This window comes from Paramormyrops kingsleyae, chromosome 7, assembly GCF_048594095.1.
Source record: "Paramormyrops kingsleyae isolate MSU_618 chromosome 7, PKINGS_0.4, whole genome shotgun sequence".
Classification (NCBI taxonomy): domain Eukaryota; kingdom Metazoa; phylum Chordata; class Actinopteri; order Osteoglossiformes; family Mormyridae; genus Paramormyrops; species Paramormyrops kingsleyae.
In genome coordinates this window covers 1,013,373-1,134,929 of record NC_132803.1, presented here as the reverse complement: position 1 = coordinate 1,134,929, position 121,557 = coordinate 1,013,373, and the positions used below count along the sequence as shown (strand labels likewise).

At 47.7% G+C, this 121,557-nt stretch overlaps 9 protein-coding genes across 20 annotated transcripts; 4 read left to right on the top strand and 5 right to left on the bottom strand.

Annotated features, from left to right (window-relative positions):
• Window positions 1-6,153: 6,153 nt before the first annotated feature.
• Window positions 6,154-20,320, bottom strand: LOC111833215 (probable flavin-containing monoamine oxidase A). Of its 4 annotated transcripts, none has more exons than XM_023791232.1 (13): window positions 20,114-20,320; window positions 19,404-19,562; window positions 18,735-18,822; window positions 17,360-17,540; window positions 17,156-17,270; window positions 15,877-16,046; window positions 15,492-15,581; window positions 15,071-15,155; window positions 12,589-12,689; window positions 11,137-11,295; window positions 10,171-10,257; window positions 8,908-9,008; window positions 6,154-6,734 (listed from the first exon to the last, which is right to left on the bottom strand). In XM_023791232.1, the coding sequence occupies exons 1-13, from the start codon at window positions 20,181-20,183 to the stop codon at window positions 6,386-6,388; spliced, it is 1,755 nt and encodes a 584-aa protein (XP_023647000.1). In that variant the 5' UTR covers window positions 20,184-20,320; the 3' UTR covers window positions 6,154-6,385. The 4 variants fall into 4 exon arrangements, with proteins under 4 accessions (XP_023647000.1, XP_023647002.1, XP_023647001.1 ...); XM_023791234.1 differs by having other exon boundaries at window positions 15,877-16,034; XM_023791233.1 differs by having other exon boundaries at window positions 20,120-20,320.
• Window positions 20,321-21,234: 914 nt separating this feature from the next.
• On the top strand, window positions 21,235-28,715 carry LOC111833216 (coxsackievirus and adenovirus receptor homolog). 2 transcript variants are annotated; one of them, XM_023791236.2, is made up of 9 exons: window positions 21,252-21,368; window positions 21,906-22,084; window positions 23,850-23,911; window positions 24,907-25,076; window positions 25,583-25,787; window positions 26,009-26,161; window positions 26,298-26,420; window positions 26,534-26,675; window positions 26,796-28,715. In XM_023791236.2, the coding sequence occupies exons 2-9, from the start codon at window positions 21,996-21,998 to the stop codon at window positions 27,073-27,075; spliced, it is 1,224 nt and encodes a 407-aa protein (XP_023647004.2). In that variant the 5' UTR covers window positions 21,252-21,368; window positions 21,906-21,995; the 3' UTR covers window positions 27,076-28,715. The 2 variants fall into 2 exon arrangements, with proteins under 2 accessions (XP_023647005.2, XP_023647004.2); XM_023791237.2 differs by lacking the exon at window positions 21,906-22,084 and having other exon boundaries at window positions 21,235-21,368.
• A 9,733-nt stretch (window positions 28,716-38,448) lies between these two features.
• LOC111833224 (uncharacterized) lies at window positions 38,449-42,531 on the bottom strand. The gene is made up of 11 exons (XM_023791251.2): window positions 42,380-42,531; window positions 41,538-41,879; window positions 40,783-41,091; window positions 40,369-40,401; window positions 40,035-40,067; window positions 39,850-39,879; window positions 39,629-39,739; window positions 39,241-39,265; window positions 39,101-39,144; window positions 38,965-39,002; window positions 38,449-38,782 (listed from the first exon to the last, which is right to left on the bottom strand). Exons 1-11 carry the CDS (start codon window positions 42,462-42,464, stop codon window positions 38,528-38,530), a joined length of 1,305 nt encoding a protein of 434 aa, XP_023647019.2. The 5' UTR covers window positions 42,465-42,531; the 3' UTR covers window positions 38,449-38,527.
• A 2,606-nt stretch (window positions 42,532-45,137) lies between these two features.
• ftsj1 (FtsJ RNA 2'-O-methyltransferase 1) lies at window positions 45,138-50,390 on the bottom strand. Its single transcript, XM_023791227.2, has 11 exons — window positions 50,206-50,390; window positions 49,920-50,062; window positions 49,688-49,757; window positions 48,303-48,417; window positions 48,115-48,193; window positions 47,820-47,872; window positions 47,285-47,338; window positions 46,946-47,048; window positions 46,614-46,697; window positions 45,705-45,808; window positions 45,138-45,551 (listed from the first exon to the last, which is right to left on the bottom strand). Exons 2-11 carry the CDS (start codon window positions 50,038-50,040, stop codon window positions 45,321-45,323), a joined length of 1,014 nt encoding a protein of 337 aa, XP_023646995.2. The 5' UTR covers window positions 50,041-50,062; window positions 50,206-50,390; the 3' UTR covers window positions 45,138-45,320.
• Window positions 50,391-67,125: 16,735 nt separating this feature from the next.
• On the top strand, window positions 67,126-72,684 carry LOC111833220 (neurofilament medium polypeptide-like). Its single transcript, XM_023791243.2, has 3 exons — window positions 67,126-68,314; window positions 69,685-69,809; window positions 70,401-72,684. The coding sequence occupies exons 1-3, from the start codon at window positions 67,280-67,282 to the stop codon at window positions 71,848-71,850; spliced, it is 2,610 nt and encodes an 869-aa protein (XP_023647011.1). The 5' UTR covers window positions 67,126-67,279; the 3' UTR covers window positions 71,851-72,684.
• A 3,193-nt stretch (window positions 72,685-75,877) lies between these two features.
• Window positions 75,878-79,347, bottom strand: LOC111833221 (neurofilament light polypeptide-like). The gene is made up of 4 exons (XM_023791245.2): window positions 78,196-79,347; window positions 77,945-78,069; window positions 77,181-77,455; window positions 75,878-76,910 (listed from the first exon to the last, which is right to left on the bottom strand). The coding sequence occupies exons 1-4, from the start codon at window positions 79,201-79,203 to the stop codon at window positions 76,144-76,146; spliced, it is 2,175 nt and encodes a 724-aa protein (XP_023647013.1). The 5' UTR covers window positions 79,204-79,347; the 3' UTR covers window positions 75,878-76,143.
• Window positions 79,348-83,725: 4,378 nt separating this feature from the next.
• pgam2 (phosphoglycerate mutase 2 (muscle)) lies at window positions 83,726-85,669 on the top strand. Its single transcript, XM_023791246.2, has 3 exons — window positions 83,726-84,244; window positions 84,854-85,034; window positions 85,389-85,669. The coding sequence occupies exons 1-3, from the start codon at window positions 83,828-83,830 to the stop codon at window positions 85,556-85,558; spliced, it is 768 nt and encodes a 255-aa protein (XP_023647014.1). The 5' UTR covers window positions 83,726-83,827; the 3' UTR covers window positions 85,559-85,669.
• A 319-nt stretch (window positions 85,670-85,988) lies between these two features.
• On the bottom strand, window positions 85,989-114,480 carry LOC111833227 (uncharacterized). Of its 5 annotated transcripts, none has more exons than XM_072713925.1 (56): window positions 114,347-114,480; window positions 112,453-112,652; window positions 112,248-112,366; window positions 112,045-112,164; window positions 111,876-111,957; window positions 111,697-111,764; window positions 110,848-110,922; window positions 110,701-110,752; window positions 110,535-110,622; window positions 110,309-110,438; window positions 109,447-109,566; window positions 109,160-109,312; window positions 108,912-109,059; window positions 108,672-108,774; window positions 106,813-108,550; window positions 106,659-106,715; window positions 106,338-106,505; window positions 106,099-106,173; window positions 105,891-105,959; window positions 105,526-105,657; window positions 104,195-104,378; window positions 103,850-103,983; window positions 101,036-101,275; window positions 99,048-99,206; window positions 98,878-98,961; window positions 97,814-97,897; window positions 97,564-97,710; window positions 97,237-97,458; window positions 97,076-97,150; window positions 96,905-96,988; window positions 96,363-96,584; window positions 96,198-96,284; window positions 94,585-94,668; window positions 94,315-94,476; window positions 93,665-93,886; window positions 93,287-93,508; window positions 93,126-93,200; window positions 92,955-93,038; window positions 92,413-92,634; window positions 92,037-92,258; window positions 91,873-91,944; window positions 91,706-91,789; window positions 91,540-91,605; window positions 91,329-91,412; window positions 90,871-90,963; window positions 90,590-90,793; window positions 90,212-90,427; window positions 89,356-89,568; window positions 88,902-89,114; window positions 87,495-87,662; window positions 87,291-87,403; window positions 87,116-87,213; window positions 86,892-87,033; window positions 86,445-86,674; window positions 86,288-86,359; window positions 85,989-86,161 (listed from the first exon to the last, which is right to left on the bottom strand). In XM_072713925.1, the coding sequence occupies exons 1-56, from the start codon at window positions 114,400-114,402 to the stop codon at window positions 86,079-86,081; spliced, it is 8,919 nt and encodes a 2,972-aa protein (XP_072570026.1). In that variant the 5' UTR covers window positions 114,403-114,480; the 3' UTR covers window positions 85,989-86,078. The 5 variants fall into 5 exon arrangements, with proteins under 5 accessions (XP_072570026.1, XP_072570028.1, XP_072570027.1 ...); XM_072713927.1 differs by having other exon boundaries at window positions 104,201-104,378; XM_072713926.1 differs by having other exon boundaries at window positions 108,672-108,771.
• A 1,490-nt stretch (window positions 114,481-115,970) lies between these two features.
• Window positions 115,971-121,257, top strand: LOC140592050 (histone-lysine N-methyltransferase PRDM9-like). 4 transcript variants are annotated; one of them, XM_072713919.1, is made up of 8 exons: window positions 115,971-116,164; window positions 116,790-116,927; window positions 117,191-117,311; window positions 117,438-117,569; window positions 119,574-119,845; window positions 120,195-120,262; window positions 120,362-120,552; window positions 120,651-121,257. In XM_072713919.1, the coding sequence occupies exons 4-8, from the start codon at window positions 117,440-117,442 to the stop codon at window positions 120,944-120,946; spliced, it is 957 nt and encodes a 318-aa protein (XP_072570020.1). In that variant the 5' UTR covers window positions 115,971-116,164; window positions 116,790-116,927; window positions 117,191-117,311; window positions 117,438-117,439; the 3' UTR covers window positions 120,947-121,257. The 4 variants fall into 4 exon arrangements, with proteins under 4 accessions (XP_072570020.1, XP_072570021.1, XP_072570018.1 ...); XM_072713920.1 differs by having other exon boundaries at window positions 116,790-116,943; XM_072713917.1 differs by having other exon boundaries at window positions 116,790-116,943; window positions 117,184-117,311.
• Window positions 121,258-121,557: the final 300 nt, after the last annotated feature.

Below are 121,557 nucleotides of genomic sequence, written 5' to 3'. Positions count from 1 at the left end.
CACTGCTAATGCAGAGTCCAAAGACGAATCACATTCCTAATGATGACTGAAGTCCTGCACCAGACAAACTCATTTTATCATATGGATCACCGATGTTTAGCAAAGACCACCTCCACCCTACTCTACAGATGTAATCTTCTCAATTATGAAATCTTTATTATTCAAAAATTACTTTTAAATCTTTCTTTACATTGCATCCCTTCACAATGTGACTATTGTCTCTATTGCAATTTCACGATATACATCACACCCCCCTCCCCCACAGACCCCCCACCCCCCGGGCTCCCCCAATGTCGAATTCCATCTGACGCCACTGGACACAGCCTGTAACCAGCAGCAGCAGGGCAATCACATCGGAACAGAAAAGACCTTTTTGCCCTCTGCTTAGAACTGTTATTTTTTATTGATTTTCTTCAGAGGAATGACCTTAACCCAAGTCTCACATTCGCCGAACAAAACAAGACACAATCTGGAGTAAAAGGCTGCACAGCTCTGCTGGTGGAATCCTGCAGGGGGCGTGAGACACGCAGAGGGATTCCTGCTTTCCAAATCCAAGCAGCTGCAGTGTCTCTGGGCACTGACTCAGAGCACTCACCAGTTACAGCCAGAGCCGCCCAACGAGGGCCCCCCCCTCACATCTCACGTCAGACGATCAGTCTGCAGCTATGCCCTCTTTCCCTTCACATTTGTAATAATGGTTCCCCACCCCTCCATCGACGTGTGGACGACGTGGCCGCTCAGTGTGTCCGGCAGCCATCTTTAAATGCAGGCAGCGCATATGCAGTGCGCAGAGGAGTGACCTCAGTGCGCAGACGGCGTTAAAGGTGTAGGCGGGCAGCATAGTCAGGCCTGTGCGCAGGCAGTGGAGATCACAAAAACTCCCAGGGCAGCATTTCCATAGAGTGAAAACACCCACCCCAAGATTTACTTACATTTCCTGATACACAAGGACATTCGCTGTCATTCTCTGAAAGGTCTACAAAGCCGCCCACTGCTCCATCTCTACTGGGAGTGCTGGTCTCACCCCCCTGAGCCTGTGCTGCGTGACAAACTGATATGACGGTGATGAACAAAAAGCTTCCCGAGCTCCTGAGAACTGCGATGTTCGAAATGCCGTCCCAGACCATACCGCCAGTGCCTCTCGAAGACCTCACACTTTCCCCAGTGACCTTTGGGAAGCCAGATCTCCTGCAGCGCTAAGCATGTCAGAAAATATGAGCCAGTGTTAGTGTTACCCACAGGGACAAATGTGGGGAGTGTCCCATCTCTAAACAAGCTTTTCTCCAGGAAGAGTCTCAGACGCAAGGAACTGAGTGGAAACTATTTATCGATGCGACATGCGAAAGGCCCCAAAGACGCAGGGCGATGGGAGGTTCTGAGAGTTTGTGGTGTGGAGTTTATGACTAACATGACTGTACAGCTTTCTCAGAGGTATTTTAACTTCAACCATCTCTCCATATTCCCATTCCATCTTATGGTTGTGGTGAAATGTAGATTTTACCTGAAGAACACAGTGAAACTGTGAAGGCAGAGAAAGGACAAAGGAGAAGATTAATACCTCATACAAATGGAGGACGCATCCAGAATCGTAATTCATCCGAAACAAATCGGTTATATGGGTGGGAAGTAGAGAGCAGCCAGGGAGAAGTGAGCAGAGACAGTGAACAAACAGTACTCTGTCAGCCCTTCCATGGTTCTGCGGAATACTAATTAAGCTTCCTGAGGATGGAGAGGGTGGACAGGAAGACAGGGACATCCAAACATTTTACCAGTCCAGCTCATTCCTTACCCTGACCTACAAGACGGAGATCCCCCTGCAGCTCTGTCGACCATCTCCAGCAGTACGAACCATTGTGGTTCAGCCATTTTCCCAGCGCCTCATGGTGGCTAGCAAGTCATTCAGCCTCCCTTGTTCCTTTTATCCTCAGCAAACAAATGGGCGCACAGAAATAAAAAGTGAAATAATGAAAGATTTATGACTTGTGTTTACGCACAGTAAGGACACCTTCAGAAACAAGCTGAGCTACCAGCGAAACACATTGAAGAGCAATCAAGTGGATTTTCTGAACCCTTGAGGTAGTGTGTATCACAGACCACCCTCAGACCCCCTTTCTCCTTGAGGTAGTGTGTATCACAGACCACCCTCAGACCATCTTTCTCCTTGAGGTAGTGTACAGTATATCACAGACCACCCTCAGACCCCCTTTCTCCTTGAGGTAGTGTATATCACAGACCACCCTCAGACCCCCTTTCTCCATGAAGTACTGTGTATCTCAGACCACCCTCAGACACCTTTTCTCCTTGAGGTAGTGTGTGTCACAGACCACCCTCGGGCCCCTTTTCTCCTTGAGGTACTGTGTGTCACAGACCACCCTCGGGCCCCTTTTCTCCTTGAGGTAGTGTGTGTCACAGACCACCCTCAGGCCCTGTTTCTCCTTGAGGTAGTGTGTATCACAGACCACCCTCAGGCCCCTTTTCTTCTTGAAGTATTGAGCATCACAGACCACCCTCAGACCCATGTACAGCTTTCAGATCTAAGGTAGTGTGTGTCACAGACCACCCTCAGGCCCCGTTTCTCCTTGAGGTAGTGTGTGTCACAAACCACCCTCAGGCCCCTTTTCTCCTTGAAGTAGTGAGTGTCACAGACCACCCTCAGACACCTGTACAGCCTTCAGATCTAAACCATTTGAATAGCTTCAATGCATCTTGGGCAAGTGGCCAGAAAGGCCATCGTCCAATAATAAGTGGAATTCAAAGGACATGAGCTCACAGAGGAGTGATATATGGGTGGAAAGACCCCCAAAAACACAAACAGAGAAACGCCACGTTATAGAGCAGGAGATCAGTCACGTTAAACATAACTGCCCTCTTCAGAGCTTTTATCCCCTACATCACATGCCATTAGTGTGATAAGGCACTGCCAGTCCCCTCCCCCAAACACCATTTTTAAATCACATCAGAAGGTGTGCAGTCCTGTCACAGGTTAACGCTGACGGTAATCAGTCACCCCCCATGATGCACTGCCGCCTTTTCCCCACGCCGATGCTGTCAGAGCTAACATATGTCATACAGCAGCCCCCCCCCCCCCCCCCACACAAAAAAAGGGGCAGACACATTTGTATATACTGCAAGAAAGTCGGATTAATAGCGTCTCTCTCAGCCGGAGAAGTCCACTAGCTTAAGGTATAACCCAGAGGCTGACATTATCAACAAATTCAGATTCACTCAGGAAAATCATTCCAGCATTTTTGATAATATTTTAACTAAAATTTGGATTCAGTGAACAAATTTCCTGTAAGCATATTTAGAACCACCATTTAAACTGTCTCCTTTTTGTGAGTTAATCGTAAATCTGTGTTTCCGTCACCCCATTTAAAGAACCGTACCGGTCTGAATACATGAGGCCTCAGTCACGCAGCCAAACTGCTCATTAAGACAGAATCCTTCACAATCAGAGCCATGTCAGCATCGCTGGCTTTGATTTATCAAATTGAACATGCAAGGCAACGTCTCTTTATAATCTCTCAGTAGGGAAGAAAGATGGATAAAGCTAATTTAGTGTTATTTGGATTTCTCAGATAACACAGTTCTTCCAAAACATAAGTCTTACTGTCATGTTTAACATGCATATGGAAGACACCTTTTAAGGAAAGGAATCAAATGCCGCTTCACTCTGGTTAACGCCCACATGCTGCTTCACCCTGGCTAACGTTCACATGCCGCTTCACCCTGGTTAACGCTCACATGCTGCTTCACCCTGGTTAACGCTCACATGCCGCTTCATCCTGGTTAACGCTCACATGCCGCTTCACCCTGGTTAACGCTCACATGCCGCTTCACCCTGGTTAACGCTCACATGCCGCTTCACTCTGGTTAACGCTCACATGCCGCTTCACCCTGGTTAACGCTCACATGCCGCTTCACTCTGGTTAACGCCCACATGCTGCTTCACCCTGGTTAACGCTCACATGCCGCTTCATCCTGGTTAACGCCCACATGCTGCTTCACCCTGGTTAACGCTCACATGCCGCTTCACCCTGGTTAACGCTCACATGCCGCTTCACCCTGGTTAACGCTCACATGCCGCTTCACCCTGGTTAACGCTCACATGCTGCTTCACCCTGGTTAACGCTCACATGCCGCTTCACTCTGGTTAACGCCCACATGCTGCTTCACCCTGGTTAACGCTCACATGCCGCTTCACTCTGGTTAACGCCCACATGCTGCTTCACCCTGGTTAACACTCACATGACGCTTCACCCTGGTTAACGCTCACATGCCGCTTCACCCTGGTTAACGTCCATATTCTGTTTCACCCTGGTTAACGCCCACACTCTGCTTAACGCTGGTTAACCCCCACGTGCTGCTTCACCCTGGTTAACGCCCATATTCTGTTTCACCCTGGTTAACGCCCACACTCTGCTTAACGCTGGTTAACCCCCACGTGCTGCTTCACCCTGGTTAGCGCCCATGGGCTGTTTCACCCTGGTTAACGCTCACATGCTGTTTCACCCTGGTGAATGATCACATTCTGCTTCGCGCTGGTTAACGCCCACTTACTGCTTCACACTGGTTAACACTCACATGCTGCTTCACGCTGGTTAACGCCCATATTCTGTTTCACCCTGGTTAATGCCCACGTTCTGCTTAACGCTGGTTAACCCCCACGTGCTGCTTCACCCTGGTTAACGCCCATATTCTGTTTCACCCTGGTTAACGCCCACACTCTGCTTAACGCTGGTTAACCCCCACGTGCTGCTTCACCCTGGTTAGCGCCCATGGGCTGTTTCACCCTGGTTAACGCTCACATGCTGTTTCACCCTGGTTAATGATCACATTCTGCTTCGCGCTGGTTAACGCCCACTTACTGCTTCACACTGGTTAACACTCACATGCTGCTTCACCCTGGTTAATGATCACATTCTGCTTCACGCTGGTTAACGCCCACTTACTGCTTCACACTGGTTAACGATCACATGCTGTTTCACCCTGGTTAATGCTCACGTGCTGCTTCACACTAGTTAACATCGAAATCTGTTTCAAATACTCTTGACTCATCCACGCTCCGTGAAAGTAACACAACAGAATTTCCCAGAAATCACATTCTGTTCTAAAAATCATGTGCCAAAATAAGCATTTTAATAGGATACATATCAGCAAATTGAAATCCCGGCACAGTGTACAATTTGGTCTATAAAAATCATGCAAACAGCTTGGCTGATACCCTTCGGCTTGTATTGGCTTCAGGTTTCTTCTGTTATAACAGAGATGAGTTATAGGGACATTTCAATACCCGGAAAACAGGCCTATCACAGCATAGCTGCCTTTCATTAATATACTCCCCTGTGTCACCCCCTCTTGGCCCTGTGTGTGCGAGGGCTGTCCCTGTATGAGGGCCCTGTGTGTGCGAGGGCTGTCCCTGTATGAGGGCCCTGTGTGTGTGAGGGCTGTCCCTGTATGAGGGCCCTGTGTGTGTGAGGGCTGTCCCTGTATGAGGGCCCTGTGTGTGTGAGGGCTGTCCCTGTATGAGGGCCCTGTGTGTGTGAGGGCTGTCCCTGTATGAGGGCCCTGTGTGTGTGAGGGCTGTCCCTGTATGAGGGCCCTGTGTGTGTGAGGGCTGTCCCTGTATGAGGGCCCTGTGTGTGTGAGGGCTGTCCCTGTATGAGGGCCCTGTGTGTGTGAGGGCTGTCCCTGTATGAGAGCCCTGTGTGTGTGAGGGCTGTCCCTGTATGAGGGCCCTGTGTGTGTGAGGGCTGTCCCTGTATGAGGGCCCTGTGTGTGTGAGGGCTGTCCCTGTATGAGGGCCCTGTGTGTGTGAGGGCTGTCCCTGTATGAGGGCCCTGTGTGTGTGAGGGCTGTCCCTGTATGAGGGCCCTGTGTGTGTGAGGGCTGTCCCTGTATGAGGGCCCTGTGTGTGTGAGGGCTGTCCCTGTATGAGGGCCCTGTGTGTGTGAGGGCTGTCCCTGTATGAGAGCCCTGTGTGTGTGAGGGCTGTCCCTGTATGAGGGCCCTGTGTGTGTGAGGGCTGTCCCTGTATGAGGGCTGTAATGTGGCACTTAGAAGATCCCAAAGGAGGCCAGTGAGAGAACAGTATCACCCCCCCATCCAGGTCATATTTATCGTTGAGGTACATGCAATTACAGGGGAAACAAATCAAAGGTTATAAGAGCTTTATTTATATAAGAGCACGAACAATCTGCCCAGTGGTGCTTTCCTTTGCTCTTTCCTTCTTACAAGACAAACTAAACTACAGACTCATGATTATTTTACACTGTTTTTACCTTGGGGCAGAGAGGTGCTATAAGAACCCCTCCTAAGCTATGCCCCGTAGTGGAGCCTTGCGGCACCTTCTACCACACATCTGAAACTGCCAGCTTGGCCGCCTTCATCTCTTCAACCCGTTCAAGAGCTGAGCCGAGCCAACACTCTGCAGGAAGGCGGAGACCCGGCCAATCGCTGCGTGCCACCCACCGTGCCGAGCCAGTAAGAGGGCAGCTCCCAGAGCTACTACAGCCGCGGCAAAACAAACAGGACGTCTGCACCAAGGAGGGGGAAGCCCCCGGCTACGGGGGGGGCTGGCAGCGGAGGCCCGGGCCTCAATCAGCTCGTCCTGGGACAGCAGCTGAGGTGACAGTCGCTCCAGTACCTCCAGAGCAGCTCGCTGGCCCGACTGGATGGCGCCATTCATGTATCCGCACCAGCAGGTGGCGCTCTCAGTGCCTGCCCAGTAGATCCTGCAAGCAGATATTGCATTTAGGCAGGGGCAGGATGGAGGAGAGCATCTTCTACAGGCAGCTCACCCAGGCCACAGGTCCTGAAACCCTGAGCACACTGCGGACTCCCTAGCGCCCTCTCCTGGGCAGAACGCCGAGCGGCATCTTAAAACGGTTTCACGGGCCTGACCTGGCAATTAACAAGCACTTTGGTATGTTTTTTGCAGATGGTTCTGGATTAAAATCGCTATTGGGTCTGTGTGCAGGAAGAAGAAAATTAAACTTGTGTTTGTGTGTGTGTCAGTGTTTCATCCAGCAGTAACGAGATACAGAGAATGTTAGAGGAAGTTCAGCACATGAGCCGGCCGATTTTGGACCATGAAGATTCATACAAAATAGTAATCAGCTCCGTTAGTATGAATTAATAATTCAGTCCTATATTCATTTTAGGACACTGGGGGAAAAGAAAAAGAAAAGAATCCAAGATTCGTAAACAATGACATGCACTGATGGGAAGGAGACATAGACAAGTAACTGCCAGTAATTAGGGTCAACACGTTTCTCGGGCTTGGAGTTCTGAACGGTTCTTAAAATGAAGATTAAGGGCCAGAGTCCGCCTGGGGCCTATAACTGCAGAGAAAGGGAGGGGTAAAGGACCCCCCACTCGGCAGCCAGCGGAGTCGCCCCACAAGACCTGGTTGCATAGCAACGGGAAATAATCGTTTTAGCTCAAATTACTAACTTATTTACCGTGACCTCAGTGTTCATGTCATAAATATAGAGATAAAAAATCAAACCTGTCACAGAAAAGGAGAGTTTACGATGCCGCCTTGTCGTTCAGTAGGAGTGGGGGTGCTGCGCTCACCCTAATGCCCCCCCGTGTCCTCATAAATAAAGCCCCAGCCATCCTCCAAATCGGCTTCGGTCTGCATATTTAAATACTTTCGGGACATGAGGTGCAGGCGTCCAAATGAAAAATGGAGGCTGGTGCCAGGATCTGACATCACGCCATGTGACAGGAAACATGGATGATGGCTCTGCCATTGATCAAAATGGTGTAAATCCCACTCCAACGTCACTCCCGTCACCTGCACACCAGACTGCATCTACTGTGTACTGTCACATGACTGCGGAGGCCTCCGTAGTTTGTGTAATGAGCTGGGCGTGCTGACACACAGGACCACGGGGGGAACGACAGAAAGAAAAGACAGGGGCAGGCCACCTTTCCAAACAAAACTCTCCACACGTCATAATTTCCCTGCTTGTTCATGAGGAACGCAGGCTAAGATGGAGTAGGTGTGGTAGCTAGTCTGGGGGATCTGCCAGGTCAATTATGGTGCAGGATACATATCCCTGTAAAAGGCCCATGTTCCCTTTGCATGGCCTGTATCACTGTAATAGGCCCGTGTTCCCACTGCATGGCCTGTATCCCTGTAAAAGGCCTGTGTTCCCACTGCATGGCCTGTATCCCTGTAAAAGGCTCATGTTCCCACTGCATGGCCTGTATCACTGTAAAAGGTCTGTGTTCCCTCTGCATGACCTATATCACTGCAAAAGGCCCGTGTTCCCTCTGCATGGCCTGTATCACTGTAAAAGGCCCATGTTCCCACTGCATGGCCTGTATCACTGTAAAAAGTCCACCTTCCTTCCACACAATCTGTATCACTTTAAAAGGCCCATGGTCCCTCCACATGGCTTGTATCACAGTAAAAGACCCATGTTCCCTCCACATGACTAGTATCACTGTAAAAGGCCCACCTTCCTTCAAGATGGTCTGTATTATGGTAAAAGGCCCATATTCCCTCCACATGATCTGTATCGCTGTAAAAGGCCCATGTTCTCTCTGCACGGCCTGTATCATTATAAAAGGCCCACATTCCCTCCATAAGGCCTGTATCACTATAGAAGGCCCACATTCCCTCCACATGGCCTGTATCACTATAAAAGGCCCACGTTCCCTCAGCATGGCCTGTATTACTGTACAAGGCCCACATTCCCTCTGAGTGGCCTGTATCACTGTAAAAGGCCTATGTTCCCTCAGCATGGCCTGTATCACTGTAAAAATCCCACAATCCCTCTGCATGACCTACATCATCATTGTAAAAGGCCCACATTCCCTCCGCATGAACAGCGCCCCTGTCCTTTTTACCCAATCCATACACTTTGCACCTTGAATCTCATTTAGTCTGTTTACCTGCCACATGGCCTACGAAGGCTGGGCTGGTAGTACGTCAGCATCCCAGGCATCATGACATTGACTGGACACCCTCCACTGTAATCCTCTTTGGCCCAGTCCTGCAAGCATCAAACAATGAGTTAAAAGCAATTATTACATTACATCTCTACGAACGGACCATTAAATCAACGAGTACAGAAAATAAAACAGACAAACAGTGCAGTAAACAGAATCCAGGATGTCACGTGGCCGGTCTGGGGGTCCATAAAAGAGGAAAGAGCAGAAAGCCACAAAGACAGCCACCATTGATCTAATAGGGAATATTAATCTTCTTGGAAAAAAAAATCAGAACAGCGTTTGATATCTGCCCTTTGATTTCTGTGATGGAGCATTTCAATCCACTCAGAAGCTTTCAGTCGCAGCAAACGTTAAAGGAAATAAATAAAGCGATATTCATAGGGAACTCCTCGCCTTCTAGGGCAGCTCGTATGTCTCTATCACAGATCACATCAGCAAAGGCACAGGGCCCTCCCTACTGATATATTTGCAGTGGCGTTTCTAATGAATAAAAAGTCACATGGGGGATAAAATATTACCGTTAAAGACGACGAAAATGAGTCGTTAATGAAAAATCCCAGACACTAGGATGGAGCTAAACCAAAGACAGCATGGTGGCCGGCTTCTCAGGGGGGGCTTTTATGAATCAAACACACTGTCATCCACAGTGCCGAGAAGGCGTGAAGGAAAGAAATGCTAAATGACCGCACCACTCTCCCCCCACTTAGAATTCACGCTTTGACCGAGCACACTCCCTCTGTCTCGCTCTCCCTCTCTCCATGCGTTCTCTTGAATTATTAGGTGCTTTGTCCAGAACATCTCTTCCCCGCCCCTCGTCATTTAGACGCCCCCCCCTCCCCCCCGGGCCACTCATCACAGCGCTGGGCTCCCTGGACGTGGCCCCAGAGCTCGCCAATCTCTCTGACAGCAGAGGCAGCAAGCTGAAGCTCAGACCGGGATGGCCGCTGTCAGGCCAAGCTGAAGCTGAGACCGGGATGGCCGCTGTCAGGCCAGCCTGTCATGTCGTCAATCCTGCCTGTGTTTTCACCCCAGATAACGATCGACACCAGAGACAGACTACAAGGAGTCCGTTGTTTAAGGAGCTTTTTGTAGGAATACGGAGCCCCCCAGGATACGGCGGGGTGAGGGGTAAGCAGTGCTTGCTGTCTGGGTTGGAGGGCGCCTCAGAGTGCCCTACTGAAGCTGGCAGACTCAAAGCCGTACCTTCTCTGCATAGTGAATGAAATGAGAAGCCTCTGGCCCCAGATATCTAGCCAGGCTTCGGATCACCGCCTCCCTCCTGTCCTCCACCTGAAAGTCAAAAGCTCCATCATTCACCTCCCCGACAAACATCCACTTTGTTTGTGGTGTTAATACTTAAAAGACGTATGTATTATTTTAACTGAAATGCAGACTGACACTAATGCAACTAAAAAATCCTGTTCATGACAACATTTCATGACAACATTTCATGACAACATTTTAAATCTCCCATGGAATAAACTCTCATTCAGGAAAAAAACCCTCAAGGCGTACTTGAGTGCATGACCATGTAATCACACGTACATGTTTACATTAACGCACACACATCCAGGGTGACCCCCCCACGAGGACACGTCAGCGCAGGGTGACCCCCCCCACGAGGACACGTCAGCGCAGGGTGACCCCCCCACGAGGACAGGTCAGCGCAGGGTGACCCCCCCACGAGGACAGGTCAGTGCAGGGTGACACTATTTCTGAAAGGTATCTTATAATCAGATTAGAGTCGGTTTAGGCACCTCAGCTTAAATCCTGCAAACCCCCGGTCAAGTCTCCCCTACTACACCAACCTGTGCCCAAACCCAAAGCCCATAATTATTTGAGCTCTGCTGGACCTCTTGATGCCAGCTACAGAGTGCCAGCGGTTTGTCAGCCTCGCACTTTCCCGTTTCTAGGAAACCCCCCCCCCCCGGCGGCAGGGAACACGCTCCCTTTGTATCGCCAACAGGCAGCGGTGTCCCCGCAGGCGAGGGAGGCAACGCGTGGCAGAGATCGCTGCTGTCAAGTCAAGTCAAGCCTGCTGGAGCTGTCAGCCCCATTTAGGCACCGAGGAGTGTGAGTCCGCCCACGAGATCCACAGACACTCTTACATCTGTCCCCTAGCAGTGCCCATACTTTTTATTCCCTAAAGGGGGTGCCCTTTTTGCTCACCGCTCGATGGCTCCAATCAGCGGCCTGCTTGCCCGCAATAAAGCCCACCAGAGCGGGGTTTCCGTGGGGGCTGGTGCAGTCGTACGTAACGCAGATGGGACAATCTTCTGAAGGCTGGACCACCATCTCTCCAGAGAAGCCTTTCACTCGCCAGAATGCCTGTGAGAGAAGGACAAAAACAGGGGCAGAGAACCGTGTGGGCATAGACACAGAACAGAGGACACGGAGTGCAGAATGTGCACAGACAAGGGTAACAGTACACGGAGGGCTGTGTGGGCACCAACACGAGACACGGGACACGGAGGGCTATGTGGGCACCAACACGAGACACGGGACACGGAGGGCTGTGTGGGCACCAACACGAGACACGGGACACGGAGGGCTGTGTGGGCACCAACACGAGACACGGGACACGGAGGGCTGTGTGGGCACCAACACGAGACACGGGACACGGAGGGCTATGTGGGCCCCAACACGAGAAACGGGACACGGAGAGCTATGTGGACCCCAACACGAGACACGGGACACGGAGGGCTGTGTGGGCACCAACACGAGACACGGGACAAGGAGGGCTATGTGGGCCCCAACACGAGACACGGGACACGGAGGGCTATGTGGGCCCCAACACGAGACACGGGACACGGAGGGCTGTGTGGGCACCAACACGAGACACGGGACACGGAGGGCTATGTGGGCCCCAACACGAGACACGGGACACGGAGGGCTGTGTGGGCACCAACACGAGACACGGGACACGGAGGGCTATGTGGGCCCCAACACGAGACACGGGACACGGAGGGCTGTGTGGGCACCAACACGAGACACGGGACACGGAGGGCTGTGTGGGCACCAACACGAGACACGGGACACGGAGGGCTATGTGGGCCCCAACACGAGACACGGGACACGGAGGGCTATGTGGGCCCCAACACGAGACACGGGACACGGAGGGCTGTGTGGGCACCAACACGAGACACGGGACACGGAGGGCTATGTGGGCCCCAACACGAGACACGGGACACGGAGGGCTGTGTGGGCACCAACACGAGACACGGGACACGGAGGGCTATGTGGGCACCAACACGAGACACGGGACACGGAGGGCTGTGTGGGCACCAACACGAGACACGGAGGGCTGTGTGGGCACCAACACGAGACACGGAGAGCTGTGTGGGCACCAACACGAGACACGGAGGGCTGTGTGGGCACCAACACGAGACACGGAGGGCTGTGTGGGCACCAACACGAGACACGGGACACGGAGAGCTGTGTGGGCACCAACACGAGACACGGGACACGGAGGGCTGGTTGGATATACAGGAAAGGATCCAGATCAAAGAATGTATGGATGGGCTATATCTAACACATGATTGTCATTTACTTGCACACACAATCATCTGCTTTCACACACAAATGCAAATACCCAGTAATCCAGCAGTATGTTTCACTTACTGTGGAGTAGGTGACGATGAACTTGATCATGTGACCCACTGGCATGTTCTGCGTGAGCCTCTGTCTCTCCGTGGGCAGGGCAGGGTCATACTCAATCTGAGCTGGGGGGGCAGGAAATTAGGGGCTCACACTCAATCTCAGCTGGGTGAGGGGCTGGAATGTAAGGGCTCATGCTCAATCTGAGCTGGGGGGGTACAGGAAAAAGTCACCCTAACCACAAACCCTCAGTGGTGCTGTGTCCATATGGGGGGGGGGCACAACAGCCACAAGGTCACACACAGGACATGTGGCCTGTGTCCTCCAACCACACAACCAGGACAGAGCTAATCACATATCCATCTGTTCTGTGAGCCGGACTCCAAGCCAGCGACGGGGAGGGAGGGAGCTATGCTGGGGGGGGGGGGGGGGGGCGGTGACCGTCCCTGCTGTAAGACCCCAGAGAGACAGTGCACTGAGCTATGCTGGGGGGGCGGTGACCGTCCCTGCCGTAAGACCCCAGAGAGACAGTGCACTGAGCTATGCTGAGGGGGGGCGGTGACCGTCCCTGCCGTAAGACCCCAGAGAGACAGTGCACTGAGCTATGCTAGGGGGGCGGTGACCGTCCCTGCCGTAAGACCCCAGAGAGACAGTGCACTGAGCTATGCTGGGGGGGGCGGTGACCGTCCCTGCCGTAAGACCCCAGAGAGACAGTGCACTGAGCTATGCTGGGGGGGGCGGTGACCGTCCCTGCCGTAAGACCCCAGAGAGACAGTGCACTGAGCTATGCTGGGGGGGGCGGTGACCGTCCCTGCCGTAAGACCCCAGAGAGACAGTGCACTGAGCTATGCTGGGAGGGGGCGGTGACCGTCCCTGCCATAAGACCCCAGAGAGCTATGCTGGGGGGGGTGGTGACCGTCCCTGCCATAAGACCCCAGAGAGCTATGCTGGGGGGGGCGGTGACCGTCCCTGCCGTAAGACCCCAGAGAGCTATGCTGGGGGGGGCGGTGACCGTCCCTGCCGTAAGACCCCAGAGAGCTATGCTGGGGGGGGCGGTGACCGTCCCTGCCGTAAGACCCCAGAGAGCTATGCTGGGGGGGTTGTCCCTCAGCGTCTCCAGGGAGACCACAGAGCACAGTATTGCAGAGTACTGTAATGTAGGCATCTTAGGGTCCTTGAAAAGCGCTACACAAATAACATGCATTAGCATGCTTATTAAATGAGAGAAGACGGGCCACATGACTTGTTGGTACATGGAGTGACAAAGACAGCAGGAATGAACCACTTCCCTCCAAGGAAAAGGCGACACACTTTGGCTAGATCAGGTTTTCCCAACCCGGTGCCACAGACGGTCCACATTTTTGTTCCCTCCCAGACTGTCCACATTTTTGCTCCTTCCCAGGTTGGGAGGGAGCAAAAACGTGGACCATCTACGGGTCCCTGAGGACCGGATTGGGAAACACTGGTTGAGATAAATGTGTTTCTATCCGCAGCCCTACTGCTCTGCAGAAGCAACCTCAGGCTTCAGAACAAGCAGTACAATTTCACTGATGGATCTCAGGTCAAGCACAGCTCTCCGAGCTGAAAGAGCCGCTGGGATCCCAGCCAGCAGGGCTGTAATCACAGAGGGGGTTTTTTTAACTAGCTCCCCTGCTGCCCCTGCTGGGACCAGTCAAGACTGACGTTAACGTTGAGCTGTCCCAGGATGGGGGGGGGGGGGGGGATAAGGGTCTGCACACATTTAAAATCATTCATAAAGCATTTGGAAAAATAGTGAGAAAATCACAGTGGATGGAAACAGCATAAACATGATTTGGATAGAAGGGCATGCTAACATACACGGGCATGCTAACATACACGGGCATGCTAACATACACGGGCATGCTAACATACATCGATATGCTCCCAGTCTGTCCTGTGGTGGCGTGCTGTTCTGCAGCAGGACAATCAACATAACATAGCAGATGATAAATCGATTTACATCCAGGGGAGAAACGATAAACCTGCAAAATGAGGAAATCTGAAAAAGACCGGCGTCGCTGTGTGCTTAAGTGGAAAAGCGGCTGCATGTTTATGCGTGAAGTCAGGGGATCTCTGTGAGCACAGGCAGTGGGCTCTCTGTGTGCACAGGCAAGGGGATCTCTCTGTGCACAGGCAAGGGGATCTCTCTGTGCACAGGCAAGGGGGCCCCTGTGTGAGCGCAGGCAAGGGGCTCTCTGTGAGCACAGGCAAGGGGATCTCTGTGAGCACAGGCAAGGGGATCTCTGTGAGCACAGGCAAGGGGATCTCTGTGTGCACAGGCAAGGGGATCTCTGTGTGCACAGGTAGGGGGCTCTGTAAGTGTGGTTCCCAGGGTCTGCAGCCGACCCATGTGACGCATTCGGGTCAACGAGCGCGGCACCAGCAGCAGCACCACTCACCCTTCCACTGCTGCCCCCCCCAGCTCAGAAATGGCCCGAAGAGCAGAAGGTCTCCCACCCTCCCGACGCCATAGAGATAAACTGACCGGCCAGGTGAGGGGGACAGGTCACGATGACGGCTTTGCAGTCAAAGGAGTCCGAGCTGGTGTGGACCTGGATACCGTCAGGGTACTGGGGGGGGACACAGGTTTAAACTCACATGCAAACACATATACATTCACCAGGCGGCATGTTCGCCTGAGGCACATGAGGTGTGGTGCGCGGAGGCCAGGAGGGTGTCAGCGTGGAAGGGTCAGAGGTCATACAGCCCCAACGAACCCAATAACATGACTTCTAATCATGCAATTCAGACATACAAACACACACACAAATACAGACAAAAACACACATGCTGTTCATGCTCCTGCAGTTTCCAATGTATAATATTTATTTAAAATATAATTAAAATATAATTTCCATTACTTTTCCTGACTCTTGTTTCGTGGTTTATTGGGTCCACATGCCTACCTGCCGTATCGCCTTGACAGCGCAGCTCAGTCGCACATTCTCCCATCCAATGAGCTCTGCCAGCCTCACACACAGCTGTTGAGTGCCCCCCTGTGGCAGTAAAGGAGCAGTGCGGCACAGTAAGTCTATCAGTGGTACTAATCCACTGAAGACAGTGGGGGGGATTTGTAAGTAAACGGTAATGGTTTGTTTGTTAAACAGTAAAATGGGCAGGTCAGTAGGTGTTAGGATTATTTTTAGCCAAGCATATGATGACTAGTCTGGCAATAGCAAAGTAAGGATCCATTTCTGTGCATCATGGATAGTCTTAATATTAAGGTTAGTTCTTAGAAGTAGTTAACTACTAAGGAGTAGTAGTATATTGGGGGGCTGTGAGAAAACTCACTTTAACGCGAAACTCCTGGGCAGAGCCAGGTGTGGCCTCCAGCAAGCGCAGGGCCCCCCCTGCCGCAGCACAGTACATGAGGAAGTACAGAAAGGACATCTGTGCCGGCTCCATCCCGAACACAGAGCGGGTACTGAGCTCCAGCGCCTCCTTCACCACTGCCAAGAGGCCTGCCAGTTAGGGGGTTACTGCTGCTAACACTGCTAACATAGCTGCTCATGCTAATGTACATACTGCCTGTACTGCTAATGACACAGCTGTTCATGCTAATGCTACTGCTACTAACACAGCTGCTCATGCTAATGCTAGTACATACTGCCTTTACTGCTACTAACACAGCTGCTCATGCTAATGCTAGTACATACTGCCTGTACTGCTACTGACACAGCTGATCATGCTAATGTACATACTGCCTGTACTGCTACTAACACAGCTGCTCATGCTAATGTTACTGCTACTAACACAGCTGCTCATGCTAATGCTAGTACATACTGCCTGTACTGCTACTGACACAGCTGATCATGCTAATGTACATACTGCCTGTACTGCTACTAACACAGCTGCTCATGCTAATGTTACTGCTACTAACACAGCTGCTCATGCTAATGCTAGTACATACTGCCTGTACTGCTACTGACACAGCTGATCATGCTAATGTACATACTGCCTGTACTGCTACTAACACAGCTGCTCATGCTAATGTTACTGCTACTAACACAGCTGCTCATGCTAATGCTAGTACATACTGCCTTTACTGCTACTAACACAGCTGCTCATGCTAATGCTAGTACATACTGCCTGTACTGCTACTGACACAGCTGATCATGCTAATGTACATACTGCCTGTACTGCTACTAACACAGCTGCTCATGCTAATGTTACTGCTACTAACACAGCTGCTCATGCTAATGTTACTGCTACTAACACAGCTGCCCATGCTAATGTTACTGCTACTGACACAGCTGCTCATGCTAATGTACATACTGCCTTTACTGCTACTACTAATACAGCTGCTTATGCTAATGCTATTGCTAATATTACTACATTTTGCCTTTACCACTGATGCTCCTAGCATAGCTGCTACTACAATAGCTAGTGCTCCAGATGCTATGCTATGACTATCACCACCCCTGCTAAATCTTCTCTCACTGGTATCAATTAGATGAATACAGTTTACAAATATGTCACATGCTAAAAGCATCATTTTCACCAAAGTAAATACGGAAACACTTTGTCCTGTGAATGCTGACCACAGGGCCAGGATGGAAGGCCTCCTTACTCTGGGTCCAGACATTTCTTTCAATGAAGGAGTGCAGAGTCATGCTGTCATACTCCAGGGCTCTGGGAGCAGAGACTGGGTCCTCCACGCAAACTGTCTGCAAGAGTCTGTCAATCTAAAGAGCCAAACAAGCCAATCAACCTCAAAGATGCCCCGTCAATCAACTAAGGGAACAGCCCCATCCCACTAACCACCTAAGCCTACCTTCCACATGACCTGAGTGAGGTCCAGCAGGGCCAGAGGAGGCAGCGAGGGGATGCTGCTGGTGTAGGTGCGGACTGGTGCACGCGAGCCTCCCATGTGGTACACCTTCTTCCCTGTGGTGGATTGTGGGTAAACCTCCAGCCCCAGCTCCTGTATCAGCTCCATGACGGAGGTCTGTGAGCTGGCAGCAGACAGTATGAATTCACACATGCAAGTGATAAACTCTGAATTGTGGATCCTAAACTACATTATGGCTCAGATACCGACTGGTTTGTGTATTGGGATCAGATCATATACATCAGATACATCTCTTGATTCGTTTATAGTTCTGACTTATCCTGGTTAGGATCGCAGGGGCCTGGGATGGCATTAATGTTAAAGATTTCTCCAAAAATATAATCAGCAAGGGAGGCAAGATGGGACATGTGTGTAGCTCAAGTAACAGAAATTCCACAGAAGGATCCTGCTGGATCTCATTTAAGCTGCGCTCACTCCGTCAGTACTCAGCTAATAAACGGTAATTAATTAAACATTCAGTGGGAACAAAAAGCCCTGACCCAGTATGTCTAGATACATGGACTTGAGATACTAATGATATTAGAAAGTAAGACCTTTAGTTCGTTATGCATTAACTCTGCATTTAAATTTAATAATTACCATGGTAAATCCTGTTTTTACATTGATTTACATGGTTTTCAGCAGCAATTCAGACCTCTGAGGCAGACGGGGAACGTGGGCGTTGGGAAACACCACGGAAACGATCCGCACTCAGTACTACATCGGGGAGGTAGATTCATTAGCAGCTCTGGCAGGGAAAATTGGCATCCTTGGCAGGGAAGGGATCCGACCAGCCAGGACACTGCACCACCAGCCAGGGTACTGCACCACGACCCAGGACACTGCACTGCACCACGAGCCAGGGCACCGAAACACCAGCCAGGGCACCGCACTGCACAACAAGCCTGGGCACCACACCATGAGCCAGGACACCGTACCACAAGCCAGGTCACCGCACTGCACCATGAGCGAGGACACCGCACCACAAGCCAGGTCACCGCACTGCACCATGAGCGAGGACACCGCACCACAAGCCAGGGCACCGCACTGCACCATGAGGGAAGACACCACACCACAAGCCAGGGCACCGCACTGCACCATGAGCGAGGACACCGCACCACAAGCCAGGGCACCGCACTGCACCATGAGCGAAGACACCACACCACAAGCCAGGGCACCGCACTGCACCATGAGCGAGGACACCGCACCACAAGCCAGGGCACCGCACTGCACCATGAGCGAGGACACCACACCACAAGCCAGGGCACCGCACTGCACCATGAGCAGGGTTCTCCTGAGCTTCTCTGGTCTGGCTTACCTGGACACCCACTGTCCTCCAAAATCCCAGGAGTCATCGCCGTGGGCAGCTGGTATCTGCAAAGTCACTGTTCGCCCCCCCACCCTATCTGCAAGAGGACGGGTTGTCAGAATCAGTCTTTATTGCCACAAGAGTCAGGCTGGTGGATATTTGTGTTGGCACAGCCTGCCACTGCTGGAAACACCATGACAACAGACACCTAACAATTACAGAGACAGAATAAATACAAGACACAACAGAGAGGAATAAATGCAAGATATGTAATAAACACCATGTTGTCTACAGTAAGTCTACAGGGTGCTTCCAGCTTTAAGCAAGATTGTAAAACGGGAAAAAGCAGGGCACGATTCCGGTTAAAAGTTAAAATGATAGTTTACGAGCATAATTATGTTTACAGAGGATGACAAAACGTGTGTGTTTTAATGCTATAATGAGTATTAATGTTATTACGGTTTGAGCAGCCCATTTTGTTACATTAGTGTTCTGGTTAGTTTAAGTAGGCCTGCATATAAGCGCGCATTAAGGATTAGTACCTCGCAATGAAAAAATAACACGGTGATCGCAACAGATAAGCAAGCAGATAAGCGCAGTATGGTTGGAAGCTGGTGGAGATCCAGCAATGGTGGAGCTGTAACTGCGGAGGAAACTGGGCGCTATCTGTACGGTCACCTTTCCCTTCAAGCAGCAGGACCCGGAGACGCGCGTCTCTCTCCCGCAGGTACCGGGCGGCGCTCAGCCCTGACAGCCCGGCGCCCACGATCACCACGTCCCAGGGCTGCGTGGACATGTTCGGCCGGTGGCATCTACGGTGCACCCTGCGTGTCGTCTCTGAAAGCAGGGAGCATGAAGCTAAAGTCCGGGGCCGCCGTGGGTCCAGCGGGGCGGAGCGTCCTGCGTGCGGTCGCTCCCAAAGAAAAGTTTCATAAACGTTTGCGCAATTTGAACTAGGACCTGCATGATCGGAACGTAGTCCAGTCCAATAAATGACTGTATACTGACTTTATGGAAACATGTAAATTGCCATTAGGACCGCCATTTAAATTTTTGCAATTCTGTAAGCTCAGAACTCTATATCCGATATCGTAACTATATATCTTTATTTACAAAGAAATACTTGCTTGCGTATTTCCTTGCAGACTTAAACAATATATAACGATAAATAACAATAAATAGGCCTTTCAAATAATAGGATATTCAGAACAATAATATATACAGTGCACTATAGAGATGGAAATTTCGGCACCCAGGATCGATCCTTTCCGAAGACGTCCGAAACTTAATTCTGGTCTCGATACGGAGTTTACGAAATGTTTCGAAACATTGTTTGTTTCGAATGATTCGAAATCGCCATCTCTACGGTGCACTATCAAACATCCCACCTATACCGGCAGTTCCGAGAGGGACACCCGCCCGGACACCCACGAATGACCGACTTCCGTTTGTCTCCATGCGTTTAAATATATATGGAAGACAATACTTTAAGAATACATGACATTTAAACGCTCTCTATGGTCTACTCTGCCGTAAGACTTTCCTTCCTAATTAAAGGATCATGGAGACTACACAGAACTAACACAGGACACAAAGGGGCATGTACGTTTGAAATAAACAACAACAACAATAATAACGTCCAGCAGGTAGCAGTATATGACGCTTCCTTCCAGTTGGTCTCTTGCCCGCAGTTCCGACGCCTTCCTCTTGGGGCACTAGCTGACTCCCAGTGTCCCTCTATCACCCTGCTTGACGTGTCCACCGCTTTAATAACTTTCCAATCCCTCTCCCCCTAATCTTCCTGAAAAGGCTTTTCCTCATCTCTCTGCCCGCAAATGAATATTGAGATTATGAGCTGCCACAGGCTCACCCAGAGTCTTACACTTATCTTAAAATGACACCTGACAAACACCCACTGGGTGCCAGTTGCCATGGAGATCACAGTGTCCTCTCCAAAGGGCAGGCTGTATGGCACTGAAGCACACTGCTTCAGCATGTCCAGCCATGTTGTAACATTATTTTAAACACTGTGGCTGTCTGTCTGTCTGCATGTCTGTCTGTCTGTGTCTGTCTGCATGTCTGTCTGTCTGTGTCTGTCTGTCTGCATGTCTGTCTGCATGTCTGTCTGTCTGTGTCTGTGTCTGGCTGTCTGTCTATCTGCTTGTCTGTTTCTCTCCTTATATCTCTGTCTGTCTGTCTGTCTGTCTGTGTCTGTCTCTCTTATAATCCTGTCTGTCATCCTTTCTGTCTGTATGTGTCTGCATGTCTGTGTTTGTCTCTCTCTCTCTCTCTCTCTCTCTCTCTTTCTTTCTCTCACTCTCTCTCTCATTCTTTCTGTTTGTCTGTTTTATTTCCCCCCAAACCTTTGTGGTATTTTGTGTATTTAAGATGGGTGGTCATTACCCTGCTTTCATGGAATGATGTTACATTTCTGCAGTCTCAGCTGGTCGTGCTAAATCATCCGCTCCTCATTCTCACCTCCATTCCCAGGGTTCACCTTCTAAATGTGAGATTAGCAACGTGGCTCTGAAGGTCAGCCATCCAGAGGAGTCCGGCCCAAAAACCACGTCATGTTTCATCCCTTTAAGAAGCACCTGCTCCTTCCAGCTCACCTGGAAACTCACCTGTTCCAACTGGCTGACAGTAAGTCATCTGCCCAGCACCCAGCACTGCGTTTCTCTGGATTATACACTATGGGGAAGCAGCAGAGACTCACCTCAGAGAAGATGATGGTCAGATGAGCCTTAAACCTGAATTATACCTTCTGGGAATAAACCTGAATCATCCCTGCTTATGATCAGGGCTGAACTGGCCATCTGGCATACTGGACATTTTCTGTGAAATTCAACATTTGGCAGAAGTTATCAGGGGACACGCCCCCACCTCAGGGCCAATTTTTAATGCCAGTCCAGCCCAGGCTGCAACTGCTGGCGTCTATCAAACAAACCCTTAACCTGAATGGTACTTATACTCCTTTATCGTGTGACCGTGTTAACTATCTAAGCCTTAATCACTTGTTGCAATCCTCCAGAATAGTCTGGATATCATGGTCAGACAGAGAGGATCTGCCAGGCCATGCTGGTCTGTGGTCCAGAGCCCCCAGTGATCCCTGAAAAGCTGAGGGCATTTTCTCTTCTGTTTGGTGTCCTGCCTCTTACAGTACCTTCATTTACTTCGTAGGGAGAAGAGAATGAGTGGGTGGGGCAGCATGAGAGAGAGAGAGAGAGAGAGAGACTGTGTGTGTGACAGAAAGAGAGAAGGAGATAGAGTATGCCTGAAGAAGAGATCCCACGTTTCAGGTTAACCACAGGGATCTGGTTTAAAATGTCCAGGTTTACAGGTGGCCTGTCAGTTGCCAGGTAAGTTTCATTTCATGCTGTGCTCTGGTTTAAATCTGGACAACTGCTTTAGAGATTATTTTTTGGAAGAGAGCAGGATTCTTCACCAGGTGATCTGTGTGTGCTGTTTGTCATCTGGACAACAAACGTAGGCCTACAGCTGGTTTTAAAACTTGCTGAAAATTGTCTTTCTCAGTATTAATACTTTCTATGCCAGTGAACATGCAGTGTAACACCCATAACTCCGCAGCTCTGTTTACCCTGGGAAAGATACAGTTCATAATAATCTGTTTGCTTGCTCAGTTTGGATCCATTGGTTCATTTGTTCATTATGTTCTTACTTGTAAAATATTGTTTATCTCCTGACGCTGTCGATACTGTGATGTCCGTGTTAAACAACCTATTATAGAGTAGTAGGAATGCAAACAATGTTTTCTTGGAAAGTTGTCCCATGATACTGTAGCCCAGGTGAACAGGAAAAACCAGTTTGGCAAACTATGCCAGTTCCCTAGAGACCACTGTGCTTTGGTCTGGGAAGCTGTACCTGTTCCGAGCGGTTTGAGGCAGTGGGCCTGCTGTGGGAGGGGCCTGCTGTGGGAGGGGCCTGCTGTCCAGATGTATGGGCTGCTTTGAAATGAAATTAAGCTTTATTTTCCATTTGAATGAGTATGAGACGAGGTGCATTGGAATGTGTTAGTTTTGTGCATATCCTTTTTAAGACACACCCATGAGGTGAGAGAGACGCTTGGGGTCAGAGCGCAGGGTCACCCATCCATCCAGCACCCTGGAGCATTTTTTTAGGGCCAAGGGCCCAAGAAAGATGTAACTCTTCTGCCAAACACGGGAGTCGAACTAGCAACCTACCAATCACAGGCACAGAGACCTAACGCATTGGGTCACACGCGACCTTCAAAAATTTGTGTTAGCCGGGAATCAAACACAGATCAACTGCTTGGAAGGCAGCTATGCTAACCACTAACCACTATAGCAACAACACACTGCTAGCCACTAACCGTTATTGCAGCATGGTATTTAAGGATTTCAAGCCAGGCAGGAGTCAAACCTAGAAAACACACAGTAAGGGTATATCCATACTGTATCCATACTGTAAGAATAGTATCTTATCAACACCGTGTCCACAATGTTAGAGTAGTAACTTATCCACACTGTATCCACAAGAATAGTATCTCATCCATACTGTGTCCCAATTGTGAGAGTATTATCTTATCCATACTATGTCCACACTGTAAGAATAGTATCTTATCCCCACTGTATGCACTATGTTAGAGTACTATCTTATCCCCACTGTATGTATACTGTAAGCGTAATGTTATATCCACACTGTATGCACTATGTTAGAGTACTATCTTATCCCCACTGTATGTATACTGTAAGAGTAATGTTATATCCACACTGTTACCTGAGTGTCCCCATGCTGGACATGTACATGGACATGGACATGTAAAACTGCTAGACAGTACAGTGTGTTTGGCTAAGTGCAGCACACTAAGGACCAAGCTGGAGGCGATTTCCGGGGTGGGGGCTCCCTTATATGGCACCCACTCTGTGACAATGTCCCTCAGCTGTCCCTACAGTTCCCTAGGAAGCAGATCTAATACTCACATTGTCTGGATCGGTGGGTCCTAACCAGAGTGAGAACCTCAGAGGAGCTTATCTGTACCCATGGTACAAACGTACATGTTGTGAGCTGCACGCCTGTCTCCCATGTACCCATGGTACAAACGTACATGTTGTGAGCTGCACGTCTGTCTCCCATCTGTAACAGGTGCTGCCACATTCGCCCAAGCCCTGCCCTCTGCTGTGTCCTGATGCTTTACTTACATGCTGGTATGTTGCATTACCATACACTCCCATTAAGTGTCTGTCAAACACAACTGTGTTGTGAAAGGCACTATATACATCGAATCGAATCGATTCCATGCTTGTTGTGGTTAGGCCAAGACATGTTCAAAAAACCTTTATCAGCTGTTTGATGTATGGCTTCCATTAAGATCCTTTTGTGTATAACAGTAAAGTCAATTTGTCCTCAGGATTTTAGATGTTTTTGCAAGCTGGCCTGTTTGTATAATATGCTGTTATTGTCTGTGTTTCTAAATTGCATAGCAAGTGACAGATGGGGCTTAGGGATAGGGAGCTTCCCCCCACGCTTGGCAAATTTTATCATCAAGATTTCAAAATTCAGGAACTGTATTGCAAAATAACATTGTTTTTCAAAAATTCCAGTGTTGGGCATTTCAGGTCCACATGCTACAAATCCAGACCAAGGTTTTGTTTCCACCAACCAGTTGAGCATAAAAAGTCAGTCACAGAAATGTCAGCTGGTTGGTCTGGATTTCTAGCCTCTGGATCTGAAATGTGCAACACTGAAAATACCATATATTACCGTATAATTTCTGGACAGTATGAAGGTATTGAAAAGCCCGATCTCAACCCAGCTGATTATTGCAGTCCTTGCATGTGCATAACATGCAATGTCGATATTAATACTGCTCAGCTCTATAATATAGACCTAGTATAACAGCCATTTTTGAATTCAGTATAAAACACCCGCCTCATGTTGTGATGATGTCATTCTTGCGCCGCTACCTGCTTTTCATGCCAGTGCAAAACTAACACCTGAAGAACCATTGACTTTGGTGCTGTTTTGAAGTAATAAAAGTTTGCAGTGGAAAAGCATCCATAGAGGTGCAGAAGGCACATTCACCATGAGGCACTGGGAAGGGGGTTTGAAGGGCATAAGGCCCTCCTGACAGACTGACGTCACACCCTCTTCTTCATGGTAAATGACATTGCAGAATGTGCTCTTCTACATTCACCTATAGGTGGCACTGTTGCCTTGCAAGTGACCTCCACTGGGCCTCAAACCATGCAGAAAGCCCTGGGAGAGAGTGTGATCCTGGGCTGCGAGTACAGCACAGGGCCCTCGGACGTTGGAGAGCTGGACATTGAGTGGACGATGGTCAGCCCAGACATAACGCAGAAGGACCAGCTGGTGAGAGGCTTCCGCGGGGGCACTGGGGGGGTGCATATGAAAAAACCCAGACATGGCATAATTAAGCAGGAGACAAAAAGACACGCATTCAAAGGCTCTACAAGGGAATTCTTTGCCGTATGGAATCCCTTTTATACATATAGGGCAAAACTTAAATGACCAGGGTTAATATATGTCTTGTTGACACTTGTGGATATAGATATAGATGCTTTTATCTGTATAAATGTGTTTCCTTTTTTTTGGGGGGGGGCGTGTGGGCACACTCTGAATTTGTGTTTAATTTGATTTCCGGTATTTGTTAAACCTACATGGAGTTGTTTTTTTTTAAAAAAAAAAACCTTTCTGCTCTTTGTGGAAATTGGTGCAGATTTATAAATAAAAGAGAACAGCACTGATGAAAGTGATGAAACTCCCAGACAGAGAGCAGTGCCAGTGGTGAGTGTAGCCAGCTCACTGCACTGCGCAGTGTGTGGGGCCGTCACAGACCCCGGCTGTCCGTGTCACAGATCCTGTCCTTCATGGGAGGGACGAAGTACGATCACAGCACCGGCGCCCTGGCGGAGGGAGTGGACTTCGTCGCCGCCGACCCGTCCCAGGGCGATGCATCCATCAAGATCTCCTCCCTGGCTGCCAGTGACGCCGGGACCTACCAGTGCAAAGTGAAGAAGGGCCCAGGTGTGGACACACGGAAGGTCACGCTGGTCGTGCTGGGTAAGGCGACCTTCCAGAAAGCTCTCTGAGTCTGACATTTCAAAGCCTGTCAGAACAGAGTTTATCATACGAAAGACAAATTCCCATTTTTAGAATAAATCTGCTGTTTTCTCAGTCCGATCTTATATTCTGACCTCTGTCTATATAGTGCTGCAGTTTGAACGCATACACCGCCCTCTGCTGGTGAGCTTCATTATTGGCTTTTTTTGCCTGTGTTTCAGTACGTCCCTCTGAACCTAAGTGTAAGCTGGTGGGGAGTGAGAAGGTAGGGGGCGCTCTTTCCTTGCAATGCCAATCCTCGGAGGGCTCGACACCACTCTCCTACATATGGCGGAAGGGTAGCGAGGAGCTTCTTCCTTCCAACGTCACACAGAGTGAGTGGCCTGCACTTCATACTATGATTGTTACACTTGAGATTGTCAGTCCGCTAAACCATGATCAGAAGCTTCTAGTCCTGGATGTCAAGGAGCCTCATTCGATTGTGATTATGGCTCTTATTCCCGGGCCCAGACTCAGTCACGGGAGAGCTGTTCATCACCAACCACTCAGAAAGCACGCAGGGCATGTACGTGTGTGAGGTGCGTAATGCCGTGGGGATCGAGCGATGCCGCTTCCGGCTGCAAGCCATCAAGCGTAAGCATGACAGACTCATCGCCGGGGGGCTTTGGGGGTACAGAAAAGAGATACACACAGACACAGTTGGTTCTGTAAAGCCATGACTCCAGATGACCTTTTGACCTCTGCAGCCCCTAACAGGTCGGGTGTGATTGTGGGCACCTTTGTGGGTGGTCTTCTGCTGGTGCTCCTGCTGCTCCTCTTTATTTGGTTCCTATTCTGCCTCTGGGACAAGCGACAGTCCGAGAAGGAAGATCTGGCCAACGATGTCAGGTGCAGCGCCGAAGACGTCACATAGACACACACATACACACTTATATACATACAAACACACATAATAGTAAAACCGATACCAAAACTAAAGGTGGAGTCAATCCTCTTCCTCCCCGCTAGGTTGGATGTCCCCAGCCCCCTGAGTCGGCCCCCAAGCCGGGCCCTGAGTCGACCCCCGAGCTGGGCCCTGAGTCGCCCCCCAAGCCGGGCCCTGAGTCGACCCCCAAGCTGGGCCTCTGGCCGACGGTCAGACTGGGCGCACAGCTCGTTCAAGAACCCGTCCATCACCCGGTCCCTGGCGTCTGACTCGATAGCGGGATCCTTCAGCACCGGCCGCAAGTCGCCAGACTCCTGGCTGCTGGGGGCTCGACTGGAGAGCAGAGGCAGCTATGCTGTGTGACGGACTGCAGCAAATCCAGGAAAGAGACCCACACGCCACTCCTGTCATGTCAGTCATGTAAATGTGTCCCGATTTGTGTTTTCCCCTAATTTTTTTTTAATAAAACAGACAGAAGGGGGCTTCTTCTCTGCCATGACGACACCCCCTGCTGCCTCACTCTCCAGCCAGCACAATTTGCTCGGATCTGGACACACCCCCACACGACTGCACCTTTACAGTACACATGGATGTGGATCCGATGGTTATTAAAGGTCATTCATTACGTTTTTCATGCCCTGTGGTTGTGGGGTTCGTGAGAATCTGACTGTCGTCGCTGTACTGATCACGTTCACATTGGTAGGTCACGTACACACACATAGATACACGCGCTCGCGCCTCACCCCGACGGCAAGACGGCGAGTGCGGCATGCGGGGGATGTCATTCTGCGCCTGCGGTTTGGGACCTGCGGCCGGGCCAGGCGACACAGCGCAGCCGACAGCCCCGGGCCAGGCGACACAGCACAACCGACAGCCCCGGGTGACTATATGCGGCGACGCACCGTGACAACAGCCGCTCACACCACAGCTGCACCTGCAGGAAGTCTCACCCACGGCTCTTCGGACCTGTGAACCAGCACCTCCATCTGATGCACTCTCATAATAGTGATCAGGCTGCCGCATAAACCTGAGGTGCTCAGAGACACAGGAGACGCTACTTTGGTAGCTGGGGGGGGTTCTGCATTACTGTTAGAAGCATAGCAGGCTCCCTATACATCTCCTGTATTCAAATTTCAAACTTTATTTTAATTTGTCTGCTTCCTATTTATTCAGCTGGTGGCTTAAACAGACGATAGACTATTTGATGTTTTTCAATTGCTGTCCGTCTCCATCCAGTCCACTCTGATTCTTTCCCATACTCTGAAAACAGTGACGTCACTCCTAAAGTTCTCCATTTATTTGGTCATTAGCCAGCCTGCCACTACTCCATTGATTAAGCTACAGTAGAGCAGAGATTTTGCTTGGATGATGGGAGCTTAGTCATGGGACATCTTAGCAGTGCAGTTATGAGAATGTTTTATATACCACCCTAAAATCAACCCCCACTGTCTTATCTCTGAATCACTGTCTTATCTCTATCTGAAGATCATGAAAATCTAAGGATATAATAAACTTTGCTTGTGGTGCTCTTGGTGAGCCTTGGTGACGGACCTTCAACCACAAGTCAATGTGTTTATGCACCTGGTTCAGTGTGTCTCACCTCCGCCAGTGAGGTCCATGCGAGCCTTGGTGGTCATGCTGGGGAGGGCAGGTGCCCACGTTGTGGCTCTCAGAATGCCAGCAGACGATCAACATGGTGGCTGAAGACAGGAGGGATTCCCAAGGCAGAGCAGCTCACTTCTGCTCTAGCTAACAGCTCTTCTCCTGGGTGGCTTTTGCAGACACCTTACAGCGTGGGAGCCCTATTGGCTTACACCTCCGCTGTGTGTGTGCAGGTTCTCCCCGTATCACACGGCTTTCTTCCGGGTTCTCCTGTCTCCTCCTGCAGTCCAAAAATGTGCAGCTGTGCGGAGTTGTGTCTCTAAATGGCCCACAGTGTGTGTCGCTTTTCAAGCTTGAAATGTAGTTTTTTATTAAGCTAATAAAGGTGTAAAGTAACAAAGTATCGCTGTACTTAAGTAGGTTTTTTTCCTGGATTTGTATTGTACTTGATATTATAGGTTGTCACAACATCTACTTTCTCTTCACAACATTTGTGAGCCAAATAATGACATTTTACTCACAAGACCAAAGTCACCATCATACACAGACATATATACACTCACCTAAAGGATTATTAGGAACACCATACTAATACGGTGTTTGACCCCCTTTCGCCTTCAGAACTGCCTTAATTCTATGTGGCATTGATTCAACAAGTTGCTGAAAGCATTCTTTAGAAATGTTGGCCCATATTGATAGGATAGCATCTTGCAGTTGATGGAGATTTGTGGGATGCACATCCAGGGCACGAAGCTCCCGTTCCACCACATCCCAAAGATGCTCTATTGGGTTGAGATCTGGTGACTGTGGGGGCCATTTTAGTACAGTGAACTCATTGTCATGTGCAAGAAACCAATTTGAAATGATTCGAGCTTTGTGACATGGTGCATTATCCTGCTGGAAGTAGCCATCAGAGGATGGGTACATGGTGGTCATAAAGGGATGGACATGGTCAGAAACAATGCTCAGGTAGGCCGTGGCATTTAAACAATGTCCAATTGGCACTAAGGGGCCTAAAGTGTGCCAAGAAAACATCCCCCACACCATTACAACACCACCACCAGCCTGCACAGTGGTAACAAGGCATGATGGATCCATGTTCTCATTCTGTTTACACCAAATTCTGACTCTACCATTTGAATGTCTCAACAGAAATCGAGACTCATCAGACCAGGCAACATTTTTCCAGTCTTCAACTGTCCAATTTTGGTGAGCTCGTGCAAATTGTAGCCTCTTTTTCCTATTTGTAGTGGAGATGAGTGGTACCCGGTGGGGTCTGTTGTAGCCTATCCGCCTCAAGGTTGTGCGTGTTGTGGCTTCACAAATGCTTTGCTGCATAACTCGGTTGTAACGAGTGGTTATTTCAGTCAAAGTTGCTCTTCTATCAGCTTGAATCAGTCGGCCCATTCTCCTCTGACCTCTAGCATCAACAAAGCATTTTCGCCCACAGGACTGCCGCATACTGGATGTTTTTCCCTTTGCACACAATACTTTGTAAACCCTAGAAATGGTTGTGCGTGAAAATCCCAGTAACTGAGCAGATTGTGAAATACTCAGACCGGCCCGTCTGGCACCAACAACCATGCCACGCTCAAAATTGCTTAAATCACCTTTCTTTCCCATTCTGACATTCAGTTTGGAGTTCAGGAGATTGTCTTGACCAGGACCACACCCCTAAATGCATTGAAGCAACTGCCATGTGATTGGTTGATTAGATAATTGCATTAATGAGAATTTGAACAGGTGTTCCTAATAATCCTTTAGGTGAGTGTGTATATATATATATATATATATATATATATATATATATATAGAGAGAGAGAGAGAGAGAGAGAGAGCGAGAGAGAGGGGGAGGGGGGAGTATTGGGTGCAGACCTGACTTGTCAGTCAGGCTGCACGATTCTAGGTGATTTTTTTTCCACTCATAATCCTTGCTCAATATATTTCTTCAGTATTATTATTACTATATTCTCTTTATGAAGATGTAACAAACATTGACAGAGATGCATTATATATTGGTTCACATTGGTTCAGCGTCCGATATTTCAAACTTTATTATTAGTTAGCAGCAGTAGAGCTACTACTTAAATAATGGTGATGATTTCACTGGACGCTCATTATCCAGCTGTTTTGTAGAAATATCCCTTTAAATATACGCTGTGTCTCACCCATATTTCAGCCCATAAAGCACTAGCATGTGAAGCAGTGCCGGTCCTTGCTGTTCTGGTGCCTCAGGCGAGATTTAGCTGTGTGCCCCTCCCCCCCCCCACCCCACCCCACAGAGCAGGATAAAACAAATTTTGTCAATTATTTATATTAGAAACATTTCAGTAGCACTGGGTATCTGGCTGCTAACTAGTTAGCTTCCATCTGTTACACAAGAAAAGTACTGAAATATTAAAATAACAACTGTAATATCACAGAATTTAACCAGAGGTATTTCTACTGATTTTTTCACTGTCTTTCATGCCCCTTTAATCAAATGGTGTCCTAGTCAGTCACTTATGTAGCCTATATGGCAGGTCAACCCTAATGTAAAACCTCTTTTTTGGCACCAAGAAATATGCAACTGTTGCTTCAAACTGGCTTTAAGTGTCTGAAATGAGAGCAGGTTTCTGTCAAGTGCTCCTGTCTCAGCGAGATCCTGGCCAGTTCTGCGTCCTTCATAAACGTCACAGCTAGTTCAAAAAAGACACTTTCATTCTGCTTCTCCCCACAGACACATCTCTGAATGAGCGGCACAGTCAGGTTATATATAAAGTCCATGTCGAGGCCCTGTGTTGTTCAGAGTGATGCTGGCTTTCCACTGAACATGAACCAACTCTGGCGTGTGGTGAAAGCGTCCTGGACACCTACTCTCAGCATGCAACAATATCATTTATTTTGACCCAATTAGAAAGGATGACATACAAGAAGAGCATTTAGACCACAGGGTAATTTTGACAGATTTGTGTGATTAAATGAAGCTGTGAGAAGTTATTTTCATGCATGTGCAGAGGAGCAACTGGCTCATAGCCATCTGTCAGTTCTCACTAAATAGTGGGGCTCTGTGTCCACGGCCAGGCTGCCGGAACAGTCACCGCAGAGATGATGGGCTGGATGCTGGGCCGTCAGGAAGCTCGGGACCTTCTCAGGACCATCTAGGGACCTTCTCAGGCATTCGTCAAAGACCATCTCTCTCACCCTGCAAAGTCTGAGTGACTTTCCTCTTCCTCTTCCTTCCTCTTCCTCTCCCGCCAGGTTTCAGTTACTGTGATCAGAAGAAGCATTTTGTGAGCTCAATTTGATGTGAGCTCAATTTGATGTGAGCTCAATTTGATGTGAGCTCAACTTATTAACTGGGCCCATCAAGGCCCATGTGTCGCCCTAGGCGAGCTTCACCAGTGGTGCCCCCCTCCCTCCCTCCCATCTAGGACAAAGTAACATTATCTTGCTAAGTTGCCCCCCACCCAGAATATGTCACCAAGTGGGTTGGCTTGCTAACGTCTCGCACCCTGACCATCAGCTTGTTACCACTGCAATTTTCATCTGATGCTGCCACTGGGCCCAAGAGACGCTCTCATCTAATCAGAAGGAGACATAAGGTGAATCAGTGTATAGATCAAGCAGGCTGGACACACAGGATAACGTCGCCCCCCCCTGGCAAGCTGGGAACCCTCGTGCTGACTAGCTATCAGAAAGGGGGGGCATCTCTCCCACCGCTATGGGTCACTAACTCTGATAGATCACACATAATGATTTAATGATTTTTTTGTCTCTGCAGGGGACCAGAATATCAGTAAGTACTGTACTACCACACAAAATGGTAAAATAAATCTGTCTGGGATGTTTACATCATACCAAACATGCTTATTTTGTGTTAGATTAGATTATTACACTTCTATCAATCACTGAACAAGGATCAGGGGAGAGAGGTATTAAGCTTCACTTTAATTTCAAAAACATTTCCTCACATTCTTCAGCGTTTGGTTGACTTTCCAGTCCTCTGTATGAACAGTAGCTGCCGTCCCCTGAGCCCTGGAGCCACATCGGTGACATTAGCAGACCGCAGCTGTAGACTGGCAGCGACTATTATTAGAAATCTCACACAGTGCTGGTCCTCCTGAAAGGTCTGAATCTTCAGGGAAAGGTCAGTATAAGTAGGTGAAGTATAAGAGGTGAAGGTGAAGGTACCCAAGCATGCGGACACACAAAGCAGAGGCACTCAAATAGACTTTCCTGATGATCTCGGTGACTTTCAGTCTGACGAGCCTCTTCACTCCTGCCAGAGCGACAGGAAACACAGATTCGTCAAGAGTGGCTGTTTACTGTGAAATTTAATTGTAGGCAGACTAATAACACAGAGAGCAGTCACCTTGGTCTGGCCTTAGTGTCACCTTAGTCTGACCTTAGTGTCACCCTGGTCTGGCCTTGGTGTCACCTTGGTCTGGCCTTAGTGTCACCTTGGTCTGGCCTTAGTGTTACCTTGGTCTGGCCTTGGTGTCACCTTGGTCTGGCCTTGGTGTCACCTTGGTCTGGCCAGTGTGGCTTTCCCTGTAAAACAGACACAGTTATTCATCCATCACACTGTAGCTTTGAGCGAAATGGTGCAAGTAAGACAATTTACTGTAGGTGAGGTACAAGCCCAGAAGACAGGCTGCTATTAAAATAGGAATCAATGTACCGGCAATCAGCCCAGCTGGTAAAGCATCTCCTGCAGAACCCAAGGGAGACCAGCAGAGGGAGACACTGAGTACACAGCTCTGCAGGTGTAGCCATGTTCAATAGTCACGATTCAAGAGCTTGTTGTCATGCACAGTAAGCAGTCAGTGACACCAATGATGGTGCTCAATAAGACAATAAATATGAAGATAATTATGACAATAAGTATGTAAACATACAGTGGCATGTAAACACAGTGTAAATACCGTGAGTATTGCAGAAGTGTGGGGAGGTAAGAGGCGGATTGCTGGCTAGTCCTGTTTTATGGTGTCGAACAAGTGATCAGCTGAAAGGTTTTATCAAAGAAACCTACCCTCCCCATAAGAGGGAAAGCAGGATTCAGTGAGGGTGGCGTGAGGGGGGGTGGGGTGGAGACAGACCCACACCAGCACCATCATGCTGCCACTGGACAGGGATCAGAAACCTAACCCTCATTACTCAACCAAATAAATGTTTAGGTCAAAACTAATTCTACTGTAGTAATTTTAGTACCGTTCATATTATTACTGGTCTTATTATTCTTGCATTGTTACCTGCTTGTTAAACACCACTGAGCCCCACCCAAAAGCTCACCTGTGCCCCCGGCCTCTCCTGGAGGTCACAGTGCACCAGCACCTCCACTCTGGGGCCCCACTGACTGCAGGGGCTTGGGCCAAGCAGCATAGCTCCGGTCACGTTCAGCCTGCACTCGTGCCAGCTGGAGCCCTGCCCCCCCAGCACCTCCCAGCCGGCTTCGCCGCCCCCCCGGGTCAGAGCATAGAAGCGACACAGGGGGCCTCGCCAAGGACACAGGGTGGGGCCTCGCCAAGGACAGAGGGTGGGGTCTCGCCAAGGACACAGGGTGGGGTCTCGCCAAGGACAGAGAGTGGGGCCTCGCCAAGGACAGAGGGTGGGGTCTCGCCAAGGACAGAGGGTGGGGTCTCGCCAAGGACAGAGGGTGGGGTCTCGCCAAGGACACAGGGTGGGGCCTCGCCAAGGACAGAGGGTGGGGCCTCTCCAAGGACGGAGGGTGGGGTCTCGCCAAGGACAGAGGGTGGGGCCTCGCCAAGGACACAGGGTGGGGCCTCGCCAAGGACAGAGGGTGGGGTCTCGCCAAGGACAGAGGGTGGGGCCTCGCCAAGGACACAGGGTGGGGTCTCGCCAAGGACAGAGGGTGGGGTCTCGCCAAGGACACAGGGTGGGGCCTCGCCAAGGACAGAGGGTGGGGTCTCGCCAAGGACAGAGGGTGGGGTCTCGCCAAGGACACAGGGTGGGGTCTCGCCAAGGACACAGGGTGGGGCCTCGCCAAGGACAGAGGGTGGGGTCTCGCCAAGGACACAGGGTGGGGCCTCACCAAGGACAGAGGGTGGGGCCTCTCCAAGGACGGAGGGTGGGGTCTCGCCAAGGACAGAGGGTGGGGTCTCGCCAAGGACACAGGGTGGGGTCTCGCCAAGGACAGAGGGTGGGGTCTCGCCAAGGACACAGGGTGGGGTCTCGCCAAGGACAGAGGGTGGGGTCTCGCCAAGGACACAGGGTGGGGCCTCGCCAAGGACAGAGGGTGGGGCCTCGCCAAGGACAGAGGGTGGGGTCTCACCAAGGACACAGGGTGGGGCCTCGCCAAGGACAGAGGGTGGGGTCTCGCCAAGGACACAGGGTGGGGTCTCGCCAAGGACAGAGGGTGGGGCCTCGCCAAGGACGGAGGGTGCGGCCTCGCCAAGGACGGAGGGTGGGGTCTCGCCAAGGACAGAGGGTGGGGCCTCGCCAAGGACGGAGGGTGGGGCCTCGCCAAGGACAAAGGGGGCCTCGCCAAGGACAGAGGGTGGGGCCTCACCAAGGACAGAGGGTGGGGTCTCGCCAAGGACACAGGGTGGGGTCTCGCCAAGGACAGAGGGTGGGGCCTCGCCAAGGACAGAGGGTGGGGCCTCGCAGATGAGCTGCACCTGTTTATGGGGGGCCGTCACGTTGGGCCACACCCACACTCGGGGAGTCAGGGGGGGCTGCAATCTGGGGGGGGGGCACACAAAGACAGAGAGAGCAGCAGCTGTTAGGCAGTGTAGCTGCACACCAGGGTGTCCGTGGGCAAATTTACGAGGAAGCGATGGCCAACGAGACTAAAACACCTGTAAATCTAATCCGCACGGCTTCAGACTTAATGAAGTTTAAAAGTGTGCTGATCAGGTGTTCAGCACACAGCAGCGACCAATACCAAACACCTTCATGTGTGTCACAGCTTGTGTGACACCCTGGACGGGATGCCAGTCCCTCACAGGGCACAGGGCAGGGGACACCCTGGACGGGATGCCAGTCCTTCACAGGGCAGGGGACACCCTGGACGGGATGCCAGTCCCTCACAGGGCAGGGGACACCCTGGACGGGATGCCAGTCCCTCACAGATCCTACACACAAATGCTGTCAAGCCAGAGAAGCTAATCAACCTGACTGCAGGAGGAGATCAGAAACCCACCACAAAACAGGGAGATACAAACGCCACTCATATGTACAGAGCAGAGATATGATTCGAACCCCCCACTTTGAAGGTGCGATGCAGCAGTGTTGCCCCCAAACCACAGTGTTGCCCCCAAACCACAGTGCTGCCCCATGCTACACCCTGGAATGAAAAAATGACATAATGTTAATATGTATATGTATATGTAGTATAATTCTTAGCTATAATGAGAAACATCTGTGATTAAAGTCATGATCACAGACTAAATTACCAATGACCTTAAAGGGTACTGTACTCACTAAGAAGAATGGAGAAAATCCAATGGATCCTGATGAGGATGGTCAGTGATGTTCCTCTGACTGGTTCACATGTCATCTGCTGCATGTTCTCGTATCCTTAAGACCTGACCTGAGTCACAATACCAACAAGCACAATAGTCTGCTATGCAAAGCCGGGACACCGGGGGGGGGGGGGGGGTAGCAAAGAGGGGGCTCCTCTGCCTTACAGACCCTGCTGCTGTACTGGGCTGAAGTCAGATGAAGGTGACTCAGGTGAATCATCTCCAGCTACTTGTTTCAGGTGCCTGTCTTTTAGTCTGTTTTCTGTTACCGCTAGTAACTGATGGCTATTTTCAGTGCTAAGGAACCTATGGGTTACTTCTACTGTCACGCCGTTACTCCTATTGTCATGAGTGCATGTAAAATAACACAAGTTCCTGGCCTAATATGAGGAGGGTGGGGTGTGGCTTTACAGGTTTGGTCCCCGGGTGTGTGATCATAAGGTCATTAGTTCAAATCCCACTGTTGGTAGAGTGATTTGGTTGGCCCTGCTTTCTCAGCTGTATGTTGCTTTGGGCAAAATTCCTGCTAAGTAGGTAACACAAGAGTTATCCATAAATGTAACACAGAAACAAGGCAGGAAAGGGACAATTTTCTTTAAGCATAGCAAAAGCGAATTTTAAGAGTGTGTACCTGAAATACCACCAACATGTCTCCGGCCCCACTCGGGGAAACAGCACGCTCGACCACTGCTACACCGAACATCGGGGTGCATATCGCTCTCTGCCTCGCGCGCACCTGGGCGCCTCCGATCACAGCGCGGTGCTGTTACTGCCTGTTTACAAGCAGATACTAAAGCGCGAGGAGCCGGTGACACGCACGGTGCAGCGCTGGACACGGGAGGGAGAGGAGAAACTTCAGCACTGCTTTGACTGTGTGGACTGGGACATGTTCAGAGATTCATCCTCTGACCTGGACGAGTACACCACTGCAGTCACTGATTTCATTAAGACCTGCGTTGAGGAATGTATTCCCACTAAAACTGTACGGTCATTCCCCAACCAGAAACCCTGGGCTACCATCCGCCGAAAGCTCCGCGAGCGCACGCGTGCTTTCCAGTGCGGAGATGCGGACCTGTACAAAAAATGCAGATACGATCTCCGGAAAGCCATCAGGAGCGTGAAACGGGAGTACAGCAGTAAAGTGGACTCCCAGTTTAACTGCACACGTGACGCCCGTCAGATGTGGAGGGGGATTCAGACGCTGACGGACTATAAACCGCAAGCTCACACACTCGTTTTCGGCAGCCTGAATGCATTCTATGCACGCTTTGAGCTCGCTAACTCTCACCCTCCAGAGCAGGCTCCGGCAGATCTGCATGACATCACTCCCACCGTGTCCGTTGCGGACGTGAAGAACAGCTTTAACAGAGTGAACATCCGCAAAGCTGCCTCAGGCAGTTGTTGCTGTTTTTTGGTTATTTGACTTCATCTGCTGGCCCTTTTTGTCTGGTACCTGAGCCATCTTGCTTATTTGATTTCGTCTGCAGGCCCTTTTTGTCTGGTACCTGAGCCATCTTGCTTATTTGACTTCGTCTGCTGGCCTTTTCTGTCTGGTACCTGAGCCATCTTGCTTATTTGATTTCGTCTGCTGGCCCTTTTTGTCTGGTACTTGAGCCATCTTGCTTATTTGACTTCGTCTGCTGGCCCTTTTTGTCTGGTACCTGAGCCATCTTGCTTATTTGATTTCGTCTGCTGGCCCTTTTTGTCTGGTACCTGAGCCATCTTGCTTATTTGACTTCGTCTGCTGGCCCTTTCTGTCTGGTACCTGAGCCATCTTGCTTATTTGATTTAGTCTGCTGGCCCTTTTTGTCTGGTACCTGAGCCATCTTGCTTATTTGACTTCATCTGCTGGCCCTTTTTGTCTGGTACCTGAGCCATCTTGCTTATTTGATTTCGTCTGCTGGCCCTTTTTGTCTGGTACCTGAGCCATCTTGCTTATTTGACTTCGTCTGCTGGCCCTTTTTGTCTGGTACCTGAGCCATCTTGCTTATTTGACTTCGTCTGCTGGCCCTTTCTGTCTGGTACCTGAGCCATCTTGCTTATTTGACTTCGTCTGCTGGCCATTTTTGTCTGGTACCTGCCAAGGTTTCTCCCTTCTAGGCAGTTTTTTCGTGCCACTGTCACCTCTGGCTTCCTCACTGGGGGATTTTGGCAGGGAAAATGTAAAGCACTTTGAGGCGATGTAATGTTGTGATAATGTGCTATACTAATAAAATTGAAATAGAATTGAATAGAGTGCACAGGGCAGGGGTACCTTTGGACAGGATGCCAGTCCATTGCAGGTACATATACAAGCACAGACTAATGCGAGAGGAAACCTACACGACACACGTAAGACCATGCAAACTCCACACACAGGAGGTGGGATATAAACCCCAATCTACACTTCTGAGGCAACCGTGTTACCAAGTTATGTGTCATACTGAACATTAGAAAATGAAGATTCAATAGGTTTATCTGAATGAAAACACAGTTTTATGTATTTCAGCGGACATATTTGATGTTTAAATATCATTCCTTCAGTGACTGGAAGTTATACACAGACTTGCCGTAAATTGCTATTTAATATGTGACTGAGTGCAATGATTTTGGCTTGGAAAGAATACGAGAGAAACCAGGAGATTTAACTGAATTTTAATATTTAATAAAGTTAAAATACAATTTAAAGCGAAAATGGGCTAAAAATGAGCTGATGTGTGTCCATATAGGGGAAGACCTGTACACAAAATGTCACTATAACAATCACATTACACCTCTGCTGTCGAGGCTCTCTGACATCCTGCTGTGCTCTTCATTCTGCCTTGATTCTTCACAGTGCTGTATACAGGTGTACTCTGGGTTGGTTTCTTCATGGTGGCATACAAACATACTGTGATATCTTGTGTCGCCATGGCTCTTGTGTGGACATGTTCAGAAGTTGGGAGATGTGAGCTATTAGGATGCAGTACTGAGGCATAGCAAGCATCACTTTCTAGGTCCTGCACCAGCTGTGGAGATGAACCCTGAAAGAGAAGAATTCACAGCCCTGGACTAGAGGACCACAAGACAACTGGCCTGGAAACAGGTGAGGCAGCGCAGCAGAGATGATTCTGATGATTCCTACACCACAATCCTTCTGGGTATGGATGAAGGTTCCCATACAGTCACTTTGCATACACATTCATAAATACTTTTTTACAATTACCCAGTAATTTTGCAGGTCAGTTCCAGTCAAATTAGAATCTGGAAAAGAAAAAATGACATGTTCTGTTATATTGCTAAGAGTAACTGCCATAAAACATCAAATGTTAAGAAGCATCAAAGAATGAACCGAGATGTACCGGCTGCAGAGGCCTCTGCTGTATCAGGGACTTGCTGTGGATCCCTAACCAGACAAAATTCAAGGTTTGTCTCTCAATACAATGAACAAGTTCAGGAAACAACAACAGTGACACAAAATAACCTCGGCGGGACCCTTTACCTTTTACAGCAGCTGAAGTTTTGCTCTGAAAAAAATCAATAAAATTACCATCGTGTCTCAGCATAGAACCACTTCAGCAGCTGTACGAATAAACATCACAACACTGTGTTTCTGCTTTACTCTGCACTGATTCCCTCATGGAATCACATGGAGCATTTTTGCCTAAAGAAGGACTCCAGAGAGCACTTACTACACCAGGCTTATAAAAATAAACAAAGGATTGGACCTGCCGTCTTATATTGAGCTTTGGAAAGTAATTTCACATCAACTTTCAGAGCAAGAGCAACGATGATGAAGCGTTACTCACTGGGGTTAGAACAGAGACCAGAAAATCCCTGAAATACTGTACATGCCTGGTTCAGTAATATAGAAGGAGCTGGGAACTCACTGAGCGTGAGGAGGAGCGTAGTCAGGACTCCCATCAGCAATAGTGCAGAGAGACCCCCAATCACTGACCAGAGCAGCATGTGGACGCCATTCGGAGAATCCACAGTTAATGCTGGAAATAACCATCCAGCTATTAACAAAGACCCAACCTGTCAGCTGAGTAACTGAAGCCTGTCGCTGTGGCAGCTTCACACACAGAGACTCAGGGAAGCAGAGCAGTACCTGGTGCTGTGAAGCCCGCTGAACTGGAAACTGGACAAAATGCAAATATGACAGTTTAGAATAAACATTATTACCAGAATCACATGTTGCATTGTATCAAGTTAAACAATGTGATACATACAGTTTTATAAATAACTGAATAACTTAAATAGTAAAATGTTAGTTCACTTCAGAGAAATGCTCACAAGTGCTGCCTTCAGTTGCATCATTTGTCAAGCCTGCAAAAAAATTCAATTAGGGCTCAGTTCAAAGATCAATTCAGCCGAATTTATATTTCATAGAATGCACCATTCCCAGCTTACAGATGCAAGAAAGAGTTAGTGACACCTTTGGAATGATCTGGATTTCAACATAAATGGGCCCAAATATGTGATCCGATCTTCATTCAGCTGCATGACAGTAAGTTAAGACCCTGTTCTTTATTAACATTTTACATTTACATACTTCTTCCAAACAAATAAAGAGCAAGTGACCTGCAGAAATTTCGCAAAGTTAAATTCAAATCAAAAGGAAACTTACTTGCTGTGAACTGAGTTGTATACTCTTCAAAGCCTGCAGTAAAATATAAAGTACAGTTTGATGGAGATCCTGACATAGGGATATTGTAAGAGGCAGTGCTGTGCATAAGTATTAGGCAGTCAAAGAAAATGCCTGTTTATCTGGGGAGTGAGTCTATATTTGCTTAGGAAAAAAACCTAATTATCATTATGATGTATGCAAATGAACAGGAACACAACAAAAATAAACAAAATTCTTCTGTTCTCCAGAAAGTTACTGATATTTGGTTGGATAACTAGATGAACACCTATCTGACCCCCAAACCTCCCTACATTTGCAAAGGCAGCTGGATCACTGAACTTGGTAACCTGAAATGTTAGTATTAGAGTAACCTGCCGTGTCAAACTCAGCGTTAATGCACCGAAAAGCCCTCACCATGCACCTCGATGGTGATGGACACACTCGGCTTAGAGGTGAGAAGAGCACCATCCTGCAGCTCCATCTCCACCACACAACGGACCGGCACCGGACCCGTCCCGCCCTGGCTGTGCCGCTGTAGCTCCCGGCCGGGCACAGACAGCTGACAGACACCGTGTCTGAATGACACTGTGTCCAGGACAGCCTCCCCTACGCCGGCGATGAACCGGCAGCGTGACCCTTGCTTGGCTGTGCAGCGAAGCCTGGCCACATCTTCCAGCATTACATTCCGCACATCTGAATCCACACGGAGTCCGCTTGTCAGGTCTGCATGGTCAGAGGAGATCATTTATGTTCAAAATTTGGATGTCAACAACTGCAGGTCAAGCTCGTCGGGACTGAGCATCCAGGGGAGCTCATTAATCACATTATAGACATGTTTATTATGCATTATGAATGCACTATGAACCTCTCATCTATAATGCACTATAAATACCTTCATAATGCATTATAATTGCTTATGCTGACTACTATAATGCATTATGAAGTTATCTATAGTGCGTTATAGATGAGAGCTTCATAGAGCATTCATGATGCACAATAAACATGGCTATAATGTTATGCCTTTTTATAAATAGTTATAGCCCTGTCTATAATACTTTATGAATGCAGTATAACGCATTATAAAGGCATCTTAAAAGCATTATACATGGGTGCTTTAAGTAAATTGTGTCTAACAGCATCTAACAGGAGGGTCAATACTGACTACTCACCAATGACCTGGAAGATCTGACCATCACTACGGGGGGAGAATTGAATTGCACCTTCCACGTTCACCTCCACAGCACAGCTGACAAGGACCACGTTATGAGAACTCATGGTCACATCATTCCACATCACCTGAGCCTGACAGATCCCAGACATACTCTTGAACTGAACCGTCTTAAAGGGCACATGACTCTCGTTGGTGTAGAAGTGACATCGATCCCCTTTCTGAGCAGAACAGCGCAGAGTGGCCGCCTGGGTCCAGGACACAATCCTTGGCTCCACCTCCATGATGGGCTTCGGGAACCGGCCTGTCTGTGAGCCGATGGTCCAAGGTGTCCAAAGAGCAGCTGGTGGAAGTGCAGCATGAAAACTACATCACACAACACATACATTACAGAAACATCATGCAGCATTCGGCAGCTGCCATGGAATCCTTAGTATGGTCATCACAGTAATTAGTATAGTCAACAGAATGGTCCTTATAGTATGGTACTTCGTATAGTCATCATACTACTTAATTTAATATAGTTAAAAGGCTGGTCCTTAATATGGTACTTAGTATAGTCATTGGGATGATCCTTAGTATCCATCTCTGTTCCATAGTATGGTATTTAGCATGGTGGTCCTGCATATCAAACTTAGAACGGTATTTAGTATAGTCATCTTTCATGGTCATTAAGATTATTACGATTATATGTCATCTAGTCATTGTCAACTCCTGGCATTAATATAGTCCTTAGTATGTATATGTATATGTATATGTATTTGTAGTATAATTCTTAGCTATAATGAGAAAAAGTCATGATCAGACTAAATTACCAATGACCTTAAAGGGTACTGTACTCACTAAGAAGAATGGAGAAAATCCAATGGATCCTGATGAGGATGGTCAGTGATGTTCCTCTGACTGGTTCACATGTCATCTGCTGCATGTTCTCTCGTATCCTTAAGACCTGACCTGAGTCACAATACCAACAAGCACAATAGTCTGCTATGCAAAGCCGGGACACCTGGGGGGGGGGGGGGGGGTAGCAAAGAGGGGGCTCCTCTGCCTTACAGACCCTGCTGCTGTACTGGGCTGAAGTCAGATGAAGGTGAAGGGGGTTTGTGAGCGGGAGGTGGGCGGAGAGTGGGGGGAGCAAACTGAGACTGACATACATAGCTGGGCAAAAAAAGGGCCAAACCTAAAATTGCAAAACATTAAGGTTTTAATGATTTCAACGGCAAGTAGCCAGATTGCAAATTGTGTGAACGCCTAGACTTGGGCTGTCACTCTTTCAAAAATCAAGTACAAACGAATTTCAAATGTTACGCAATAACAGCCGATATTTTTCAATATCTGTGACCCCCCCCAAAAAAATGAAAAATACAAACACAGAATCATTCTTTTCTGTATTTTATTAAAAGCCCTGAGGGGTCGGCATGGGAATTTTTTATTTTTATTTTTTAATAGTTTTGCATTCCCATGCAATACTTTTGCAATTCTTCACAATAGTTTTGTGTTACTAATAGCGAATGTATTGTGAATTAGAATTATTGGAAGTATAACCCTAAACGAAACAGACATATCCAGTTAAGTACACTTTACACAAACTATGGAAGACAATGGACACCATTTAACTTTCATGTGTGATTTATACATATTTATTAATAATGGCACTCTACAATCACTGGCGGTGAATGGCCAAACAAGACAACTGTTCTATTAAGACAAGGCAGCTCACTTTACCGCAGTGTCATAGTTAAGGTTTAAACACGAACCTACTCTCGGGTATACCCACCTGGTATTATCGCTTGATGATGTATCCGGGTCTATAGAGAAATATTCCAGATAAGTTTTAAACTCAAACCCGCTTTCCCTCCCAGTCCTATTAGGAGGACCGCCAGCACCCTATCTGGACGTCGGGGCCCCAGAGAAGTTATACCAGCCCCAACTGCATAAAGGTCACCATACCCAACGCAGAGGAGACACAGAGACGCCGCGAGGCCCTGAACCCGGCATGTCACAGTGAGTAATGACAGTAACAGAGGCACCGTGAGGCCCTGAACCCGGCACAGTGGGTAATGACAGGAACAGAGGCACCGTGAGGCCCTGAACCCAGCACAGTGGGTAATGACAGGAACAGAGGCACCGTGAGGCCCTGAACCCGGCACAGTGAGTAATGACAGGAACAGAGGCGCCGCAAGGCCCTGAACCCGGCACAGTGGGTAATGACAGGAACAGGGGCACCGTGAGGCCCTGAACCAGGCACAGTGGGTAATGACAGGAACAGAGGCACCATGAGGCCCTGAACCCGGCACAGTGGGTAATGACAGGAACAGAGGCGCCGTGAGGCCCTGAACCCGGCACAGTGGGTAATGACAGGAACAGAGGCGCCGTGAGGCCCTGAACCCGGCACAGTGGGTAATGACAGGAACAGAGGCGCCGTGAGGCCCTGAACCCGGCACAGTGGGTAATGACAGGAACAGAGACGCCGCGAGGCCCTGAACCCGGCACAGTGGGTAATGACAGGAACAGAGGCACCATGAGGCCCTGAACCCGGCATGTCACAGTGAGTAATGACAGGAATAGAGGCGCCGCGAGGCCCTGAACCCGGCACAGTGGGTAATGACAGGAACAGAGGCACCGCCAGGCCCTGAACCCAGCACAATGAGTAATGACAGGAACAGAGGCGCCGTGAGGCCCTGAACCCGGCATGTCACAGTGGGTAATGACAGGAACAGTGGCACCGCAAGGCCCTGAACCCGGCATGTCACAGTGAGTAATGACAGGAACAGAGGCGCCGTGAGGCCCTGAACCCGGCACAGTGGGTAATGACAGGAACAGAGGCGCCGTGAGGCCCTGAACCCGGCATGTCACAGTGGGTAATGACAGGAACAGAGGCACCGCCAGGCCCTGAACCCAGCACAATGAGTAATGACAGGAACAGAGGCGCCGTGAGGCCCTGAACCCGGCATGTCACAGTGGGTAATGACAGGAACAGTGGCACCGCAAGGCCCTGAACCCGGCATGTCACAGTGAGTAATGACAGGAACAGAGGCGCCGTGAGGCCCTGAACCCGGCACAGTGGGTAATGACAGGAACAGAGGCGCCGTGAGGCCCTGAACCCGGCATGTCACAGTGGGTAATGACAGGAACAGAGGCCCCGCGAGGCCCTGAACCCAGCACAGTGAGTAATGACAGGAACAGAGGCGCCGTGAGGCCCTGAACCCGGCACAGTGGGTAATGACAGGAACAGAGGCGCCGTGAGGCCCTGAACCCAGCACAGTGGGTAATGACAGGAACAGAGGCGCCGTGAGGCCCTGAACCCGGCACAGTGGGTAATGACAGGAATAGAGGCGCCGTGAGGCCCTGAACCCGGCACAGTGGGTAATGACAGGAACAGAGGCACCGTGAGGCCCTGAACCCGGCATGTCACAGTGGGTAATGACAGGAACAGAGGCGCCGTGAGGCCCTGAACCCAGCACAGTGGGTAATGACAGGAACAGAGGCACCGTGAGGCCCTGAACCCGGCATGTCACAGTGGGTAATGACAGGAACAGAGGCGCCGCGAGGCCCTGAACCCGGCATGTCACAGTGGGAAATGACAGGAGAGCAAATCCACTTCATTCTTGGAAATTTTATTTACTCTATAAAACGATAAACAACAGATAAAACTCCAATTTCCCCAAAAAATATGTCCATTATTTTGCAGGTCTGATTCTTTTTAAAACCAAGCAAGACTCTGTCCATGAGCAGTTGGCCTCAAGTCCTCAGGCACACGAGCAGAATTAAGTCACTGTCCTATTTACTTATCATCCAGCTTTCCACCATCCTCAGCTGTTCCAGCTGGGGGTCTCACGTCTGCATCCTGATTGGCTGAGAGGTGAAAGGAAGAAAACCCTTCATCCAATGGAAGACCGGGAGAGTTCTCATTGGCCAGCAGGTTGCTCTTGCGCAGACGACAGGCCTGCTCATAGGGCGGTCGAATCGGAGGCTGGGTGGGGGGTGTGTATTTGTATTCCTTACTGGGGTCCAGCTAGAGACAAACAGAAAAATGTTTTAAATCGGATTTGCTAAGTCTGCCAAGTTCTAACTCCAGTCAGCACCACATATATGCAAAAATGTAAAAATGTTCATTTTAACAGACACCAGCAACTTCAGCTTGCTGTCATAGCAACCCAGAGAGCACCTGGAGGGGATAGGTCCGGTCCGAGTCAAAGGCACTAAGATCCCCGCAGGCCAGGAACGGCACAATGACCCGGTTTGGTCCCTCAAGCTGGTTAAAATCCACATCTGGGACAGAACATCAGAGGCAAAGTGACACCTTGGCATCTCACATGTGCCAACCGCAGTTAAGCTTGTGTATGAAATATAACGTACATGAGCACAGCATTAAAGGGGAGGAGACTGCAAGAAAAGGTCATGCCACTGTATGGTAAGGTGCCAGAGTTAAAGGGAAGGAGACAGCAAGAAAAGGTCATGCCACTGTATGGTAAGGTGTCAGAGTTAAAGGGGGGGAGACTGCAAGAAAAGGTCATGCCACTGTATGGTAAGGTGTCAGAGTTAAAGGGGGGGAGACTGCAAGAAAAGGTCATGCCACTGTATGGTAAGGTGCCAGAGTTAAAGGGGAGGAGACTGCAAGAAAAGGTCATGCCACTGTATGGTAAGGTGCCAGAGTTAAAGGGGAGGAGACTGCAAGAAAAGGTCATGCCACTGTATGGTAAGGTGCCAGAGTTAAAGGGGAGGAGACTGCAAGAAAAGGTCATGCCACTGTATGGTAAGGTGCCAGAGTTAAAGGGGAGGAGACTGCAAGAAAAGGTCATGCCACTGTATGGTAAGGTGCCAGAGTTAAAGGGGAGGAGACTGCAAGAAAAGGTCATGCCACTGTATGGTAAGGTGCCAGAGTTAAAGGGGGGGAGACTGCAAGAAAAGGTCATGCCACTGTATGGTAAGGTGCCAGAGTTAAAGGGGGGGAGACTGCAAGAAAAGGTCATGCCACTGTATGGTAAGGTGCCAGAGTTAAAGGGAAGGAAAGAGTATCTCACTGCATTTTAAGGTGGCACAGTGTCCAGACGTGTCTGAGATGCAGGTTGCTCACCATAGCAGTGATCCAGCAGGGGGTTGGACATGTTGGGGACGTAGCCCTCGGGAGGGGCATACCTCTGACACACCACAAAGGCTTCTGAGGGAGAGAGAGTCACAGCCCACGGTCACCCCCCCCTCCACATACACAGGGAGGTGCGTACTTCAGCACTGTGTGCAAGCTAGTACCCATCTAGAAGTCCTCTTATGGTGAACAAGGTTAAAGCAACATGGTGAACGGTTATTAAAGGTGACTAGGGTGCCTGCTGTCATTGTGTCCTCCACATGCCTGCGGTGAAAACAGGTCAAACCCCAATGTGTGGCGGAGGGCTGGGACATGCCACTCACCGATGCTCGAGTTGCGGCTACTCCTAGGCTTGGCACATGTGACCTCGCCAAAGAAAATCCTGAGCTGGGAGTACAGAAGGGTGACGTCCTTTCCACGGAATATCTACAAAGGCATAGGACATGAGGTCAGAGCCCACATCTCCCCAGAGACCAGTGCAAACAGCAGCTCATTTACATTTAACAGGCACATGAGTGAGGATCAGACAACAGGGTCAGTCCCTAATGCAGCTGGGGTTAAGGGCCAGCAATGGGATTTGAACCAGTGCCCTGCTGTTCACAGAGCCACACAGCATCCCAACAAGTCAGATGGGTAAACCCCAACCCCCAACCACACCTTACCTTTGCCACAAAAGTTCCTCCATATTTCAGGACATGAGTGGTGATGTTCAAAGCCTATTGGGGGGTAAAGAGCACAGGTATTACACAAGAACAGCTGATCGGTCTAAGACCTCCCTTACCCAGAACTGTAACTAATTTTCACTTAGGTTGTTTAGCAGACACTTCTACCCAAAGTGACTTAAAAACCAGGCAGATAAATTATCACAGCATACAGTCGTCAAGGAGCCAGCTGAGGTACAACAGCTGTGAGACTGAACTTCCAGTGAGGGACCAGGAACAATGCAAGATGACTGTCAGAACAACAGCTATACAAACACTACTTAGTATGTGATATGAGAAAAGCCATTTGCATAAATAACACCAAGAGGATCTAGTAAGAACCGAGCCTAAAAGTGAAAGAATCTACTGGTGCCAAGTGAAATCATCTCAATGGAACAGCAGCAAAGACAGTGAGCTGGGCATCAGGGTAGAATGACACTGGAATTGGTTATTTATTAATAAATTCAGATCAGCCAGTTCAGCCGGCCAAACTCACAGCGAGCAGCAACTGGGCCTGGATGTACTCATCCACATCATGTAGTCCAGTCACTGAGGAAACAGGAAGGAGGACCAATCAGCAGTTTCTGCTAGAACCATTGGCCAATTGGGACAGGATCACAGCTTTGCATTGTACCCTCATTAACAGAACCATCTGTGACACTGAAATATCTGCCTTTAAACGTTTCATTATATGTAATGCAAATAACGCTGAAGGCTTCCACTGATAATCAAGATTAGCTTCTAATTTCATTAATTAATGCCAGATTGGTTCAAAATTACTTGCTATTTACCATCAGGGGCACCGTCACAAACCACAAGGTCAGCAGGCTGCCCCTCAAAGTGCTTGATTATTTCCTGGGCTGTGGAAGTCTGAAGAGAGAGAATATCAGTATACGGAGTACACCCCAGTATGTAAATGTATGTATATAACGGTAAGTGATGTGCTGCGCTCAGTGAGCCATAGCCCCCCTACACCTGCCTTTGTGATGTCGCCCTGGATCTGTGTCACTCCCGGGAGTGGAGCCATGGCCTGAAGATCGACAGCAACGATCTTGGCCTGCTCCTTCTCCTGCTCCTTCTCCTGCTCCTCCCCTCTGCAACAACACAAGGGAGGGTACCAGTGACTCTCACACATAGGCAGTTTTACTATAAGACACAGGTAGGCAATCCCTCCGGGCCTCATGAATTTTTATTTGTGTTTTTTTACATGCCCACAAAATGTCAGTAATAAGATGTAAAGGGATTTCTAAGTGTTACTTATGTAGGTAGAAAACACTTTTTCTACACTGCCAAAATGATTTTGTGGTTTGTTTTAGCATTATAAACACTTTACTTAGGATGGTGACCCTGCAAAGACAGTGGACTCAAAGACAGAACCCTCAGTAACACTCGATAAAAATCTTGTGTGAATCAGTACAGTGGTCTCAGTGTCGAGCATATTCTCACACTATGTGTAGTTGCCCCAGTCCTGAAAAAGTGTCAATAAAAATGTAAATAAATCCCTTATCTGTGCTTAACTGTAGTTTTTCTTCTGCATTCCATTTCTGGCATAACATCCTATTTTTAGAAAGTAATTCACACCACCAACCAAGCAGCGAAAGATGGGAAATGACACATTTTATGGCTTCAGGCTATTTGGAGGGGGGACCCTAAGGGAAATCTATGGGACTCTGACTGCAAGTTTGTTTATGTCTGCAGCAAACACTTTTTTTTTTTTTTTTTTTTTTACACAATAGGCTATACAACAAAGAAATCAGAATATCGAAAAATCACATCAGCTGCAGTTTCGGCAGTTGCTGCACTGGATTGCTCTGGCCTATGAAAGCTCTCAATCCTCGGGTAAACACGGATGACGTCACTGACGGCATTGTAAACAGATGTAGTTTTTACTATGTTTGCACAATTTAGCTTGTTCTTTGGAAAAATGACTAAAACAGATATGGATCATTTGGCCCTTACTGAGTTACGGACACTGAGGTCAGCATACTTTGAGCAGTGGGTGCTTTGTTATTCATGTAAACAAAAAGGAAGTGCACATTTCGACTGACATCCATGTTGAAATACTATAAGTATATCACTTTTAATGGTATTATGATCAGAAAATTACTTAAAAGTAACAGAAACCTTGATGTTTTTATTTAATCGGTTTCAGACTTTTTTTTATTTCGAAAGAACAAACACACGTTTACACAAGGTCTTTGTGGGGATTCCAGTCATTTCTATGGACATAACCCTAATCCCAAGTATGACAACCTTTTACTCGGTAATTCTTATGTCTATTCAAATGTCTGTCAAGCACCCAGGGGGATGGGAGCTTTATAGAAGTAAACGGGATTTTGATCAAGCACTTGTCCAGCGCCTTACCTCAGTTTTCGGCTCAGAACTTGGCTCCAGCTTCCCGGAGCCGCGCACAAGTCCACCGCTCGCCGCACACCTGCAGAAAGCGCACCGACTTTGTTGCATTACAAGATAGACTTTTTATACATTCCTTTGCCTGAGTATTTCTGAATGAAGAGATTTTCTGGTAACAGGGCGAATCACTGAACTCGGACGCAGCCCACTTGCTTGTGAACCACGTCACGGAGCTGGGGCCCACCTTTAAAGAGGTTGAACTCCTCATCCAGCTGCAGCAGCTTGAAGGCACTGCGGGCGCGCCAGCCCTCCTCTTTAGCGAGCCGGTAGTAAATATCCCGTTTGTCTTTGGAGGAACGACCCATGGCAGCAAGCTGTCACACGACCCTTTTGTGTAGAGAGACACGGCGGATGACTGTTAACGCTGCGATATCACCCTCATCCAGCTTCAGCTCAGCCTCTTACTTTGCGATACAGTACTTTACTGTACATTTATTTATCCAGCCTTCACATTCAGGACGCAAACTCACCTATTCGATATCAGAAATGCCCACGGCAAGAAAAGAAAAAACAAATAAATAACCGATCACCATCAATGTTAAGTTCTCAACTGACAACGTTTGTAAACCCGTCATAAATTGAAAACACAAACACATTACGATCTCCAGACTGCTACTGCGTGCGAGGACCCCTCTGTCCAATAAAATGAGACGCCTTCTCGCTGAGCTGTCCTGAATGATGCCTGAATAAAAGTGTTCTTATTTTAAAAGTGGGTGTCGCTAGTTATAGCATTTTATATATATATATGTAACATACGTAGAACATAAACAAATTATATCATATATATAGTCTGTCTGAAGCTAAGCAAGTTTGGGTCTGGCCAGTGCTTGGATAGGAGACCAGTTGGATTGTTGGACTGTGAAGATCCTGGTGTTTTACTGTAAGGCAGGGGTCTCCAACTCCGGTCCTGGAGAGCTACCGTCCAGTAGGTTTTCTATCATACCTGGCTTCTGATGAGCCACACCTGTTCTCAGGTAAATACCAGGAGCAGGTGTGGCTCATCAGAAGCCAAGTGGGACAGAAATCCTACTGGATAGTAGTTCTCCAGGACCGGAGTTGGAGACCACTGCTGTAAGGCCTCATTAAGGGTTGCTTGGTATCTTTTGGAAAAAGTAGGGGTGATGTCCTGGCTAAAATCTGGCCATCTGTTTTCTCAGGTTACTTGGGGGGGGGGGGGGGGATTGTGTATGGTGAGAACTAGGGTGTCTGGGAGCAGTCTGGCTGTGCAGGCTCCACACACAAGGGGCCACAGGGGATTTGAACCCTGGTCCCTGGGGTGGGAGGGAGCAGTGCTATCCACCCCAAATACATATGCTGCTTTGGTCTGGGGAAAAAATGTATTGATATTATTTGTTTCCATTTATATATGTGGGATACATTTTTGTTCGCTGGGAACAGGTTAAACACAAATGTAAGCAAAGCAATCAACGAAATCGGAACAGCGGAACGTGTAACCTTGGCGGGGTGGTAGGAGCTCAGTTTGTCCACTAGATGGCAGTGTTCACAAGCGGATAGACGTCCTGTTATACAAATAGTATAAACAGTTGGAATGTTTAAATAATGTTACATTTCAACTGATCAGAGATTAAATCGGATTCATATAAAATGTAACCAGCGTATCGTCAGGAGTTTTAAATGCGACCATATACAATTTGCACATGTACGTTTGTATATTGTATGTTTTCCTGTTCTGATGGTAATATACTTGGAGTTTTGAGTTCAAGATGTATTCAAACGGAGTAGCGGCGTAATCTCTGAGGAATAAGCAATGTAATCTAGTTTTAATAATTGTACAAAGATGCTCTTTCTCTTTTTAACTCAAACTATGAATGAACATGAAGGTGATCATTTCAAAATGACATCAGCGCATCAGTCTCGGTCCGGGAAAGGTGATTACGGCTTGGGTCGCTGTTACGTCTGTGCGCTGATTGCAGAGCTGCAAACTCTCCCGCATCTAACGTGGCACTCACTTTCAAACTCTCAACCTCACGCAAGAAATCTTACGCCAAATACATATTATTATATTATACATGTAAAATTAGCTACATCAAAAGCGCTGAGGTAGTTTGTAAACCCTATAGACAATTTACAAGGTAACACAACTCTTATACATACATGTAAATGCGTGTGCAGACTAGTCTCGAATTGAAAACCTCAGCCAGCTGACTAAATTTGGCTGTGAATGTCAGTACTGAGTATTATTATTGCCCGTGTATCTTCTGTAATATGATATAGGTGTGAGAGAATGAATTCTCGATGAAATCAATCTGTGGCCCTTTTATTTTCAAATTGATCCATTTGTAAGAGAACAAACACAGTGTTATGAGCCACTGGTGTCAGTGTTATCTACCCCTTGTGACTCATGAACTCAGTGACACTGTGTCCTGTCTCCTCCTGCAGGGGGGCAAACAGACAGTTTGTGATTCAGCAGGGACGGACCAATGAATGGCGGTATTTCCCATTACGTTTCCCACAACCACCTGCTGGCTCCACCCACCAAAGCAATGTCAGTCCTTGCCCCGATCGCTGACGTGAGTGTGGGGTGTGCCACTGAAGACTTTTGATTGGCTGGCGCTGCCTGTGGGACCATTAAGGGCAGGGTCTGCCGTTACTCTGTACGTTAGCAGAGGACATAGGGGGCGGAGGGAGAGATTGCTGTGGTGTCTGAGTGAGGAAAGGCTAGGTGTGCTGGAGAGTCTTGGGCTTCTCAGCACTGCTGAATCTGGGAAGATCTCGACTAAAAAGCATGATATTTCTGCCAAAAATGCCTTTTATTAAAAAAATATACAGGTGCGAATTAAGGTGGGGGCTAAATTAGGGTGACCTGATAATCCATGTCAGGGAGGACACTTGGAGCTACTTCGGGTTTTACAAACTACTTTCAAACTGAAAGGCTCCTGTGCTCGGCTTAGTAGATCAGCTCTTCTTGCGCTTTGATTGGTTTGTTTCCTTGACTGAAAGACTCATCCAGCTGTTTCACATTAGCATTAGTGACACATGCATGATTATAGGAGACTGACCAATCGGCACACAGCAAGAACTCAGTGCTCAAGTGAAATCCAGGTCCGTTTAATTGAAATGGTAATTTACAATTCCTGTCCTAGCTCAGAGTGTCCTCCCTGACATGGATTATCTGGTCACCCTAGGCTAAGTTTTGTCTAAATGCTAATCCCTACACTACTGCTAGATCAGGGGTCTCCAACTCTGGTCCTGGAGAGCTACTATCCAGTAGGTTTTCTATCCTACTTGGCTTCTGATGAGCGACACCTGGCCCTGGTATTTACCTGAGAACAGGTGTGGCTCATCAGAAGCCAGGTAGGATTGAAAATCGACTGGATAGTAGCTCTCCAGGACTGGAGTTGGAGACACCTGTGCTAGATTCTTGTGCTGTTTAACTTAATGTTGCTATTCATTTTGCTGCTTCTTTTAGTCTGTGTTCAGTTTTATGTTATTTATCTGGGTTCTTGTTTTTTTTGTTTTGTTTTGTTTTTTTTACCAGAGAGTAGCAAAACATTGTTTCATTGTACTGAATGTATAATGACAATAAAGTTTCATTCATTCATTATAAGCTGCTTTGCCACCTCTATGCATCTACTCCGGGACAGTAAGGACATGCTTATTGTACCATTAAATTTGAAACGAGAGATGGGACAGGAGGAAGGAAGACAGGTGTGCCCAACCAAGGATTCAAAAGGACCTAGACTACAATCTGAATGGTTTAGAGGGGGGGTGAGCTATTATATCACACCTAGGCCCTTTCTGTGTAGATATGTTACATTGATCTTAGTTGTTACAGTTGGCTGTGTAGATATGTTACATTGAACTTAGCTGTAATGGTTGGCTGTGTAGATATGTTACATTGATCTTAGCTGTTACGGTTGGCTGTGTAGATATGTTACATTGATCTTAGCTGTTACGGTTGGGTGTGTAGATATGTTACATTGATCTTAGCTGTTACGGTTGGCTGTGTAGATATGTTACATTGATCTTAGCTGTAATGGTTGGCTGTGTAGATATGTTACATTGATCTTAGCTGTTACGGTTGGCTGTGTAGATATGTTACATTGATCTTAGCTGTAATGGTTGGCTGTGTAGATATGTTACATTGATCTTAGCTGTTACGGTTGGCTGTGTAGATATGTTACATTGATCTTAGCTGTTACGGTTGGCTGTGTAGATATGTTATGTTGACCCGCACTCCCTAGTTCCAGGTATTCAGTCTTGCTTTTAAGGCTTGAGAGTGATTTACCTGTAATATGTCAGGCACATGTCAAGGCAGGGAGTCCAAAACAGGATTCAAATGGAGGACAGAGCAAAGGGAGAAGGTAGGTAGGTGTGTGTGTGTGTGTGTGTGTGTGTGTGTGTGTGTGTGTGTGTGTGTGTGTGTGTGTGTGTGTTTAAAACCTGTTATTTTATATTTACATGTCCCCACAAAGATCTGTGAATGCAAGCAAAAAACTAAAAATGCCAAAAGTCTCGTATTTTGTTTGGTTACTTATGGTTAATGTTAGGGCTGGGTAGGGGTTAAGGTCGTCATGTTGGGATTAGAGTTTTTCCCATAGGAATGAATGGAGAGTCACCACAAAGATATAATTACAGACCTGTGTGTGTGTTTTGGTTGCAGCATGACTCATGATAAAAGTTAATCTCTAGTCAATCTATGGTCACATGTCCCGCCCACCCTAGGAGATCCCACTCACCAACCAGGCCCAGGTTCTGAGGTCATCTTCCCCAGGCACACTGATATGGCCATCAGCATGCTCAGGCCCTGACCTATGCACACGTGTGGTCAGCACTCTCTCTGTGGCCTCTTCACCTTTAGGGTGACATCATATGCGTTGAGCTCATCTCAGTATCTCGGGATGCTGGATCTTTACACCCAGAACTCTACCCTCTGCTGCGTCCCCTGAACAGTCGTTAAATGTTGACATTGTTGCACAGTGTGGTATATGTTACATTACAGTTAAACCTTCACAGGCCAGAACATAGATCAGTACAGCAGACATTAGACCTACGTCATATAAGTTGCGTTGGGTGTAAATTATTGCCTGCTGCTGAGCCATTACCTTCTTTATTTAATTCTCCCATACTTCCCACATATCAGCGGCACCTCAGAGCAATAATTCAATGCAAGCTTTTACTTCATGCCCACCACCGACACCACACATGAATCGATGGCCTTTCGCTCTCCTCTAATGGGCTTTCAGGTAATTCAGGTATAAGTATTCTGAGTATATAAAACAGTACTCAGGATTGCGGCAGCCATTCGCTGGTCTAGCAGCATTTATATTTTCAAAAGTATCGTTCATTATGAGACACAGACACACCCCCCACTGGCTTTTCGTCCAATTTCTCTGTCTTTCAGAGCCACCAAATGCCAACTATCTGCCCTGATAAATATGTCAGTGAGGCTGCGACGCTCGCGGTCGGTCGGTTTGCGGCATGTCGCTGTGGCGCCGTTGTTGGAATAGGTGTAGCTGGCAAACTATCCCTGGCTCCCTCCTCCACCTCTGCGGCCGTCCGCATCGCTGCAGTGGCGCCAGAGACATGCGAGACCCTGTGCTGTCTGTGCTGTCTGTGCTGTCTGTGCTCCATCTGGCTACGTCAGCAAGGCCGCCCCAAATGTCAGACAGTGGCGAGAAGCGGCCCGACGTGCATGGCGCACACACACACTCCCATGCCCACTTCCTATGTGAGAAGTACCTGGTTCTCTCGCCCCACCCTGAAAGCGGCCCAAGGTCAAGCAGCACAGGCAAATACAGACACAGTGACACCCGGTTCCAAACGTGTCTGCAGAGCAAACGAGATCAGAGTGTGTATGAGGCGAGTCTTATGAAACGCAGGCTGAAGGGGAATGCCTAATGAGGCTGACGGAGCTGGAGGGGGGCCTCCATGCATCCATGTGTGCTGTGGGAATGAGTCAGCAAAGGGGCTGTGCTGCAGGACTGCTTAGTGGCCACTTGGGGGCAGTGTGACACTTGGTGTTTGCTGGGCGAGGAGAACTGAAATTCACTGCAAGCTGCACTGTCATCAGCACCCTCCCCCCACCCCCAACAATGCAGTACTTGCACTGGAGGGCCACCCCACGCTTATTTGGACCAGCAGTATTGCAACAATCTGAGCGGCGACACGGCGGTGGACAAAGCAGCTCAGCCATCACACACACACACAGACAGACACACACACACACAGACAGACACAGACACGCAGATACACACAGACACACACACACACAGACACACACACACAGACACGCAGACACACACAGACACACAGACAGACACACACACAGACACACACACAGACAGACACACACACAGACACACACAGACACACGCAGACACACACACACAGACAGACACACACAGACACACACAGACAGACACACACACACACACAGACAGACACACACACGGGGCTCCAATGACATGGCGTAGGGGGGGGCCTGGGCCGTACACCTGGGGCGGGCGGAAGCCAGTCCAGTGAACCCCTCCCAGTGAACCCCTCCCAGTGTGGACCTCGCAGCTACTGGTGCTGCGTCCCTCTCAGCCCAAACCTCCCTCATCTCAAACTCCTTCTCACTGACATTTGGTTCACAGTCAAACGAACGTGTCTGCCTCCTCTCCCTGCTGCCCCCCCCAGACTGCTGCATACCATCATTCTTGTCTCTCCTCCCCCCCCCCACGCTACTTCCCGCAGCTCACGCATGCACAGTGGTAAGTATGCCGCAGACACATTAACGCTCACACCCATCACACGCCCCCCCCGCCCCCCCCGACAGGCCGTGATCGAACAGACAGCTTCCTACCCACACCAAGCCGCTCGTTCTAATTTTGTGACCCCCCCCAGGTCTGTGCAGCATGGGGGAGGGGCCCTCTTTCAGCAGTGTTTAGCATTATGATCCAGGACATAGGTTTCATTTCAACATTGGTAGGGACTGACGGAGATTAGCCTTGGACCTCCCGGTGCTGTAAACACACACAGCACTTCCACAGTATTGGTACAGACATGTCTCTACCTTCCATACCCAAATATATGCCCTTGGTTATTATTCATATCAGACTCACTTACCATGCAGGAAACAGTCCTGTATCTAAATTAGATGAAAACATCAGGGTGTGCTTTCAAATTCCCAGGGGCCTCACACCTGCTGAAACTGAGAGGCCACCGCAGGGGCCACAGATGTGCCCCAGCTAGAGAAACTGCGCAGTTGCACCCTTTACTGTGCATGCAGCTACTGTAAATCAACACCCTGCTTAATAAGCAAGGCTCTACTGTAAAAGCAGCACATTTACAGAAGAGTCGCGTGCAGTGGCCAGAGGGCCAGTTCAGTAAAGGACAGAAAAGCAGAGGTGGGGGTGTGGGCACCGGAGGGGTGTGGCCAAAGTAGGTGTGGCTAAAGTGGGTGTGGCTAAAGTGGGTGTGGCTAAAGTGGGTGTGGCTTGTGCTGACAGCTGTCGCTATAATGTGGGTCTGTATTAGTCTGCATTTTACAAGCATACAAATCAGAAACAGCAACAATACCTGTGAGAAAGCGCTGTGCTCCATTCCTCTGTTCGCCTATTAAAATGCCACATATAAGAGCTAAAATTACATCTTAGATTACCATCTGTTTAAAGGGGTAGTGGACTAACTTTCCCTTAAAGGGGCGGCTGCACTGTCTAGCTTTGTCTCCAGACAAGGACAGGGCTCATGTCAGGAGGAGGGCCCTCCCACCGCTCACTCAGCATGTCCTTAGTAGCCTGAAGGGGCTGCAGATCCCCACTATACCATCACACCAGGGCAAAAGTCAGAAGACAACAAAGCTGCCTTTATAAGATGCACATAACAGCGAGTGAGTCGAACAGGACTGAGGTTAATGCCTTCATCAGCCTGCTGGCCCTCAGGCGATGCTGACCATGACCCACTGGGGGCAGTGGTGGCTTGATGGTTAGGGAAGCGCACTTGTAATCTAAAGATTGCTGGTTCGAATCCCCGACCAGCAAGGCACCACTGAGGTACCCTGAGCAAGGTACCGCCCCCAAGCACTGCTCCCCGGGCTGCTGCCCCCTGCTATGTCACGTTGTCACATATGGGTTAAATGCAGAGGACACATTTCATTGTTGTGTGCTGTGGTGTATCAACAATGACCACTTATCACCAAATAGAAAAAATTTACAGTCTCTTGGAACATCACAGAGTGTCACATAGTCTCACGCAGTCTCATGGAGCGTCATGCAATCTCACAGAGTCTCACACAGTCTCCCAGAGTCTCACCCAGTCTCATGTATTGTCACACAGTCTCCCAGAGTCTCACCCAGTCTCATGGATTGTCACACAGTCTCCCAGAGTCTCACCCAGTCTCATGGATTGTCACACAGTCTCCCAGAGTCTCACACAGACTCATGGAGTGTCATGCAATCTCATGGAGTCTCACACAGTCTCACAGAGCCTCGCAGATCATCAGGGAGTCTCACACAGTCTCATGGAGTGTCACACAGTCTCGCAGATCATCAGGGAGTCTCACAGAGTCTCACACAGTCTCATGGCGCGTCACACAGTCTCACACAGTCTCACACAGTCTCATGGAGTGTCACAAAGTGTCACACAGCCTCACAGAGTGTCAGGGAGCCTCACATTGTTTCACTGAGTTTTGTGCAGTCTTACAGAGTCTCAGGCAGCTTCACAGAGTCTCACAGAATTTTATAGACACTCACAGAGTTATCCTTCTCATCTATGGCAGACATTTCTCAAGACCACGATAAATCTCCACTGTCACATTGGTCATATGCTCCACAATGCAGGATGGCCAAAGATGAAAAGGTTGTGTGATTCTCTGAATTTAGAAGGAGACAGAGATGAGCTGATACAGTAGAGAGAGAGAGAGACAAAGAGAGAGAGAAACAGAGAGAGAGAGAGGGAAACCGCAAGGAAGGGATACCATTGTTGATGCATTGCAGATAAACTGCAGACTGCCACAGTCTGCACGTCCTGGGTCTGCCTCCATATGATATCACCCCACTGACTCTCCCCCCAATGTTGTTGGAGCGTTGTGATGACGTTATCCCAGAAGTCCTGTGTCTGGGACCACATGGCTTTCCAAGTCCAGTTTAAATGACACATGACTCTCATTAAAGGTGAGTTAAGGTAACCAGGGCAGGGCTTTCGTGCAGAAACCTAGAGTTTACCAGGTTTTTTTTATTGTTCAGTGCTGGTGACCACTGAGAAACTGGGGTTCACAGTGTGGAGTGAGTCTGTGTGTGTCAGTGAAGAGTATGGAGTGAGTTCGTGTGCATCTCAGTGAAGTGTGTTGAGTGAGTCTGTGTGTGTGTCTCTGTGAGCAGTGTGAAGTGAATCAGTATGGAGTGAGTCTGTGTGCATGTGTCAGCGAGTAGTGTGGAATGAGTCTGTGCAAGTGTGTCAGCGAGTAGTGTGGAGTGAGTCTGTGCAAGTGTGTCAGCGAGTAGTGTGGAATGAGTCTGTGCAAGTGTGTCAGCGAGTAGTGTGGAGTGAGTCTGTGCACGTGTGTCAGCGAGTAGTGTGGAGTGAGTCTGTGCAAGTGTGTCAGCGAGTAGTGTGGAGTGAGTCTGTGCAAGTGTGTCAGCGAGTAGTGTGGAGTGAGTCTGTGCAAGTGTGTCAGCGAGTAGTGTGGAGTGAGTCTGTGCACGTGTGTCAGCGAGTAGTGTGGAGTGAGTCTGTGCAAGTGTGTCAGCGAGTAGTGTGAAATGAGACTGTGTGCATGTGTCAGTGAGTAGTGTGGAGTGAGTCTGTGTGCATGTGTCAGTGAGTAGTGTGGAGTGAGTCTGTGTGCATGTGTCAGTGAGTAGTGTGGAGTGAGTCTGTGCACGTTTGTTAGCGAGTAGTGTGGAGCGAGTCTGTGCACGTTTGTTAGCGAGTAGTGTGGAGTGAGTCTGTGCACGTTTGTTAGCGAGTAGTGTGGAGTGTAGAGTGAGGCGGTGTGTGTCTGAGTGAGCACTGAGTCTGTGTGTGAGTCTTAGTGGGGGGTGTGGAGTAAGTCTGTGTGTATCTCAGTGAAAAGGTGGAGTTAGGCTATGTGTGAGCATAAGTGAGTTTGTGTGCATCTGAGTGGATGCAGTAACATGACACCACAAGCAGAGTGCAGCCCGTGTTTGTGTTTTGGTCGCTCTGCTAGTCTGTGTGTATCCAGCTGCTGTATCCTAGCGGTTTATTTCTTTTTGACGAGGTTCCCTGAGCTGCTGCTTGTCTCCTCCATGTCTGTCCTTCGTGGCAAGGGGACCATCACAGCCTCAGATAAACAGCTGGATAGGTGCTCACACTGAGGTTTGAACCTGCAACATTCATCTAATACATTCCCGCTCTGACTGCCCTTCCCACTGCTGTCAGTTTGTACTGTAGCCTAAAACTCAGTATAAAGAATGTAAGAATGACAGATTTTTTAGTGCTTCACTAGACAGAGGTTTGGCATGACTGAATTCAGCTCAAAGCTCAAATTAAGGTTTAATTATGAATTAAATCAATTTAATGAAAAGGGATAAAACTTTAGTTACCCTTTACAAGAAGGAACAAGCATCTTTTATTGCAGTTGTATCATTAATTTTTCAATAAGCAGAGCTTTGTTCCTATGTACAAAAAATTATGAGTGAGTGGATGGATGGATTGATGGATGGATGGATGGATGGATGTAGACAAAAGTTATCTGTGCAAGAAACAATAGCTATAGATAACTATACTGGCTTGGTTTATACTTAATTATCTGAGTAACTGAATTCTGTTAAACTACATCGATATTTCTCTTTATACATACTCTACCTGCTGATAGATACCACAGGACAACAACATTTTTTTTAAATCATCAGAGAACAAAACACATTTTTCCAAATCAGTTTGTCACGCTGATTCCAAATCTGTTTTCAGTTTTTTCTGTCACGTCAACCTTTTGATTTATGAGTAATGCTAGTTAATACTGTAATTGCAAGTACTGTTTACTAAAATTAGCGTTACTGTAGTATAGGGTAAAATATCTTTAGAGCAAAATCAAATAAACAGACAGTGGGCATAAAGAAATTGAAAATTGTTTGTTAACCACCATTGTTTCTTCAAAAACGCTTTGAGTTTGATTTTCTTGTGCACACCTTGTCTGGATTGTCGCGGTACAGCGTCCAGCAGTAGTCGGCCATCATGCTTTCACTGTAACCAGCTGCACCTTCTCCGTACTCCTCATCACCTTCTACAGAATCAAGACCATTATGTGGTACAGGAACAGACAATGAATCGTCATGAGGAACAGGCCTGAATGCAGAATCTAGGCTGGGATATACAATTTTGTGCTTAGTTTTAGCTGAGAATCCACATGTATTCGTGCGGCAAAAGTAGCAGTCGTTGAGATGGTCTCGCGGTTCCCTCCACACCATCGGAATTCCAAATGGCATTGCTGCCTTTCGCCGATTTAGCCAGTCATGCAGACCATTTGAACAACTAGTACAGATGATATGTGGAACCCAAGATTTATCCTGGTCTCCAAGTAGATAGGCAAAGTATAATTTGTATATCTTCTTAAGATCTGCAGTGATTGGGCGACGTTGTGCTTTTGTTGTGAATGAACCACACACATAACAGAAACTGTCTGGATGACTAATACTATTTCTAGGCATGATAACAACTGAAAGCCAACACAGTTGATGGTGTCTGTCACCGCCGCCTTCGATTTCCAGGACGATGACCCAGAATTCAAACTCGAGAGTTAGATTTAGTATTTCTTTTGCAACAATTCGAGAAAAAAAAAATTTGTCGAGAAGCTTACGTCAGCAAAACGAAACCTGAGGCACAACTACCTGTGTTTCCCGGCAAACTAAGTTGTTTACACAAGACATGCACCTGCGCACTAGGTCAAATTAATCATACTCAAATCACAACTAGACAAGTGTCAATAAAACATGAATCAATATCTAGTCACCTAGAGAACGGTGATGCTGTCTATAAGATAAAAAAACACAGACAACTCTTGTAATACACTTAGGCAGACTGCATGTACATAATATCATACTACATATAGCTTCATCACAGAAACTTGACGTGCTAAAGAAAAACTAAACAGATTTGAAATCAGCATGAAAAATACTGTTAACCTGTGTACTTTAAAATTGGTTGAGTCATTTTTGTTAAACGCCCTCCTGTCCTCTGCTCGTTTTCACCTTCCTCTCTGCTGTTCTGACTCGATGTTACTTAGTGTAGTGAGTCAGCAAGACAGCTACCCCCCCCCCCTCCCCATCTGTCAAGCTCAGCCAAGAAATACCTTTCCCTTCTACCTCAGCAGCGGACACACACACAGTGCCAGCAGAAATCAGGAATTCAGTAAAGTACATCTTAGTTACTGCATTTATCGATCACTGCGCACAAACTAAGATTTTACTATTAAGATTTTTAGTACCATAACTGTGTACCACAAACGCACAGGAATAGTAGGATAGACCTGTTACTGCCCAATAGAAAGCATCCTTACAGAGACATACCTGTTACTGTCCAATAGAAAGCATCCTTACAGAGACATATGTCCCCTCAACCTGTTTTACAGTTAAATCCAGGGCTGAATCTCAGTACGCGTACTTTACCATACTTGCATTCTCGCAAACCTGTTTTACATCATCTTCCATTGCTGAAGACCAGTTCCAATACTAAGAACACAAGTATACAAGGATGTGTCAGTGGCAGCCCTAGCGACTCCAAGACAGAGGGGTTTATTAGGAACAGAACTAACTAAACACACTGGGAACAAATACAAAAAACAACTAAACCCCTGGAAGGGGTTGAAAATAAGGGGGAAACACCACAAAGCGAAACTTACACCGGGAAACAGGTAATTAATCAACAAGGCCATGGAACAAGGCACAGGTGAAATAATTTACAATTAACAAGACTAGGAACTAGGAAACCTAACACTAAGGGAACACTAGGAACATAAGGCTATGCAGAAAAGAATATAACCAGGCACAAAAAAGTAAATCAAAAGTGGGGGAAAAAGCAAAGAAAAAAGATACAATACCAAACACATAGGAAATACTGATAATAGAGTTACAAATGAGGTTGGCCTCTGGCCAGCCTCCAGTTCCTGAGCAGTGGGTTTATAGTCTGAGGGCCATAAACTCAACCCACTGAGCTCAGTTGCAGTACAAGTAACAGGAAAAACACTAGAGACTGAAGGGCAGGGTAGAAACGGTACAGAATATGACAGGATAGTAGAAATCCCCAGATGTTAGTCTTGCCCCGCCCCAAATATCAAGGATACATCCTTGCCAAATGAGACCAATCCCATGATTCACTGCGCCCCAATTTCGTTCTTGGAACGCAAGGTAGCACCAAGACCACAAGTACAGTCTTTGCGTTCTTGGTGTTGACATTCACCCCAGGTCTTTTAGGCCTCTTGTTGAGCCTTAATCCCTGTCTGTTGTCCCACTAATAGCAAATGCAGTGGCCACTTTGTTAGGTTTCCTTAAGTAATAACAGGTACGATCTCATTTTGTCTTCAGAACCGCCTCAGGGGTTTATGCAGTGCATCTTCAGAGGAGTCTACCTGCACACCATGCTTGTACTGAGCTGTAACCTTCGCACCTGTGGCCTTCCTTGTCAGCTTTAAGCAGTCTGGCTATTCTCCTCTGACCTCCTCCTGACTGGAGGTTTTTGTTCATCACACCGTTCTCTAAAAACACTGTAGCACATGAAAATCCCAGGAAGGGGGCTATTTCTGAGATGCCGGAACCAACACGTCTGCATGAAAAATCACAGCACCTTCATGAATCTATTTAAAAATCACACATTTTACCTGTTCTAATGCTTGCTGTTTGCATCCAAATAAACTGCTCACTGAGGGTATATGTTCATCGTTTTCTTCTGTAAGCATTGTCTCCTTATCTGTGAAGCACTAGCAGATGCAAATATATCACTTATTTGGACATATTTGCTTGTATACATATCCATTGTAATATCTTGCAATATATGGATACGACCATCCAGCGAAATGAGTAAATTGTAGCATTTTGATTGATGGTTTCACTTGGGTGCCAGTCAGTCTCCATCCAGTCAGTGAAGAGGTTAAACATTTTATAAACGCGGGGTTCATGGGATCAGACTATGCTGCCTTCTCAGTGGGAACAGCTGCCGTCATTATCAGATGAGGGATGCCAAGGTGGGAAAATTCAGGCTGAGGTGAGACACATTAAGTCAAGCCCAGGACGAGCTTCCTTAACATGCCTCGGGCCTGTAGCTGCATGCCAGCATTAGCATACATGCTGGTCGTGTTTCAGGGTTCAGACTAAGACAAATACAGGACCTCACTTCACTGCGTAATTAACTAACATGATACAGTAACATGGTGAATGACCGCCTGAAAAATATCAGGTGGGACTACAAAAAAAATGACATTTTACAATTATTCTTTCCAAATGAAATCCATCATAAAGTAACCATTTTAGCATCTGCAATGCATCAGATCCCACTAATTCTTTTCTGCATTTACAGTTAGTAGTAATGTTAATCGTGGTTGCATCACCTGACTTTTCAGAAACGCACCCTTTTCCAAGTTGTGCCGCCTGACATTTGAGGTAATGTAGATTTTTGGACAAATGTTTTTTCAATTACCTCAATGGTTTTTAAACTGCAGTGTTTTTCAACTTTTTGTGATTTTAAAGGTTTCACACATAGGATTATGCCTACTTAATATATCTTTTTTAAAATTTTATTTCTTAATCAATTTCAGTAGTTTTCTTACTGCAGTCATTGTTTGGATAACTGCACCACCTGACATTTTTGGACATTGAGATGTCAGGATCAGTCACCTGTTCCTTGTTGCCCCAAGTCCTTCGTGATTGGTGACACCAGAGATAGCTGCGGGAGCTCCTGACCAGTGGCAGCTCCTCCTGCCAAAAACTGGGATTTGTGAATGGCTGGGTAGTGAAACAAGCTTCTCCATGATGCTTGAAATGTGCACAAGTCACTTACCAGGAAACTGGGAGCGGTTCACGCGTCATAGGAATTGATATTATGGGCTGTAGATGATGATTTCCAAATTCTTTGCAGTGTTACATGTAGTAAACAATGACATTTCTTAGTTTCAACATTTGACGTGTTTTTTTTATTCTATTTTCAGTTAATTATGAGTTTATATGATTTGTAAATCATTGTATTATGTTATTTAAATTTTAAAAAAACCCCAGACCTTTTTTTTGTAACGGAGTTGTATACTGCTGTTATGGAGAACTAGCCTACTACCACTGACTGGTGAGAGAGGTGTGGCCGCTGTGCTGCATCGAATGAGAACGCAAAGAATATGTTCTCCGGAACTTTTAATAAAGGGCTTGAAACAAGGCTCTGTACTGTGTGTGTGTGTGTGTGTGTGTGTGTGTGCGTGTGTGTGTGTGTGTGTGTGTGTGTGGTCGGGTATCTGAACGCACAGAACCAAAGATGCCCAGCACAGTATATCGCTCTCCCTACTCCGATACAACTAAACCCACGTTACAAAAGAAGAAAGAAATAAACATATCGGGATAATGTCCAGCTTACGCTTGCCTCAGTCAGATTCCCTATTGGTCACGTATCTCCGGTGAAGTCGTCCAATGACAGCAGGCACTGGGCGGGACTCGCAGGGTGCGAGCTGAGCAGAATAAACAGACTAAATCCGCAGCCCTTCAATACAATTGCAAAGGACCTTTTATATTTGGATGACTATAATAAATAAAATATGTAGCCTATAATCAGTTGTTAGTGAGACACCGGCTTCACAGTGATTTTAACAACTATGTAGTTACCATACAGAGTAATTAATGGGTAATAATAGGTCTCTACATAAACTGTTATTCTGGTGAAAGACTAGAGAAACGGATAGAACATCAATGGTGTGACTGAATGCTGAGCTGAAGCGGAACCTGTACAACAAATAAAACTGAAATCTACAAACCATCTAGAAATGCGTGTGTATGCGTGCGTGTATACAGTACAGTACAGTATATATAAATTTAACGGTTGAGTGTTCACTCGGCGCGGGGGGTGATGACAAACATATATAATATAAAAAGCTATTCATGACTTCAGCCAATAAATATCAATTTATTGGGGGGGAGTTAAGACATTTTAGAAGGGCGGAAAAAAAATCATAATAAAATTAAAAATAGGCCTAAGGTCGCCCCTGAATGTAAGAATCCCTATTAAAGCTCCCGAATTCGTTTAGAAAAAGCCTCGTTCCAGTCACGCCGCCGGCCGGCCTCTGTATCCCCTTGATAGATGGGACTGTATGGCAGTCTCTTTCAGGCTCAAGCGCTCTTCAGCAAACCTGCTGACTCATTACAGACGAGCTCTCCTGCATCAGAGCTTCGGGGAATTCGGGGATCCTTTCTGTTACTGTGCTGTTTCTTCAAGATCACTGTGCTCATTGCTCCTAACAGTGCGCGGTCACAAAGAAAATGAATTACTCAAAAGCAATCTGCGTCAGCCTCAAGTAGAGCCCAGTTCAAAACTATGGAAGCTGCAGGAGGGTCAAACTACACCGTACGACGACGTACTGCAATAAAGGACTTTATACGTGAAATGCTGCGTCTCAGTAATACTCAGAGTAGTCCGTTTACTTCTTTGTGTGCTTGTGTTTGATAACGTATTTATCGTAACGCTACTCTTGTAAGTAGCCTAAATGCGAACGTATAAGTGTTTCTCATTTTAATATCGAGATTAAAGTCTATATGAATTGATATAGTAATAAACACTTGCCTAATTTCACTTTTTAAATTATTCAAAGATGGTCGTCTTTGTGCGCATACAATGAAGCGCAAAACATTGCCGGCTAGTTGTGTTTCATACACTAAGCGCTTGTAATCTAAATATCAAAACTCATGCTAGTAACCGTGTGACCAAACTTAAAAAATAAGTAAGATAACATATATCCTAAACAAAAATTTGCAGTGATTTAAATATTATTTTATGCGTGTAGACATTTGGATGGGCGAGACAGCGCGTATATTTGTTTGGTTTTGCAGTAAAAGGTGTCGCATTTTGACGGTCTGGGGCTTTTCCTTGCTCGCAGCGGCGCTGTCCTTGGTGCTGACGCCCCCGTTTAGCCGGTAAAGCGCGTCACCGGGGGATGGGGTTGCTTCAAATGTAGGTATGGGTTAATATATTTAACTCTGACTCTATAATGCCCTCTTTTAAAATTATACTGAAAAGCCGGTTAAATATAAAAGGAGGATTAAAGGAGCGTTCGCGCTTGCTTTACTAGGCAATGACTCGGCATATTGCAGGCTGCTGTGGGTAAGATGACCCCCCCCCCCCCCTAGTTCTGCCCCAGCTGAGATCCCGTCCCATCACCGCTTCCCCGTTTCATGCGTTTGCAATCAGTCTGCGTTGAGCCTGTCGTCTGAAGCCCCCGCCATTGGCAGCGGGTATCGGGGTGTGAGCCCTCCCACTCCGGCCCACCACTTACACGGTGAGGAGAAATATTGCCCCGTTAGCGAATACGCCTCCGGTATATAAAGGGAGGGCTGGGGAGGATCGGGCGCTGTGCGCACCGGAGCCCACAAGTGAGAGGACGCTTACACTGCAGCCGCGATGAGTTATACGCTGGACACCATAGGGAATCCCTACAGGAGAGGGATGGACACCAGGATCAGCTACAGCCGCACTAGCAGCTCGCCGTCCAGCGGCTTCCGCTCGCAGTCGTGGTCGCGGGCGAGTCCCACTTTCTCCAAGAGGAATGTCAGCGGGCCGGTGGCCCGGGCGTACAGCTCCGTAGTGCTCAGCTCCTCCGACAGCGTTGACTTTAGCCAGACATCGGTGTTTAATGGGGACTACAAGCGCTCCAACGAGAAGGAGCAGCTGCAGGGACTGAACGACCGCTTCGCCGTCTACATCGACAAAGTGCACTACCTGGAGCAGCAGAACAAGCATATCGAGGCGGAGATCCAGGCGCTGCGGCAGAAGCAGGTGTCGCAATCCCAGCTTGGCGACGTGTACGACCAGGAGCTGGGCGAGCTGCGTTCTGTGTTGGAGCAGATCCACCGCGACAAGGCACAGATCCAGCTGGACACGGAGCACATCGAAGAGGACATCCAGAGGTTGAAGGAGCGATTGGACGATGAAGCACGCATCAGGGAGGAGACGGAAGCCGTTATCCGTGCCATGAAGAAGGACATGGGTGACTCGGCGCTGGCCAAAGACGAACTGGACAAAAAAGTTCAGTCCCTCCAAGAGGAGCTGGCGTTCATCCGCAAGAACCACGAAGAGGAGGTGGGCGAGCTCTTGGCGCAAGTGCAGGCGTCCCAGGTGACCATGGAGAGACGGGACTATCAGAAGGCCGACATCACTGAGGCGCTCCGGGAGATCCGCTCGCAGCTGGAGGGTCACTCCTCGCAGAACCTGCAGCAGGTGGAGGACTGGTTCATGTGCCGTTACGCCAAGCTGACCGAGGCTGCCGAGCAGAACAAGGACGCCATCAAGTCCGCCCGGGATGAGATCGCAGAGTACCGCCGCCAGCTTCAGACCAAGACCGTCGAGCTGGAATCGGTCCGGGGCACCAAAGAGTCGCTGGAGAGGCAGCTAAATGACATCGAGGACCGGCACAACAGCGACCTGGCGAGCCTCCAGGTGAGAAAGCGCATCCGCGCCTGATGCGTCGTACTGGAGGGTTTTTAATGCTTTGTTACTCGTCTGAGGGCGCACAGCTTATGGGATGGCTATTGAAAGTCAAATTCAGTCATTACCTCTAATTGGCCAAAGAAGCAACAATTGCATCTTAATTATATACACAGAAACATATGTTGAAATGGATAGCTTAGAATTTATGAATGGATGAATGAATGATAATTTTCTGCGTCTTTTTGTAATTTGCACGTTCATCAAGTTATTTAAGTGAATCAAAGTCAAACGTACTTTTCAAAGTTAGGGTTGCTGTGGCTTTGTGACCTATGTAATGACACTGGAGTTGCATTTATTTGGTCCGCATTAATGGCTACTTTCGCGGTGCGCAGCGATGCTCGAGGTCTATGCAAATCGCTGCAGCTTAAGGTGACCGGGCTGTATATGCGAGCTGTGAGCCATGGCTGCAGCTCTGCTCGCAGGACGGGAGGAGGCAAATATTCAAGTGCAAAGGGGGAGAATCACTGCGACACGTACAGGCTTCATCCAGCCTGGTCTTACAGCTCATCTGACCTGAATACCTTGCACGTCTATGTGCAAATATGTTTCAGCAAAGTCACTCGTTTAATTCAGCCAAAGACCGTAATGTTACATCGGGGGAATTCGCAGGTCTAAATCAGCGAAGGGTTCGGCTCTGCTGTTGCGCATCACTTCAGTGGTGTTAGCGCGCCCTCTGGTGGGCAACCGTGGTCATTCTGAAGACGTACTGCTAAACTTTAATCGCATCTAAAAGTATACATTGAATCTGGACTCTTGAGTTCATCTAGGCTACTCTGTCCTTGTCCGGGACAAATTTTGGAAATGATTGGGACAGCTGACAAGCGGCAGGCGTCGCCCTTGATAGCTCCCCTGCGTCTGCCTGCTTGTGTCTCGCCGCACGGCGCACTGCGTCACGGCAATAGACACAGTGTAATGTGGCTAGTTTAGAAATAAACCTCTTCGGTTACTGTATTATTTATGATTATCAGGTCAAAGTGCAAAACGGTAGCAGCGAATCTATGAAAATTTAGCAGCTAAAATAAGAGCTTAACATAGTGTAACCTCCATCGAATGAAAAAGTTAATAAATCGATAAAGCACATGCAGGAGGCGAGTAGCTAAGATGTCACATAAATAGAGACGATTTCTTAAAATCGCTTTATCATCTATGTAATTTACTATTGTTATTTTATGAACTGTAGTATAAATGATGATACTTGCACAGTTCTATTTGTTATTCTTTGTCTTTTCCTCTTATTATTTTTGGTTTGATAAGACATTTTTGGAGCAATAATAAATCCTGTCTCCTCTGCACCCCTTACTTCCCCCAATACACCCCAGGAGACCATCAATCAGCTAGATAATGAATTGAAAGGGACAAAATGGGAGATGGCCCGACACCTGCGCGAGTACCAAGACCTGTTAAACGTCAAGATGGCTCTGGACATCGAGATCGCCGCCTACAGGTGTGATGGCGCAAACGAGGAGAAGCATATCGCTGCAGTCAGGAGCCGAATGTCAAGAGGGAGGGGAAATGTCGAGTAGGCGGTGCATTATGGGAGGGGTTTATATCGAGGGGGGTGTTATCATCTGATACCTTAACCCTAAATCTCATATAAACCCCTCCTACTCGACATTGTCCCTCCTACGCGACACTCGGCTCCTGGCTGCAGCCACACATACTTGAAAATGACGTAAGTGAAAACATTAGCGACTGTGACGTCATTTTTATCGCAAGTGTTTTTTAGGGTCTAAGGGTTTAAGCACATTCACATATATGTTGATTATGAAAACAATAAATTAATTTATGAAAAACAACGATGTTATTGATGCAATATTGTGTTCAGTGATGTAATCAGTGTAGTGCTATATCTAAGGCTCTTGAGATTCTTCAGCTTTTCACACTTAAAAGGTATGTTTCCCAGTTCCAGACAAATAAAAGTCCTCTAAAATTGCATGCAATAACATTGTATTTTTGAAACACTGATGTATCCAGCAGCTGGGAAGTGACCATGTTCCCTCTCCCTCTCTGTCTCCTCACCTGCTTTTCTGCACAGAAAACTCCTGGAGGGGGAGGAGACCCATTTTAGCTCATTCCCATACCGGCAGCCGGTCAGCACCACCAAGGGGCTAAAGACTAAGGGAGATCCATCAAGATTGAAAGTGCAGCACAAGTTTGTGGAGGAGATCATTGAGGAGACACGTGTGGAGGACGAGAAGTCGGAAATGGATGAGATCCTAGCAGAAGCAGCAGAAGAGCTGTCCGCTGTGACTGGTGATGAGGAAGAGAAGGCAGGAGAGGAGCTAGAGGAAGGAGAGGAAGAGGTGAAAGAGGATGAGATAGTGGCCACCACTGAAAGTGGGGTAAGTGTTATGCCCGAGGAGCAGGGAGAGGAGGGAGAGAAAGAGGAGGATGAAAAAGAGGAAGGAGAAGGGGAAGGTGAAGAGGAAGGAAAGGAGGAGGAGATTGAGGCAGAAGAAGAGGGAAAAGAACAAGAGGAGACAGCAGAGGAAACTGTCCCAAGTGCTACTGCTGCAAAGTCAGAAGCTGCCCCTGATGCAGGAGCAAGTGGTGGTGAGGAAGAGGGAGAGGAAGAGGAAAAGACAGAGGATAAAGCAGACGATGAGTCAGCCAGTGACAAAGGATCAAAAGATGGCGACGAGAAGGAAGCAGTGCAAGAAGAGGAAGTAGCTGAGGGCAGGGAGGAAGAGCAGGCGGAGTCTTCACCAGGAGAGGAGCCGACGGCCAAGGAGGAAGCTGGCAAGGAAAGGGAATCTAAGGAAGAGGCAGCAAAGGAAAGTCCTCCCAAGACAAGCCCAGTCACGGAAGAAGTACCTAAGAAAAGTCCAGTAGCAGAAGAAACACCCAAGAAAAGTCCAGTCAAGGAAGTTCCACCTAAGGAAAGCCCAGTCAAAGAAGGACCAACCAAGGAAAGCCCAGTCAAAGAAGGACCAACCAAGGAAAGCCCAGTCAAAGAAGGACCAACCAAGGAAAGTCCAGTCAAAGAAGGACCAACCAAGGAAAGTCCAGTCAAAGAAGGACCAACCAAGGAAAGTCCAGCCAAAGAAAGTGAAGTCAAGGACAAACCACCCAAAGAAAGTCAAGCTAAGGAGGAACCAGCTAAGGTGGAAGGGGAAAAGGTAGTTAAAAAGAGTGATTCTGAGGTAGAGCAGGAGAAGACAGAGAAGAAGGATGCAGCCATGAATGGGGAGGTAGAGAAGGGAAGTCCAAAGGAGGAAGAGAAGACAGAGGCAGACGAGAAGGACGTGATCGCTAATGGAGTGGACGAGAGCCCCATCAAAGAAGAGCCTGGCCAGAAAGTGGTCATTACCAAGACGGTGGAGACCATCACCACAGGTGAGGGTGGGGAGAAGCATGTCACCAAATCCGTGACTGTCACTGAGACAGTGAAACAGCTGGATGAAATGACAGAGAAGGTGGTTTCCAGCAAGAAGGTGGAGAAGGTTACCTCTCAATCTGTCAAGCAGGTCACAGAGACAGAATAAACACTTCAAAAACAAATAGCTGAGGTTGGAAGAAGAGGTAGGCAATTAATAAAGGCATAATAATGTAATTAATTAAATCTAACAGCTGAAAAGATTACACTATAACATTCACTCAGAGAAACGCTGAGAAGGTCTATATGACATGAAAATATAATTCAAAACTGCATGTCAGTGAGTGCTTTAAATGGGCTTTATTGCAGATGGGTGTGGAGGGGGCTGTCCAGGAGTTCTTAACTTTTTTGGGGTGATTATTGTTTCCACAGTGTGGGGGGGGGGGGGGTTTAGGGTGGGGGCATTTGCATGCGAGTTCGACAGAAGAGCACCCCCGTCCCCCCAAAAGTGGGAGATGGAGCACTTGATTGTAAATAACCGAATATGAGACAAATGGGTGACAAGAGGCAGGTGGTTGGTGGGAGGGGGGGGGGGGATGTGAGGACAGTAATGTACATTCACAAGTGGAAGCCTTATTTACGCAAGGAGTCAGCTGAGCCAAATAAACAATAAAGGACTCTAGTAATAACGCATCGCAACGGGAGGTCAGGTGAGCAGACGGCCCAACACACAGAACAGGCCACGCCGGAAGCCAACTGTAACTGACTGTACCTGAGCATTAAAACGTAGCCTTAAACATGCTTCTTCTTGTTGTCTGTTATGTTTACCTTATGAGTGCAATAAAAAATAAAACGAGCACGTGCACATAAATGGAAGTATGGAAGACTGGGACGTTTCATTCAAGACTGAACACACTTCAGGTGCTACACTTTACTGATCATGTCTGTTCTTTCAGCCAAACATCTGTCGACAGCAATATGCTCAATAAACCTCATTCAGAAATTCTCTTCTCCACTTCCTGTCTTATTTCACAGAGATAAAAGTGTGTCTCCATGTCATGCTATTATAAGTGCTGCTTTGTGCTGCTGTAATTAAGCTTTTGACTAACAGTGGTGTGTGTGCAGTTTCTCCATTGAGTCTCCTCCAAGTTTGCCGGACCAGAAACACATGGTGAGATGAATTCTAAACTGCCCCAGCACTGGAAACCCTGCCTTGTACCCTTTACCTCCCCCACAACAACAGGATAGACTCCAGACTCACCGTAACCCTGTAGTGCTGCGATTCTCAACCCGTGGGTCACAGCAAGTTCTGAAAGGGTCGCAAACCAGAGTAGGAAACGTAAGCATTTTAAAACCATCCTATGTTGATCCACCATCAGTTTTCCCAGCCCCAATCCTATAATTAACCTATATAAACGGGTCTTGGGTCTGCAAATGCTTAGTGCAAAACTAGTGAACACTCAACCAATCCAAGAAGCCAAACCACAGGTGCGTAATTTAAAATTCACAAGCATATCCAATCAGATTTGTGCGATATGCATTGATTGGCGTAAAGGCAGAGTGCACTGCGTGCTTGACCATAGCGTTAATTTAAACCTGCATTTGATATAAGGTCGCGACTGAGCTAGATTGGTGTTAAAAAAGAAAAAAAACTGGATCGTGGTGCAAAAAGTTTGAGAACCGCTGCTGTAGTGGATATGTGGTTTTGGAGTGTGGAGTTCAGCTAAATCTTATTTTGAGAAGCCCGCGAAAACTTTAAAAGAGTATTTACATTGCACATATTCAATAGCCTATAGCTAACAATATGATCTGAAAAATGAATACTGATCTGTAAACATCAAAAAGTTAAACATGAGACTACACTTATATTGCATGGCTTACACAGCAGAATATGTTGTGTTAACACTCCCTGGCTGTCCAGCTCTTCCGCAGACGACCTACTCCTATTTGTGAATCACGTGCACACTTAGTAAATATGGAGTCACCCGGGTTACACACCGCTCAACTCATTTTCAGAGTGTGTAGCAAAGCAGGCTGTACATGCAGCAAGAGGGTGCTTAAGAGTGCACAGCACCCCCACGTTAATAATAGCACCTTCGGGTGGCATTAAGTCAGTCCGTGAGTCTGTAGTCCGCCATCACTAATTCCAAATGCACCTTTAGTGACTTTATTTTAGACCCAGCAGCGGACACCAGACTTACAACAAATCAATGCATTTACAAGTGCATCATTATCGTATACAGCAAGGTACAGTACTATCTGCAAAGCATTATCACGCAGAACACATGAACTCTTAGCTAACAATTTTAAGACCTGAAGCAGAATAGTTAGGAGAATTGTTCTAAGCACATCAGGGATTGGGGACTCAATACCTTATTGTCCATTATCTCCGGCTCTATGAGGAAAACCTCCTGTATCTGAAGCGCTATGAAGCATATATGTGCATAAATGTCTGCAAAGGACGCTCGACATATGAATGATCTCCGCTGTCCGCTGAAAAACATTGGTGCCGGTTCCGTGTGAGTGTGACGAATGGCTTCCCCAAAGTTGCAGGGTTCCCTGTGACTTTCAGCAAAGCAATCCTGCCTTCTCTACTCCGGGAAGACCAGCAACTCTGCCTGGAAACTAACATCATTCGATATTGATTCGCTACCGATTAATAGGGTTTTCATTGTCACTTACATTCGCATATAAAAACAGAGACGCACATCCGCATACAAACACAGATACACATGTGTTTGTTTACTAGCCTATTCAAAGCGGAATGCCACTTTGGACTATACTAAAGTCACTTTCCGGGGACAGTATCCCTAAAATGAGCCCATGAGGTTTAAATGAGAAACCTGTCCTGTATCAGATGTGTGAGACTTAGCCCCGGCTCTCCGGGAATACTGCTGTGTCATAGTCACAGGGAGGGGGCAGCCGGCCGTATCCCCATGTGGGGCTCTGCGGTATTTTAAGGACAGTCTCAGTCCCGCCGTGTAGCAAAATTGTACGGCTTGAATATCTAACGCTCAGACTTGCGGCGGCCCCTGTGTTTAAATAATAGCGTGCGTCCCAAAGTCCCATCGCTGCTCCGCCAAACGGCTTCTGCGGACTTTTATCACTGCAATGCGGGGTACCGTGCCCAGAAGCAGCGCTTTAATAAACTCATGTACACCAGATACAATGAAAATCACACAAGGGCTTCCTTAGAGCACATTAGAGGGTTTTCCGTTTCTTGATGTATTAGGAAAAATATTAAATATAACATCTATTTACTCTATACGCATACTTTGCTTGGAAGTATCTGCCGTGATTCTTTTTTTATTTTTTTAAACTAAATGTTTTATTTTGCTTCTGGATAATAGTCAGTGATTTTTTTTTATTTACTTTATAAATACTTTATATATATTTTTCTAATACTCACGAACTGTAATAATACACTACACAGGGATTTCATAGAGTAAGAACTGCTTAAGACAAGACAAATTAATCAGCATTAGTGGCGTAACCAGGAATCTACGTCCCGTGCGTATCTAGCCTTTCACCCCATAGTCCTCGGTGCGCCCAACTGCAGCACGGCTCAACCTATTATCGCGTTTCACAAGAACAGGTTTTTCATAATAAACTGTATATATTTTAAATGATTGTGCATAACCGCGAACATGTGATTTATTTTTAACTGCTGGAAACCGAATTTGAGAATGATGATGCATTTGAAAACACAGTAAACTGATGGTCTATTTGCTGTGCGATTTTTAAGTCCTTATAGTACATGGGACCAATTAGTTGCCAGCCGTGTGCGCGAAACAGCAACGATTGATTGCTCATCAATTTGCAGTAATTCCGAAACAACACGGAAGGAATTTAGGAGTTACTGCACACGAAAATAAGTGATTTATAAGTAAGTAAGTAAACTCCTTATAATGAGCGCATGATGCATTTTAACGATTCACGGGATGACAGGATGATGGGGAACACAGGTCACAAACGTAAATATTTCTGGATTTCACATAAAAAAAATCTTAGTGACATGGGGTGCGTACGCACCTTGTGCACCGTGCGTGGCTAAGCCAGTGATCAGCATCCCCAAAAGATAAGTTCATGAAAATATTTTGAAGGACCGATGAAGTGATGACAAAATTTATTATGAATGGTTACTGTGTCATTATCCTGCTAAATATCACAAATAAAGACGAGGAAGAAACGCACTGTTCTCAGTAAAGGTGAGCTTTATTCCGAGCAGCAAAGCAGCCGTTTAGACATTGCGAACATTACAAGTTTGTGTATCAGTGACACCATCTCCCGTCATGCTGTGCGCTTTAGCTACATCGCGGCATAATTGTTTCTGCATTCATACCTGTGTGGCTGTGCTCACTTTACGCCTTTTGATTTTACATATGGTTTATCTAACTAATTTCGCTGTATTTTGCCTTGTCGGCGAGAAGATTCATTCTCTTGGTAGTTCGCACACGGCCGTTCACTCTTTCTTCTTCTCTTTTGGCTTTTGTTCTTCCTTTACCTTCCCTTCCTTCTTCTCCTCTACCTTTTGTTCAGCGCCACCTGCTGCTGTTTCAGGTTTCTTGGCAGTTTCCTCATCCTTCCCTGCCATTTTCTTCTCATCCTTTCCTACCTTTTTCTCCACACCCTTCTCACCCTTCCCTTCCTCTTCCTTCTTTGCTTCCTCATCCTTTCCTACCTTTTTCTCCACAGCCTTCTCATCCTTCCCTTCCTCCTCCTCCTTTGCGTCCTCATCCTTTGCTACTTTTTTCTCCTCACCCTTCTCATCCTTCCCTTCCTCTTCCTCCTTTGCTTCCTCATCCTTTCCTACCTTTTTCTCCTCACCCTTCTCATCCTTCCCTTCATCTTCCTCCTTTGCTTCCTCTTCCTTTCCTACCTTTTTCTCCTCAACTGTCTCATCTTTTACTTCCTCTTCCTCCTTTGCTTCCTCATCCTTTTCTGCTTTTCCCCCCTCAGCCTTATCATCTTTCCCTTCCTTTTCCTCCACAGCTTCATCATCCTTTCCCTCATCTTCCTTCTTTAATACCTCATCTGTCTCAGCATCTTTCTCCTCAGCCTTCTCATCTTCTCCTGCCTCTTCTTCTGCACCCTCTGTTTCTCCTTCCCCCTGGTCTCCTTCCTCTTCCTCTCCACCTTTTTCTCCCTCATCCCCACCATCCTCTTTCGTTTCCTCTTCTTCTGCTACCTCTTCTTCAGCTCCTGCTTCCCCTTTGTCCCCATCCTCATCTGCAGCAGGAATATAAACATCAATGTTTGAATCACAGAAAGTATTCATAATTGTTTAGTTAACAGATTTACACATTTCTTAGGACTTTTACATGCAATAAACAGATTACAAATAAGGCTATTCGTAAAGGAAGAAGAATTAAAGATGTTCCTATTTCACAACTGTGCAGATATGCAAAGAGAATGTATATCTTTAAATAAGCATGGAGCACAGAACTCTGGGTAGCATAACCCCTTCCACCCCCACCCCTGCCGCCTCTTTGTACTGACCGCCTGCTTCTTCCTGTGTTTCTGCCTCTTCTTCCTCCTCTTTTTCCTCATCTTCTGGGGGCAGGCTAGCTTCAGCACGATGCGCCCGGCTAACGGTGATGACCTCATCTGCAGAGGAGATGGACGTGCCGAGCAGACGCGTGCTGAACAGGTAGGGGGCGCCGGAGCTCAGGCCAGGTGACAGTGTGAACATTGGGCGGGTAAATGAGGGTGCCACAGGCAGGCTGGCAACCACACCCACACCGAAGCGTGTCTCCTCTCCTTCTAACAGTTTCCTGTATGTGTTTTGAGAGAATTGAGAAAATACATTTATTATAGTGTCTAGCACAGAGTCCCTAGCAAGACATTTTTGGGAATTGGGGTAAGACCAAGATGGCCTCTTAAGTAGTGGAATTCACTAATTCTCTGAAGAATGAGCGTAGTACAAACTCCACATCATTAAGATGGTCGTCTTTGGGACTGGGGTTCACTAATATTCTAAAACAGGAGTATAGTACAAACTCCACACCACTGAGGACCAAGACTGGAGTTCACTAATGCTCATTAAAGGTGTTTAAGCCCAAACCAAAATTGTGTTCACATTTGTTCAAAGGTTTTTGAGTAATGATTTGAGGTGTGAAGTCAGGCTGCTAGTTTAAAAGTTGATTGAAAAGATAATGTCTTTGACAATTAAATGTGAATGATGTTCAACATTATGTTCATAGTGTTTTATTTTTTTAAAGGAAACCTTTAAAAGCCAATTTCGAGGGCATCCCACTACTGACCTGTAAGCGGCGATCTCGATATCCAGAGCCATCTTGACGTTGAGCAGGTCCTGGTATTCTCGGAGATGTCGAGCCATCTCATCCTTGGTGGCACGCAGCTCCTCCTCCAGCTGGTTGATAGAGTCCTGGGGGGGGAGGGGGGGGGGGCATGCACAGCAGTGCTACATCTACATAACATAGCCACAGCGCCCATGCCAGACAGCTCGGGCTCCCGCTTGTCCTAGAATCCGCAGCGCTGCACCGGCACTGACCTGCATGGCTTCGATCTCACTGCCCTGCTTGTCCTCCAGCTCCTGCAGCTGCCTCTCCAGTGCCTGGTTGATGCCCCTGCAGGCGTCGATCTCCAGGGAGAGGTCCTGCAGCTGGCGCCGGCACTCGCCCGCCTCGTCCCTGGCGCTGCGCATGACATCGCTCTGCCGGGCAGCACTCTCTGCCAACGCTCCCGCCTTGCTGTGGAACCAGTCCTCGGCGCACTGCATGTTGCGCTGTGCCAGCCGCTCGTACTGGGCACGGATGTCGCGCAGCGCAGCGGTCAGGTCGGGCCCGGCCAGCTCGGCCTCGGCACGCACGCTGACCTGTGCGCTGTACTGTGCCTGCACCTGCAGCTCGGCGATCTCGCTCTCATGCAGCTTCTTCAGGAAGCCCAGTTCATCCAGCAGGCCGTCAGCCCGTTTCTCCATCTCTGTGCGGGCCAGTGCTGCCTCATCTGCGCCACGGCGCGCCTCCAGCAGCCGTCCCTCCGCCTCCTCCCTGGCCCGGGCCTCCTCCTCATAGCGCTCTTGCAGACTCCTCAACTCCTCTCGCAGGTGCTCCCGCCGGCCGTGGGCAGCCTGCATCTCGGCCCGCGCCTCCTCCACCGCCGACCGCAGCTCGCGGCTCTCCTGCTCATACAGTGCCCGCAGGCGACTGGGCTCCCCGTGCCGCCGCCGCAGCACTAGCAGCTCCGCCTCCAGCATGCGGTTGCGCTGCTCCAGCTCACGCACATGGTCGATGAAGCCGGCGAAACGGTCGTTCAGCTCCTGCAGCTGGGCCTTCTCCTGTGTGCGCACCGCCCGGAACTCGCAGCTCACCTGCGTCGCACGGTTGAGGTCCAGTTCGGAGGAGAGCACCGGCCGGCCCAGCTGTACAGAGGCCCTCTGGGGGACGGCGTAACGAGAAGAGAGCATCACGCCGCTCCGTGCTGCCACCCGGGGGCCGGCATCCAGGAAGCGCCTCCGTGATAGGGAGGGGAAGAAGGGCTCGTAACCGCTGGAAGTCATGGCCACTCAGCGCCGGGGAGTGGTGCCGTTACAGGGAGCTGGGTCTGTGCCGCTGGCTGGAGAGGTGCAGCCACTCTTATACGACGCAGAACTCTGACGCATGCATTTTCTGAGGCAGCAGAAGCAGAATCAATACAGCAGCATGCAGTCCTGAGCCCAGAGAGAGAGAGAGAGAGACAGAGAGCAAGAGAGAGAGAAGAGGGAGCGAGGTAAGGAGACAAGAAATGACAGAAAGCAGGAGGGAACTTTGAGACGGTGTTTTAAGTCGGTTTGCAGGAAGTAACCTGAGACCTTCTGTCCGATGCAGGAAATCACCAGAACAGCAAAAGGACCCAAGGTCACTGAAAGAAAAGTATCTGATGGACACAAACCTGAGGAGACACATCAATGATCCCTCCTGGAATATTTATATAAGGTTTTCCTGTTTTCAGGAAGAAAGTAAATTCTGCACTGCAGAAAACTGGAGCCAGCAGTAATGTGCTCTCATACACAAAATGCCACAATGCTGCCCCAAGTGGGCTTAGCAGGTCAGTGCACATCCATATCTCCTTACCAATGTCCAGCAACTGCATATACCTTCAGGGTGCTGTAAGGAATAACGGTGTGGTCACCTTGCGTAGACGGTTACATACATCGGCTCAAATGGTGAAAACGTAACCAGAACACAGGACAAGACCAATGTGATCAAGAGGCCATCTTCCCCACATAGAATGAGCTAAATTTAAACCGACACAGAATACCATGATGTTATAAAACACACACACCTCAAGGTGTGCGACAGAACTGAGACAGATTTATTTATGTTAAAGGACACCAGGCGGGCACTGGTATACACCCCCTGTACAGTATGCTGATCAGGGTATTTCAGAAAACATACCGCAAACATTACAGCATTTAAAAGCACTTAAGCACTTACTCATATGCCATCGAAAATGGAGACGATACTCCCTCAGATACCCAATCATAGGCGGGGACGGGACCCCCTCGGATAACCAATCATAGGCGGGGACGGGACCCCCTCGGATAACCAATCATATGGCGGGGACGGGACCCCCTCGGATAACCAATCATAAGGCGGGGACGGGACCCCCTCGGATAACCAATCATAGGCGGGGACGGGACCCCCTCGGATAACCAATCATAGGCGGGGACGGGACCCCCTCGGATAACCAATCATAGGCGGGGACGGGACCCCCTCGGATAACCAATCATAGGCGGGGACGGGACCCCCTCGGATAACCAATCATAGGCGGGGACGGGACCCCCTCGGATAACCAATCATAGGCGGGGACGGGACCCCCTCGGATAACCAATCATAGGCGGGGACGGGACCCCCTCGGATATCCAATCATAGACGGGGACGGGACCCCATCAGATACCCACTCGATTGTGGATGGGGACAGGACCCGACCTCGTCAGATACCCGATTGTGAACAGATACAGGAAGTCATCAGATACCCAACCCCGTATAGGGACGGGACCCACCGGATACCCAACTGCAGACAGAGACAGGACCCTATCAGATACCCGAATGGGGGTGGGACCCTGTTAGATGCCCGATCCTGGATGGGGACAGGACCCTATCAGATACCCGAATGGGGGTGGGACCCTGTTAGATGCCCGATCCTGGATGGGGACAGGACCCTATCAGATACCCGAATGGGGGTGGGACCCTGTTAGATGCCCGATCCTGGATGGGGACAGGACCCTATCAGATACCCGAATGGGGGTGGGACCCTGTTAGATGCCCGATCCTGGATGGGGACAGGACTCTGTCAGATACCCGATTGCAGACGGGGCTGGGACCTGCTGTCGGATATCTGAACACAGACAGGGACAGGACCCTATCAGATACCCGAATGGGGGTGGGACCCTGTTAGATGCCCGATCCTGGATGGGGACAGGACCCTATCAGATACTCGAATGGGAGTAGGACCCTGTTAGATGCCCGATCCTGGATGGGGACAGGACTCTGTCAGATACCCGATTGCAGACGGGGCTGGGACCTGCTGTCGGATATCTGAACACAGACAGGGACAGGACCCTACCAGATACCCGAATGGGGGTGGGACCCTGTTAGATGCCCGATCCTGGATGGGGACAGGACCCTATCAGATACCCGAATGGGGGTGGGACCCTGTTAGATGCCCGATCCTGGATGGGGACAGGACCCTATCAGATACCCGAATGGGAGTGGGACCCTGTTAGATGCCCGATCCTGGATGGGGACAGTACTCTGTCAGATACCCGATTGCAGACGGGGCTGGGACCTGCTGTCGGATATCTGAACACAGACAGGGACGGGACCCTATTGGATAACTGATCGCGGACAGGAATGGGACCCCGTCAGATGTCTGACCACGATAATGGAACGGGGCCCCATCGGACACCCAACTGGGGAATAAAAACTAACAACATCCTGCCAGATACCTGATCATAGAACAGACATGAACAGAATAATCAGGGAATAACTTGAAACAAAAGCATGATTAGAAGTCTGGTGACCTTTGTGAAGAGTGTGACCTGCCGAAAGTCTGGGAAATCAGATACTAGTCAGAAAACAGCCATTTTGGCATAAAAAGCCCCTGGGCTCCTACCCATGAGTGAAGGAGAGCCGGAGCTGGCTGGCATGTCGAACCCACATCATTTAGATGTGGCCAATGTCCTGAATTCCTTACACATATATTAATCTCTTTTCCACTAAAGCAGTGTTTCCCAGTCCTCAGGGAGCCATAGACAGTCCAGGGAGCTGGGAAGGCACTGGAAGGTAGCAAAAATGTAGACTGTCTGACAGGGAGCTTTTAGGGAGCAAAAACAGTGGGTCCCCAAGAACCAGACTGGGAAACACTGCTGGGAAACACTGCTCTGAAGTATAATGTTTCCTTCAGAAATACTTTACTAAGTCCAGCTAAGCCTCTGGTGGGTATGGTGGACAGGACCTAGGATTTGTGGGGGGGAAACAGTCCTTTTCAAGGGGAGCAGAGCATGGCAGGAGCCAGAGTGACAGCACACGCCAGTGGAATAGCAAGAAGACAGTGATATTTTCAGGAGGGGCTGAAACTGGCGGCGTGGGCGGAGACAGAAGCTCCAGCTTGTGCTGGGGGGGGGGGGGTTGCTGGATAGACACCTTTTCCAGCTTACTAGAGGCACAAAAACCCCGAGCACACCAATTTACATGCACCCCCAGCTAGAGTGACAGGAGGAAGTGATCAGCAGATCAGAGCCTCTGATGGTCATGAGGAGTCCCACCTTGCCTGCAGTACCAGGTCCAGTCCATACTATATATTGCTTATACGCCCTTCTGGACCGTTCTCTGTGTGTTGGTTTACCTTGAGTGGATGCTGCACGAATACATTCCCAGAAAGGCTGAATGTCACCTGGGTACCTTCACTTTGGGGGTGGGGGTGGGGGTGGGGGGGGGAGGAGGTTCCTGCCGCAGCCCATCCTGAGTCATCACTGCAGGCATGCTTACTCAGAGCCCCCGCCAACCCCAATCCCCTACTGAATGCTGGGCCGCCCTCATGGCCCCATCTAACCCCCCCCCATCAACCACCTCCCACGTGCTCCCTTATGGTCTTCTGGGGTCATTAGGAACCAGCTAATCGGCCCATTTCCCAGCCGGGTCGGCGCCCCCCTCTGGCACCAGCCAGTCGTGACATCACAATGTTCCACATATTAACTCAGACATTCATATTTGGTTTGTGTGCTTGTCCACGCATGAAAGCCGAACAAAAATCAGGTCAATCCTGTGCCCCCCCCCTCCGCAACACAATATACATGCAAAACATACAGTGTGTTTGTTTGCCGTGACCTAAATCTCGTCTTTTCACTACACGGCAGCTTGCAGATTTTCTTATTCTTGGCTGCATTTGAATACATGACAAGTGTGTTTACCGCCTACTGGGCGATTAAGTAAATAAAACCTCCCTGATACACAGAGCTTTTTCTTTGTCTAAGCCACTTAAAGTATGTTCAAAATTAATCTATTAATACTTAAACACTTTTTATACACAACACACTTGGCCAGCTCTAACAGCACACTGGTTGAAAAATAGCCATAGACAATGGCTGCTGCCTCTGGGGCTCGAGCAGTTGGTTGATGGAGAAGTTGTAAGGCTTTGGATTCGGAGGCTGTGCAGCACATTTCATGTGCCCGCAGCCAGAGGAGTGGGTGCTCCTATATACACTGTTATTAGTTTACTGCACTAACTGCAAGTTCATGTTGCCTATTTTGTAGCACAGATGCATTGTGGGTTTCCCTTCATTTGTCTTACTCTTCCTGTTCTCTACCTCCAATGAGTTAACAGCTCCATTTGATCTTTAACTAGTTTTTTCTTTAGCTCTCTCTGTAAAAGTCATGTTGCTATTTTAACTCTGTCCATGACATCTGCCCTTCCTGCTTGCAGACGCCCCATAGGTCCAGAGGACTGGTTGGCTACCCTGTCAGTCTTTCAGCTGGAGAGCTGGGATTGGTTGATGGGGCACAGGCCCCAGCCAGCCATGTTTGTGGCTATAAAAAGAGGGCGCCTGCTGTAACTGAAGCTTGCTGAAGCTTGGTGTGCCCCAAAGGGAAGGGTCAGGCCACCACTCTGCTCGTGACAGGAAAAGTGTGCGAGGAACCACCATGACCACCGCCCACCGCCTCGTAATTGTGCGCCACGGCGAGAGCAGCTGGAACCAGGAGAACCGCTTCTGCGGCTGGTTCGATGCCGACCTGAGCGAGAAGGGTCTGGAGGAGGCTCGGCGCGGGGGACAGGCCATCCGCGACGCCGGCCTCAAGTTCGACATCTGCTACACGTCCGTGCTAAAGCGCGCCATCAAGACACTGTGGACCATTCTGGAGGGCACGGACCAGATGTGGCTGCCCGTGATGCGTAGCTGGAGGCTGAACGAGCGCCACTACGGTGGCCTAACAGGCCTGAACAAGGCGGAGACGGCGGCCAAGCATGGCGAGGAGAAGGTGAAGATCTGGCGGCGATCCTTCGACATCCCGCCCCCCCCCATGGACCAGGAGCACCCCTACTACAAGATCATCAGCGAGGTGAGAGCGAGAGGCCGGCACAACAGCCCATTAAAATCTGGTTAAGGATTGGCTGAGGGGAACCAATGCATTTTGAGATGCTGCTGATGAGACATGAATTGGAAAGATCACACGATCTGCTGTGAGCGTTTGTCAGAGACTTGAGGAACCAACAAGAAGAGTAACTGCTAAGCCTTAACTAAAGGCATTCTGGGGGGGGGGCATCCTGTCTGGACAGTGTACCTACAGGGAACCTGTAATGCAATAACTCAGGGCAAGTTCCCATCTTAAAGTCGTTTTCTCTGCTCTACAATGACGGTGTCTGAATGCTGTTATACTGCTTAGTTACCTGTACCTACCTGTTAATATCTAACACACAGCTGTCATGCATACATCAGTGTCTCACAAGAACATAATTCCAGAATCAAACGTTAATCGCCTCTTTCTGGATTCCAGGTTACGGGACTTATCAAGTACATTTAAACTGAATACTGTGTGACAGCCTGGGAGCTGGATTGTCACCGACATTCAGAACTAAACCAAATGTTTGTTAACTAACCGCGTGAGCAATAGCGGATATCAGCTCCAGATGACCAGAGTGAATCGGCTGTAATTCTGTCCTCCCACCAGTCAAGGCGCTACAAGGGCCTGAAGGAGGGGGAACTGCCCAGCTGTGAGAGCCTCAAGGACACGATCGCACGAGCCCTGCCCTTCTGGAACGAGCACATCGTGCCGGAGATCAAGGCTGGGAAGAACGTGCTCATCGCAGCGCACGGCAACAGCCTCCGCGGCATCGTCAAGCACCTGGAGAGTGAGTGAAGCGGATGGCGAGGGCCGATTCGGGGAGAGCACTTGGGAAAGGTCAGAGGTCACATGCCGTGTGAGGGCGAGAGGAGAGCAGGGCCCGCAGCTGCAGAGGGGCTGGTGTATCATTCCGGGGTTACGGCAGCTCTATTAATAATCACTGCCTACCAGAGCGCAGGGAGGCTTCAGGTTACACATGCGACCTTCACGCAAAGGTCACACAGAGGCCAGCAGGCTACCTAAAGGAAAAAGGCCATTTGGTCTATGTTCCAAGAAGCAAGCACTTTGCAGTTCCGCGACTCCTGTCGGAACCGGACCATGTCGATCTCTAACTGGGTCATCCATGCCCCCCCCCCCCCAGACATGTCCGACGCCGCCATCATGGAGCTGAACCTCCCTACGGGTATCCCCATCGTCTACGAGCTGGACCAGGACCTGAAGCCCGTTAAGCCCATGCAGTTCCTGGGAGACGAGGAGACCGTCCGCAAGGCTATGGAGGCTGTGGCGGCTCAGGGCAAAGTCAAAAAGTGAGTCGCTTCAGGGCTGGAAGGAGCCGTTTGATCCTGGGGCCCGACAGTCACCGGGGAGCCTGGCACAGGCAGGACAAGTTCAACCAAGAATAATAAAGCCTTTTTTTATGGATGTGCTTGATTTGCTCCTCTTGGTGCCGTCTGTGTGTATGCAATAGCTCAAGGTGACCCAACTGCTGAGGTTACTGTGTCAGAGTAGTGTCCTTTTGCAGGGACACACTATCAGGGTCTCAGGCTTTGCAAGCTGGTTTAGTGGCACAGAAAAAGGGAAAAATGCCGTTTAAAGCCTTCGCCCACCTCAATGAGGAGCAAGACTGCCCTCTTCTGGCTGTACAGTACAATTACACGAGTATTAAGGTAGAAGTAAAAATGAAAAAACATGACCATATACAATGTATATAGTATTCAAAGGTAAATTACAGAACAACACATGGTAATGAAAAGGTTTTATTAACTTGAAAACATAACAGAACAGAACAAACAAAAACACACATTAAAAAAGTGCGAACGGAGGCCACATCTCACTGGGCCTTGCAGTTGTCAGCCTGGCTGGGGGACATGGGCCACCACTCTTTGCACTTGTCTTCTGTCGTGCTGCCAGGTCCTGCAAAAGTGACAGTGCTGTGACCCCACTGTGACCCCAACCCGACAGAGTGCACCCCCATCACCCCGTGCACACACCAACTGCAGTGCCTGGAACCACAACCATTTAAAAACCAGAGCCCTTTACCCATCTGAGGACTCGGGTCGGGGCTGGGGGGGGGCAGAGCAGTCGGCAGGTCCGACTCTGGATCCGACTCGTCTGGCAAACACAGCACAGCGTTGCAGATGCTCTCCTGGGACATCAGCCCGTCGGCACACAAACGGCCTCAGTATAGCCACCATACCTGAAGGGGGGGCCTTGCTGCTGCCGTCCTCATGCCCGGGGAGGCCACTCCTGTCAGCCGGCTTCTTCATGGGGGAGGGGGCGTCAGCAGCAGCCAGCTGGCCCCTCTTGGAGGGGGTGAGGGGGGCAGGCGATGGCCGCTCGTGCTTCTGCAGGTCACGCTGGGTCTCCTTCAGTCTCACGGCACGCCCCCTCCACTTGCCGATCTCCTCCTTCTGGCTGGAAACTAGGCTGGGAGGGGAGGGGAGAGGAGGGGGGTCACATGCAATACATCAGACTTAACCAGAGTCAGCAGGGAGAGCAGCCGGTTACCCCAAAAAGACAAGTGCTACAAGCTGCTCTGTTAGACGTGGGCTCAGCCACGCCCAATCAAAATCTCATGGCTAATCGCGTTATTCTAAGCATCTTAATGACACTGCAGCACCCCCTAAGGGACTGACTGTCCTACCTCTCCAATCTCTCCACCTCCTGCTCCAAGTGCTTCATGTCACTCTCCAGCTTGGCTCGCTCCACCTGCACAGTGCTCTGGACCAGGCGAGCCGCACCTGCTCCACTGGACACCCTGGCAATGGCCGGTCCCCCTGCAATGACTGCCAGTAAGGAAGGGGAATGAGAAGACAGGCCTGGGGGGCGGGTCTCTGAAACAGGCTGCTTCCCCCATGTCATACTCACAGGACTCATCTCCTTGGTTTTGTGCCTTTCTCAGCATCTCCTTCAGCTTCCTGAGGGTATCCTCTTTGTGATCCAGCAACGCCGTCATCGTGGCAACCCTGGCAAGACAGCCAATTAGCAGCGAGATCCACCGCAGAAGACAGGGCAGGAGGACAGGAAGCGCCGTCCGACTTACTTCTCCTGGCAGCTGCTGGCCTGCGCACTCTGCTCCAGCTCCATTCTGAACAGCTTCGCCTTCATCTCCTCAAGCTCCTCCGTGCCGGGGGCGACGCCCTTCCTCACCTGCGCCTGGGACATAGGAGCAGAGAGACCCCTTAGCAGGGAAAATATTGTATCACTTTTCAACAGAAGCCGCAGAATGAGGCTACTAGACTCAAACCTCGAGCTGCTTCTTCAGGCTTTCGACGGCCTTCTGTCGCTCCTCAAGCTGGGTTTGCACTTCCTGGAGCTGCTGCTTCAGGAGGAGGACATTCTGAGCCAGCTTGGAGGCTTTGTCACAGGCAGCCACATGACTCTTCTCAAGGGGCTTCAGACGGGTCTGCAGGACCTGATGGACACAAGGGCTGATGGACTCCAAAGGCGCCTTTTTTCTGCACTAGATACTGTACGATCGGTACTAAACATTTGGTATTTTCCCTTTTCCATTGAATTCTGGTCAGGCACCAGTACCTAAAAGGGGCATCTTTTTGGTACATCAGTACTTAGAAGCGGAACTCGCAAAATGTGTTTATTATGGAACGGTTATTTTGCATAACCAGTCGCGCAACCATAAAATACATTCAGCATCCTGACAAAGCATAGTTACGAACTCAAAAAACAACGATAAAGAAAAAAAGACGACTTAACGGGTGCCTGGACAAAAAAGAGCCAAGCTTTAAGTGCGATCTGGTCAGAATAATGGCGCTTTTCCCCTGCCACCAAGAACCAAGCCGAACCACAAAGGGACGGTTTTCCATTGTCCACTATGTGAGCTGTACCTGACCCGTACCCATGCTGACATGGCCTTGCTTACAAGCAGCACCGAAAGCGCGACTAAACCGAGCAGCCGCATCACCATCTGATTGGTCGAAATGCACGGCGACAAGAAAGAATCGGTGATCTGTGTCGAATTGCATGGACTATCTGAAGGAAAAATGGACATCTATAAATACACATCATTCAAAGGAGCGTAACGATCCCCCAAATCCACAATTATGTTCAGAAACATGGTTTGGTTCATACCTCGCTCTCTAGGTTTGTTTTGGGGGAAAGGGTGGGGATGAATAAGAAACAACTACAACTACTAATCAATACTTTTATTAATCTCCGTGGGGAAATTGTCTTTACACCGCTCTCAATTTGCTATTTGTGAAGTAAGTTGTTTGTGAAGGGCAGCCACCTGTAGCGGCACCCAGGGAGCTGGGGGTTAAGGGCCTTGCTCAAGGTCCCACAGATGTGCTGAGGCTGGGTTTGAACCAGCGACTTTCTGATTACAGGCACACAGGCTTAGCCCACTGAGCCACACGCTGCCCCCATGCCAGATAATGTCACACAAAATAACTAAACAAAATTTTAAAATAAAATACTATACTGTACTGCATAACCAAAATGCCACACTGCCGATTTGAATTGACCAGGGGCTGCTGCAATTATCTATGCTGAGCTAATGGAACTAGCCTGGCTTTTACTGCAGGTAAAAAGGGTTTCACGTATGTAAACCAGCTCATACAAGCAGGGCAGGGACACACCCTCGTGTACCCCCCCCCCCCCCCCAAAAACACACACATGACCACACCCCAATCCTCACCATGACCATCTGCTCAGCCTTCTGCAGCTGGATAACCAGCTGGGGGTCGTTGAGCAGGCTGCCTGAGCCGTCCGTCTGTGCGCCCTCGTGGTCTGTCTGTGTGGACTGTAGCAGGGCTAAGCTGCGCCCCCTATGGTCCATCAGCTGACGCTGCGCGGTGGCCTTGAACACCTGCAGCCTCGAATCGGCCTGAAAGTACTCTGCCTGCAGGCGCTGGGAGGGAAGAGGGAATGGCAGACAAGGGCTACATTCCTGACACATTCACAGCTGCGGTACATATATGTGTGCATAGCAAATGCAGAGACAGCTGACACTGAATGCAGGAATAAAAGCAGATCAAAAATGACCAGAACTCCAATTATAAAGAACGTGCTGATAAGTTATTATTTATGTAGCCACAACCAAGCCCACCACTAGGTGGCGTGTGAGGCCGACAGGCTCCGAGCGGGCTAACCTGGTAGAGCTCCTTCCTGGGCTGTACGGCTGCCGCTTGCCTGGACAGCTCACGCTGCAGCAGGCCTTCCAGCGCCGCTGGGTCGAGGGAGGGGCCATCGCACAACGGCCGGAGCTCCTCATTGGTGCACCGCTGCTCCGCCAACTCTGGGGGGACAGAGGCGGAGTTCTGGGCCAAACCCGACTCCAGCTCTCCAAGAATGCTCTGCAGCTTCTGAAAAGACCAAATATGGGGTCAGGATACAGGAACAATCGATGGCTTTCCAGCAATGAAGCGCTTCTGGGACCAGTTCAGAGGAATGTGAGACACCTGCTACACCACAGCCAGATTTGGGGTGTAAAGCATAAATATCCAATAATCCAGTGACCAGTCCAGTTTACGCTTGGGCTGCCAGCCAGCCTTTATAATACAGGACGGTCCCATAGAGAACGGGACGTGGCAGTTTATTTTATAGTACGGGACGATCCTGTATTATAAGGGATGGGTGACAGCCCTAGCTTACACCCCTGTCTGACTCCTGCAGTGTTCAGTTCCCAGCTGCACCACAAGGTGCTGCTATACTCACAGATCTATTCACCCAAAATGTTCTAATATTTGCTTTAGGCAGAGACCAGTTGGGGTTTCACACAGGCAGATACAGAGTTTATTCCTATCATTGTGTGGACTCTCCTTTCATTTACAAGGGCATGCCCTTAACCCTACCCTGAACCCGTACCCCTATTGTTAATCTTTTGATTGCATTCACAGATTTTTATAAAATTGAGGTTATATTGTGGGAACCTGAGAAATGTCCCACAAGCTAAGAAAGTAGCAGCTTTTACCACAACGTGGTAAACACAAAGCCAGAGAGACACACCTGTATGCAGCTCTGCCTCTTCTCCAGTAGCTCAGATGCACGCTGGTCCCACAAATCCTGCAGCTGCAGCACAGTCTGGCCCTGAATGGTTCGCTGGCCCTGCGCTCGCTGGAGCAGCAGATCCTGCAGACGCATCTCCTCCATGCAGGCCAGGTCGTGGTGAGCTTGTGCCTCAAACTGCTGCCTGTGTACCGTAGCCAGGTGAGCATACACCCTCTGGAGGAAGACAGATGAACAGCGCATGAAAAGGACAAAACCACATCACTAACATGACTAACATCCAGCCCAATTCCAGTCACCTCACAGAACTGCCCACTTCACACATTTCAGGGGATGTAGTGCAGTGCACAGTTCACAACTACACCAGGTCATTCTTACCGCAGTCTGGCAGACAAAACCACTGAAGTCATCCGTGTTCTTGCGGACGTTCCTGTAGATCTGGCGTGTGGCTTTGGGGATGGAAGGCAGCGTGCGGAAGACGAGCTCATTCTGCACCAGTGAGGACTCGTCCAGCTGGGCCATCAGCTCAGTACTGGCCCCCAGAGCCTGCTCCCGGAGGAGCTGGCACCGATCGAGTAGGTCCTGACGGGACACAACGGAGCGATCAGGGCCTGGCTTCAGGATTTCCCACAGGCCACCAGCCACGGCTCCCCACCTACCTGCAGGAGGCGCTCGGACTCCTCCAGTTTCCCATAAAGGAGCCGCCTGGACTCCTCGGCCACACTCCTACTCTGACTCGCCTCTGGGAGGAGCTAGAGTCAGAGTTAGACCCTGTGGTTAGTGAACAGCCCCTTTTGGGACACTGTGCTGGATTAACTAGCTTATTCTGCTTCACGAGTCAGACAGTATAGCTTTACTACTGATGGCTTCAGTTCTTTAAGACCAGGGGTGGGGAGCCTGTTCCATGGAGGGCCGGTGTAGGTGTGGGTTTCTGGGATGACCTCTCCTTCAGCCCATTATAAAACAGAGGTTCTCAACACCAGTCCCAAAAACACACACCTACACCAGCCAACCATGGGACAAGTTCCCCACCCCTACTTTAGTCAACACAGCAAAATGAAGAGTTTCTGAATCTGTGATTAAACAACCTAAATGAGACCAAGGGACTAGGACTCACTTTGGCAGAAGCCTCATCCAGCTTCTTCTTGAACCGTCTCACTTCTTCTCTTTCTCCCTCCAGTTCTTCTCCGAGCTGCTTTACCTACAGAGGTCAGAAGGTCACATTCGGAAACCCATGACCTTCACTTCCAAATTACTTTGGCACTGACGACTTATTTATGAAAAGATGGGAACAGTTAATCTTCTGTTCCAATGGCACAGAAGGTTACCTTCAGATGGAGGATGGTCTGTGCGTCCTCACTTTGGGACTTCTGCTGTTGCAGTTCCTCCTCAGCCTGTGTGAACAAACCCAAAAGGTGCCAATTTGTTTGTAAGGCTGTCTGCACTGTGCAGCCATGGTGAGTTACCAAGACGATGTAGAGCTGTGGTCCTCACCGCCTCAACACTCTTCTGCAGGTCACACTTCAGGTGTGTCCGCTTCTCTCTCAATGCATCCAGCTCTACGGACTGCCGCTTCACCTAAAGAAAGCATCAGGTCACCCTTTATAAGCCCTTCATTACCATCACAACATCTTAACTCCAGCAAAGTATAACCACTGTACCTGCAGTTGCAGTTCAGTGTGAGCTTCTTTTAAAGTCTTCTGATGTTGCAATTCATCCTGGAACTTCAGGACCTAAACACAAGGTAGACCACTTGTCCATTAAATAATATCTCCACTAGAAGGAAAAAAGCCAAAGTTTTCAGTCAAAGAAGACTGAAAGCCACCTTCTCTAAGTTCTCCTGTAGATCATTCTTCAGCTGATTCCTCTCCTCTCTCAGAGCCTTCAGTATCTCTTGGAGTTGGTCTCTCTCCTGAGTGATGGAGGTCATCTGTGAATGTAGCTTCTCCAGCTTCTCCTCCACTCCCTGAGCAGTCTTTGACCTCTCAGACAGAAGAGTGTCTCTCTCACTCTGCATGACCTGCAGCTCTACACCAAGTTGCTGGATCTGAGGGGAAGGTCCAGGTATGAGCATTGTGAGAGGATCCACTAGGCAAACAAAGCATAATGGCCGAGGTTTTGTTTGTGTGAGTCAAAATTATACATTATTTCTTCAATGACAACAGGAAGAGAAAAACAACATAGAGAGTACACAGTCTCACCCTCACAACATTTTCCTCTATGTCATTCTTCAGCTGGTTCCTCTCTGCTCTCACACCTTCCAGCATCTCCTGGAGTTGGTCTCTCTCTTGAGTGATGGAGGTCACCTGTGAATGTAGCTTCTCCAGCTTCTCCTCCAGTCCCTGAGCAGAGTCTGTCCTCTCAGACAGGAGAGAGTCTCTCTCACTGCGTACCAGCTGTAGCTCCTCACCCAGCTGCTGGATCTGTAGATGATTCAAAGGCACCATATACATGGCTAAGATCAAGTCACCCCTCTGTCACGGTCTCACACGATACTGATATACCCACCATGACCAGCAGCACTGCCTCGTCAGCTCATAGCACATGGTCCCTTCAGAGCTGCATTTAGGGGCTCAGGGCCCCATTTCAACACAGATACCAAAAGCTTCCAAGTAACAGAGCAAACTATTTAGAGCAAATGTGTCCCAGTTACGGAGAAACCATTTATTGCATTGCTATTGGATCCATGTGCTGAAGAATTACAAGAGTGGGAAAAAGGTAAAGTCAAAATGAAAGGCCTCACCTTCCCCACATGCTTCTGCAGATCATCTTCCAGGCAGCCCCTCTCTGATTTTAACCTCTCCAAGTCCTCAGCTTGCTGCTGTACCTGCAGTGGTGGATCACAGTTTGCACACTCAGCTCCCACAAATCTACCTTTTCCATACTCCATTAGAATCAAGTCACAACGTCTGACCTGCAGCTGAAACTGAGCCTGAGCTGCTTCACTTTGGATCTGCTGCAGCTTCAGGTCATCCTGCACCTTTATAGCCTGGATGAAACCACCACCTTATGGTCACCCCAAGAAGAAATTACAATTTTGAAGATCAACAGTCAGGACATGGCTCAGTGCCTCACCTTCTCCAGATTCTCCTGTAGATCCTTCTTAAGCTGGTTCCTCTCTTCTCTTAGAGCCTGTAGTATCTCCTGGAGTTGGTCTCTCTCCTGAGTGATGGAGGTCACCTGTGAATGTAGCTTCTCCAGCTTCTCCTCCACTTCCTGAGCAGAGTCTGTCCTCTCAGATAGGAGAGAGTCTCTCTCACTCTGCATGACCTGCAGCTCTAGACCGAGTTGCTGGATCTGAGGAGAAGATCCAGGTATGAGCATCGTGAGACGTCCCACACAGCAAACAAAGGACGATCAAGGTTTCGTTTTTGCGAGTCAAAATTCTATGTTATTTTACCAACTCCAATGATGACAGCAGGAGAAATACTAGGTCAGAATACCCAGCCTCACCCTCATGACATTCTCCTCTATGTCATTCTTCAGCTGGTTCCTTTCTTCTCTCACACCTTCCAGTATCTCCTGGAGTTGGTTTCTCTCTTGAGTGATGGAGGTCACCTGTGAATGTAGCTTCTCCAGCTTCTCCTCCACTCCCTGAGCAGAGTCTGTCCTCTCAGATAGGAGAGAGTCTCTCTCACTGCGTACCAGCTGTAGCTCCTCACTCAGCTGCTGGATCTGTAGGTTATTCAGTCAAAATTTAAACTAAAGCCCTCTTCAAGCACGTGCTGGATTCAAAAATCATTCAGAACCTACCAACACCGCTTGAACTTCAGACCATCTATGGACATGATTCAGGGATAACACATCCAAACGTGGACAAAGTCAAGGCAGACTCGGCACAACCACTCATTACCATGCTACTTACTTCTGAAGGACTTAAATTATGCAGCTGCTAGATTCTATGACAGGAGGTAGACTAGAGTAGCCTTAGATTGATCCAGTAAATATCAAGCCATATAAAGTCAGAAAACTGAGGTGTGTCACATGAAAGCAGATGACAAACTGAAACCGCTTAGTTGAATTAAGTTTAGCTGTGATTTCAGCAAAAGGGGGAGATAGAGACAGACAAAGAAGAACTTGGTCCTTCAAGCACATCATCTCACCGGGTCCTTCAATTCTGTGACATTCTGAGAACTGCCCTCAGCATCAGCATCAATCAGCTGTGACCTCATCTTCACAAACTGAGTCTCCAAGTTCTTAATGGTGGACTGCTGGTCTCTGATCTTCTCCTGAGCCAGCCTCAGCTCCTCCTGGTTCTCAATCATCTGCAGAACCCAGATTATTGTTCAGTTTTCATGAAAATCAATAAACATATTTTAAAGACCAGAAGCATTCAGCCATTCCAGGGCTTATAAATGAATGTATTTGCTTACCATCTCCACATTCTCCTGGAGATCTCTCTTAAGCTGGTTCCTCTCTGCTCTCCAGCCATCCAGCTCTTCACTTTGCTGCGGTGACTACAGAAGACACATGGTCCTGCCTTTAGATGTTTCTGACACCCACTAATCTGCCCCCAGCTATAACATAGCAGTGGCTTATCTGGGTTAAGCAAAGTCAATATCTGCATTTTAACAGAGCACTTTGAGCAAATTTTAAATGATTCAAACATCCAACATCTAATCAAAAACCTGTATAGTGTTTGAATTTTGCACCTGCTTTTGGAAAAACCCACAACTAGAAAAAAAGGAAATGCATAAAACTCAACTCACATCTTAATACATTATAAACTTATCACATTTTCTGCTAAATGTGTATGATAATTTGGTCTTCACAAAGTTGTAACATTCTGGTTATGGAAGGTAAGTTCTGGATTTCTTCCAAGAACTTGTCACAGACAGTTTCAGTAACTGGGAATCAGTCTGCCAAGGCCCCCGCCATCAACTACTGCCCAATCCACATAGTACCCAACCCTGATGGCTGTCCCATGCAGGTGGTGGGCCAACAGGAGGGGAAATCCATGCAATTCTTCCAGACTTTGCTCAGCTAGGCCCTATGGGTGAAGGCCTGACCACTAGGCACTCGCCCATGATCTATCCCCCAGCCTGATTCCAGGGTGGAGCTCTGGTTTCCCTATTCCGGGTGAGGTAATATAATCCTTGTTCCTTATCATAGTGCCTTCCGAATCACTCCTGGTCTGGCTGCTCACCTAGGACCAATTTCCCTTGGGAGACCTTACCAGGGACAACTGCCCCTGAAAATGTAGCCACTAGGATCACAGAGGTACACAACCCAAACCCCCCCCCCCCCCAACATAAGGAGTACCTGGCACCAGAATACCCTAGGCTGTAGATCAGTGACCGATTTTGCAGTCGCATCATCAAATCTGCAACTACATATTTTGGAGACTGGGGTGAAGGAAGAGGCTAAGCTGTGAACTGATCACCACCTGGTGCGAGTTTGATCAGATGGAGGGAAATGCCATACAGAGCTGGTATCCCCAAATGTATAATGAGCAGGTGCTGGGAGCATCTAGCAGAGACTGTGGTCCAAGACATGTTTAACCCTCAACTCTTACAGAACTTCTCCTGTATTCCATGGGAGACTGGAGACATTGAGCCAGAAGAGTCCATGTTCCACACCTCCATTGCCAAGAAGGCTGAGCAGCACTGTGACCATAAGGTTCTAACTGCCTGTCATGGCAGAAACCTCCAAACCTGGTGGTAGACACTACAAGTAAAGGGAGCCATCAGGCTGAAGGAGACGGTCTTCCGAACTTGGTTAGCTTGTGGGGCTCCGGAGCAAACTGACAGACACTGCCAGGCCAAACGGAGTACGGCTTTGGCAGTTGCAGAAGCAGAAACATGAGTGCGGGAAGAGCTCAGTGATGCCATGGACTGGATCTCTCTGCTGCCCCACAACCCGGAACGGGATGAACAGAAAAAAATGGACAGATGGAACGCGTCACATAATCTGGCGCCGCAGTGTGACTTTCAGCCTACCAGACGGCCCTGCCTTTGCACTGGCTCAGTCTGAAGCAAGAGTTTACCTGTTGGGTCTCCCTCTGTAACTTCTGGGCCTGCAGATCTGAGGTCAACTGCTGCTGCTGTCTTAGCTCTTCTTGGACCATTATTAGCTGGAAAAGTTAAACAAGCATTAAACAAGATCCTGATTGCCTAAAATCACCCATGAAATTAATAAAGAGAAACCTCACCATTTCTATGTTCTCCTCTACGTCATTCTTCAGCTGGTTCCTCTCTGCTCTCACACCTTCCAGCATCTCCTGGAGTTGGTCTCTCTCTTGAGTGATGGAGGTCACCTGTGAATGTAGCTTCTCCAGCTTCTCCTCCAGTCCCTGAGCAGAGTCTGTCCTCTCAGACAGGAGAGAGTCTCTCTCACTGCGTACCAGCTGTAGCTCCTCACCCAGCTGCTGGATCTGTAGATGATTCAAAGGCACCATATACATGGCTAAGATCAAGTCACCCCTCTGTCACGGTCTCACACGATACTGATATACCCACCATGACCAGCAGCACTGCCTCGTCAGCTCATAGCACATGGTCCCTTCAGAGCTGCATTTAGGGGCTCAGGGCCCCATTTCAACACAGATACCAAAAGCTTCCAAGTAACAGAGCAAACTATTTAGAGCAAATGTGTCCCAGTTACGGAGAAACCATTTATTGCGTTGCTATTGGATCCATGTGCTGAAGAATTACAAGAGTGGGAAAAAGGTAAAGTCAAAATGAAAGGCCTCACCTTCCCCACATGCTTCTGCAGATCATCTTCCAGGCAGCCCCTCTCTGATTTTAACCTCTCCAAGTCCTCAGCTTGCTGCTGTACCTGCAGTGGTGGATCACAGTTTGCACACTCAGCTCCCACAAATCTACCCTTTCCATACTCCATTAGAATCAAGTCACAACGTCTGACCTGCAGCTGAAACTGAGCCTGAGCTTCTTCACTTTGGATCTGCTGCAGCTTCAGGTCATCCTGCACCTTTATAGCCTGGATGAAACCACCACCTTATGGTCACCCCAAGAAGAAATTACAATTTTGAAGATCAACAGTCAGGACATGGCTCAGTGCCTCACCTTCTCCAGATTCTCCTGTAGATCCTTCTTAAGCTGGTTCCTCTCTGCTCTCACACCTTCCAATATCTCCTGGAGTTGGTCTCTCTCTTGAGTGATGGAGGTCACCTGTGAATGTAGCTTCTCCAGCTTCTCCTCCACTCCCTGAGCAGAGTCTGTCCTCTCAGACAGGAGAGAGTCTCTCTCACTGCGTACCAGCTGCAGCTCCTCACCCAGCTGCTGGATCTGGGGGGGGGGGGGGGGGGGGGGGAATGGCAGAACCAACATGAGGCTTCAAAAGGGGAGAAGAATTATTTAAAAATCCTATGCTTCTACACCCAGAAATATCACCTGGCCCTTCAGGTCTTCAACATTAGGCAAGCTGTGCATCAGCTGAGACTTCATTTCTCCTGTCCGAGTCTCCAAGTCCTGAATGCATTTCTGCTGGTCTCTGATCTTCTCCTGAGCCACCCTCAGCTCCTCCTGGTTCTCAATCATCTGTAGATACGAGTCAGGGTGTATCTACAGGGCACATGTATCTACAGGGCACGTGTATTCAGTTCATTTAAAGGGTGCTTGTCATGTGGGGTCTCCTGCTCACCATCTCCACATTTTCCTGTAGATCACTCTTCAGCTGATCTCTCTCAAATCTCAATTCCTCAAACTCTTCAATTCGATGTTGTACCTACAGAAAAGCGACAGATCTCACTCCAAGGCATCTATGGTAACGCAGAGTAACTCAAATCTTCCCTCTAAACTTCACAGCTTAGACAGGACACCTGCCTTAAGGCCATTTCACATCGAATGCAACATAAAAAAAATGACACAAGTTTACAAAATGCCCGAATGTGAATTTGATGGATCAACAACTTTTACGCCAAACCTGATGCAAATATTTTTCAACTGATTGAAGAAATTGCCAAACTAGTGACAAGCACTAGCAGCTGAGACAAGTTTATTTCTTTTGAGTAAACAAGTGAAAAGAAAAAAGGCAGATACATTCAATTCTAGGAAACCTTAAGTTTACGACGCCTGATTCAGATGGTACTTCACGATATGCAAAACTAAGGGAGACATGGCAGCAACATCACTTAGCCAAATAACTACAGGAACAGAGATAACAGTTCTGATTTTTTTAGCTGGAAATAGTAAATAGTTTAATATAGTACAAGACATGAAACATTAAAATGAAGAAACAAGCAACCACAATAGCAGCAAAAATAACACACACAAGGCAGACTAGTAGGGATGTGCAGATCAATATTGAAATATTGATTCATTTGAACTGAATGTTCATTTTAATAATCAATTCCAATGTTAAAATCTTTACCATTTATATAAAAATAAATGTTTACTATATAAAAAAGAGCAAGTTGAGGGAGGTGTAAAAGAATTTCCCCACGGGGATCAATAAAGTATCTATAATAATAATAATAATAATAATAATAATAATAATAATAATAATAAATAATAAAAGACAGATATAAAGCTACAGTCAATCAAGGCCCACCATAAGGAGAGAGAGAAAGTGGAAGTTTTTTTGAAAGAAAAAAATAAAAATCAGATTTGGGCCGAAATGCTTTTATTCTGGTAATGCATCTTCCAATGGAAAGGTGTGCATATCATTTTCACCCAAATGAAAATCTGCTCAGTTAGTCGAATTACCTGCTGTGCATTTTCCTCAAGGTCCCTCCTCAGCTGGCTTCTCTCTGCTTTCAATTCTTCCAGCTCCTCATCTAATTGGTGACCCTGAGCACAGCATTCAGTCATTTCTCAAACCCTTATATTGATCACTCCACTATAACAATGTTAGTCTCTGTTCCCGAATGACACACCTTTTTCTGGAGCTGTTCGGACTTCTGCTCGAAGCTCTGCTGGTTTCGGTTGGTGGTCTCTCGGGATTCAGCCAGAATCATTTGCAGGTCCGTCACCAGCCGCTGCTGTTCAGCTAGTTTGTGCTTCAGTGAACTTTCACCCTCTTGCCTTTGCAGCACCTGGTCAGCCAGTTAGAGGGAGACACTGACCTTGAATTTCCATTCACACAGATGGACACATTCACATTCGAACAGCCGGAATACAGAAGCATCTGAAGACTGACGAGCATTCACACTAGTTTGTTTTACGATTATTTGTAGGGATGCACTGATACTGATATTGGGCCGATACTGCACTTATATACTGATGGTCGTACTCATAAAAATAGTCAGATACCACTTAATTGCAACATTACGTTAAAACTCAAAGCCATGACATTTAGTCAGACTCTAAAGTCTGTTCTGTCAAGGGATGGAAGGGACAGCCACCACTTTACACAAGCAATTTGATCAAACGACTCCATAGTGCAGAGTACACAGAGTTTCCTAATGCAAGCAGAGAAAGACCACAACAAACTTTAATGCAAATTATGGAGGAGCGAGAGAAAATGAAACTAAAATGATATTTATGTCTAACATTAAATAGGTTGAGTTGAAAACTAAAGTTAAGTAAGGTAATTAAATACATACAGCGGAAACCGCTTAGTGTGATCACTGTTATAGTGATCAACCACTTATGACTCAAAAAGTTTGGGACAAAATCATCCAAAATCATCTCAATGACAAATATAGACTCAAACTTATGATAAACTGCCAAAAACAAGCCAACGAAATGCAACAGTGACACTACAGTAAGCTACATGTACAGTACTGGACTGTATTATGGCATATTTTAATTATATGCATTTCAATAATTATATTTGTATAATACTACTATACTTTGAAATAGCTATACTGTATTTTGAAAGTGTCAGTAAAATTCAGTAGATAGCAACGCTGTCCATTTTATTACCATAGTCATGTAATAAATATACAAATGTTAATTAGATGGTAATCTGTCGAGACAAAGAAAGAAAAACTGTTATAATGATCATCTGGTTATACTGATCAATATCACCCAGACAAACGTGATCACTATAAGCGGTTTCCACTGTACATACAGTCTAAATCAGGGTTCTTCAACTCTGGACCTCGATTCCAAATCCAGGCCGTGTTTTCAGTTCCCCCAGCTAGTTGTTTAATAATTACTGATTCTGATTGGTCAGAGGCTTCACACCTGACTGACAGGTAAAGGAAGGCTGGAAAAGCAGCAGTACTCGAACCTCGAGGACCGTGAGTTGAATAACCCTGGTCTAAATACAACAACAAATTAATTTTTGTATAGCGCATTATCACAACATTACATTGTCCCAAAGGGCTTTACAGCATCCCCACCCAAAGCCCCCAGTGAGTAAGCCATAGGCGACAGTGGCAAGGAAAAACTCCCCAGAAGGAAGAAACCTTGGGAGGGACTAGACTCAAAGGGGGAGCCCATCCTCCAGGGGCCGGCAGGGAGAGTCAATGTACTGAATCATTATTATTTTTATATATATATAAATAACTTAAACAAAGCATATATATATGCTTTGTTTAAGTTAGGCCTGATGTTCCCTTACACACAAAATAATGATCCCAGTCTCTTCCACAGTGAGGCAAAGCCTACAGCTTATTAATAAACACTGGTATTGGATCGGTACTCAGTATCAGCCAATACCCAAAGCTCAGGTATCGGTATCGGTATCAGCACAGAAAAAGTGGGATTAGTGCCTCCCTAATAGTCAAATATGCTTCGCTGCAGTGGCCTGACCAGCATCATCTAGGTTGTGCACTATTGCCACCTTTGGTATGGCAGGTGGTCCAGCCGATAAACTGTTACCACATGCCATTAGTCCTGGTTACCGGAGGCTCCTGTTGGTGTAACATACATTACCTGAAATGCTTTAGATTAAGCTACAAGCACCACCACTAACCTCCTGCTTGAGGGTCTCCACTGATTCAAGGAGCTGCTCCTTCTCCTGGACCCAGTGCTGTGCATCAGCACGAAGTGTTTCAAGCTCGGCCTCTGTGCCCACTGCACGCTCCAGCCCATCCTGGGCCTGCTGCAGATCCTCGATCAGCTTCTGCACCCTGGCGTCGCTGGCCTCCCACGCAGCCACCAGCGCCTCCTTCTCAGCCTGGCAGGAGCACAGGTCCTGGGTAAGGTCGCCGATCTGTGAGGAGTCCAGGAGGAACAACATAAGGCTGGGGTAGAGATGAAAGATCTCCAGACTGGAAAGAGACATTTGGAAGTGTACACAGAAATAGTCACAAATCGTGACCACTGACTGGCAGGGAAAGACAAAATTCAGGTTTAATCCAAATAATTACCACTACTGCCAGTTTCACAACAAGCTCCATATTCGCTCCTGTACACTGCCACCAACTGATAGCTCCCCTACCCACAAATCCCCTCAAAGAAACCCCTTCCAGGTACTTACTTAACCAGCATAACAAGACATAATGTGCCGTATGGTATAAATTAGGGTTGGGCGATATATTGATAAAATATATTGTGATTATGAACATGCATATCGCCATCCATTTGAAAATCGTGACTATCATGATATAGCCTAAACACTTCTTGTCTTGCATAATTAACAGTTATGATACACTATTTTTAAACAAATTTCATCAAGGTATGAGTCTGTCGTTGGCCTCATTTACCATTATACCTGTCATATGCTCCATAACTATTAGTAAAACAATTGGGTCATCATGATTAGAAAAAATATGACAGGTGGTTATGAGTTTATGGATGGAGATTTCAATTTAGAGGTTCCAATTTGAAACCGTTTTTAAACGAAATGATAGCAGTGTAGATGTAGCCTTAGCTTGCTGAGCCACACAACACCACCCTACAGTATGCAAAAAGCTTCATATATTTTCTGAGGTACTACATGGCCTAAGGCAGGCAAGTCAAGTGAACTGGCACTACGCTCCACAGAACCATGGTGAGGGACAAGTGGCACTAGGCTCCACAGAACCATGGTGAGGGACAAGTGGCACTAGGCTCCACAGAACCATGGTGAGGGACAAGTGGCACTAGGCTCCACAGAACCATGGTGAGGGACAAGTGGCACTAGGCTCCACAGAACCATGGTGAGGGACAAGTGGCACTAGGCTCCACAGAACCATGGTGAGGGACAAGTGGCACTAGGCTCCACAGAACCATGGTGAGGGACAAGTGGCACTAGGCTCCACAGAACCATGGTGAGGGAGAACTGGCACTACGCTCCACAGAACCATGGTGAGGGAGAACTGGCACTACGCTCCAAAGAACCATGGTGAGGGAGAACTGGCACTACGCTCCAAAGAACCATGGTGAGGGAGAACTGGCACTACGCTCCACAGAACCATGGTGAGGGAGAACTGGCACTACGCTCCAAAGAACCATGGTGAGGGAGAACTGGCACTACGCTCCACAGAACCATGGTGAGGGAGCCGCCATGGTAAATCTCAGATTTATTAAGGCAACTGGAAGACCCCTTTGGCCTAAGCAATGAACAAGCAAAGCAGATAATACATAATATGAACATATTATTATAATAACATATTATTAACAATTTAACATTGTTTGCACCTATTCATTCGAAAACAACGCAGCTGTTTAACTGAACTACCCATGACATGATGTTCAGACCAGAGCATGTGAGCGGAGCGGAGCGTGAGCGAGGAGCGGAGCGGGCGGAATTTGGTCAGAGCGCGGAGCGGGTTTTCTAATTAAGGCTGGAGCGGTCGCTTTGTCTCGCTCCAATTTCGCTCCGATACCGCTCACACTACAATTCTGAGGCGTGCCCAAATCTACCCAGAATTCATCTGTACAATTATCAAGACTGTTACACAAATTGGCCGAGATGCAAAGTATTTCACAAAGGAAACTGATAAATCATACAAGTGTACTATTCTTATCAAACGTATAGATGACAAGAATGTAGAGCAAGAACAACAATGTGGTGAAACTGTTTCAGTGAGTAAAGATTCACTTTGGAATCACTTTTCTCAGAAACATGAGTGTGCTACGCGAACAAGCGGAAGCCAGAGCAAAACGCGTGCAAGTTTTATATGGTTGTAGCATATCAAGTCTATAAAGTAAATTAAAGTATAAAAGCCTATAAAGTAAATATTGGTAATCAAATAAATTCGTTTTGTCATTCAAAGTAGGTCTAATAAGATTTTTTTTTTAATTTCACGTAATGTAAAATTTTATTTTAGAGACGTGCTGCATCAACAGAAAAAAATTGAGGAATTTAAAACGTGGATGCGCTTAGCCTGTATATTCTTTAGGCTATTAAACCCACTGATTCCTTTATTTTTAAGCCTATTTTTGTGTGGAATGCCATTGCCAAACCTGTCCGTTATTGCCTATATGTTGCTTAAAAATAAATATTTTCTGTTCTGACTGGCAATGTTGCCGTTGCTCATATTTCTTTATGACATAAGGCTTCGGTTTAAGGTGACATTTGTTAGGCATGCAGATTATTTGTCCCTCTTTTAAATTGGAGTGAGCGTGGAGCGATTTGACTGGAGCAGGAGGACATTTTAGTGGAGCGAGGAACGGTGTTGAGCGGAGCGGCTTAGTGCGAATTAGAGCGGAGGAGCGGGCGGAGCCAACAGCCTCGTGAGCGAGGAGCGGAAATTCTCACCGCTCCACTGCGCTCACATGCTCTGGTTCAGACTGATGCCTGGAGTAAACAGACGGGACCGGGTCACTCCGGGATCCGGTTCTGAAAGAGACTGGGCCTCACCTGCTGCATCAGCTGCTCCACCTTGACAGGGAGCTCCCGGAAGGTGCTCAGCCCCTTCACCTCCTCCTGGGCCAGCTCCAGCTCCTTCTTCAACCTGGACACCTGACGTTCCAACTCGATGTTGTCGGTCAGACCTGGCAGTGTGGACACAGTGTCACGTCGTCACGGAGACCATAGCATCACATTAACACATCAGGTTACATTTCTGAGCGCTGCTTTCAAGACAGAATCATAAGATCCTGAGTCTAACGTGGCTCTAATACACACAGCCAGACCACATCACCCTCCTAAGGGAGTATAAGCATTGCAGTTTCAAAGATCAGTTCCTTGTCAAATAGCTCATACTCATACTTCTGGGAACCTTCCCGTCCAGCAGGACCGTCAGCTTAGCGGTTTCCTCAAAGGCTCCCTGCAGCTCTCTCTGGAGGTCTGTCTCCATCTTCTTAAAGCGGGCCTTGTCTGCCCCCTGTTGGTCACGTAGAGTCTGCACCTCCACTTTCAGCTTTTCAGAGCTCTCTGTTAGTGCTGACTGAGAAGGGGAAGCATTTATCGCTTTATCACTCGTGTGTGAAGATGCCCAGGGCTGTTTCAGGCATTACAATACACACCCAAAGAAAAAAAAAATCGAAACCTCAAGCAAATCTGCCACCAATCAGCAGGTCATACTTGATAATAATAATAATAATAATAATAATAATAATAATAATAATAGTTTTAATTTATAACGCACTTTACATTTAAAATAAATCTCAAAGTGTCAACTAACTACTTGTAAGAAAATGGGTGATTTCCGATAGAAAAGTATCAAACACTGGACACCAGCATTACGACACCATACACCACGACTCACTGACTATACTCTCCCCCAAGCGCACCCAGACTGCAGACACTCCAGGACTCACTGACGATGCTCTCCCCCAAGCGCACCAAGACCGCAGACACTCCACGACTCACTGACTATTCTCTCCCCCAGCGCACACAGACTGCAGACACTCCACGACTCACTGACGATGCTCTCCCCCAAGCGCACCAAGACTGCAGACACTCCACGACTCACTGACTATTCTCTCCCCCAAGCGCACCAAGACTGCAGACACTCCACGACTCACTGACTATTCTCTCCCCAAGCGCACCCAGACTGCAGACACTCCACGACTCACTGACTATGCTCTCCCCCAGCGCACCCAGACTGCAGACACTCCACGACTCACTGACTATGCTCTCCCCCAGCGCACCCAGACTGCAGACACTCCACGACTCACTGACGATGCTCTCCCCCAGCGCACCCAGACTGCAGACACTCCACGACTCACTGACTATTCTCTCCCCCAGCGCACCCAGACTGCAGACACTCCACGACTCACTGACTATGCTCTCCCCCAGCGCACCCAGACTGCAGACACTCCACGACTCACTGACGATGCTCTCCCCCAAGCGCACCAAGACTGCAGACACTCCACGACTCACTGACTATTCTCTCCCCCAAGCGCACCCAGACTGCAGACACTCCACGACTCACTGACGATGCTCTCCCCCAGCGCACCCAGACTGCAGACACTCCACGACTCACTGACGATGCTCTCCCCCAGCGCACCCAGACTGCAGACACCCCACGATGCACTCACGACCCGCTCCCCCAGCGCACCCAGACTGCAGACACTCCACGATGCACTTACGACACTCTCCTGCAGCCCCAGTTTCTCGCTCCGCAGGACTGCCCAGTCCCGTTTAGCATCACGGCTGACCGCCTCTGCATCGCTTAGTGACCGACTCAGCCGCTCCACTTGTTGGACCAGGTCCTTGCCGCTCTTGAGGAAGAGGGTAGGGATAGAAGAGAGACCCAAAGCAGTCACATCGTGAAGACACACCGCTGTGTGGGACACAGCTCAGGAGAGAGGACAACATTTATTAATGTACCAGATGCTTTTATACGAAGAATCCCTGGTTTGAACAGGCAACCTTGATCACAGGCACAGTGCGCCGACTCGCTGCGCCATACAGCTAAATCCCAACAAAACGCTGGGCGTTTTGACTCACTCACCAGATTCTGCAGCTCCGCGATTCGCTCGTCCTTGCTCTTCAGCTCTGCAGACAGGGAGGCTGCCCGGACCTGCAGACCACGAGAGATCAAGAGAGCTGCTTCCTCACACGGGTCATTAAGACACCAAACAGAGCCATTTTTAAATTACACCTCCCCAATTAAAGCATGATGTGAGGAGCCCAGGAGGTGCTAGCAAATGCAGCCTCACCTCCAGCTCCGCCGCCCGCGTCAGAGAGAGCTGCACTGCACTTTGGAGGCTGGCGATCTCATCCTTTAGTTCAGTCTGTGTGGGAGGAAGGGGGGGGGGGGGGGCAGGAGGACACCACACAGGTGGTTAGACATGGTGGCACAGGGATCATGCAGGGCTACAGCAAACCAGCGGAGCACAATCAAAGCCCCCGCAGTCATGGCCATAGGCATCGTCATGCAAGTCCCGGTGAGGGTGACCTCGTATTGCTTTGTGCTCTCCTGTTCAAGAGCGCTGAACTCCTCCAGCTCCTGCTTCTCCTGCACCTCCCTAAGAAGTCTCTCCTTATCCTGTGACAGGGTGCAATTCTCTTCCTTCAAGATGAGGCACTCCTGTATGGCGAGGTCGCGCTGCACCTCTACGGCTTCCTGCAGGAAATCAGAAAACATGGTGAGAGCAGCAAATTGGCTTTTCCAGTCATCCACTGGCCACGGTGCTACACACTAAGACGGGTTGTACCACTGAGCAGGACACTTTAGTGAGATTACAAATGAAGATGGACAAAGGAATGACAAACTCACCTTCTCAGAGACCAGGGTCTCACAGAGTTGAATGGTCTCACCAAGGTCCTTTTTATACTGTAAAAACAGATTTAGTGATTCTTTCATTCTGCTAAACCAGCAGACCGGCCGGATAAAGAGTTACAAGTGCTTTCTCTCAGCCATACAAGCCTACCTGCTCCTGGGAGGGCTTTGGTAGACACTGTGTGCTCATGTCCAGCTGACATTGCAGCTCAGCTACTTTAATCTCCACGGCTTCTCGTTTCTCCTGGACCTCAGCCTCCAGCTCAGCCAGTCTGACCTCTAGAGCAGCTCTCGTCTCCACGGCTTCTCGTTTCTCCTGGACCTCAGCCTCCAGCTCAGCCAGTCTGACCTCTACAGCAGCTCTGGTCTCCATGGCTTCTCGTTTCTCCTGGACCTCAGCCTCCAGCTCAGCCAGTCTGACCTCTAGAGCAGCTCTGGTCTCCACGGTTTCACGGTTCTCCTGGACCTCAGCCTCCAGCTCAGCCAGTCTGACCTCTAGAGCAGCTCTCGTCTCCACGGCTTCTCGTTTCTCCTGGACCTCAGCCTCCAGCTCAGCCAGTCTGACCTCTAGAGCAGCTCTCGTCTCCACGGCTTCTCGTTTCTCCTGGACCTCAGTCTCCAGCTCAGCCAGTCTGACCTCTACAGCAGCTCTCGTCTCCACGGCTTCTCGTTTCTCCTGGACCTCAGCCTCCAGCTCAGCCAGTCTGACCTCTACAGCAGCTCTGGTCTCCACGGTTTCACGTTTCTCCTGGACCTCAGCCTCCAGCTCAGCCAGTCTGACCTCTAGAGCAGCTCTCGTCTCCACGGTTTCACGTTTCTCCTGGACCTCAGCCTCCAGCTCAGCCAGTCTGACCTCTAGAGCAGCTCTTGTCTCCACGGTTTCACGTTTCTCCTGGACCTCAGCCTCCAGCTCAGCCAGTCTGACCTCTAGAGCAGCTCTTGTCTCCACGGTTTCACGTTTCTCCTGGACCTCAGCCTCCAGCTCAGCCAGTCTGACCTCTAGAGCAGCTCTGGTCTCCACGGTTTCACGGTTCTCCTGGACCTCAGCCTCCAGCTCAGCCAGTCTGACCTCTAGAGCAGCTCTGGTCTCCACGGTTTCACGTTTCTCCTGGACCTCAGCCTCCAGCTCAGCCAGTCTGACCTCTAGAGCAGCTCTGGTCTCCACGGCATCTCGTTTCTCCTGGACCTCAGCCTCCAGCTCAGCCAGTCTGACCTCTAGAGCAGCTCTGGTCTCCACGGCATCTCGTTTCTCCTGGACCTCAGCCTCCAGCTCAGCCAGTCTGACCTCTAGAGCAGCTCTGGTCTCACCGGCTTCTCGTTTCTCCTGGACCTCAGCCTCCAGCTCAGCCTGTCTGACCTCTAGAGCAGCTCTGGTCTCCACGGTTTCACGTTTCTCCTGGACCTCAGCCTCCAGCTCAGCCAGTCTGACCTCTAGAGCAGCTCTGGTCTCCACGGTTTCACGTTTCTCCTGGACCTCAGCCTCCAGCTCAGCCAGTCTGACCTCTAGAGCAGCTCTGGTCTCCACGGTTTCACGTTTCTCCTGGACCTCAGCCTCCAGCTCAGCCAGTCTGACCTCTAGAGCAGTTCTGGTCTCCACGGCTTCTCGTTTCTCCTGGACCTCAGCCTCCAGCTCAGCCAGTCTGACCTCTAGAGCAGTTCTGGTCTCCAAGGCTTCTTGTTTCTCCTGGACCTCAGCCTCCAGCTCAGTCAGACTGACATCTAATGAAGCCTTTTTCTCTTGCTCCTTGAGCTCTAGCTCAGCCAACCTGCTCTCCAAAGCAGCCTTGGTCTCCAGGGCCACCTGCTTCTCCAGAGCCTCAGTCTTAAGTTGCAGCTCCAAACCAGCCACCTTCTCAGACAGCTCATTCAAACAAGGAGAGGAGAACTCTCTGTAAAGAAGAGGTAAGCATTGAAAGAAAGCATTAAGTCAACCTGAAATCGATTTTCAGCTTCTCTCTGGAAACCCACATAGAGCCACGGTATCAGGTTAGCAAGGTTTCCACAACTCACCCTTCATAAAAGCTGCGAATGGTTATGCTACTCTGGTTCATGTCCCCATCTAATCCCAGCTGCTCAAGATTGTCCCATCGGGAGTCAAAGTCATCCCCTTCTGCTGAGAAAGCAAGGGGAGAACAGGTAACAGGTGGACATACAAGAAAATTACATTAGCACTAATTGCACGTTTCAGTCACAGTCTAAGTGTCTAGGTTTGGTGGGATTTAATCAATCCCAAGTGAAAACAAGACCCACCCTCATCTGCCTCCCCCAAGGACTGTAGCTCCGCCTTCCTTCTCTTAACTGAAGGCTCAGCAAAGCTCAGTTCGCTGTTAGCACAGCTCTGGGCTTCCAGTGGTGGCCTCAGCAGCTTCCCTCCCCAGGTCATCCTGCGCTTTGGCACCTGAACATTCACAGGAGAACCAATAGGTTATTAACAAACTCAAGGTGAATCGTGTGAATCGTGGACCATTAGACACCAGCAGACGAACAGCATCCAGCACCTTCTTGACAGCAACAAACTTTGTGGAGGTGACAATGATGTTTGTCAGGTTCTTGATCCTGTCCTCCTGCTCTCTCTGCAGTTGATCCTTCTCTTGTAGTAGCTGCGCCAGGACCTCCTTCTCAGTCTCGGCTGTCCGTGTGACTGTGGAGACCTGTGAAAAGTTGAGACCAAAGGGCTTATGGCAAAGCTTACGGCAAACAAGATATATTCCGTGACTAACCAGCTGTGAGATAAAGGATTCCTCTCAGATGTTAGGTTAGGAAGTACAGACACACAGACACTTGCCTCCTCCAGACGACGCTTAAGATCCACAATCTCATTCCGGTATCTTCTGAGAAGAGCACCATCATCCGACACCTCTGTGACATGCGGGTCATTCTTCATTCGTTTTGCTGTGCTGGCAAACTGGAAAAAGATTGGGCCATCCAGGTCATGATGATTTCTTGAGACAGATTTAAACTTTCTTGTGAACATACCCATGATTAATGAGCCAGTGCTCAATGTGCAGAAGATTCATGATTCATTATTTGTGTAGATGCAGTAGTGACCATGTGACATTAGTGATATAGCACATATTCCCATGAGGCTGTTCATACAGACTACTAAATTTTTTTTTAAATCATGACAAAATATACCACAGTTGGTATGCATTAAGGGAATTTTACTAATATATAGCACAGCTAGATTAGTCGTTAATGCAAAGGAATTGCATTGTGTTGTTTTTCCTCTCACAAAACGACACAATAAAGGTAGCGTTGTATATAATTTGAGACAATTTGAAATCATGAATATTCGATACTGTTGTGCAAAACCATCTGTATCATCCATCCATCCTTATTCAAAATGCCTATGCAGTGCAGAACGTGGGTCCACCTGCATCATGGTCATTTTTCCCCGACAGCTGAAATGTTTAGCCAAACACAACCCTCTCCATCTACAAAAAGAGCAAAAACAACTTCGAGATGCCAGTTTGACTGCTAATCCCTGGACCGCAGGACCAAACCCACGTGACATGGGGAGAACATGCAAAGGACAGACACACACAGACACACAATTAGATCCCTCAACCCTGAGCATCCATGCCACCTGGACAGTGCAATGGGAGGCAGGGCAGGGCAGGGCAGGGCACCAGGAGCAGGGGCTGCACCTGAAGTGTACTGAGTGTCTCATCAACGGTGGCCGGAGTTATAGTGCAGATGATGACTGTCTTCGCATTGCCACCCAGGGAGTTCTGCAGAATGCGGGTGAGTTTGCTATCTCTGTAGTTGGTGAAACCCCTGTACGGAACAGACACAGGCCCAGCGTGAAGCTTTAGCAACGCTCATAACTGCAGTGCACAGCCGCAGTGAGATCCGGGTGCCATGAAAACTTACCCTTGGCTTTCTTCAGACAGCTTTTTGATAACCTGCCCAAGTGTGAACAAGCTGCGATTTATATTACAGCCTTCTTTAAGCCTGGCACCTGTGAGAGAGACACTCCACTAGGAAGCTGTACCACACCAAAGCAAAGGCGACGTGGCAGAGCGAAGTGACACATTACCCTCAGCTCCAGTCTGGCTGGCCCTCTCCGCCCCTGCCAAGTCCACCAGGTTCTGTCAGACACAGAGAGGCACCGTCAGGGGGAGTGCAGGAAGAACGCATGTCTCTGACCCTGCAAACAGGCCACAGCACGGCGAGGACGTCATACCAGATGAGACACAATGATGGCGCCATCAGCGTTCTCTCCAGAGGCTGGGTCACTCCTCTCACGGCTTTCAAGAATCTATGAAGTGACAATACATTATTAAGCAATATCAAACACGCAGCTATACATTGGGGCTGGAACCAACATCCAGACTCGGGAGGTCACAAACCATGCTGAAAATTAGAGTGCAAATATTCTCTCAAAAAAAACAAAAAATAAATCACAGGATTTGTGAACATGCAGTGTTCATTTATGTAGACTTTACCTATTCAGTGTGTGTGTGTGTGTGTGTGTGTGTATATATATATATATATATATATATTAAAAACTAAATAGAATATGCTCGTGATGTATAATTGTTGTCTGAAACCACAGCCTAGGAAAAACCTTTCCAAAATACACCTGCTAATTAGACAAAGTATAAAGTATCAAAATATATTAGGGTTTCTGTGAAGGGTGACTCCCATGTTTATAAAACTTAACTTAGCCTAACAAGGCTTAAATATAGTGGAGGAAGTACAAACTTTAGACAAAACTAAAGAGCTTTAATCATAAGGACATCAGTAGTGTCCTAATGCAACTGCAAACTGTGAAGTAAAGTAACGTTTCTGAATTACACCATTGAAGAACAAAGACATTAGTCTTATTATAAATTTGGTAATTCTGAAAATTTCCAAATAGAGATAATTATTACATACAAGTTTTTACTTTTTCATGTCTCGCAAAATGGTTTGTGTATTGCCGCATTGTACCGCGATAAGACTTGGCGATACAGTCCTACTATATACATATGGGAATGCATTTATGGCCAACCCAGATCCAGGACTGAAAACCAGGCTTCAAAGTTTTTACCATGCGGAAAATTGTGTGGGAACGGCTGCTGCGTTGGTTCATCTTGGTCTTCCCATAATGCCGGTTCTCTGCACAATTGTTAGACAGAAGTAAAGGATTAAGCCATTCATCCACATTCATCCGAGGGAAAATATAATTAAAATGCAGTTGTATTCATGCTCAACATCAAAGATCCCTACTTTCGCCTTTCCTGATCCAGGCAAGGGCTTGATCAGCAGACGTAACCAATTCCTCTGTCAGGTCGGCCACATAGACATTTTTCTGGAAACAAGAGTTCTCAGTGAATCAGAGACACAGAGATATGTGACGGCTAGCTATCGAAAAAATAATCGACGTCTTGGATCTTACATAGTTCCCTTCACGAATCTCCAAAGGCTTCCTCTTCCAACTGTCACAAAGCAGGTCAGTGACGGTCTCATTGTAGATCTCCATGTAGGACACCCGCAGGAGGAACTCCTTCTTAGGGCACTTAAGACAGGAAAGGTCATCAGCCATGACAGAGGTGCCCACTGGTACCAGTGACCGGCACGGTACGCGGTACGCGGACTCACATTTTTGATGGTCAGGAAGACGTCCTCCATGGCCAGCGGAATCACCCCAGGCATATGACTGCTCCCCATCATAGTGAAGGTCTTTCCGGAAGACGTTTGTCCATATGCAAATATCGTTCCTGTCACAGGAGCATAAAACACTGATGAAGCAAATATGAAAACACAAGGTAAGGAAACCGAAAGGCCACACGCCCGACAGCCTCACCATTGTAACCCTGAACAGTGGACACCACCAAGGGCTTGGCGATCTCCTGGTACAACTGTTTCGTTGTTTCTACAGCACTAAACACTCTGTCAAAATTAAAAGTCTTGGTGATACAGCCCTCATCCACTTGATGGATAGCCTGTTTGTCAGCTTTCCAATGCACAGGGACCAGGTCTGTGACTTCTGTGCTGTCCTGTTCCCTGTATAAAGAAAAAAATCAAGTTTTGATTTAAGTAACCGAGCGATGAATTACAGGGCACTTCTCCACCACACAAGCTACATACGTCTGGTACTTCAAGGTGTTTGATTTCTATTGGCATAAAAACTAGTACTGGTGTTACAGGAAATTCAGCTGCCCCATGTTCCCCGTCGTGTGCTGATCAAAAATCATGACATCACCTGCTGCTTTAGTTAGATTCTCTCTCATTTTAATGTCTTTCTACGAAAGTGCTGAGGTAAACAAGCCATATATGTAAAAAGACATGCCTGCCTTTTCAAAGTTTCTGTGTTTTCAAAGATAATTCAAATTATTTAAGTCGCTGGTAATAGATGTTTGCTGGGAAAATATAAAAAACAGTAGTATTGCTTGAACAACTTCACCTATATTGTATGTGACATTGTCAATTTCTTGTTATAACTTAATTGTAGCAACCAACTCCTTACATTTATCAACTACAACACACAACAATGTCTTTGTAAGCAGACAAAATCAAGTTATATTAAAACAATATGGTTTCCTATGCTAACACACAGATAGAGAAATAACAGGACACCAAATTGGTGACATAAGTCTGTTTACATGGAAAGGCGTAGCTGAATCCGTTTTTCAACCATCAATAATACGTTTATGCATAGATTTGAAAAGAAATATTATCTTAAACCTAAAAAATAGGGCTCCTCCAGCTAAAATAGACAGCATCTATGGACCTCAGTACTAATAAAACTAGTTTATGCACATGTAATTATGTATCTGAATGACTTTCAACCATCTCACATACTTTGCCCAAATATGAGGGGGAAACATTACTTCCTGACATCCAGGATATTTGGTTCCCCCAGCTGAAACAGACATGCAGCAACTCAGAACCCTAATACTGATAATACCAGTTTATACACACGTAGTAACATTTAAACAGCGCAAAAGTTCTTAGACGTTTTTATGCTCTGCTGTGTTTGGAAAATAGTCTACAGTCTAAGGAGCTGCAGTACCGCCAAATAATGGCAAAATTAATCTGGAAGGGAAGTTCTGATGTAATTCATGGGTTTCAAAATATTTAAAAATTGTTCATTAACAAATATTAATTAATCAAGATTTCATTTAATGATCATTTGCTTATGAATCCAACTTTCTCAATGGAAAACGAAAAACCAACTAAAACCGACTTAACAATGCACTGCCAACTGCGATTACGGTGGCTAGCAAAACTCACACGATGTCTGCCATCCAAGACATCACTTAAAACGATCAAGCGACCGAGCGCCTGAGCCAACGAAGCACTATAAATACGCAGCCATTTGTCTGGGTTATTTATCTGTAATAGTAACACCAGTAACACTGACAGCTCGTCAGAACACGACCCCGAACCTCGTCACCGACAAAGGAAATACATGAATCGTTAGACTATGGAGGCCATTCAAAATTTTTGATCAAGAACCTCGCCCCCCCCCCCCCCCCCTCACATGCAACTATAGCGACACGAAGCCACTCGATCTTCAAAAGTATGCTAAATGATCTAGACAACACATTAAACGACGTCGCCAAGAGCAATCAAACACCAGAAGCATTGCTACACGGTTTCACTACGGCGATCTCCGGTCTGAGGACCGGGTCTATTATTCAATCCATATATGAAATATCTGAGTCTTAAAAGAATCAAATAGAAGATAACCTCACCTCTGTATTAACGGGCGAACCCTGACACAGACCTTAACCGCAGACTCATCTGCCATTTTAAACTAGGATACCCACAATTAAAAGTGAAGTGCAGCACTAGCGGTAAAGCACTCCGCAAAACCTTCTTCCTACTTTTAAATTTTCACATCAACGCTCCTGGTTGGCCGAAACCGCACACAACACCTACCACGTGACACGTGAGCTGACCGGCGATTGGCGTGTTTAAAGCGTTCGTCTATTCAGTTGTTTATGTTATAAGGAGCGGTCATTTTCATTATTTATTTGTTTATCGAACTTCACAGAGCATTTATAAACCAATATACACATACAAAAAGATCTAATAAATCCCGATTGTGTCTCATTTACAATAGAATCAAGAACGGTTTTAACCATATCAGCAAAAGATAAAGACAAGGTCTTATAATCATTGTTAAGAAGTCTAACTGGGTGCCAGATATCAATCGACATAGTAGATTTTCACCTGTTTTAGGGATTAATGTTATTATTCAATATTCAATTCAGTTTTATTTGTATTTGGCATTTTCACAATGTTACATTGTCTCAGAGCGCTTTACATTATCCCTGTCCAAAGCCCCCAGTAAGCAAGCCTGGACATCTCAGAGCTGCTCAATGTGAAGTCGCTGCTCCTCCACATCAAAAGGAGCCAGCTGAGGTGATTCTGGCAACTGTCTAGAATGCCTTCTGGAGACCTCGCTGAGGAGGTGCTTCAGATACATCCAACAGGGATGAGGCCTCAGGGCATCCTTAGGACATGCTATTACAGTGTACCCCAGCAACATTTGCAATGCCGTAAATGTGATAAAAAGCCAATGGTGTTTTATGCTTTTTTCTGAGGGTGTGAATATCCAGTCACAATTCTATATATAATACAAAATATTTTATTATTAATTTCAATACACCTATATTTTAATTAATGAGAATAGCATAACGGGTCGACAAATTATAGTAGGAGCTTTATAAGGAACAAAATTACACAATAAATACCTGAAATTAAATTAATTAAAATCATGTATAGTTCTTTATAATACTCTAATTGCATATCATCATATAACCTTTTAATTAAGCCTTTTAAATATTTAACCACTAAAGTTTAATTTGTTCCAAAAGAGAAATATTCCATGGCTGTGTTCGAAACCTGATGTGTCAATTATTTTCCTTTTCCCACATACCTTGAAAGACGCGTGCACGGAGTCTATCTTCTAAGGAGCGCTAAAGTTGTGGAGTTTGTAATATTCATAATTTTTTTTGAACGTTTGCTGTTTATTACACTTGTAATCCGATTGCCTATGGTTACTTTTTAAGCTGTGGTTGCTAGTTAATTTACTGTATGTTCTTATTAAATTAAACTATTTTTATTCATAAAGGTAAGATTTGGTATTCCAAAAACCATTTTCCTATAAATACTTGGCGAAAAGTGGTGTGGTCATTTTATATTCGGGCCAATAGAGTATATATTGGATTATGATTGTCACTGGTGATCCCCACACTAAGCAAAAAAATCAGAAAGACCATCAGCCCCCCTCCCCTTTAGCCTGATGGTATGATCCTTGTCAGTCCTCACATGTGATTGGTCGCGGGGACGTCAACACAGCGTTCAGACAGTACATGGCGCGAATGTGGACGAGCAGTGTGATGAAAAGATCACCATATTATTGACTTGTACTAATTAACATATAAATGAAAGAAAAAAAAAGACATCGGCTTTCAGACGGCAGCCAGTTCCCATCGTCCACGGAGAGGAGCGGGCTCACAGAGCCAAGTCGTTCGCGATGACACATCATTGCAGCTGCAGATCAGGTAACGATGGGCGGCGGCGGGCGGCTGTTTAGCTGACGTTATGGCGAGTTTAATCACTACTGAAAGACACACGGGGAAATACCACTTGGTGAAAGTTTTCAGTTACAGTACTTACATTAGCGACACGGTAAGATGTTTTTGGTGGTTTCGTAGTTTTGAGTGCTAACGTAGCTAGCTAGTTTTCCTTTCTACCTGTGGCAATAAGACTGTATAACTCTTCCCCTTTCTGTAGGTGATTTATTTCAGCATTTATGTGATTAGGTTCTCATTCGGATTGTACAATATTACTCATCTGCTTTTTATTTACTCACCTGTATGCTATTGAATGTTTGTTTACATCCCCTTATCACAAGTTGCTGTCTCATTTTATTCATGACACAAACACTGTCAGTTTTCATAACCACTTGCATTAATTATCTGTTATTTTATTATATCTGTTACAGTTACTTGTCACTTTGTTAGATTTATTTTGTTATTCTGTTTTGCACTATTACTACTGTTCTCTACTGTCTTTTCATTATTCCTCTTGTTGCACTGAGCATGTTTAAGACAAAATAATTTCCGTCGGGATAAACAAAGTTCTTATCTTAACTGGCGCACGTTGTCCTTTTGATTTTGTTGTCAGCTGACGTCCTTCAGCAGTAAAACCAGTGACAACATGAACCAGAAACCTTCCCAGCAGGGTGTCAGTGAGGTCAAAAAAGAGGAGCAGGAATAACTGATATCTGAGGGTGGGGGATCTACGAGCGACACCCCCCACAAGGTGAAATGGAGTGCCAGTAGGTCTCTTCACCATTGTCATTTGTCCACTCTAAAGTCGTTTATTTTTTCAGTGTTAATCTCAAAAGCCACCAACTGTAGGGATCACCGGTGAAGGATGTAAATGAAAGTAGTAAAATCTCCCAAAAGAATCATTTTTGTTTGCTTTCTGCTCCTGTTTTTCTAATATACAGGCTGTTCTTTTTGCTTTTTAATACTATGAAATGAGTGGCTCGTTTAGCCTTGTCATTTTCCTTCTGATGGAAGACGAAAGGTGCAGAGTTGCAGGATGTGACTGAGGAGAAGCTGACTGGTTCTCTTCTGTTGAGAAGCACTGATGGGAGTCATAGTAGGAGATGCAAGCTGAGTGTGAAACCTCCAAACCCAGGTGGTTCCACCTACTGACATATACAACAAAAAACTGCAGTTACTTTGGTACATTTAGTGGTTATAAAGTTGGTTCTTCTGGTTCCCTTTTTAAACCACCAGTGTCGTGTTACTCTGTGCACTTCAGGTATGTCAGAGAGCCTGCAGCGTGGGCAGCAGACTGTGAACATGACCGGCTACAGACGTGGTCGTAATCTGCGCAGCACACCGAAGATACTCTACACTGAGGGAGAGGAGCTCAGAGATGATGATTACCTCTGTGAGTGGTTTATGGCTGAAGGATATACCACATTATAGCAAACCCACGTGGTGTTCTCTCTCGGTTGTTGTCTTGTTGTAATGCACTTTCCCACCAAAATTCAGGAAACTGGGGGCTATTTTTTTTTTATAAAAGTCATACATTCTTGTGGAAGAGGAAATTCTTACGAAGACTTGATGTTCGGATTCATAGTAAAAGTCAGATTTATGCCTCCTTGCATAAAACGAGATATGCTTCGTTCTGGTTATAAATACTGTTTTCATTAAAAAATTCACAGGCGTGCACGCTTAAGAGCCCCATTCGCACTACACTTGTCACAGGAACTACTACTGTTGGATTGGATATATTGCCCCAGATTTAATCGCGATAAACAATATTATTATCATTTTATGCCACTGATATAGTAGTGTAGTGGCATTATAATGGTAGAAGTATACCCTTTCAGAGAGCAATAAACTTTTAATTCTTAAGAATATTCAGACATTAGAATTGGAATGTCAAAAAATGGACTCTCAGGCTTGGTTAACAAAAATTGCATTAAATTGGCTTCACTCAGTGATGCGAGCAAACCTCGATTGTTCATTGGCCAGGGGAAAGGTAGCAGGAAGTCAGAAAGAATTTGGACCAAAGATAGGTACCTTTTCTACCCTCTATAATCAGAATGCGGATTTACAGAATGGTGACTGAGAGAGTCCAAAAATACTGGCATTTATATGATTCCTTGCTACAGGATTATAAAGACTCCCAAATGGCTAGAAAGTAAAACAAAATATGTTTGGTCTGCAGTGCCATATACCTATGTATGTTTTTGCATCAGTGTTAGTGTTGATTTAGCTTTTGTATTATTTATTATTTGAAATCTAGCTTAGTTTTAGGTGTGGTTTCATTTTTTTTAATTTTAAGGATGTAAAACTGTTTAATTGTAATATATTTTACATTAGGGTTTAGTCATTTTAGTCATGATAATATGATTTTCACAATGGACATCTTTTCCATTTCTTTGTTGTGCTGCAAATATTACAGATACACTTCAAAAACAAAATAACTTAATTCCTCCATCTCACAAAAAAAACACTACCATTTTACATTCTAGCTTTTGTGATTCTGTACGAATGTGCTTACGTGTAATTAATTAATTCCTCCATCTCACAAAAAAAACACTACCATTTTACATTCTAGCTTTTGTGATTCTGTACGAATGTGCTTACGTGTAACATATACAACACACGGCACGCACGCTTTCACGTGGAGTATGAATCCGCTATGAGCGCGTACAGCACAGAGCAGATGAGAGGATGGAACCGGTGCGACTGGCTGAAATGTTGGGGGCATTCATTCTTATATAATCACAATTTGCCAAAATTGAGGTCAGAAAAAATGACTGAGGTTATGTCCATATATCATACGATAAGTCGATAACCTTATCGTGACATGCTGAACTCCCACCCTGAAGTTAGGACTTTTCAGTACGTACACCCCCAAGACTTTTTCTGTTAAGCAGAAGATTAATAATGTGCCTAAAATATTAATGAGGCATATGGTGATGCCTAAATTGTAGTAAATTATAGACATGGCATACCCTTATGTTTAATAAATACTAACGTCCCACGTTATACGGCAAAAAGTACTGCCACACCACCAACATGATTTTACCTTGTTTATCCACAATATCTCCTCTTTTAAAAGACGTCGTGGCTGCTGAGCTCTGCAGCGCTTATTACTTCCATGATTCACCAAAACAGGACTATGTGGCGTGATCCGCTAATCGGATTTAATAAGCATAAGTATATGCCAAATTCATACAGATTACTAACTTTTGCGCGTCACAATATGCCTCATAAAAAAGTTCAGGAACTCCTTTCAGGCTGAGCATCTGCAGGGTAAGGCAACAGAAGTTCCCGGTTCCTTAAAAAAGTTCCTATGATGGGAAAATGACTGTAGGGTATGGTATAGTATTTACTCTGTTACTGTGTGTAATCCACATTCCTGTTCTTTCTTCATCAGATTGTGAGGATTGCCAGTCCTCCTTCACTGAGCAGTGTGAGGTCCATGGTCCTCCTGTCTTCATCTCTGACTCTTCTGCAGTCATGGGGGTCCCCGGCAGGGCCCTCCTTACCCTACCCCCTGGTTTAGAGGTTCGGTCATCCAGCATCCCTGGGGCAGGCCAAGGGGTGTTTAACCAGGGGCAGACTGTACCCAGAGGAGTGCATTACGGTCCCTATGAAGGAGAAGTCACGGACAGAGAGCAGGCCATTGACAGCGGCTACTCCTGGGTGGTGAGACTAAGCATGCAACAGTGAGGAAGGTGTATACAGTGTTTACAGTTATTTTGTTAAAGATAATTCTTTCTTTATAATTTTTTTTTCTAGGAATAAATTTAAGTTAATGAAACGTTGGATTTTTCTCAATTTTCCTATGTTACATGAAGCTACTTCACCAAAAGGTGGATTTTTTTCTAAGCCTTTTTACAAATCTTTACAAGAGGTACCAATAATTGTAGAGGGTGCTATACTGTATATAACCACAGGAGAAATTCATGTCTTCTTAATACTTTACAGTTGAAAGTTCTTTACTGGCATAACTTGAGTGGGGTGATGTCTATTACTCACAGGCCTGTGGTTTCAGGTTTACAAGGGCAAACAGTTTGAGACATACATTGATGCCAGGAGAGAATCACACTCCAACTGGATGAGGTGAGATGACACCATTACTGAGTCTCTGTCCGTGCTGCAGTCATACATACATACATATGGTATGTATACTGGTCATGTCTGCCTCTGCCTGTGTGTCAGGTATGTGAACTGTGCCCGTGATGAGGAGGAGCAGAACCTGGTGGCCTTCCAGCACAAAGGGAACATCTTATATCGCTGCTGCAAGCCCATTGCCCCCAGGCAGGAGCTCCTGGTATGGTACGGGGAAGATTATGCCAAGGACCAGGGCATCACCTTTGACAACTGGTGGAGTAACAAGTGCTCTTCAGAAGGTATTTGTGTTTCTTGTACCTTTGTCATCTTTTTTTCTTATTTCTATTAACCCTGTCCCATCTCAGTACTGACTGACTTGTCTCTATCTTGTCCCCAGCAAGGAGAGCGGTGGAATCCTACCAAGGATTCCCATGTTCTCAGTGTCCCTTCTCCTTCACAGTGGAGGTTTACCTGCAGAGACACATCAAAAGATCTCACCCTGAGGAGTACGTCAGACAGCTGAGGGCTGGATCTGTCAATACAACCCAGCATTTCTCACCTTCTGCTGGCCCCAGTACTGCTCAGCCCAGTACCAACACACTCGGTACCCTGGAAGGAGCAGACTCTCCTACAGCACGACAGGAATCCAAGACCGAAAAGACACTCGATATAAATATAAACAGGGGAAAATAGACCAACACACTCATGCAGGGGAGAGGCCTTACCAGTGTTCCCAGTGTGGGGTGAGCTTCAGTCGATTCAGAACTGTAAAGAGACACCAGCGAATTCACACAGGACAGAGGCCTTACCAGTGCTCCCAGGGTGAGAAGAGGTTCAGTTATTTAGGAGACCTAAAGAAACACCAGTGGATCCACACAGGGGCAAAAGCCCTACCAATGCTCCCAGTGTGGGAAGACCTTTAGGCATTTAGGACCCATAAAGACATACCAGTGGATTCACACAGGACAGAGGCCCTACCAGTGCTCCCAGGGTGAGAAGAGGTTCAGTTATTTAGGAGACCTAAAGAAACACCAGTGGATCCACACAGGGGAAAAGCCCTACCAGTGCTCCCAGTGTGGGAAGACCTTTAGGCATTTAGGACCCCTAAAGACATACCAGTGGATTCACACGGAGGAGAAACCTCACCTGTGTTCCCAGTATAGGGGCAGCTTCAGTCAATTAGGACTCCTAAAGACACAGCAACGGACTCACTGAGTTCAGAGTGCTTTATTACAGCCATTCAAGAAAGTATATTCATATTTTCTAGAATATTAACTTGGGGGGGTGATTGTGTTTGTTGGTGT

Excerpts from the sequence above, each read along its gene's own strand:
- LOC140592050 (XM_072713917.1), top strand. Across the intron at positions 120,263-120,361 it reads TCACACTCCAACTGGATGAG|GTATGTGAACTGTGCCCGTG; the intron begins GTGAGATGACAC and ends CCTGTGTGTCAG. Across the intron at positions 120,553-120,650 it reads TAACAAGTGCTCTTCAGAAG|CAAGGAGAGCGGTGGAATCC; the intron begins GTATTTGTGTTT and ends TCTTGTCCCCAG.
- LOC111833224 (XM_023791251.2), bottom strand. The coding sequence starts at position 42,464 with ATGCAGCAGATGACATGTGAACCAGTCAGAGGAACATCACTGACCATC. Across the intron at positions 39,740-39,849 it reads AGCGGGCTTCACAGCACCAG|CATTAACTGTGGATTCTCCG; the intron begins GTACTGCTCTGC and ends GGTTATTTCCAG. Across the intron at positions 39,145-39,240 it reads AACTTCAGCTGCTGTAAAAG|GGATCCACAGCAAGTCCCTG; the intron begins GTAAAGGGTCCC and ends TTGTCTGGTTAG.
- LOC111833221 (XM_023791245.2), bottom strand. The coding sequence starts at position 79,203 with ATGACTTCCAGCGGTTACGAGCCCTTCTTCCCCTCCCTATCACGGAGG. Across the intron at positions 77,456-77,944 it reads ATCGAGATCGCCGCTTACAG|GAAACTGTTAGAAGGAGAGG; the intron begins GTCAGTAGTGGG and ends AAACACATACAG. Across the intron at positions 76,911-77,180 it reads AACACAGGAAGAAGCAGGCG|ATGAGGATGGGGACAAAGGG; the intron begins GTCAGTACAAAG and ends TTCCTGCTGCAG.
- LOC111833220 (XM_023791243.2), top strand. The coding sequence starts at position 67,280 with ATGAGTTATACGCTGGACACCATAGGGAATCCCTACAGGAGAGGGATG. Across the intron at positions 68,315-69,684 it reads GCGACCTGGCGAGCCTCCAG|GAGACCATCAATCAGCTAGA; the intron begins GTGAGAAAGCGC and ends AATACACCCCAG. Across the intron at positions 69,810-70,400 it reads ATCGAGATCGCCGCCTACAG|AAAACTCCTGGAGGGGGAGG; the intron begins GTGTGATGGCGC and ends TTTTCTGCACAG.
- LOC111833215 (XM_023791232.1), bottom strand. The coding sequence starts at position 20,183 with ATGGAGACAAACGGAAGTCGGTCATTCGTGGGTGTCCGGGCGGGTGTC. Across the intron at positions 19,563-20,113 it reads TCTCGGAACTGCCGGTATAG|AGACGACACGCAGGGTGCAC; the intron begins GTGGGATGTTTG and ends CCCTGCTTTCAG. Across the intron at positions 15,582-15,876 it reads CCCAGGAGTTTCGCGTTAAA|GGGGGCACTCAACAGCTGTG; the intron begins GTGAGTTTTCTC and ends TTACTGCCACAG.
- pgam2 (XM_023791246.2), top strand. The coding sequence starts at position 83,828 with ATGACCACCGCCCACCGCCTCGTAATTGTGCGCCACGGCGAGAGCAGC. Across the intron at positions 84,245-84,853 it reads ACTACAAGATCATCAGCGAG|TCAAGGCGCTACAAGGGCCT; the intron begins GTGAGAGCGAGA and ends TCCTCCCACCAG. Across the intron at positions 85,035-85,388 it reads CATCGTCAAGCACCTGGAGA|ACATGTCCGACGCCGCCATC; the intron begins GTGAGTGAAGCG and ends CCCCCCCCCCAG.
- LOC111833227 (XM_072713925.1), bottom strand. The coding sequence starts at position 114,402 with ATGGCAGATGAGTCTGCGGTTAAGGTCTGTGTCAGGGTTCGCCCGTTA. Across the intron at positions 108,775-108,911 it reads CTTGGGGGAGGCAGATGAGG|CAGAAGGGGATGACTTTGAC; the intron begins GTGGGTCTTGTT and ends TTGCTTTCTCAG. Across the intron at positions 97,459-97,563 it reads TTGAAGACCTGAAGGGCCAG|ATCCAGCAGCTGGGTGAGGA; the intron begins GTGATATTTCTG and ends CCCCCCCCCCAG.
- LOC111833216 (XM_023791236.2), top strand. The coding sequence starts at position 21,996 with ATGCCTGAAGAAGAGATCCCACGTTTCAGGTTAACCACAGGGATCTGG. Across the intron at positions 22,085-23,849 it reads GGTGGCCTGTCAGTTGCCAG|GTGCTGCCACATTCGCCCAA; the intron begins GTAAGTTTCATT and ends CATCTGTAACAG. Across the intron at positions 26,421-26,533 it reads CCGGCTGCAAGCCATCAAGC|CCCCTAACAGGTCGGGTGTG; the intron begins GTAAGCATGACA and ends TGACCTCTGCAG.
- ftsj1 (XM_023791227.2), bottom strand. The coding sequence starts at position 50,040 with ATGGGTCGTTCCTCCAAAGACAAACGGGATATTTACTACCGGCTCGCT. Across the intron at positions 49,758-49,919 it reads GGAGTTCAACCTCTTTAAAG|GTGTGCGGCGAGCGGTGGAC; the intron begins GTGGGCCCCAGC and ends CGCTTTCTGCAG. Across the intron at positions 47,049-47,284 it reads GAGGAACTTTTGTGGCAAAG|ATATTCCGTGGAAAGGACGT; the intron begins GTAAGGTGTGGT and ends ATGCCTTTGTAG.